At 40.3% G+C, this 123,597-nt stretch overlaps 2 protein-coding genes and 1 pseudogene across 9 annotated transcripts; 1 reads left to right on the forward strand and 2 right to left on the reverse strand.

The window, feature by feature from the left end:
- Positions 1-4,434: 4,434 nt before the first annotated feature.
- Positions 4,435-32,965, reverse strand: DDIAS (DNA damage induced apoptosis suppressor). Of its 6 annotated transcripts, XM_036324838.1 has the most exons (8): positions 32,858-32,964; positions 32,512-32,746; positions 29,784-30,138; positions 27,705-27,799; positions 16,575-16,703; positions 10,887-11,048; positions 8,267-8,384; positions 4,435-7,329 (listed from the first exon to the last, which is right to left on the reverse strand). In XM_036324838.1, the coding sequence occupies exons 4-8, from the start codon at positions 27,722-27,724 to the stop codon at positions 4,705-4,707; spliced, it is 3,054 nt and encodes a 1,017-aa protein (XP_036180731.1). In that variant the 5' UTR covers positions 27,725-27,799; positions 29,784-30,138; positions 32,512-32,746; positions 32,858-32,964; the 3' UTR covers positions 4,435-4,704. The 6 variants fall into 6 exon arrangements, with proteins under 6 accessions (XP_036180731.1, XP_036180729.1, XP_036180733.1 ...); XM_036324836.1 differs by lacking the exon at positions 29,784-30,138; XM_036324840.1 differs by lacking the exons at positions 16,575-16,703; positions 29,784-30,138 and having other exon boundaries at positions 32,858-32,965.
- Positions 32,966-32,996: 31 nt separating this feature from the next.
- On the forward strand, positions 32,997-106,576 carry LOC118664579 (prolylcarboxypeptidase). Of its 3 annotated transcripts, none has more exons than XM_036324844.1 (10): positions 32,997-33,075; positions 34,250-34,429; positions 67,480-67,620; positions 70,380-70,481; positions 73,740-73,921; positions 74,392-74,549; positions 75,271-75,443; positions 96,310-96,474; positions 97,186-97,373; positions 105,826-106,576. In XM_036324844.1, the coding sequence occupies exons 2-10, from the start codon at positions 34,265-34,267 to the stop codon at positions 106,040-106,042; spliced, it is 1,491 nt and encodes a 496-aa protein (XP_036180737.1). In that variant the 5' UTR covers positions 32,997-33,075; positions 34,250-34,264; the 3' UTR covers positions 106,043-106,576. The 3 variants fall into 3 exon arrangements, with proteins under 3 accessions (XP_036180737.1, XP_036180736.1, XP_036180738.1); XM_036324843.1 differs by having other exon boundaries at positions 33,012-33,110; XM_036324845.1 differs by lacking the exon at positions 32,997-33,075 and adding an exon at positions 33,087-33,208.
- Positions 106,577-109,291: 2,715 nt separating this feature from the next.
- Positions 109,292-109,434, reverse strand: LOC118665591 (annotated as a pseudogene).
- Between the last annotated feature and the right edge of the window lie 14,163 nt (positions 109,435-123,597).

Raw genomic sequence — 123,597 nt, forward strand, 5'->3', positions numbered from 1 at the left:
AAATTGGGGGTCACCACAACATGAGGAACTGTATTAAAGGGTCGCGGCATTAGGAAGGTTGAGAATCACTGGTCTAGATAGAAGAGACTTCAAATTAAACAGCTTATGGGTGGTAAGTATAGATGAGTGAATGAATTCAACCAACGAGTACATGTAGAAGGGACAATAATAGAACACTAAGTTAAGGCAAATAGGAGGCAGTCAAGGATATGAGGGGGGGAGGTTAGACAGTACCTTTGAGATCTGAGTAAGTAGGGATCCTGCCCCAGCCCCCCACACATCAGGAATACTTGTGACTTAGATTGCCTTCTTCAAGATTTTGTAAATCCTCCTCCATTGCCTGGGACCTGAGCCTGGATTTGGTCCCATGGGGGACCTGGTTGTCAGAAGTACCTCTTGAGATTTTCTAAGTTTCACTTTGGTGTGTGAAATAGATGTCATTTCTCTCCTTTGACCCAAGTTTGGTGTGGACTGAATGCCAGGGGGAGCTCGGGGTCTTTTGCCTATAGAATTCTCCTGGGTCTGAAGAGTGGACCATTCTTACTAGCTGAGCAATATTTCTTTCACAAAACAGTACCAACTTTACAAGATTAGGCTGCCAGAATGGTATTGAATAGCTTTTAGGTGACTATCATATTGGACATAGTATAAATTCAGGGTTTGGGACTACTGAAGGTCACCTGGACCCCTGGGATTGTATTGTGTGTGTGTGGTGAGGAGGAGGGGGGGGGGGCTGTTCATTAGCTCTCACTTTTCTTTGTTCCATTTATGATGCTACCTCTAGTCTGTAGACCCCCAGGCTTGTGAAGGTGGTGGCAGTGTTCTTTACCCTGTCCATTTGCACCAGGGAGATTACCCTACTCCTCTCAGCCAGTTATACACTTTGTGATGGGCCAGACCTCTGTCATCTGAGGCTTTTCAAGGCTGTTGTCCCACAAAGCCAATTGGCCCCTTCCAATTAATGTCCTCTCTCATTTCCAATTGATAGTGACTGTTTTCTCCAGAATTTGGCTTAAGATATGCTGATGAAGGAATGACATTCTTACACAAATAAAACTGCTCTTCTTGTTCCACCCATGAGCCTTTTGCCTTTTCTCCTCAGTGTGGCGAAGAATACAGTAATTACAGCTTAAAACATTCAGGAGACGACATGGCTGGAGTATGTGTTCTATGCTTACGCTATAAAAGTTCAAATGGTAAATATGACAAAAAAATAAATGATTACCCACACTTTCCTGCACACTCTGGGTAAGACTTGCATTTTTGGTGATTATCAATGAAGCACAGTAACAACCTTTGAGTCATTGGAAGCCAGTATTCACAGGCACAATGAATGCAGCATAAGAATAATGATGTAACCAACATTAAAAAATGGTATTAAGGACCTGTAGAGGCAAGATCTATATGGTTCAATACAAACAGTCATGGCATTGTGAGTAATAGCAGCATTACTACTCTTATTGTAGTGGGAGATTATGAAACTAGCTAGAAATGGCACATTTGATAATAAAGAACATGAGACTATTTCCAAGGCTTGAAGAAGAAATGATGCATGTATACTCTAAAAAATATTTACATGCACGGATCAGACAAGAAACATGCACTTTTTCTCTATCCATTATTCTATATCTTCATTGACAAACCAGTTTTCCTTACTTGGGCTTATAAATTTTATAATAGACTTTAAAAATAAAATTGTTCACATATAGAGAGACAAGAGTCCTACAAAAAACATTTGCCTTGTAGGCAGCTATGATCAAAGCAGAGCAAAACTAAAAAACCAGAAACGATGAAAATGGTATTTTGAACGTAGAGAAAGTACAGAAATAAAATAAGGAATGACAAATTCATTGGATTTGAGTTAGAAAACCACGACACTATAGCCACTAAAGGTGGGGGAGAAAGAACACATGGCAGCAGCTTGAATAATGAATGATGCTCACGTTGACAGTAACTATTTTTTAAAGGAGACTGGCTATGAACAAGAGTATTAGCAGGGAGGTAGCATGGAGTATTAAAAAGAACAAGTGTAACTGAATCATTGAAAAAATTTCTTGAGTTAGTGAGAAGGAAAAGAAAACTCATTCAACACTACTGGTAGGAAAGTGTGATACTCTTTACTCTTAAAAAAACAAAAAACACACACAAATGTACTTTTACAATGGTGAGATCTGATGGGCAACATCTTTTTGTTTTTTACTTTTATTTATGCATCTTTATTGTTGAAAGTATTACAAATGCACCCCTTTCCCCCCCACTGCCAATGACCCCCTTCACCCTGCACTCCTTATGCCAGGCTACACTATTGTTTATCCATGGGTTATGCATAAATGCACATAAATTCCCTGGTTAATCTCTTCCCCCTGCCCCACCCTCTTTCCCTGAGATTTATCAATCTGTTCCATGCTTCCATGTCTCTGGATCTATTTTGTTGGTCAGTTTATTTTGTTAATTAGATTCCACATAAAAGTGAGATCATGTGCTACTTGTCTTTCTGACTGGCTTATTTCACTTAGCATACTTTCCAGGTCCCTTCATGCTGTCTCAAAGGATAACAGATCCTTCTTTTTTACAGCTGCAAAGTATTCCATGGTATAAATGTACCACATCTTTTCTTATCCTCTCATCTACTGATAGGCACTTGGGCTGTTTCCAAATCTTAGCTATAGTAAATAGCACTGCTACGAACATATTTTTTTAAAAATATTTTTTATTGATTTTTTTACAGAGAGGAAGGGAGAGGGATAGAGAGTTAGAAACATCGATGAGACAGAAGCATCGATCAGCTGCCTCCTGCACACTCCCTACTGGAGATGTGCCCGCAACCAAGGTACATGCCTTTGACCAGAATCAAACCTGGGACCTTTCAGTCCGCAGGCCAATGCTCTATCCACTGAGCCAAACTGGTCAGGGCGCTATGAACATATTGTTGCATATATTCTTTTAGATTGGTGTTTCGGGATTCTTAGGATATATTGATGGGCAACGTTTTATTTACAGGAAATATTGGGGGAAAGAGAGACAAGGTATGTATACTAAAATTAGGCAAATACATAAATCTAAAATGTAGGACATTCTACAAAACAATGGTCTAATTTTCTCATAAAGTTAATGTAATAGAGAATAAGAGTTCTAGAAAAAGACAGGAGACATAACCATGTATCATGGACAAACTTTAACAAAATCCTGGTTAAATAATATCAACTACAATTATAAGACAATTTAGGGACAAGTAGAAAAATTTGAATATGAGCTGAATATTAGATACTGGAGAACTATTGCTATTTTTCTTTGGTGTGATAATTATATTGTAGTTATGTAGTTAGTCTTTTTTAAGGAAATTTGTTGACGTACTTGGGGATGAAATGTCCTATCCACAGCTTAAATTCAAATGGCTCAGCAAAAACTATAAAGATCTATACAGATATATTGAAAGCAAATCCACATACATGCAAAAGGCAAAACATTAAACAAAACTGGTTATAAGTGGTATGTATAGATGCTGTATCATTGTACTGTTCTATTCTTTCAACTCTTACGTGTTTGTAAATTTTCAAAGTGAAAAGTTAGGGAGAGGAAGAGAAACAAGACAGTGAGAAGGTAAAGATGGGTATACTGGTAATTGATTAACAGCCAAACACGAGAAAGATCAGCACTAAATAGAAGGTGTGCATCATTTTCTGAGATTAGAGGGAAGAAGCTGTGATGAGTACAGATATAGATGAGTAGGTATGGGTGTGGAAAGTGGGGGAAACAACAGGTGATCTCAAGCTTCTCCATGAAGGAGGAAGCAAGAAGAGGAGCAGTAGGTTGGTGGCGTGAAGAGAATGAAGATTTGGAATAGATGCTGTGGGGAATGGCACAGGGAGCTGAACAGAGTACAGGTTTCACAGCTAAAGGTTTAGCTGAGGGGCTGCTGGGGACTTGAGTGTCTACAAACTTCTCCTGATTTTTGCTCTTATTAGCACTACAAGCTTATCTCCAATCACAGAACTATCAGATGCTGTTTTTTACTAAACCATGAGTTTCTTGAGGAAAAGAGCTTGGCTTTCACTTTTGCGTTCCCAGTATCTGGAATGAAGCAAGCATATAATGAATATTTATTAAATAAAATAGTCACAGTTTCACATTTAACTCTAACTACTCAGTTTTTATTGACCTTTTTTCTTACCCCCAGCCCAGACTCTGCTGGGTTAACTGCTTCTCTATCAGGATCCCATAGCAACATGAATGTTTGTAATAGCCATTAAAAACCTCTTTCATTGCATCTGCTGCATTATAGTGAAACTGTAATATGTCTGTTACCTAGTGGAACAAAATCTTTTGAGATCAGTGATCTTGTAGGCTTGGTATCACAAACTTGACAGAGTAGTTGGCCTAATACACAACAGGCATTTTCCTGAGCTGAGCTGACCAATTAATGAGGATTTTAAGTTTTGCTTTGTAAAGGCTTTATTTCTGAATGTACATGTGAGTTTAACAAATAATTTTAACAGGCAAAACCAACAATATTACTAACATACAATCAAAAATATAAAGTGCAAAGTTATCCAGATCAGAATATTCTGGATAAAACACAGAAAAACAATTGCTTTATAAACATTTTTAAAAGACAGCACCTCTTTTCTATTTGTGTCTCTTCAAGTGTTCAAAATGGGAAGAATGCTTCCCATGCCAGTGGAGGCAAATGTTCCAAACAAACCTTTAAAGGTTCAGCCACTGGGTTGAGGTGACTTTCTGTGAAAACAATTCAGGAGACCAAGCATTTTTAGTTTCAGGCACTGAAGGTGGCCAATTTTCTGAAAACGAAAGGCAACATCTGACTTCTGAACCACAACCAAGTCCCAACACTGACTCTTTGGAAATCCAGCCTGAGCGTGTACTGCTGTAGTTAGGAGTTTTCTGGTTTGCAACTACTGCTGTAAGCGTGTTCTTTACATTTAACTCTTTCTTAATGAAACGTTTATTGGTTCTTTGTTCGACACACTTCAGTTTCTTTCTCGGTAATGTGTTCTGATCAGGAGAATTACAAGCAGCCAGGCATTTTCTTAGACCCACGGCTTGGAATCCAAGCATATCGGGAAGAAATGCTTTTTTTGTGGTAGGAGGGACCCATTCATCAATGTCAGATTCAAAGCACTCAGCAATAGAACAGTTGTTGACAACCTCTGGTTGTGTAACACCAGGTATAACAGGGCTTTTGGATTTCTGGCTGGGTGTTTTTATATTTTTTTGAGACCTGGGAGTGGCTTGCTGTGCCTCATTTTCAGAGGAAATCCTTGTTTCTTTATAGTTAGTATCAAGATCCACATAAAAGGAAGGTAGTTTCTTGAAAGCTCCTTTCACCCCATGAATTCTTGTTTGGTGGAATCCTGCAACAGGAGTTGACTGTGAACATGGAACAAAGTCCTGACTATCTTCAACATCACTTTCTGAATCTGATGGAAAATGTGGTGAAGAGCATGTTTTTGGATTCATTGGGGCAGGCATGTTTGGCAAGGATAATTTTTGTGAAGATTGGCTGAAGTTTTCAGACAGTGACCTCAGTGAAAAATCAGATTCTATATGCTGACTTTCTGCCGAAGACTTTCCCCATTGTAACAAAACATCCTGTGACTCTTTGGTGGTTTCTGTTGCCATGTCCATTTCTTTAGCACTATCATCAAAGAGATCAGCAGAAGCATTGTAGCTGCTTTCATGACCAGGAACATAGGTCTGTGTTAAGTTATTTCTGACATGTCCATAAGGCATTTCTTTCAATGCATCTGTACTTCTACTTGGACTGCTGCAAAGAGCTTCTAAGGAATATGTAAGTTTCCTGCAAATTGTAAGACTGTCACCTTGGTTCTTTGGCCATCTCCTACGTTGTTTATTGTCTAAGCTGCAAAGGCCAGAAACATCATTATACCTCCTGGAACACAACGTCATCCACTTCTCACTCATTTCCAAAGGTGATTTTTCTCCACATCCATTAAAATACTTGCTATTGAGACAAGAATGGTCACTCTCTGAAGTACTGTGTGTACATGAAATCGTAGCCCTACGTGGTGGAATTCTGGTAGACTTCCTAAGAGTAGATGTTGTTCCTAAACCTTTTGAAGCTGTAAACAGAGCTGACAGAGAAGCATTTGCTGGAAAACATTCAGAAATATCTCTTCCATTTCTACCTACAGAGACAGCCTCTGCTGTGTTATCTGGTTGTGACTCCTGAAAACTAGCAGCTGGATTTGCTTCACAGTTGGAAAGGAAGTTACCTTTGCCAGAGTTTGCTTTGACTGTTGCTTGTGATGCTCTTAACGCTATAGGTGGTGTAAGCAAGGCTCCAGCAGTTCCCTGGGGAGTCACAGATAAACTGCTGAGGTCTGCATGTAATTCATCGATGCCATTATCTAGATGAGGCTTCCTACTGCTGGCATCCACCGGAGTTATAGCAATCTCACTTTCGATAACTGCCAGAAACTTGTTTAAGCTTTCAGAGAGTGGCAGATCATCCCAAATCTTGGGGTCATAATCCTGGGAACCACTAGCTATTTCTTCAAGTCTGAGTGATATAGGTGGACAACACACAGATCTTTCCTGAAGGCTGAAGGGAGTACTGATATCATGACCTGTTAGCTCATGCTGGGAATTTCTCTTTTTAATTTCTACTGCACTGTGGAAGGATTTTGTATTACTTGGCTCATGGGACTCTTGCATTTTCAAGAATAAATTAGAACCAGTAACTCCAATTTCATGATGACTGCTGTGTACTGCACTTGGCTGATTAGCTTGTAAGCCAAGTTCATCACCTAACTTTTGTGCTGTGCTCTTTTTATCCATATATGAAACAAGGCTCCATGAACACTGAATGGCATCATGGCAACCACCTGAACCAGTGGCCTCTGCCAAGGAAATGCACTTTCTGTTCTGGTGAAGAGTATCAAAGGCCTTGCTTTGTTCTGAAGCTGAAAAATTATCCTCATCTGTTAGCTGTGAAACAATGGAAGTGAGTTCAAGTGATGACTGCCAGGACATTAAAAAGTTATCTCTGCCATGGGATTCCACAAAATCAGAGCTGCTGTCAAGGCTACACATGCTGCTGAGATCACTACTTGAGTGTTCTAAAGCAAGCAGGTGGCTCTTAGGTGCCTGGGAGCCACCATGGAGTTTCCTGAAATTGGAAAGCTGCAAAAGCTGCCGGAAATAGTCAATGACAGTGAAGCCTGCGACACTCGGGTCTGGTAGGACAATCTGGCAAGCTAGTAGCTCTTTAATTTCTCTCCTGCGGCCAAGGCACTGTTCTAAGAAGGTACTGGAATCTGAACCTTGCCCGTGTTGTTTTTCAAAATTCTGCAAAAGAAGTTAATACATTTAAATGAGAATAAATTTTTCTTCCTTTGACTAGAATGTGAAACAGATTTAAAATAATTTCAATCATGTAGTGTTATAGACACAGTAGTATAAGTAAGAGAAGCAAACCCTGGAGTAAAGAGACTTGTAGTCAAATCCCAGTTCTAACATTTACTAGTGTTGTGGCTTTGGACAACTTATTTAACCTTTTTGAGCCTTAGTTTTCTCATTTATAAGCTAGAGATTTAAAAAGTGCAAGTTTACTTTATTTGCAATAACATGGAAAACTGCACTGCTTAGGAAATAGTAGTTACTCAATAAATGATTGCTATTATATTTGTCATTAACTTCCATAAACTTTGAGTGCTTAAGGGAATGTTCTAACCTATTAAAAAAAAAAAGATAAAGAACTGTCTATGGTTTTAACAAAGAAAAGCTCTGTAGCTCCTGGCTTCACCTTCCCTTTGGTCTTTCTCACTGTGCAGTTAGGGAGTGCTTTGTTCTTATTTTTAAAACCCTAATTCCAATGTGGATAAAATTTATATTTGTTCCCTTTAGCATAGATGAAATAGGAAAGGATCACTCCTTCAGAATTAGTACATTATTTTCAACTTCTATTGCCACTTTTATAATTATTTAAAACTATCCTTTCTAACCTATTATTAGTTATGAATATGCAGATAAACAAATATCTAACACTTCTGAATTTACATAAAGTTAGATTTTTAAAGCTCTGAAAACATTTAAACTAGGCTCTTCTGACTTTTGAAAGAGGAAGTTGTCGCACATGGTGTTTAACCTATAGCCTATTTTTACACAGTCTAAAGTACCTCTACAGGATCTCACATTTATGACTCCTAAAAACTGTTTAGAGAATTAAAATCATTTCATTACAGTGGAAATGTTAACAGAATAGAAGAAAGCTAGAAGCAATTACCGTCACTCCAAAAATAAAGCTCTGTCCAACAAAGCAAGTTTCCACTGCTTTAGTTAATAGGTTCTGAGTTGCATCCCTATCCAGTGCTCCTGGAATTTCACTGGAATCCTGAATGTATCTTGATTGGAAAAAAAAAAAGTGTGAAGAGATAAACTTTGAAATTTTAACTTGCCATAAAGTTAGAATATATGAACAATTAGTTTGAAATGCAACATGAACCTTTTGAGTTACATATTTAAAAAAGTGACTTTAGCCCTGGCTGGTTTGGCTCGGTGGATAGAGCGTAGGCCTGTGGACTGAAGAGTCCCGGGTTTGATTCCGGTCAAGGGAACATGCCCGGGCTGTGGGCTTGATCCCCAGTAGGGGGGGAGGGGTGTAGGAGGCAGCCGATCAATGATTCTCTCTCATCGTTGATGTTTCTCTCTCCCTTCTTTTCTGAAAAAAATTTTTTAAAAAGTGACTTTAAAAGCTAGGCATTTTGTTCCCTCTAGTTTCCCATAGCTAGGAAGACAAAAAAAATTGATCAAATGTGAATAAAATAGATGCCTGCCTAGGAATCAAGCCCAGCAATTATTCTAGAAGCAGCAGTGGAAGTAGTAGTGGGATCTCTAGTCCTCATCAAAGCAGAGGGGAGTCTTTCCTCTTCCCTGGTGATCCTATGGTCCCTCTGCTGTCCCTTTCTTCAAATGAGTCTGTTCTCAACAATAAAGAGACAGACAGACATTTCTTCTGTTAGGGATTAGGGGAGGAGGGTAGAAGACTGCTTAAATATATCCTTGCATTTCAGGACAACATCATAAAAGGTCAAACTATGCAGGTGAAGTTGTAATGAGAGAAATAACAAAATTTCAACTTCTGATATGCAAATATTCCCACAAATGGCTTCTTCTGTTTCAAGGGATGTTGGCCACTTGAATGTAGATATCAACCTGGATAATCCCTCAGTTTGAAACAATTTTACTGCCCTAACCGGTCTGGCTGAGTGGATAGAGCATCTGCCTGCAGACTGAAGGGTCCCAGGTTTGATTCTGGTCAAGGGCATGTACATTGGTTTTGGCCACATCCCCAGTGGGGGTTGTGCAGGGAGGCACTTGATTGATGTTTCTCTCTCATCGATGTTTCTAACTCTCTATCCCTCTCCCTTCCTCTCTGTAAAAAATCAATAAAATATATTTTTAAAAAAAGAAACAATTTTACTTTCTTATTCTATGTCCTCTAACTTGGATTAGAGTTTTGTAATTTAGTATTCTAATCACAGCTTAGTTGACCTGGATAAAAGGAGCTTGGTTTAACATTATCACTATACTAGAGGCCCAGTGCACAAAAATTTGTGCACTCGGGGGTCCCTCAGCCTGGCCTGTGCCCTCTTGCAGTCTGGGACCCCTCGGGGGTGACCGTTTGCTGGCTTAGACCTGCTCCCCGGGGAATTGGGCCTAAGATGGCAATCAGACATCCCTCTGGCAGCCTGTGGGAGCCCTCGGGGGATGTCCATATGCCAGCGGGGAGCAGACCTAAGCTGCAGTCAGACATCCTTAGTGCTGCTGAGGAAGCAGGAGAGGCTTCCAACACCACTGCTGTACTGACAGCCATCAGCCTGGCTTGTGGCTGAGCAGAGCACCCCCCTGTGAGAGCGCACTGACCACCAGAGGGCAGCTCCTGCATTGAGCATCTGCCCCCTGGTGGTCAGTGTGTGTCATAGTGACCAGTCATTCCCAGTCTTTCTGCTGTTATGGTCAGTTTGCATATTACCCTTTTACTATATAGGACAGAGGCCTGGTGCACGGGCGGGGGCCGGCTGGTTTGCCCTGAAGGGTGATCCGGATCAGGGTGGGGGTCCCACTGGGGTGCCTGGCCAGCCTGGATGATGGGCTGATGGCTGTTTGCAGCTGGTCATACCCCCTTCAGGGTAGGGGTCCCCACTGGGGTGCCTGGCCAGCCTGGGTGATGGTCTGAGGGCCGTTTTCAGGCTGGCGGGCGACTGAAGCTCTAGCCTCTCTTTTTTTCTTTTATTCTGGGATTTATTTACCTTCTATAGCTGTCACTGGAGCTGAGAGCCGGCTCCAGCTCTGAGGCCCGGCTCCAGCTCTGAGGCTGCGGCTGGCTGAAAGCAGGTATCTGGGTTTGTTTAGCTTCTATAATTGAAACTCTGTTGCCATCACTGACACTCTAAGCTCTGAGGCCGTGGCCGGCTGAAAGCAGGTATCTGGGGTTTGTTTAGCTTCTATAATTGAAACATTGTTGCTTCCAGAGCTCAGAGCTGGGCCGCGGCAGGCGGGGAACCTTGGCTTCCTCCATCACTGGAGCAAGCAAGCCTCACGTTCGCTTCAGCTGAGTGGCTGCTGGCCGCCATCTTTGTTGGCAGTTAATTTGCATATCCTGCTGATAAGCCAATGGGAAGTGTAGCAGAGGTATGTTCAATTACCATGTTTATCTATTATTAGATAGGATATTCAGGAAATAAACATCTATTTCTTGATGATTGTTTAAAGAAACTGATGATCTGCAGTTGAGTAGTCAATGAGGTCATCTTTTTTACTAAATGTTTATTACCTTAAAAACACATTATTTTAAAATTCTATTAATATACTAATAGGAAAAGGAATGATTTAAATAATCTTACCTATGCAAATCAGTGGCTGTAAGACCAAAAAATGCATCTAAGCAGCTTCCAAAAACAGTAATGCCAAATAATTTACTTGATTCTGCAACTTTTATGGAAAGTCTGTATCTGTAACTGGCATTTTCAGCTTCACCAGTAGAACCACATTTTGGACAATTAGACCTGGAAAAGTGGAAGAAAAAAGTATAGAAATGTTCACTAATCTTTTTTTTCATATGGTGAAAAAAAATTTGGAAAAGTAAAAATTAAAAAAATAACGTTTTGTGTACAAATGTTTCTATACAACTTACATTCGTCGTAAACTATTTCAGATTAATCTCTTTTAATTTCTTTACTCATAACAGCTGCTTTCACTGATTTAAATTAAGTAGCACCGAACTGACAGAAAAGTGAAGGGAATGTGTGTGTGTGTTTGGAGGGTTTAGGGGGGCGGTGAGAGAGATGTTCTTATTGGGTAGCTAAAACATCATGAACAAAGTGAGACACATTATAGTCTGGGGTTAGGGGTATGTGCAAACTAAATAATGAAGTAAACACCACACCAACAGAAGACCTGAAAATTAATGTCTATCTTCTTTGAAAAATAATTAATCTTGAAACAATTAATAAAAATGTATATATAGAGGACCCAGTTACATTTTTCTCACCATTATAAAAATAACTTACTTTTTTTAATTCTCTGTGATATGCTAAGAATTTATCAGATTACAAAGAGGTACAAAACATCTTATTTAACCTGTTTCTAAGGCAATGTGTAATTATGGCCAATGTCTTTCTGGTGAAAAAAAACTGTATTAAGTGTAACTTTACTGTCATGCACTAAACGTCTGGTCTTGGGATTTTACTAAATCCCTTAAACTGTGATTTCCTCATCAGTAAAATTCAGGGTTGAAGAAGGATAAGAGGAGATAAAACAAAAGAAAAGAAAGTAAAGAAAACATCTATTGCCAATTAATAAGTTAGTCTGCTTCTTTCTAATAATTATATTAAATATCATAATGATATTGTCACTTCTATGAAATGTTTCCCTCCTTTTTAATTGTTTGCAATAATGTCTTACAACTTACATTCTTAATTTAGCAAACTGACCAATGAAAACATCTTTTGGGAATGGATAACTGTTGTTTTTGTTCTTTTGTTGCTTAGCGATTATCAACCTTTTTTATTTCATGGCACACATAAAATAATTACTAAAATTCTGCAGCACATCAAAAAATACATACTTTGCCAATCTGACAAAAAAATAGGTATAATTTTGATTCATCCACACAAGATGGCTATTGTTGTATTGGCTGTTGCCATTTTTTATTTGACAATCTAAGGAAAAAGAGGTGAGTGCCCCTGACTAAATAGTCAGGCATTTCATGTTTTAAAAATTCTTGTGGCACACCAGTTGAAAATCACTGATCTAGCTTAAAAAAGCAAATAGAAAATGCAAATAAAAAATAAAGATAAAATATAAATATTTGATTGCTGCCATATAGCCACCAGGGGAGCCTAAACTCCACAGGACCAAGGTGACTATTTTGAACAAAGGTTAATCCTTTATATAAGAAGTTACTGATTCATTATTAGATTTGTGATAATTATTTTTTTGCTACACTGAGGATGGATCTGTGCCATTCCATTCGTGTAATCTTACCCAAATCTGCTGGAGTTGTGTTGTAATTTGGCTATAAATAACCTTCTTTAAAAATTATATATTAATAATGCATTCAAGTCTAATATAATATTCGTTTTTTTAAAAATATATTTTATTGATTTTTTTACAGAGAGAAAGGGAGAGGGATAGAGAGTTAGAAACATCGATGAGAGAGAAACATTGACCAGCTGCCTCCTGCACACTCCCTACTGGGGATGTGTCCGCAACCAAGGTACATGCCCTTGACCAGAATCGAACCTGGTACCCTTGAGTCTGCAGGCCTATCCACTGAGCCAAACCGGTTAGGGCAAGTGTACTATTCTTAGCAAATCTTAATAGGCATCAGCATTTTGCAGTTCATAAATGTTTGCAACATACATTCTTTCATTCTGATATGTAAACAAGGCCATTTATTCCCATTTATGTAAGGGACAACTGGGGTGAATTTTTGCCCAAGGTGACAGACAAAGTTAGTGAATTTTATGACCCAGATCCAAGGCTTTGGATTTCTATCCTGTAGATTTTTCTTGCATGATGCCTTATGATAACTATAAGAACAATATGGTTAGTAATGAACTATCTTTCAAACAGAGTATCACTGATAGCCTAACAAAAACTAGGTTTACTCATATTTGGCAATGATACATCTGATAAAGGGTTAATATCCAAAATATATAAGGAACTCATACAGCTTAACAAAAGAAAGACAAACAATCCAATGAAAAAAATGGGCAAAGGACCTAAATAGACACTTCTCCAAAGAGAACATACAGATGTCCAAGAGACATAAGAAAAATGCTCAAAGTCACTGATCATCCAAGAGATGCAAATCAAAACCACAATGAGGTACCGTCTCACACCTGTCAGAATGACTACTATCAACAAACGACAAGTGCTGGCGAGGATGTGGAGAAAAGGGAACCCTAGTACACTGCTGGTGGGAATGCAGACTGGTGCAACCATTATGGAAAACAGTAGGGAGTTTCCTCAAAAAATTAAATATGGAACTGCCATTTGATCCAGTGATCCCACTTCTAGTAATATATCCTAAGAAACCCAAAGCACCAATCAGAAAGAATGTATGCACCCCTATGTTCATAGCAGCATAATTTACAATAGCTAAGATCTGGAAACAGCCCAAGTGCCCATCCGTAGATGAGTGGATAAAAAAGCTGTAGTACATTTATACCATGGAATACTATGCAGCAGCAAAAAAGAAGAATCTCTTACCCTTTGAGACAGCATGGAGGGACCTGGAGAGTATCATGCTAAGTGAAATAAGTCAATCAAAGATGACATGATCGCACTTATATGTGGAATGTAAGTAACAAAATAAAGTGATGAACAGTGTGGATCCAGAGCATGGAACAGAGTGTAGAATCTCAGAGGGAAGGCGGGGGAGGGTGAGTGGGTGGGAGGGAGGTAATCAACCAAAGATCTTGAATGCATATATATAACCTATGGACAGAGACAATAGGGTGCTAAAGGCCTGTTGTGGTGGGGGGTGGGGGTGTCCTGGAGGGAGTCAATGGGGGAAGAAGGGGAACATGTAATACTTTCAACAATAAAGAATTATTTAAAACAAAACAAAAAACTGAGTTTACTAATATGAATGCATATAAACACTAAATTATATATAGCTTTATATAGGGTGCCCCCAAAATATGTATACACAAAAAAATATAATTATAAAGCCAGTGTTTACATTTTATTTCATTTTCAAAATGTAATAGAATCTACAGACATCCTGTATACATTTTTTTGGGATGCCCTGTATATGTAGGTATTTTTGTATATGATTTCCTTTAATCCTTTGGGAATAAGGCTGGATTGAAACAAATAAATGTTAGTGTGGAGTAATACACATCAGAGCTTGAACTTTAATATGTATACAAATCACTTGGAATCTAAGTCTGGGTCAAGGCCCCAAATCCTGCATTTTTAACAAGCTGCCCCAGCTTCTGGCTGAGCGGCACTCCCCCTGTGGGAGCGCACTGACCACCAGGGGTCAGCTCCTGCATTGAGCATCTGCCGCATGGTCAGCGCATGTCATAGTGACCAGTAGTTCGCCATCGGGCGGAAACCGGCTCTCCAACATTCCCAGAGGGGTCCCAGATTGCGAGAGGACGCAGGCCAGGCTGAGGGACCCCAAGGGTGCACGATCTGGAGCAGAGAGGAATGTGGGAGGTTGGCCAGCTGGGGAGGGGCCATAGGAAGGCTGCAGGGCGTGTCTGGCCCATCTCACTCAGTCCCGATTGGCCAGATCCCAGCAGCAAGCTAACCTACTGGTCAGAGCGTCTGCCCCCTTGTGGTCAGTGCATGTCATAGCGAGCAGTTGAGCAGCCTTAGCATATCATTAGCATATTATGCTTTGATTGGTTGAACGGCCCACTTGATGACTGGATACTTAGCATATTAGGCTTTTATTGTATAGGATACTACTCAGCCATAAAAAAGAATGAAACCTTACCATTTGTGACAGCATGGATGGACCTAGAGCAGCCGTGGGCAAACTACGGCCAGCGGGCTGGATCTGGCCCGTTTGAAATGAATAAAACTAAAAAAAAAAAAAAAAAAAGACCGTACCCTTTTATGTAATGATGTTTACTTTAAATTTATATTAGTTCACACAAACACTCCATCCATGCTTTTGTTCCAGCCCTCCGGTCCAGTTTAAGAACCCATTGTGGCCCTCAAGTCAAAAAGTTTGCCCACCCCTGACCGAGAGGCTATTATGCTAAGTGAAATAAGTCAGTCAGAGAAAGACAAATTCCATAGGATTTCACTTACATGTGGAATCTTAAGAACAATATAAATGAGCAAAGAAAACAGAAACAGGCTTATAGATACAAAAAACAGACTGATGGTAGCCAGAGGGAAATGGGGTTGGGGTAAAAAAGATGAAAAGATTAAGCAGTACAAATTGGCAGTTACAAAATAGTCACAGGGATGTAAAGTACAGCAAATAGTCAATAATATTGTAATAACGCAGTATGGTGCCAGATGGGTACTAGAAATATAAGGGGAAACACTTTGTAAGGTATATGATTATCTAACTACTATGCTGTACACTTGAAACGCTAAAACTAATACAAAACAATACTGAATGTGAACTGTAATTGAAAAAAAGAAAGTACTTTAAGGCTTTACATATCACTTCCCTCCAATAGGAGAAAACTATGATCAATATGTGTGAAATTCAATTCGACTCTTTTAAATAAATGATAAAAACTTTTTGGGTGGCTGAGCAGTGGAGTGGGAAGGGATAGGAGAGAGGATAGATAAGTGCCTGAGCTACAATTCACATTTTAAGACAGGAAAGAAAGTTCTTAGTATCAGAGAAAGATTTCTAGACTAAAGAAACTATGGGTCCCATTAAGTAACTTAGAAGGGCAATTCACATCAGTTTGGGTTAGGTGAATAGCTTATATGGATAAGTAATTCCCCCCTTCCCTTACTCATAATTTTTGGAAGAGCGCACACATACACAAAGTTACTGTGGTCCTTCATATGAAAAGAGTATCATATTCACATACGTGTGTGTGTATGATAATTGTATATGAATGATCAAAAACTTCCCATACATATATTTTTTATATCTGTACCTCTATGTGTCTGCATCTTTAAATACATCATGGAACCTTTTCAAATGAAATCTTGGAACCCTAACAGAAGGATGAGAATGCAGGTCTTGCTGAAATGAAAGTGGGGGCCAGAGCCCATTCTACTTGTTAGCACTATCTATTATTCCCTCTCTAGTCCCCATCTCCCAGTCTAGAAGCATGAACCCTTAAGGCTCTACAGAATGTAATTTGAAAACCACCACTGCTCTAAATCTTGGAGGTTAAAACAAAGAAGAAAGTTAACCTTATTAAATACAAAGTACCTACTATAGTTTTTATTACTAAGGATTTGGAATTCAAAAAAAATCTTTAGGTGGAAATGAAATCTTTAGTGGAGAAATGAAAGTGGGGAATTTCTGTTTCCTGCAGCAGCTTGCAACTGACTTGTATTTCCTCTCTTGTGTTTACAGACTTTACTTTTACCTTTTGGACACTAAGATTATCCGAGAGAAGCACTTTTGACATGAAGGATATATAAAACTTGAATTTTGGAGAGCAAGAACTGAGGCAAGAAGAAATTTTCTTCTTCTATTCATGTATTCACGTTGTGGCCTGAAAAACAAAATAGTCACTGGGGTGAGTGGCAAATCTTTAATTGTAGGTGCATAATTCATTTCTGAAGAAAACCTCTTAACGTCCACTGCAAAGCCAAGAGATGTCTTTTCTAGTAAATGTCAATGTACTGAAAAACTAATTTTCTTTTCATGCTTATTTAAAAGTATTAATAGAAAGAAAATAAAATTTAAAACAGAATAGTTCAAACGAACATTCTGTTTCTGAATAAATATTTCATTCTCAATAATTCAGGAAAAGTCATTTAGCTTTTTTCACATCTTTATAAGAAAAGCTATATAGAACTTTATTGGATCTCAGTGTGTGTACATTTTTACACAGCTTAAAGAGAAAGAAAATTCATATTTTGCAAGCAGAAAAAGCAAAATGTTATATGGTGAAATGAGAGTTCAAAGTGCTTTAAGATCCTTGTATAAAACATATTTGAGAAATCCTATATCATAAAAGCCTAATATGCTAAGTCTGATCATTTGTTTGACCATTTGACCAGTCATTATGACGCACACTAACCACTAGGGGGCAGACACTCCAACCAGTAGGTTAGCTTGCTGCTGGGGTCAGGCCAATCTGGACTGGGCGAGATGGGCTGGAGATGCCCTGGAGCCTTCCCACAGTCCCTCCCTGGCCCCGATTGTGCACCGGTGGGGTCCCTCGGCCCGGCCTGCACCCTCTGGCAATCTGGGACCCTCTTGGGGGATGTTGGAGAGCTGGTTTTGGCCCGATCCCCTCAGGCCAGGCCGAGAGATGCCACTGGTGCATGAATCCATGCACTAAGCCTCTAGTAAAAAAAATAAAATAACAACATTCTACTCTTTTATACTCTTAAAAATTTCAAATGTTGGTTTGTTTACCAACATTTAAAACTGATTAGCTTAATTATAGTATAAAATAAATGTCTCTGCACATGTTTAAAATAAAGCTGTATCAATAAATTTTCATTTGTAAACACTTGGCAAAAGCTTTCAATTTGTGAGTATGGGCGTAACTGTTTCTGAGACTGGCATCCACAAACTTTGACAAAGTAAAAGTCACAGTTAAAAATCATAATAGAAACTTTTAGGCATAACTCTTCAAGGGATAATCAGAAATTTAGAAATGTGGTGATGATGAAGGGAGATCTTAAAGTGATACTAATCTTGCCCATAATCAAAATGACATTTCTATGAAAATAAAATCTTGCCACCTAAGGCAGTAAGAAACTTGAAAAGATGAAAGATAAATCTATAATAATAAAAGTGTAATGTGCTAATTAGACTGGATGTCCTCCTGGAAGTCCTTCTGAACAAAGCTGGGGCTGCGAGGGAAGCCTGTGCCGGCAGCCAGGGGAAGGAAGGCCTACTCTTGCACGAATTTTGTGCATTGGGCCTCTAGTAGATTTATATAACTTACTGAGCTGCCTTATTAAAGGGAGCAGAAAAAAAGGCTGATATTGTCTAATTCTTTGTTGTTATCCTTACTTTGGGGTCCTTAAATATAAGACTAGTAAGGTCCTACCAAAAGCACATTTGTATTCCTAGATTTAGTTTTCATTTTAGGCCACATGGCAATCTCTAAGGACAAGGTAGAGAAGGTGATATCGGATCAAGGGGAAGGCAAAAAGAAGGGTCAGAAAAAAAGCATCTGCCTTCTACCTCTCCTCTAAAATCCAGTTTAGGGTATAGGATGTAACACAATGGCACACCTACCTGTAAGCTATGAGACATAACATAGAGCAAAGCTCCCTCCTGAAAATGTCATCTCTTACCTGTTTAAAATCCTGCTATTTAGAATGAAGCTTCAATTCCTTACAATGGCCTATGAGGCCCTAGATCACTTAGCTCCACCTCCTTGACTTCACCTTGATCACTGCACTTCAAGCCACACTAGCCTTCTTTCTGCACAAGTACACCAAATGGTTTCTCTTCTCAGGCTTTTGTGCTTACATTTCTCTGTGCCTAAAATTTTCTTCCCTTAGTTCTTCAAATAGCTGGTTCATCCTTATCCTTCAATCTTTAACTCTAATGTAACCCCTTTAGAGAGCCCCACTTTATCTCAAGTACACCTCTTAGTTTCTGTGACATGTATCACCTATCTTATTTCTTCATGGTGCTAACCATGCTCGTGACATAAGCAACCATGAGAACGCATCTATTCTACATATGCATTGTTTACTCATTTTGGTTTGTTCTTCCCCTGCTAGTCTGAAAGTTTCATAAAGACAGGGACCTGGTCTATCCTGTGCTCTACTGTATCCCCAGTGCTTAGCACACAGTGAATTCACTATAAATATTCAGTGAATACATAAAAAACTATAAGCAGAACCACGCAATTTAAGAACATTTTATATGTCATATAATAGGATTTTCCTCCTTTTCATTGAAAGCTCTCTTCAAAGCCTTTCTTTATTAACAAAAAGAATGACTTTTCTTTTTCCCCACATCTTATACTACTGTACTTCTATAGTCTTACATGTTTTTTTCCTCTCTTCTATTTGGTTTATTCTCCCCAATGTGTTCTCTCTTGAGTCTCTCTTCCTTGTTCTTTATGTGCTAGTAATTTATGCTAGAGAACACAAAATAGCAATCTGAGTTGTGTTCCTTATTCCCTTGCCCACCTTCAAACACTCCCCTACCGCAATGTTTCACATTTCTTTGTGTGTGTGTGTTCTTCCCCCCACCCCACCGCCCCCGCCCCGACTCCTCCCTCTGCCCAAAATGTTCTTTCACTCTCCTTACTAAGGCTTATTCTTTAAAATTCTTTTCAGGGCTCTTCTTCTCCTGGAAGCTTTCCCAGGTTTAGTAATCCTACTTTATTTATTTATTTATTTAAAAAATATTTTTATTGATTTCAGAGAAGGGAGAGGGAGAGATAGAAACATCAATAATGAGAGAGAATCATTGATCAGCTGCCTCCTGCACACCCCGTACTGGGGATTGAGCCCACAACCCGGGCATGTGCCCTTGACTTAAATTGAACCCAGGACCCTTCAATACACAGGCCAACACTCTATCCACTAAGTCAAGCCAGCTAGGGTTAATCCTACTTTTAATTTACCACTTACCAACTTACAGTAAATTTGTTTGTGTGCTTTGTAAACGTTTTTTCTTTTTTTAAATCCTCACCCAAGGACATTTTCATTGATTTTTAGAGAGAGGGGATGGGGAAGGTTGGAGAAGGGGAGAGAGAGACACACACACAGAGACAGAGACAGTTCCTCTCCCATGAGCTCCAATTGGGGCTGGGGATTGAAGCCACAACCTAGACATGTGCCTTGAGTGGGAATCAAACCCAAGACCTTTCAGTGTATGGGATGACACTCCTACAGACTGAGCCACAGCAAAAACTTGTTTAATATGTGTTTTTCAGGAACCAGAGCGAGGGCCATCTTTTTATATCCCCATGCCTCGCTCAAAATTTGTCAATCTGATCTTTAGTTATTAATTTTTTTCCTGATTTTCAGTTTTCCTCTTCTTGGGCCAGTTCCAACAAATACCATTCGACATAAAATACCATTTTACCAAATCACAAAATAATTTTATATGTCTATATACATTACAGTACACAGAATAGTTTCATATATGGTGTCTTAATTAAGACTTATTTTAACCATTGTTTACATTTTATACTCATTTTGGATTTATTTTCTTTAATTGTGGTCATATGAGCAGAGATGATTTTATTTAGAGTTCTAAAATAAAATTTTATATTATACCAAAACTATATTGTCATGCATCAAATCATATTCTTCACAAAACTATTATCAAATTCAAATTTTAGGAAATGGATTAAACCTGTATGATGACTAGGACATTGTGCCAAGTGTTGTGGGGAAATTTAAAAAAATAAGACACTTCCTGTCCTAAAATGTTCACTGTCTACTAGGCAGACAACTTACCAATAAATGAAAAACATACAAGCAGAAATATTTGGGAATTAATTTCTAAGTTAAATGTATAAGAATTACTATATTTTTAAAAGGAAGGTTGGTCAAACTGTCTTTAAGGATTGACTGCACTCTAGTGGATAAAATAAGTATGTCTAGAAAATTATAACTAACAAATTTGAGAATTGAAATGAAAAAGGTTATCAAATATTTGTGTTTTACTTTGTAAACCCCAGAAAATTGCAAAAAAACTTCTCATTCATTGTCTGGTGGACAAAAATGTAATAATATCCTTTTAGATAGTTACTGTTAGTTATTCTTCGCTGTTTCCATAGTGTTTCCTTTATGATACTTGTCATCTAGTTTGCTTTGTCTCTCTCTCTACTGCTTGACTTGCAGTATAGTGAATCCATGTTTGATGCATAACTGAATGAAGCATTGGGAATGAGTAAATACTAAAGTTAGGCAAGCACAATGATAGACTTAACAATTTCATATGTGGTATTTCTTGCAATTTATCTTTCTTTTTTATTTTATTAGGGAGGTTGGTGATATAGCATTACATTTATTTCAGCTCCATCATAGTCAGCAAACCATATTCGGTGGGAGGCTAAGTAGGGGTGGTGTGGTGAGAGAGTGGAGCAGGTGCACAGGGGGCTGCAGCAGAACAAGGCTAATGTATGGGGCACCTGAATTCTTGGTTTAAAAGCCCCTTTATCTTGTTTCAACTATAAATTTATTATCAGCCACAAATCAATTGGGAGAAAGGGAGGCTCAAAGGATGAAAGACAAGCGCTTTCACTGAGCATCAGAGAATAACGCCAGTGTACTGAGGAAACACATTTACATTACTTCCTCTAAGGAACAGAATGTGGTACATTCTGTGGTACAGAATAAAAGCGCTAAGAGAAAAAGAAGCTGACCCTGAACCAGAGGAAAAGAATTTCCAATTAAATAAATCTCTAAAGAGCAAGGTATACAATTAAATCTTGTAGAGCTTTATTCTATTATAATCATTCGCTAATTTTGTTACTTTATGAAAAAAGTAATCAATTAATCCTGAATTTCTTATACCTACTTGTACTTTTAATGTAACTTTGTTCCATTACCATCAGGAAATCCTTTTACCATCTGGGGGAATAAATTCCCATTTACTTAGCAAATTCACAGAAACAGGGGTAGAGAAAGTTCCAAGGGACAGGCAGCCACTCATTGCTTTGGAGAATAAGCTATCTTTCCATGCTGGTCTGTAGCTTTTGACCCTCTCTGCCAACTCCCAGGTCTGATGACTTTTACTTATTAATTTCAGAGAGAGAAAAAGGGAGAGAGAGAAACATCAATTTGTTGTTCCACTTATTTATGCATTCATTGGCTGATTCTTGTTTGTGTTCTGACTGGATAGAACCCACAATCTTGGTGTATGGGGATGACGCCCTAATCAACTGAGCAACTTGGACAGTCTCGGGTCTGATGAACTTCGATAAAAGAAAAAGCTTGTTCCTCTTCCTAAAATGCTGAAACTTGGTATTTTTTTTTCTGACTTTGAGCAAGAAAGGAATGGCAATTCAACTTAATTAAGTAAGCCTAATTGTCTTAAATCTCTTCTATTGTTTATGGCTTTATTTTATTTTTTTAATATATATTTTTTATTTTTATTGATTTCAGAGAGGAAGGGAGAGGGAGAGAGAGATAGAAACATCAATGATGAGTGAGAATCACTGATCTGCTGCCTCCTGCAAGCCCCCTACTGGGGATGGAGCCTGAAACCTGGGCATGTGCCCTTGACTGGAATCAAACCTGGGGCCTTTCAGTCCACAGGCCGAAGCTCTATCCACTGAGCCAAACCGGCTAGGGCTATGGCTTTATTTTTAATTATAATTTGTCATTCTGTCTATCTTCCATTTAAACTGCCAAATATGTTCACATGCCTGAATTTTCTACAATATCGTTAACAAAAAGACTTAAAATAATAAACACTGCATTTAGAAATGTCTTCCTTCCACAGTTTAATGAATGCCCAGTACATAAATATTAATTTATGGTCACATAGCTTTGAAGTTTCTTAGCTCTCTGGGCTGTCAGGAAAAACGTAAAACTTAACAGGGCACCAACTCATCTGGCTCACATGTGAAACTGAAAAAGCCTCAGATTATGTTGAAACAAATTAATTATCAGAAAACCAGTGCATGCCTTAGGAAGAAATGGAGTTATTAATTACTCATTATAAGACATATTTATTTATTTTTATTGATTGTAGAGAGGGTAAGGGAAAGGGAGGGAAAGAGAAACAGAGAGAAACATCGATGAGAGAAACATCGATGGGTTGCCTTCTCTACCCTCCCCCATTGGGGACCGAATCTGCAACCTGGGTATGTGCTCCATCCAGGAATCCAACCGGTGACCTTTTGGTGTACAGGACGACCAAGCCATACCAGCCAGGGCTAAGACACATATTTTTCACCCTGGGCCCAGGAATTAGTTCCAGTTTATCACAGGGCTTACTCAAGTTCAAATAGCACTTTGGATTCCCCACAAATTAAAGGGTCATGATACTCAGGACTTTTGCTACTGTAGGGCTTTGCTCTGAAATCAGGAAGTCCACACACTGGGTACAAAGGTGTGTGCACCACAGGAAGTGCTATAGCAGTAGGGGACACCAATGTGCTCCACATTTCTAGGGTTTGTACTCCAGTCTGGCCAGGACAATCCCAATTTATGCCTCTTTCCCAATTTAATTACTAATAGTCCCCTTCTCTCCTACTACCACTTTAAATGGCTCTTGGTTCGGGCTCTGAATTGCACGGTCCCTCTGTGGTGTCAGTGTGACTGCCTAGGAGAGGGTATCAGCATCAGCCACACACTCTTCACCTCCCTGCAACAATATGGGTTTCTATGTTGAGTCCAGATATCTGACTCCTTCCTTACTGTGAAAATCATTTGGGGGTTTTTTTGTTGTCCTTTTCGGCCTGTTGGCCAGAGTGTTTAATAACTTTAGTCTTCAAAGAGAAATAATCTCTGTCCACTTTTCTATCTAGAAACCTCCCTGAAAAAACCTGATGATTCAAATAAATGAGTAACTGGTAAATATCTGGAACTTCACCTCCAAACAGTATTTAAACCTTTTCCCTGGCTGGGTGGCTCAGTTGGTTGGAGCATCCTCCCATACACCAAAAAGTTTGCAGGTTTGATTCCTGGTAGGGGCACATATCTAGGTTTCGGGTTCCGTCCCGGATAAGAGCAATACAGGAGGCAACTGATTGATGTTTCTCTCTCACATCGATGTCTCTCTCTCTCTCTTCCCTTCCTCTTTCTCTAAAATCAAGCCTATCTCCAGGTCAGGATTAAATAAATAAGTAAATAAATAAACAAATAAATAAACCTTAAATTCTCAATAGCCAAAAAAGAAATTTTGTTTCTCACCCCCTATGCCCATGACAATGTGTGGATACTTCTTTGCTTTCTTTAACCAAAGGGTCCTTATTGCCAGAGGCTAAAACTAACAGTAGTTAGCATATTAATGCAAAAAGACCCACTGGAAGGCCAATGGACTTTGATATTCAGCAGGGCTGAAAATCAGCATAATATTGCCCTTCTGTGGGCTCAATGGCTCAAGGCAATTTCCTAACCTGATAATCCTTATACTGTTTACCAAACTTTACCTTTGACCTGCCTGTATGCATTGCTAAAGGACAAATGTTTATTTAAGTAAATAAATAGTGGACCAGACCAGAAGTCGGTGTGTCTCTCCTAGAGAGAGGTTTCCACCTGGCCCCCCATGCCTGCTAAATTCATATTTCTTATATACTATTTTCATTTGTGTGCGTCAGCCCCTCCTTCGGATCCTGAACCCCTAGCCATAAAAGGTTTCGGCACCTTATAATGAACTTCTCAAACCAGTAACATCCCGGTCAAAGATAGCTTGATCATGCCACAATCAGCAACAGAAACAGCAAGCAGCTTTTATTTATTTATTTTTGGACTTTGGTTTCACCATTTATTGGGAATATGGGGCAACATTACAGTTTTGAATAATTAAATCAACAAACCCTTCCAGCTAGGTGCTTAGAGGAACAACAACCCCAGGTCCCGCCCCTCAGCGGTCCTCACACAAAGGCCGCTTCTGCTCACATTTTCTTCCCCTGGCAGTGTCTCCTGGGGGAAGGGATGCAGTACCCACATACACAGAGCACAGGTGTGGCCTCACAGTCTCCCCAAAGCCCAGTACATATTAAGGTGAACCCAGTTTCCAAGAACAGATGCGCACACGTCCTGAAGGGGTGGCATGATGGTTCTCACTCTGCTTTGAATGCTCACATACAGGGAGCCAGGAACCAGTACCCTGATTCCTGGTTCCAGTCCATAGCATGCATCCCGAAAAGTGGCCCCACAGAAAGTGCTCATTTAAATTGGGCCAAAAAGGAAAAAAAGTCCCCAGGGAACCCTTCTGGAAGAAGTGCTCATAATTGCTCACTTAAACTGGGCAATGAGGACCTGTGCCCCGAAACCAGTCTGGAGGAAATGCTCAGGAGAAACTAGCCAGGACAAAGTGTGCACAGCACTGCACACTAGCTGGCTGAATTGCACCCCTCACCCAGGGACCCCTCTGCTCCTCAAACACTGGCTACACCTAGAATAGTGAATTTGCATTCAGGTCTCTCCATGACCCTCAGAGGACCAGCCCTGACCTCACACAATGCTGTGAAGCCACCAAAAATTAACTGAAAACAAACAAACAAACAAACAACCCCCCCCCCCCCCCCCACACACACAGCAATTTCCCACAGCAATCTCTTCCAGCAAAGTTTGCTAGGCCCTCTGAAGACCGCCCCTGGCCCCTGAGCAGTCCTTGCATAGGAGACATCCCCTCACTTTTTCCTCCTAGGGTGGCACCTCCTGGGATAGATACTGAGGAAAAGCAAGTTCTCTCAGAACAAAAGCAACCAAATGTCTACAAGTGGCAGCAGGATGATTCATGTGTTCCTTTTGCTCTGCACTCAGGTAAACTGGGATGGGAAGTAGTGCACTCCCAAATCTGGTCCAGAGGCAGTGCTCACAAAAAGTGCTGACCAAATCTGGTCCCACAGGAAGTGCTCAATTTGAGCCTGGGGGATGTGTCCCCGGGAGACCAGCCTGGAAGCTGTGCTCACAAAATGTGGCCGCACTGGAAGTTCTCACTTAAATTTGGCCAAAGAACATGTCCTTAGCGAACTGGTCCATAAGATGTGCTCACAAAAGATGGTCTCATGTGAAGTGCTCACTTAAATTGGGCCTGGAGGACATGTTCTAGGGCAGTGGTTCTCAACCTTCTGGCCCTTTAAATACAGTTCCTCATGTTGTGACCCAACCATAAAATTATTTTCGTTGCTACTTCATAACTGTAATGTTGCTACTGTTATGAATTGTAATATAAATATCTGATATGCAGGATGGTCTTAGGTGACCCCTGTGAAAGGGTTGTTCGACCGCCAAAGGGGTCTCAACCCACAGGTTGAGAACTGCTGTTCTAGGGGAAACTGGTCCAGAAAAAATGCTCATGTGAAAACAGAGTGGAGAAAGTGTTTACAGAACTCTAGCCAGCTGAGTGCACCCCTTACCACAGGCATCCCCTCTGATCCTCAGATGGATGGAGAAATTGCCCCCAAGTTTCACCTTGCTCCTTACCCCAGACACCCCCACTACCTCTCACAGGTTGGCTGGAAGTGGATGGAGCAATGCATTTAGGTCTCTTCTCATCCCTTTCCCCAAGCAGCCAGGCCTACTGTCCATCACAGGCTAGGTTAAATCTGAGATGAAGAATTTGACTCCAGGTCCCTCCTCAACCTTGACCTCAGGACACCCTCTGTCCATCACATACTTGGTGGAGCCAGAAAAAACCCCATCAGCTCCAGGTCTCTCCTCACCTGTTTCCCCAGGCACTCTTCTGCCCATCACATTGAGAAGGCTAAAAAGGGCTAATTCAAATGTAACCCTGATATTTTGGGGGCTAGCAATTGGAATCCATGCCAGCAAGGTTCTTGATAACCTATAATTAAGTCATTACCTCCTTCCCAGAAACTGGTCTTCCAGAACCTGTTACAGAGGCCATAAAACTGTGAACAGTGCACTGCCCTGGAGAGAGGGTTATTAATGCTGGTGCCAGGCCAAACCATCACATATGGCCTGGAGACCCCAAACACTTGGGGGCCTTCTTGCAAGGCCCGTGAAAAGGACCGGAAGCATAATCCCTATTTTCAGGACAAAAGACCACAGGGAGACATAAAAAGAAGCCCCCTGCATGTTTCGGTAATCAGATTTGGAAAGCTATTCCCTGAGTCTGCTGGCGTAATTAAACAGTGTCCCTCCATTTCTTTAAAGTGTCGCTTGGTTTTCTTGGGTCTTCTGCAACAACATGCTAGGCTGGTGTCAGGATGAATTATTTGCCTCCAGGTCTTGCCCTTTTCGCCTGGAAAACCTGGCTAGAGCCAAGATGCAGAATTCAGCTTCAGGACTCTCCTGGCCCATTAATCTCAAGACACCCTTGGCCCTTCACACCATGGCTGGAGCCAGGAGAGAAAATCTGCCTCCAGGTTTCTCCTTGTCTTTTAACCTATGAACCCAGGACATAAAGCCACACCCAAAGACTCCACATCCCAGACACATAGCTAAAAAGATTTGATACCAGACCGCATGGCATGGATTCCAATTGCTAGCCCCCAAAATATCAGGGTTATATTTGAATTAGCCCTTTTTAGCCTTCTCAATGTGATGGGCATTAGAGTTCCTGGGGAAACAGGTGAGGAGAGACCTGGAGCTGATGGGGTTTTTTCTGGCTCCACCAAGTATGTGATGGACAGACCCTGGGGATGGAACCCAGATCCATAACCAAGACCTTATAGCCAGACTCCAGAGTTGGAGGCGGACAATGGACCCTAGTTGCTGCCAGACGCAGAGGCTGAACCAGATCCTCATGATGTAAACAGACTCATGACTCAATAAAGAAAACTCATGACTCTCTAAGTTCATGCATCTAGCTTCACAAATGCAGAAAAGAGGAAAATAACTCAAAGCACTTCTAAATTCTACCAAACACTGCAGAAATAGACCAGGAAGGTGGACAGAGTGAATAAAATAATGCCTACCTTTGCTGGCAGATGTTCATGATCCTTCAGGAGCGGCAGTTTCCAGAAGTTAGCAGTGTCTTTGCCATTAATTTCATATGGCTGGTTCATCAGTACTGTGGATAAAAAAAATATTTTCCTGCCCTAGCTGGTTTGGCTCAGTGGATAGAGCGTTGGCCTGTGGACTGAAGGGTCCCAGGCTCAATTCCAGTGAAGGGCACACACCCAGGCTTTGGGTTCGATCCCCAGTGTGGGGGCGTGCAGGAGGCAGCCGATCAATGATTCTCTCTCATCATTGATGTTTCTATCTCTCTCTCCCTGTCCCTTCCTCTCTGAAATCAATAAAAATATATTTAAAAAAATTTTCCTCACACTTTGTAAGTTCTAACAGCTGGGCTAATAATCAAATTAACAAGCAATTCAAAGTTTAATACATGTGAAGGGGAGTTTGCATGCAAATGAATAGCAAAAACAATGAGGTAATATTGGGTATATAGGACATTTTGGAAAATGGGGGAACAGGGTCTTAGACTTTAGATGAAATGGGCTATAAGCAGGTAATTTTAAAAAAGTGCACATACATGGCAGGATACTTTTTTAAGGCAACCCTCAACGCAATAGCACATGGGGCGGGGGAGGTAAGGAGGTCAACAAACTCCTGCGTGGAGTCTGAATTTCTAAAGCTAAGGTGATTATGCTAACATTCTCTTCCTAAACCAAATTTTTCTAACTAAATATCTTAGGAAAAAATGAGATGAGAACCATAGGTTCTTTCTCAGTCTTTTGTTTCTTAACAACCAGATTAAAATCAACACTCCAGGCACAAAACTTTGGCCCTCTTCATTCCCACCTTTGAAACTTTAGAAGTTTTACATCCACAAGCTAAATTACTAGATTGTTCCATATTTCACTGATATAATCACTCAGTCCTGAGAATAAGTTAGTTTAGTTAAATTGTTAAACCTTATTTCAGGAAACAGTGATGTTGATGTACTCCCAAAATTTACTTACTATTAAATGTCTGATTATTTGCTTATGTGGGAAAAGAACAAAGTTCCCTCTAACCTCAAGGTTCTATTTCCTGATCTAATCAAATATATATGAGACAAATTAGCAACAGAAAATAATCAAATTTAAGACATATATATGTATGAAAACCTCACATACATGAGTCAGAGACTCCAAATGCATAAGAGGATCAGAGATAGAAAGGAAACTTGGGTATATAAGACATTCTGAGCTGGGGATGATGTAAGGTACCTTCAAAGTGTCCTTGCAAAATTGTAAAAGCAGAGGCTTAGTAAAAGGTGCTATTCCCAAGATGTACACTAGATGGCAGCAAAGAAGAATATTTACTGGCGGCCTCAACTCAGATGTTATTCCTAAAATCACACTAGCTGGCAGTATGCATCGGTTTTGAAAGGGGACCCACTCTGAGAGTAGAGGGTCCACTCACATCAGCTCTGGGTCATATTCATGTTGGGAAAATTATTTAAAGTCCAGTAACATGAGCTCAGTTCTGGGTCCTGTGACTGTGGACAGAGGCCCCTGTCTGAGACAATAGTGGTTCCTGTCAAACCAGCTCTTGGTCTTGTTAGTTTGGTAAAAGTCCCACCTGAGAGAATAGTGGATCCTGTCACATGAGCTTTGGATCCTGTTACTATGGGAAAGAGTCTCACCTGAGAGAGTAATTGGTCCTGCCACATACGCTTTGGGACCTACTATTATGGGCATATGAGACATTCTGAGGTAGGGATGAAATAAGGTGCCTTGAGGAATTCATAGGGTCCTTGCAAAATGATAAGAGCAGATGCTTAGTGAATAAGCATCTAGTCCCAAGAAGTACACTAGATGACAGCAGAGAAGAGCACTTCCTGGCAGTGTGCACCTGAGTGTATGGAGCTCTTCCACTCTGAGAGCAGGGAGGGTCCTGCCACATCAGCTCTGGATTCTGAGTGTTGGGAGGGGTCCCACCTGAGAGTAGGAAGTCCTGTCATGTCAACTCTGAGTCCTGTGAGTGTGGGGTGAGTTCCCTCATGCAAGAGTTGGGGATCCTTACACATCAACCCTGGGTCTATTTAGTGTGGAACGTGGAGCCACCTGAGAGAGTATGGAGTCCTCTGACATCATCTCTGGATCCTGTGAGTGTGAGGAGGAGCCCAACCTGAAAAGATAGGGGATCTTGTGACATTAGCCCTGAGTTCTGTAAGTGTGGAGAGGGTCATACATGAGAGTAGAGTCCAGTCACTGTAGCTCTTGGTCCTGTGAGTGTTGGGAGGGGTCTCACCCTGTAAAAGTTGTGTGTCCTGTCACATGAGCTCTGTATCCCATGAGTGTGAGGAAAGGTCTGTTCCTGAGACTTGGGGGTCATGTCACATCACCTCTGGTTCTTGTGAGTGAGGGGAAGGGTCTTTCCCTGAGATAGCAGGGGGTCCAGTTACATCAGCTCTGGGTCCTATGGGTTAGGGTTAGGGTTAGGGTGGTGGACTGGGCTCATACCTGAGACAGTAGGGGATCTGATAACTTTACAAATAATATTTACAACTATTTTAAAAAATGATCAGAAGGGAGAAATCACATAAGAGTGTTTTATGGAATAAACACTTAACCATGGAATACAAATAGGAATTAAGATTTATCTAATGGTTTCCTCAAGGGCACATACTTGGTCTAATTTTCCTAAATGCAGTCATAAGATGTCCCTGAGAAATGATTTACTAACCTCATATGAAAACTCTAGAAAGGGAAGAGAGAGGCAGGCAGGAGATGGAAAATTAAATAAACAAAAAACAAAGAGACAAAACCTCTTGCCTAGAGAGACATATTGGTGAATAATATTTTGAAACATTATTCAGGAAAATCTTAGTGAGTACTACACACAGTTTGTCCACTGCAATTATGATAGTGTTAACATAAGCATTCAAACCTGTGAAGAATTTTTCTGAGTTTATTTGAGCCAAAGTGTTGACAATTGTTGGGAAGCAGAATCTCAATGGATTGAGGTAATGCTCCAGAGAATGGCAGTTTTGGATCATGTTTTATACATTACCATCAAAAGAGCAGATGTAAGTGGGTTACATGAAATCCACTGGTGATAGATTAGAGAGGCGGGAGAAAGCAAAGCGGGGAAACCTCTGGAATTGGATAAAAAGTAAAATAAGACGCATACTCCTTTTACTTAGGTGAGTGCAGGATAGTGAACAGTCAACAATTAACTCAATAATAACGAGGGGATCTGTGGTCTCCCCAGAGTGGTGTCTGTGCTTTGAGGGGTCCGGAAAAAGGAAAATTACTTTGACATTCCAACTATATGTTACTGTAGATGCAAAAAGATAGTAGTCTCAGTTAAGATAAAGACTGACCTTTGTCAGGGAAGATACCAGCCTAGGCTATGAGTACCCACCATAAACTGCTTTTTAATTTTAAAAGGTTTAATTTCAGACCATCCTTTGTAGTTACTTTAGGTCTCTGAGTTTGCAAGGCTTCCACGCAGTCAGGTTAGCATGTGGCCCCTTTTCGTCCACAACAGGTAAAGTACTATTCTAGGGATAGGGAAGGGAACAGGGGTACAGACAGAAAAAACAGGCTTGTGTTCAAGGAATTTATAATCCATTGGCTAAGGCAATGTATAATTGCCAATGAAGTGACACAAAGGTGCACACAATATTTGCAAGCTCCAGACTTCCATATCTGTACTGCTTATCTGAGAGCCAACAGTATTTGGATGTCTCACAAACATCTCAAGTTTTAATAGGCAAAATACCTGAATTCTTGGTTTCCTCTCAAACCTCTTTACTTGCAGTTTTCTCCATTTCAGTAAACGGCACTACTCTCCATCAGTAACTCAGGTGTTAACCTAGGAGTCATCTTTCATTCCTGTTTGCCTCAAGTCCCACAATACACCCGCAGGTAAATGCTTGAGTCTATTTCCTTATCTAAAAACCATCATTCACTTCTCCCTCCCCCCTGCCCAACCCCACCTTAAGCTGCCACCCCCTTAATGCAAACCACCATTATCTCCTGCTTATGTTGCTACATTAACGTACTAAGTGGCCTGATCTTTGCCAATCTCTCCGGACTCATCTCATACAACTGTTCTTTCTGAATATATATTCCAGCAACATTGGTCGTTTCTTAGGTTCTTGAACATGAAGATGCCAGGCTCTTTTTGGCCTCAGGGCCACTGTACCATCTATTCACTCTGGAATGTTCTTCCTTTCCTTTTCAATGTCTAGATTATTCTCATCTCATTGGCCTCAATGTTAAGTGTCAACTTCTCAGAGGCCTTCCCAGACCAACCTGATTCAGATTGGTTCCCTTGATATTCCTCTAAAGTCCATCTATAGAAGGGTTAAGTTCCATTAGGGCAGGAATCTATCTTGTTAACCACTGGAATCCCAGCACCTCGCAGTTCTTGGCAGAGGAGAGAATCACTTAAAAATTATCCGCAGAATGAATAACTAACTGGAGGTGAGGGAGATGGTGCATCTGAAGAACGCAAAAAGCCATTCTGTATGGCTGGAACCTAGGGCTAGAGTGCTGAAAAACAAAGCTGGAGGGGTGGGCAGAGGCCCGACGAGAAGGGCCCCGTAAGCCATGTTAAGGAGCTTAGATTTACATCCGAGGGAAGATCCGAGCGACGGGAAGGTTTTAAAGGGGGCGGGCCCGGGCCGGATCTGGGCGTTACCCGCCTGGCTTGGAAGGAAACAAGATTGAAAGGAGAACCAGCTGGGAGGCTCCTGTCATAGCGACTGGCTAGATGTGAGCGATAGGAAGGAAGCTAGAAAACTCGCATGTTTCTGGTTTGAGCCCACCGCTCATTACTCACTTTTCCCTCTGGGCCATCAGAGCAGTTTGGACAAGACCCCTTGGCAGCACGTATGTATCGCTGAGCACCTCCAAAGCCGCGTGTCCATTGTCCTTCCTGTATGTCCAGTTCCAGATGCTCAGCCGTGTCTAGCTCGCTAGCACACTAGGTAAATGCTCAATAAACGCCGGCCCAGCGACGGCAAGAGCACGGTCTAAAATGAAAATGACCGCCCTTCTCAAGAAGAGGCGGACTCCTGGGAAAACAACAAGGAATGCTCTGAGTCTCACTCATAGTGAGGTTAAGGGGTTCGTTAGGAGTTTCGGGGCCTCGCCCTCCCCGAGACCCTCTCCCCGCAGCCACTCACCGCAGGCCGAGGACGCGGACCCTGCCCGGGCAACACTCCCGGCGGCAGGCAGAGCCGACTCCAATCGAACCTCCCGCGCCTCCTTCCGCCGGAAGTGACGCTCCGGCCGTGGCTCCTGAGAGCCAATCAGCAGACGGCGCCGCCGAGGGTGGAGATTAACCAGGATATGCTGTGAACGTTTGGGACCGACCTTTTCGTCAAAGTGGGAGTAGGGGCAGGTGTGACGAGGTTTTCCCGGGCTGGCGGAGCAGTGGTACTGCCTGTTAGGGGTCGTGGGGCGGCGCGGAGCCCGCGGGGCCAGGGGCGCCGCGGGGAGGGGTGGAGCCGCCCCTCGGACGGGGCTTCGGCGAGGTGACTGACGCAGGGTGACCGCTGGGTGAAGAAGCGGTGGGTGGGGCCGCGAAGTCCGGCGGGGGCTCTGCCCGAGGGGATGGCGCGGCCCGAGGATGGGGACAGCGGGAGGCGGGAGAAGGGACCGGGCCGAGCGGGATTCGGGGGCCGTGGGGGCCTCCCGCGACCTCTCTGAAGGGACGGGTGGTGTGGGCTGCCCGGAGGGTCGGGCTGTTCCACGGATAGGGCCCCGCAGGAGGGGGTTGGACTTACTGGGGTGGAGCCGGGGGGCCGGGCGCTCCACTTCTGAGTGACCCAGTGCAGCCCCGCACCTGTCCCGACCGGTTTCTATAATGGGAACAGCAGTCACACGGAAAGATTCCCGTGAAAGGCGAGCGAGAGGAGATGATGTGTGCGCTGCGTTATGCCCAGCGACATAGTGACATGTGGTGGACGATCCATAAGTTGCCACGGGAGCTGTTCTTATTACCAGTGTACAGTGGGGCCTTGACTTACGAGTGTCCCGACTAACGAGTTTTTTGAGATACCAGCTGTCTCTCGGCGGAATTTTTGCTTTGAGTTGACAGAGTAATTTGAGTTAACGAGCTCCTTAACGAGCTCGGTCTCGGAACGAATTAAACTCGTAAGTCAAGGCCCCACTGTATTGGATTTATGGAGGGCAAACGGTGTGGCAGTGGAAGTAAGACGGACAGGGTAGGGATGGGAGGTGACGATAAAGGCGAGAATGTAGGGTGAGCAGGAGGAAAGGGGGCGATGTCGGTGAGGATAGGAGTCCTCGGTCGGTCCGGGGGCCGGGATGATGAGAACAGATTTGGAGTCACCGAAAGGAGGGTGGACTCTAAAGTGGAGATGGCACAAGAGGGGAAAATGAAATGTGGTGGCGCCCTTGGGGCGGGGCGGGGGTGACCCGGGTGATCGGGGATTGGGCCGGGCTGCGGAGGGGCCGGGCGACTGTGGGTTTCTCGGGGGAGGAGCCAATGGGTGGTGGGCGGAGTCCCGGGCTGGGCGCATCTGCCGGTCTACCTCCCACCCGCACTGCAGCCGCCAGCCTGAGCCATGGGGCGCCTCGTCCTGCTTCTACTCCTGGCTTTCCTGATGCCCGGGCTCGCCATCCCCGTGCCGCCAGCACTAAAGGCCCTCAGCAACCTGCACTTGTCCACCAGCTTTACATCCCGCCCCTCTGTAGTCATGAAGTACTCGATTCACTACATTGAGCAGAAGGTAAGGCTGGGTAAGGGGCTAGGAAAAGACTGGGGCTTGGCGGTCTCCCGACCCACCGACAGGACCCCAGGCACCGGAGCCTGCCCGGCATTTCAGGCCCCTAATGCCTGTGACTTGTCCCATCTCTGGATCACGTTTTCTAGAGGGTGGCCCCAAACCCAGTTCTGTTTAAAAAATCTCTCCTCCCGGTACCAAGAATTTACTCTCAGTCCTGGCTCCATACGCTTCTGTAATTGACCTGGACAGTCACTTCGAGTCCTGCTCTCTGAGGATGCTCTAATTCAAATTCCCTTGACCTCCCGCCAAATCCAACTTATTTAATGCCAACTCTGCTCCCTACTCCGCCGTAGCAGTCATCCTTTATCACAAAGCTGCCCTTAAATATAAACTTCCAATATCTTATTCGGTGATCCTATATAATCAAGAGCTAATATGCTAATTAGAACAGCAGAACCACCCTCCCGACATTTTTCCGGACCACTGTCCGGACGACCTTCCAGTCCAAGCCGGGACTGCGAGGGCTGAGCCCCTTGCACCAGTTTCATGCATCGGGCCTCTAGTATCTAATATTTAACCTAAAACACCAGCTTGTCATCCTATGCTCAGCTCAAAGTTGATTTTGTAGCCCTTTTATTAAGAGTTTTTAATCTTCCCCATTCTCTGTAGGAATGAACATATATGTAGCTCCAGCCTCTTCTTTCAAAGTCTTCAAATGTTGATCTAGGAGGGCTCTTTCATTTATTTTATTCAAAATAACTGAATCAGGAGACCAGACAAAGAATAGTTCATCACTTGGGCACATCAAGGCTCCAGGATATATGTTTTGTAAAAGACTCCTTGGGATGTGTGGCTTGTGGTTGCAAGGCTTTCCTGCTTCTCACTACCTTCTACCTCCTAGCTTGCCCCTCAGACTGGACTGTGAGTCCTGAGGGTATCTTACTGTGTGATATTGTGGGGAAAGAGAATCGGTCCACCTTGTGGGCATGGCTCAGTGGTTGAGCTTTGACCTGTGAACTAGGAGGTCACTATTGGATTCCTGGTCAGGGCATGTCCCCGGCTTGTGGCTGGATCCCAAGTAGGGGTCGTGCAGGGGCAGCTGATCAGTGATTCTTTCATCATTGATGTTTCTCTCTCTCCCTCACCCTTCTTCTCTGAAATCAATAAAAATATATTTTTTTAAAAAAAGAGAGAATGGGTTCTTTCAAGCTGTCATTTTCATGAGTGGTGACATAAAGAGCAATATCTACTGTATTAATCAGGGTTCTCTAGAGAAACAGAACTAATAGTGTGTGTGTGTGTGTGTGTGTGTGTGTGTTTGTGTGTCTCCACAAAGAGAGATTGATTATTTTAAGCAGTTGGCTCATATGATTATGGAGGTTTGGTAAGTCCAAAATTTGCAGGGAGAGCCAAGGAAGAGTTGCAGTTTGAGTCCAAAGGAAGTATGCCTGGAGACTTCCTTCTTGCTCAGGACAGGTTAGTTTTTGTGATATTTAGGCTTTTACATGATTGGATGAGTCCCGCTTGTATCATGAAGGGTAGATATGCTTTACTCAAAAATCTGCTTCACTGATTGAAATGTTAATTCCAAACAAAAAAACACCTTCATAGAAACATCCAGAATAATGTTTGACACTGGCCCAGCCAAGTTGACATGTAAAATTAACCATCACATCTACCAAGGTTGTTGTGAGACTTAACACATGAAAGCATAGTATTACACATTTCAGATTGATCCAAATGCGTGCCAGTTGTGGAAATGCTTATTCTAGAAACCTAGTGGTTAGTCATCTATGCTCAATTGTTCCTATTTAACTACTGACCAGTATTTATGTTAGAACGCTCAACTTAGCCCAGCATTGAGCTCATGGCCACTGACTCTTGTAGGCCTCTCCACAGCTTCCTCCTTGTCTGCTGTGAGGCAGTATCAGTGGGCTTGATACAGTTCTCCTTTCAATTTCTATTGCAGTTCCCCTTTCCTACTCTTGTCACAGTGGCCCAGATGGCTAGTAAAATGTGTCTATGTCAGGCCCCTTGGAAGAGCCTATTGCTCTTGTCTTCTTATTCCCCCCTCCCTGCTTCTTGTCTTATTATTGGTTTATCTATTGATGGCCTTCTCCTTAGACCTAGAGTATAGTGGCACAGATATTATGTGAATTCTGAACTGATTTCTGTTTTTGCTCACAGAATCATTGTCAGAAGGGGTCATAGAGATCATGTAGCCCACCCCTTAGAAATGATGAATTGACCTTGATCTAAATTACTGAAGGTCAGTATTTGATAGAATTTGAATACCATATCGGTTTGAGAATGAATTCTGTTATCACTACCCGAGTAACTTTAGACAAATTACTCCAAGCTTCCATTTTTATAATCAGCAAAATGCAGATAATTATATTACCCATTGTACCCATTTGTTGTGAAATGAGTTGGTACGTGTAAGGTACTTATTTAGCACAGTTTATGTCATTTAATAAACACTCAATGAATGGTAAATATTATTTTATCTCATAAGTTTTTTGTTTGTTTCTTGAGAGAGACAGAGAGAGAGAGAAAGTTTTGTTGTGCCACTTATTTATGCATTCATTGGTTGATTCTTGTATGTGCCCTGACCAGGATCAAACCCACAACCTTGGCATATCGGGACAATGCTCTAACCAACTGAGGTACCCAGCCAGGGTCTATCTTGTAGTTTCGTAATGTACATGGCTTTAACTTACTTCCTCTCCACTCAGAATAAAATATTTAAGTCATCCCTTTTCATGATCTAAAATAGTTACTCTGAAAAATATGAAAATCTGTGTAAACTCTTTTCTGTTAAAATATAGTACATACCAGTGGGATATAATTTAGTACACTTGTAAATAAGGTATAGAAATTGACATGTTTCCTTGCTTAAAATAATTTTCTTACTCACAAGATTGATACATAAAGAAAGGCATATGAAACTTTTTTTCTATGTTATTTTGAATTTGGATTATAGAGTAGAATATATGATAATGTATTCTTTTAGGTTTTTGCAGGTACCTTCTCTTCTTAATTACACTATCTTTTTGATGTCTGAGTTTTGAATATTTTACCAGTTAATGCTAAAATGCACTTTCAGTAAAAATTAATTTTAGTTTTTGCATTGTTATGTTTATATCTCTCTCTCAGCATATTATAGGACTTTATGCTTTAGGCACTTAAAGCATTTTCAAAGTTTGGGTTCTGGTATCAGCTCAGGTTATGACTTTGGGCAAGTTGCTTAACTCTAGATCTCGCTGTACTAACATATAAGGAAAGAGGATTGGATTTGCTGATCTCTGATACCTGTAATTCTGTTCATTGTGGGCCTCTTGTCTATAGGGCACTGTATTAGGAGTAGTAGGGATGAGGGCACAAGTCTATTTTTTTGCCCTAGTATTGATTGCCTTTGGTAAATAAGACCTAAACAAATTTTTCCATCTCAATATTGAATAAAATCTAGACTCATATCATGTTAAGTGTTTGGTTGTTTTTTTTAAAATTAACTCTGCCACTGACACTATAACACAGAACATTGTATTTATGTTTCTGATTTTATGGGCCCAGCACGCTTCTGCTGCGCCACTCTGCTGCTTATGTTTATGATTTTAAAGTTTGCTTGATTATGAGTGAATTGGAGAAGAAAGAAGAATTATAGGTAAGAAGAATTACTGATGATATGTCTTATCTTACTTGTCTTCATTCCTAATGTTTTGCATAGTGCCCTCTACATAGTAGTTCTTAATAAAGGTTTATTGAATAGAAAAAATTTGCTATAAATTAAAATGAATAAGGAGTAAGAGGTGGGAGAGTAAAATGAAATATGCAGTACATAAATATCTAATGTATTAATAATAACAATCTGCTACCATTTATTGAAAGCTTTATATGCCCTACGTATTCTGCTAAATACTTAATAGACATTAACTTATTTAATCCCTATACCTGCTCTATGAGGTAGATACTATTATTGTCCTACTAGTGGCCTGGTGCACGAAATTCATGCACATTAAAAGGGAATTAGAGGAAATATTTTAATATTGCTATTTGCCCTTTTTCTATAATAGAAGTATCAGAGATGAAAGAAAATTAGTAAAATGTATATAAAATCTTCCTCCTGTCAGAGTCTGGGGCATGCCATGGGACTGAGAGTCAAGTCCCTGCCCACCTGTGTGCACCTTGAAATCGTGCAAGACCCAGACCCGGCTGGCCCCACCCCCATCAAGCCCCATCAGGCAGGGGGTGCAGCCTCAAGTCCCCCGGCCCAGCACCTGGCAGGGGGTCCAGCGCCCGGCAGGGGGCACAGCCTCAGGTCCCCCATCAAGCCCTGCTGGGTGGGGGGGCGCAGCCTCAGGTCCTCCGTCAAGCCCCACTGGGCGGGGGGCACAGCCTCAGGTCTCCTGGCTCAGTGCCGGGGCAGGGGGCGCAGGCTCAGGCCCCCCAGCCTGTTTCCACGCAGTCTCAGGTCCCTGTTGATCGCTCGTTACGGGAGGCCCTCCTCCCGCTGTGGGCGTAGCCATCTTGTGATGGTGTAATGGAGTGAGGGTCAATTTGCATATTACCTCTTTATTATATAGGATTTTGTAGGTGAGAGAGCTATCATATAGAGAGATTAATTTACATGTTCACGATAAATTGCTAAACTGTACAGTTTTGGTTTTTTGAAAATAAACTCCCACAAATTTCTTGTTCTAAAATAAATACCATTACCTCGGTTATTGCATAAGTCAGAACAGGGTAGGTTATAATGCTGAACAAAACTCCAAAATTTTCGTGACTTACCCCAACAAAAATGTGATTCATACTGTCTTTTCATTGGGATGAGCAGTGGGTTCTGCTTATTATATTCTTTTGGAGACTGAGGGACTGATAGAAACTTCTCAATATTTGCTCTCATAATCATTGTAGCCGTAGAAAAAGAACCTGGAAGAATTTGTGCCAGCATATAAATGCTCCAGCGTGAAAATGACACATGTCACTTCTTTTCACAATTCATTGGCCAGAACAGGTTATATTACTGCATCTAATCACAGGGTGGGAGACAAAAAGTATTGACTTTGGAGTGCCAAGAAGGAACAACTCAATTAATCACTTACTCATCCACCTATCCACCTACACAGGATTCAGCCAGTCCTTTTACATGTCTGATACTGGGCTAGTTCTTAGGGAGGTCTTAGCATATCCTTGTTGATGTAATCAACAAGGCAGGTTGATTACATCTTGAGAACCTTATATTGTATTTGTTGACCTTTCCTGTAGCATATACTCAAACTTGTGTCTGAAAAATATGGGAAAGCACTGATAAATTTGTAATGTATAGGCATATACTAGTATATGGCAACAACTTACAGATTTCTTCAAAGAATATTCCTGAAGTGAGGCTGGTCTACTCAATGTTTTCTTGCTCTTATCATTATCATAATTCACTGACCTGATATATATATATATATATATATCAGGTCAGTGATATACCATATATATATGGTATATACACATATGTGTGTGTGTGTATATATATATATATATATGTATTTATTTATTGAAGCACATGACAAATAAATGAATTCATTTATTAATATTGTTATTTAGTAATTGAAAATAATTGTTTTACCTGTCTTTTTTTTAATAATAGAAGATACAAAATTGTTACAGATTTTTATAAAAAAATCTCAAGCATGCTTTGTAAGTATTCATTAATTGTTCATCAAAAAGTCAAATTCTGCATTGGTAATCTATATATTATTGGGGGATTTATAAAATTTTTTCTTCTTATGGTTCATAATTTAAGAAAAATCCTAGTTCTTATTTATGAGCAGTGAATAAATGAACATTTATTGATTTTTTAATCTGGGCCAGATATTATGCTAAGCCCTTTTACATATTTGTTTTCAATTATCACAATCATGTTTTAAAAATAGATGTTATAATTGAGGTTAATAGAGATTAAGTGTTTTGAGCAAGTCATTAAGGACAATATTGTGAGTTCCATTTTAATCTAGGATATTTCATTCAATTGACATCTAAGTAGTTGTAACAAACTGATGTCTCTATGTATTTATATTACACATTCTGGAGCTCCAGTGGTGCAATCGGTTAGCGCGCGGTACTTATATTACATATTCAGTCTCTACAATGCTCCTGTGTGGTTGATATTATCCTTATTTTTAGAGATGAAATTACTGAGGTTCAGTAAGATCAAAGGAGGAAATATCCAAAATTTCCCACTTGCAAATGTTCTGATTTCTCATTTCTAGATTGTAGGTGATTTGTGGTCTATCTATAAAATGGAATATATTAGTCTGATAAAAAGGATGGAGTTGAATAGTCATGAATTGGTGGTAAATGAAAAAAGCAAAATAGAAAATTGATTGAACAATGTGTTTCCAAACTCATTTACTCAGTTTTTATTAAGTGTCCACTGTGTGCTATGCACTATTCTAGGCACTGGGGGAAGAGCATTTAAGGCATGAGGAAGAGCAAGTAAAAAAAAACCCTGAGGTTGGTGTGTGCTAGGCAGGTGCAACTTCAAGGAGGTTAGTATGACTGGAGAGACATACCCACAGGAGAGAGTAGTAGGGACTGAGGACAGTGAGGAGGAGAGAGAGCGTAAATACTCCTCTATCAGAGAAGGATGTAAATGGACTAGGGAAATAGAATTTGATTGCAGGGCTGCCTTGAAGTCTCATGAAAGTTAGTAAGACCACTTGACATGGCTGTACGTTTCTCTAGGTATATTCAGTTTCTTGGGTATGGGTATGAGGTTGGTGGGGAATTCTTTTTAACCAGTGTTGCCCTTTGTTTCACAAAATGACTAAAACAAAATGAGAAAGAGACATGGGGACTGAGGGGTATATGCAAGGGAAAGATTAGGCTCATGCACCATGGAATTTAAGCTGAGTAAAGTGGGTATGAGGATGAGATAAGGGACAGGGAAAAGGTGGGTTACTGGTACTAATATATGAGGTGGGAGGATTTGAGGAATCATGGTAGTAGAGGGAGTGAAGTGAAAAGATATGGGGAAGTACTAGAATGTCTGCAATTAAGTGTATGGTGGGATTGCAGTTACTGGGAGTGACAAGATCTAGGATTTAACCATGAGAAGGTCATTGGAGCAGAGGATAAAAAGGAACCAAGAGGCTAGGAAATTGAAATCACTAAGAATTTTGAATGGCTTTATGTTGGAGTGACAGTAAACAGGAGATAAAATCTTCAAGGAATGAGGGAAAGTGAATGGGGGGCGGGTGATGATTATAGCAAGAAGGGTAGTGGGGTGGTGCAGTTTTATTACATAACTAGAAGCCCGTTGCAGGAATATTCCTGCAAGAATAGGGCTTTCTCAGGCCAATCTTGCCACCAAGCCCCGACTGCCCAGGGCCACACACGGGGATCCTGCTGCCCAGGGCCGCACATGGGGGTCCCAGCTGGCGGCGGGGCTTAGGTGGCACACGGGGGCCCGGATGGCGGCTCACGCTGGCCTGCCCTGCCTGCAGTATGCAAATTAGCCGCCATCTTTGTTGGCGGTTAATTTGCATATCACTGATTAGTCAATGGGAGGTGTAGTGAAGGTATGGTCAATTACCATGTTTGTCTATTATTGGATAGGATATTTAAAGGCAGTGAGTTAGGGAAAGGTGGGAAGAATTAGGAACAAGGAGAATAATCTATTCTCACTTTCAGGCCCAGTGGTGGGAAAGGTTTGAGAGAGAAAAATCAGCTACCACTTGAGAGTCAAATATGTTTAAAAATATGTTTATAGCTGCACAGAGAAAGAGTGGAAGAAAATATACTAAAATATTAACTGGGTGATGTTTCATTTTATTCTTTATACTCTTCTATATTTTTCAAATTATCTATAACGAACCTACATTATTTTATAATCCATTTTTTAAAAAGTGTTGTTAAAGGAGCATTTGACCCTTCCTGGCTCACACAGGCAGTATGGGCAGCGTTTAGAAGCCAGCCTTTGGACTCCAGACTGTGCATCACTTAGCACCATGACTCTCGGTAAACATGTGGACTATGCTTGTTCCTCTTTTGCTTCCTAGCCATGGCTGCTTTGCATCTTTTTCTTAATTATTTTACACCCTTGTCTTCCGTACACAACTGGGGGCAAGGATGAAGAACTCATTTGAGTGGAGATGGAGAGGAAAAGAGGACATTGTTTTTTTTCTACTTCATTTCAACCTGAGGTTTTATTGGATAAGAGAGAAGAGGGGGAGAGGAAATAAAAAAAAAAAGGTTTCCAGAGGTATCAGTACCTGTGTAAAAGAGAGGGGGAGGAATTAAGGTTACCTAAATAGGACCAGGGTGGGTATTTTCATATGTCTTCAACCCCTCCTATCTGTCGGCTTTTCACAGATAGGAGCTCATGGTTCCTCTCAGGGCTACTTTGTAGATCATTCCCAAAACCATAGTTCTAGATTTCTCTCTATATCATGTGTTTTGACCCATTTCTCTAAGACTAATCATAACAATAATAATATTTATTGAGCTCTTATTATGAAGTAGGCAGTGTTCTAAACTCTTCACACCTATTAGCTCATTAATTCTCACAGTGACCTTATGAACTCTTGGTACTGCTATCCCCAGTTTATAGATGGGGAAACCAAGGCACCAAGTTTTATGGGTTTTAATCACAACCTCAGTCTGCATCCTGATATTTTTTCTTGGAGGTTTTGTAGGTCTGACTCAGAACCAGACTTATGATGACTTGCTCCAAGTTTCTCCTGGTGACACTGTTATCATCCTATATAATAAAGAGCTACTATACTAATTAGACTGAACAGCCCAATGATGGTCCGGACGGCATTCCAGATGAAGCCGGGGCTGCAAGGGACTGCGAGGGCCAGCCGATGCTGCGAGGGCTGGCCAAGGCAGCCGGGGCTGTGAGGGCTGAACATCTTCCACGAATTTCGTGCATTGTGCCTCTAGTTAAAAAATATTTACTGAGGGCCTGTATATATGCCAGGCATGGTACTGGAGACAATAGATGGACTGCTCATGTGGAGCTTATTTTCTGATTAGGAAATAAATAGACAATAAGCAAACAAACATTAAATAAGCAAATTTTAGATTTGAATGATTGCCTTGAAGGAAATAAGCAAGGTGTTATGTGCATGTAAATATGGTATCTAGTGGATGGGAAAGGCTTTATCTTAGGAAGGTTTCTCTCAGGGAGGGACACCGGACCAGAGAAGGATTTGAAAGTATAAAGTTCCTAAAAAGCTTGAAATGTCAGTTATTTTTGGCTCTTACTTCTGCCATATTTCTTATAATTATCAAGTTGGGTTGATTCCATCCTCAGAGTATTTTCACTTCGACCACCCTCACCTTTATTGTGATCTCTATTACTGCTTTCCTGAGTCTTAACAGGTCCTCCTTGGTACCTGTAGTTCTCCTTCCACTGCAGTCTCCATGGGTCACAAATCAGCTCTCCTCTAGGCAAACCATTCTTCTGCTCAGAACTTGCAATGGTTCCTTATTGTTTGCTTTATTAAGAACAAAACCCTGAAAGAAAAAAAACGAGAACAAAGTCCTATAGCATTCAAGACCTTCCACCCTATAGCCCCAACCCACCTTTTTAGTTTGCTAATCTATTCTGCACACATGTCCCTTCCTTTGTTTTTTCTGTGCTTTAGCCCACATTGTTCCCTTTGCCTGGAATGACTCTCTCATGCCCTTCCCTTCTTAATCCCATCTCAGACACTGCTTCCTGGGGCCACTTCTTTTTTCTTTTTTTATTAATGAGTTTTTTGAGCCAAACTGATGACATATTCTGGGGAGCAAGATCTCGAATGCTCCCCGCCTAGGGCCTTTTCTTAATCTCCTAGAAAGTGTGTGATTGATAAGATCTTTCTTTGTCCTTCCCTTCTGGCATAGTTCTTACTCTAGCTTTATGTTAAAACCTTTTGTATCCTTGTTTTAATCCCCTTTTAAAGCAGGAACCCTGTCTTGTAAGTATCCATACTCCTCCATAGCATACTGCACATTGTTTTACTTAACAGTATCATCTTCATGAATGTTTATTGAATCTATATCTCTTCCCCTCTTCCTTTTCCTGCTTCCCTACACATTGAGGTAAGGAGGGTGCATGTGTAAAGAAAGAATATAAAAACTTGATTCCCAACTATCTTATTCCTTTAGGGGAATAAAGCAGAACGTCATGTAAATAAAAATAGTGCTGCTTGTTTTCATTCTCTTATTTTGATGATCTGGAAGCTGTGGCTACTTGTCTGTGCTGACTCTTCTCACAAATATCTACAGAGAAAGCGTCATGGGAGGGAGTGCAGCAGTTCCTATGTTTATTTGTTTTGTTTTGTGTATGAGTGAGGGTTAAGAGATGGGTGAAGAATGAACACATTGCGAAAAATGTCTCCTTAAAGGCTACTTCTGTGGTAATTGTGTACGGCCCATATTTTTTAGAGAGAAAAAGTAAAGGCAGTTGTTTTTATGATTTTGGTTTTTCATTCGCAAACAGAGGCCAATTCACTACATATATTTGTAAATCCTTACTGTCTATTTACACGTCAATTCCAAGTTGCCCTGTGGTCCTGCAACTGGAGAAGTCTTTTTCTTGCTTCTCATATTGTGAGAACTATCCATATGGGTTAGTAAAAGGCAGATTTGTTTGTCAGATTTCTTTAGGAGCTTTCTCTGACCTGTTCTGTAATTTTGTTATATAATAAAATGAAGTATCACTCTATTACAGCAGATGTGATATACATTTATATAGTAAAGCAGCATAGTTACATATTTATTTAATAAATATTTATCAAACTCTTCCTATGTGCTGTACATTGTGTTTATAGCTGTGTTAAAACAAAGACAGATTTCATGAAAAGTTACAGTTTAGTGGGAAAGAGGATGGGGAAAAGTAGTTATAAGAATGATGTGCTTTAAGGAAGTAGTTTGTGGTGGGATCTACAGTGGGGTCCTCAGTTTTGGGTATTAGGGAATATGCTAGGCAGCAGTGGTGTTAAAGCAGAAACCAGAAAGCTGAGCAGGAGTTAGCTAGAAGAAGGGAGATAAATGAAATTTCTGTCCAGGTAGAGGGTATATCATATAGAAGATCATGAGTTAGTAAAGGGTAGGTCATGTTGGAGGAACTGAAGGGAGATCAGTAAGACTGAGACAGCAGGCCAGAGATGAGGAAGGAGGCTAAAGCCCTCAACACTGAGGTCAGTATTGTCACTTTTTCCATTTGCACACTTGTGGTATGGCTATTCTTCTCTGAAGCATTCATTGACTTTAAGAACATAACTTGGTGTTGAAGTACCCATATGGGTTAGTGGGGCAGAGCATGCTGCACATGTTGAGCAGAGTAGATGCATTCACCTTGTGGCAGGTACTGCATAAGTGCTCTTAATATATTTTTTCTTCAGGGAGGTACTACATCCTATATAATAAAGAGCTAATATGCTAATTAGACCGAACAGTAGAACGACCGTCCGGATGACCTTCCAGACGAAGCCGGTTCTGTGAGGGCCGGCAAGGGCTGGCCGAGGCTGTGAGGGGCTGCAAGGACCAGCCGGGGTTGTGAGGGCCGAGCCCCTTGCATGAATTTCGTGCATCGGTCCTCTAGTTGTTTTATAGAGGGATAAAGGCCTCAGAGATGAAGTCATATATCCATGATCACATAGCTGATAAGTGATGGTGATAGCACCAGGATTTAAACAGAGCTCTGTTGACATTAGAGCTTTTGCTCCATGTTGCCTCTGTACTAGCCATATATTTGGGATAGACAGAAGTTTTGTAATTCACATCCTGATTTTAAGATAGTTGTGAAAGTCACATTTATTAAGGAAATCCAGATTAGATAATAATAAAGTTGAGGATTCTCAATTGTCTTTCTAACACCAGGTTGGGTAATTTTGGAGAGAGAAAAAAAAGGAGGTTTAAAAAACACAGAATTTTGTTTTCATTTTAGCTTTGTGTTATGGAAAGAAGAGCTTTTAATGAATGGCAACTATGTTAGCAGTCAAAAGGGACTATGAAACCTCAGATAAAACAGACTGAGATATTTTGGGGTGGTTCTGTACATTGTAGAGCAAAAGTTGTTAAGAGATCGCCATTGATGATCAAAAAGGCACTCTCAAAGGGAATAAAGGAGGAGACTAAATTGGTGAGGCAGGAGTGATTTTACTACTTTATAACTTTGTCCTCATAAGCTTCCTCAGGGTAGTTTACCTTAATTCCATTAGCACATGCTTCATCTTAAGCTTTCCCTGTGTATAACAGTCTGTGTACAACAATTGGCTAGAATAAGTTAAATAAGAATTCATGTAAATGTCCCTAATCTATGCTGCCATATATTCATCTTTCATTCCACTTACAGAGGTGCTTGCATACCACACCTCCTGTTCAGTAATTCAAAGGGACAGAGGTCACCTGTTTGGCACTCTGCTTTTGAAAGACTACCATTCCTTGGATTAGTAAATCAAATCCAATTGACTGTGTGTAGATATTTTGTTTCATTTAAGAGCCTGGATACTGGTCTCATCTTTTAATACCATGTATAGAATAATAGCACTATTCTTCTGTTTAATAAAGTATTATCATTTTAAAGGACATTAGACTGAAATTTTCAGCTAATCTCTTTAACTTCTTTGATGAGATACCTGGTTGTTGAACCATGATTGTAATGATATTATTCTGCCATGTAAGAGAAAAAAAGTAGTCCCTGAGATGTGGATTTATAATCTTCAGCATATGAAGTGGTCAAAGTGTTATCACAGATTGTTTTAAAAATCTTTATAAATAGGATATCCAAAGCACTCATGTTTTATTTCTGCCATATGTACCTTTCCTCAGAGCTACGTAATTTCTACAGTGATGAATTTGTATTAATAGTACATTGCACTGTCACAGCATTGGTAATTGGACAGAAAGTCAAAAGCAAAGCATATCACATACTAGGACACATCATATTGGGTGTGTAAGAGAGGTCCTCACTGTCACCAAGTCACTGCCCTGTCATCAGCTCCAAGATAGGTGCAATTTTTTCTTCTTTTTTTTACTTTGCAAGGTCGGGTTTTTTAAGTGAACATTCAGAGCAAATTGTTAAAGTTTATGCCATTTTTTTTTCAATATTAAAATATAATATTATTGTATATGCTTGCATGTGTGTTTGGCAGTGATTTCACACTTGTGGTGCATGCTTATAATATGCTTCAAAAATATATTAGTAATATATCAAGCTTTCTCTTCAGGCCCTTGCTGGACACTTGCACACATGTATTATCCAACTTCATCATCACAAGACCCCTCTGGGATAGTTATTACTGTTTTCATTGTACATACAAGAAAACAAGCCAAAGACATGAAGTAACTTGTTCAAGTTTAAATAGATCTAATTGATTGCACAATGGACACTCAAACTCAGATCTCTCTTCAAATCCCCTTCTCTTTTCACTGTATCACAGAATGTTTGTCGTTTTCAGGAGGAAAAAACCCCAAAGTTTTTGAAAGACCCCCTTGGTACTGGTTAAATTTTAGTGTGTGTGTGTGCATATGTGTATTTAAGCCTTGACACAATTTGCATTTGTTCAGTTTTCCTGATGCTGTATAACTAGCATGTTTGGCCAGTATCCTTGTGATTTAAACAAGGAACTACAGCCCAAACAATGGCTCTGATTCAGCAGATAGGAAAGTGAGGAAGTACTTGTTATTATTTGTCAGTGAATTTTTATTTTTATGCAGTTTGAGCCATGGGTCACACTGCAGACACTGTCTGTTTAAACTGTCGGAAACCTCTGCCACTTCCTGAGCACTAATGGCCTTTTCCTTTAAGGGAGCAGCTCATACAATAACTTTGGAAAGCAGTAGTGATGACTTTGGCGTTTGATGTTTTCTTTCTCTTGAACAGTTGGCTTTAATGACAATGACCAGTACAGCCCCAACAAAGCAAAACAGACCTTTTGTTTGCCTTTTTATGTAGTCTAATTTCTAAAAAATGACCACACTTTATTTATATTTTGAAAAATTTTAAGAGTTTATTTAAGCCAAACTGACAACATATGCCAGGGAGCAAGGTCTCAGATGTTCCCAGAAAATGACCACACCTTAAAAGAGAAGGAATTCATATTTACCAAGCACTTCTCTGTAATCTCCTCAAGGACAGCAACCTTGGGTTTCATGTGTGGAGGGAGGCCACAGCACCAAGCTCTGTACATGTGGAGCTGAGATGAGGGGATGGCACTGCATATCATGCATGCCCTGTCTTACCGCAAATGTTAAGTGCAAACGCTTATTGCTGTTACTTATATGCTCCCAGTGCTTTAGTCCATCTCTGAAGAACGTGAGTGTGACATGGTGAAATGAATATTGGCTGAAATGCCAGGGGAGTTATTTGCCACAAAGTATGGGTTATGGTTTCTAGAAGGGCTTTTTGCAGTCAAATTAATATTAATATGAATTTATAGTCATTCATTTATCTATAGTTTCTGTTTCCAGGTGATCTTGTTTCTCCACTTCACACCCTAGCCAAGTATGTACGTCTTTTTACTCTTTCCTCTTGGTCTTCCTGCAATGTTTATTTTTTAAAGATATCTTTGATCTTTAAGGTCTCTGGCCTGTTTAGTGCTTTCTTAACATCCCTTCTGTTAAGAAATGTATAACAAATATTATCACTGATCATGCGTTTTGGACCCCTGACCTTTCCTTCCTAGAGATAATATCTAGATTTCAGTTGTATTCCATCTCCAGGCCCAGAAAAGCAGCAAAACCAGATGAGTGACGCATCAGCTGACCTCAGGACCAGCTGCACTGAGTAATGAACCCCTATCCTGGTGCCAATCAGTCAATCAATGAAGACCCCAACCCTGAAAGGACATACCTGAAAAGCTGCTGAACATTCTATTAAGATCTTCCCCTGCGACCTCCCCTAAAATCTCCGCTCTTAAAACCCTTAGGATGGAAGATCCAGGCTGCTTTCTCTTCTGGGAACATGCCTGAACCTTTCTCCTCCCCCCTCCTCCACTCCATTCCCCTAGTGTGTCATCTTTATCTTCCTCACTTCTAAGATCCAAGGGCCCTTCCTTTGCCTCAATTACTTGTTTCCTAAGCCCATTTCTTCTATGAATTACTTCTTGTACTTCTATGATTTTCTAAATAAATGCTCTCTTATTAAAAAAAAAAAGAGCACTGAGGAGTGGTTAGACTCGCAGGGGTGGGCAAACTTTTTGACTTGAGGGCCACAATGGGTTCTTAAACTGGACCGGAGGGCCGGAACAAAAGCATGGATGGAGTGTTTGTGTGAACTAATATAAATTCAAAGTAAACATCATTACATAAAAGGGTACGGTCTGTTGTTTTTTTTTTTAGTTTTATTCATTTCAAACGGGCCGGATCCAGCCTGCGGGCCGTAGTTTGCCCACGGCTGGGTTAGAGCATCAGCCTGCACACCAAAAGGTTGCGTTTTCGATTCTTGGTCAAGGGCACATACCTGGGTTGCAGGTTCAATCCCTGGCCCTGGTTGGGGCAGTATGTAGGAGGCAACAGATTGATGTGTCTCTCAGATCGAGTTTTCCTTCTCTCTTCCCCTCTCGCCTTTTCACTTTCTCTAAAAATCAATGGGAAAAATATCCTAGAGTGAGGATTAACAACAACAACAAAAAAGAATAGGATGCTGCTTTTACTGCTTAGGATTCCTAATATAGATACCTAAATGCAACCCAGAGGATAAGTGTTCAAAGCAAGTTAAACTTTAATAACAAATATTATCATATGACACTCCCTTCTAAAACTCTTCATTGATTTCACATTACTCTGTGGTCCCTGAGAAAGAAGGAACCTACTAAGAAGAGCTCCTGGTGACTGACTGACTGGGTTTAAATTTAAAAGCAAAACCCAGCAGGTGTTTCTAATCAGGGGCTTTTCACACAAACCTCAAGCAGAAGCCTTCACTGAATTGCCTGTCTGCACTGTATTCCTGACAGCTGAGCCAACCCATAAAAGGAGTTCCTGAAATTGTATTTTAACCCATAGGACTGAGATTTTTCTCAATCTAATCAGAACTATGCAACTATATTCCCATCAGCATCTTCACTGACCAGAGCAGCTCCATTCTGGCCAATCAGGACAGTGCCTTTTGGACTAATCAAACTTGGAGGATTTGGAGTTCTCATTTACATGAGGATGGACTCACTAATCGGACCAGGGGTGGGGACTTTCTATATAAGCCAACTTTCCCTTTCCACTGTGTTTCCTCAGCTGGAGCTGAAACACTGAAGATGTCTCACTGGAGCAGACTGGTGTAGGACGTAGCAGAGCAAGCAGAGCAGAGCAGAACTGTCAGAGAGGGATCTTGCTTCAGGGCCTCCCCAGAGCTGTGCTGTATCAAAATTGAGCAGTTTGCACTGAACAAAGTTTCCTTCTCCACACCCCAAATTGGAAATTCCTGTTGGCATTAGATTGGCACCGATGACTATTGCTTAACAACTGTTAATGACACTATCTCCTCCTGGTTACCTAGGATAGGGTACTTTAGAATCATCTGATTTCCTCACCTTTACTTCTACACCCAAATTCAATTAATCACCCAGACCTTTTCAGGATTCCTTCCTTTATATTCCTGGGTTACCACCTAATACAGGCCCATATAATTCCAAGCTAAACTATTACAATAACCTCTTCCATTGCCTCTGTTCTTTCAGCCTCCATCCAGGCCATCTGGCACAATGTTTTTCCTCTCCTTTTTTCCAATCTAGGCTTCAGTGGGTCCTGCTTACACCCCACCTCCTCAGGAAACTTTTCCCACTGATGCAGCCTAGCATGAGCTATCCTTTGAGCTCCCCTAGTACTTATTGTCTGTAGCATTCATTTGGCTGTTAACTGTGCCCTGCTTTGTGAAATGGTTCTTGCTGCCCAAACTGTAATTATGTCTTAGTATGATTTCACAGGCACTTATCCTCAAGTAGAAAGCATATGTGTTTCAGAATTAATACACCCACAGGGGATTATGGTTCAGGATGTTTAGATTTTTTAAATTTCCTGATAGACATAATTTTAAACTTTGTAGTTAGAGAAATACTATGACCCACCCATAAACTTAGTTTATAACCCACTACCTCCATTTATATAACATTAATCTAGAATATCTGGGCCTTACAAAGATGAAAGTTTCTCCTGTAATGGAGAGGTAAGGCTTGGAAGCAAAAATCTTTACTACAGCCCTAACCGGTTTAGCTCAGTGGATAGAGCGTCAGCCTGAGGGCTGAAGGGTCCCAGGTTTGATTCCGGTCAAGGGCATGTACCTTGGTTACAGGCACATCCCCAGTAGGGGTGTACAGGAGGCAGCTGGTTGATGTTTCTCTCTCATCGATGTTTCTAACTCTCCATCTCTCTCCATTCCTCTCTGTAAAAAATCAATAAAATATATTTTAAAAAAATCTTTACTACAGGGGTGAGTTGTAAAGTCTTGCAAGAGAAGTGTATAGCATGAGTTCAGTGGAGGGAGAATTGCATGGTGAAAACTATGCAATGTAGGAAGATGATTCTGTTTGGGGAAGAAAGGACTTGGGTATCACTTAACAATCATAGATTTTCCCTTGATAGTTAAATCATTTCAAAGAGTTTTTTTGTTTGTTTATGATAAGGGCAGGTGGGAATAATATACATCCATTTTCTCTTTATTCACTGTTTTATTTCTTGGTGTTTATGTGCTCATAGTAATAGCAGTGCTTGTAGTTGAGGTTTTCTGACTTCAATTGTATTTCTATACACTAACAGGATACCGTAAGGGAGAAAATTTATTTCTTCTTTAATACTCATTTATTTGGGGGATGAGCAAAAGGACTATTTTAAAAATGAGGAGCTCTAAGGGGTACTAAGCTATGGGACGAAAACATTATCACTTGTGAATAGTTATAAATACCTGTCATTGTAGGTTGCCTGGATTATAGTTTTCAAGTCAGGCAATATTCTGTAATAAGTAATGTTGGCAAACTTATTTTTTAAATTATTTTTTATTTTTCAATTACCGGTAACATACAATATAATATTAGGGCAGATTATTATTACTCCTGAGTAATTTTCCTCAGAATGTTTACTTTTCATTGATTTTTTAAAAAATAATTTAATTTTTAAGTGAAATGAGCCTTTGAGACAAAGCTCTTCTTGGTTCCATTCTTTGTGGTGGCTCATTTCCTTTATAGAAGATCCTTTATATAAAGGCTACCTTACATTATTTTTACTGCCTTAATGGAAAGAGTATTGTATCTGGGTAAAATGTATCATCAAACTGTGTTTTAGGTTCTCTAGGGTCAGATGCCAAATGTGAAAATATCCGTATAGTTGTAATGCACTTTTGTGCGTGTGCTTTTAATACCACAAGATAAAATTATTGATCAACCATCAGAGGTTATTTGGTATAATAAATTTTGAGCCTTTATTGTGGTCAGGGATTTGTACACATACTACCTTGAATCAAGGAAGATATTAGTAGCCATTTACAGTTACTCAACTGAGGATCAGAGATGTGAAAAAATTGCTGGAATTCACCTAACTTGAAAGCAGCATGATCAGAATTTTAACCTAGAACTGTCAGGCTACAAAGCTGGGCATTTCCACTGGAGAAGGAGCACGTCCCTCGGGACCTGGGCTTGTCCTCGAAAGCTTTACTGAGGGGGCAGTGCTTGAGTGAACACTTGGCTGGATGGAGGGTGAAGTAGGAGTTTTCTGTAATGACATGGGAGGAGGATATTATAGGCAGGGGGAAATTCAAGGGCACCAGCCTGGGGACTTGAGCAAGCATATTATGTCCAGAGGATTTCTGAATTATGAAGTAGGAGAGGGGCAAGTGGTAGAAGATGAGGTTGGAAGAGGTGGGCAGGGTCCTTGTATAGCATTACTAGCTCCTCCGAGTTTGCCTTCACTGCAGCCTCCTGTACCAGCAGTTAATTGGGTTACATCTCCTCTTTGCTGCCATAGCAAACACCCTGTGCTTACCCACATCCACAATGTGCATGCTTTGTGTGGAAATAGTTTCTTTGCTTGCTTGTCTCCACTAGACTGTGGTCTCTTTGAGAACAAAGACTGTGACTTTTATCCTTGTATCCAGTCACATGCATTAGGCCTTGAGAAATGGTGAGTATGAAAGGGCCTTGTCCTTGCTAAGGAGAATCAATAATCATAGTCATCTATGTGTTTACCACTCTTCTACCATTTCAATGTTGAGTTGGATTTAAGTTGATAATTTTAGGATATGTTTACATTTTCTGAGGTTAAAACACCTGGTAGAAAAGTAAGAGTTTCATTGGTGTCATACTATACTTCTCACCTCTTCAACTCACTCAACTCAACTCAACTCAACTCAACTCAACTCAACTCAGAAGTCTGATGGAACAAGTCCTGTGCCCATTGTGCTTTGGGCTGTGGGATTCAGACATGAACAAGAAAGGGGAGGCAGCTGGCATGGTGGGAAAAATGCAGCCTCTCCACTTCATAGGGTTTCTCTGAAGAGCAAATGAGGGACTGTACATTTACAGTCCTTAGTGCAGCCCTTAAATTATTCAGGGAGGCAGGTGGGAATAATACACATGGTTTGATCAATAGATTTTAGCATCTTTTATGGGGTTATTAGTGTTGGGGCTTATAATAGTATACCAGGTACACTATATGTATATAGATAACTAGTGCAAAGCTATACTGGGTGGGCAAAAGTATGTTTATGTAGTTTGTATAGAGAATAATACAATAATTAAACAATAATACAAAAATAAACTGTTTCATGTACTCCTAACTGTAAGCCTTACTTTTGCCCCACCAGTTAAAAAGCACTATAATAGAACTTAAATTACTGTGGAGTACAAAGAAGGCAGAAAGGCCTAGGAATGCTTCCTGTAAGAAGTGGCATTGAATAATATCCACTGGACCTTTTCACACAATGGCGTACCTAACTAGAAGGCTGTGGAGATTAAAGGCCTAATTAAGTCTACCTCTGTTATTCTCTGTCAGAGTCAAAGCTGCACAATTACAGTTTCTAAGTGTTTCTTTATTTGTGTACTAGAGGCCCAGTGCATAAATTTGTGCATGAGTGGGGTCCCTTGGCCTGGCCAGCGATCGAGGCCTATCAGGGCCAGCCAGGGGGAGGGGCCGCGGGAGGTTGGTCAGTTGGTCCCCCCTATTGGGGCTGATCGGGGTGGCAGGCCAGGGGGAGGGGCTGTGGAAGGTTGGCTGTGGGAGCGCACTGACCACCAGGGGGCAGCTCCTGCATTGAGCATCTGCCCCCTGGTGGTCTGGTGCATCAGAGTGACTGGTCGACTGGTCGTTCTGGTTGTTCAGTCATAACAGTTGCTTAGGCTTTTATATATATAGATTTGCTTGTTTGTTGTCTGTTTCTTTATTAGACTACTAGTATCCCAGTGCACGGATTTGTGCACATTGAAAGGAAATTAATTAGAAGAAATATTTTAATATCGCTATTCACCCTTTCTCTATAATAGAAGTGTCAACCAAATTCACAATCGACAATGACAGATGGAAGCACATGCATGCAATTGGTGCCAGTGAGAGCTTTATATACTAGGTGTACCATTAATAATGTGGATTTTTAAAAATATATTTTTAATATATTTTATTGATTTTAGAGAGGAAGGGAGAGGAAGAGAGAGATAGAAACATCAATGGTGAGAGATAATCATTGATCGGCTGCCTCCTGCATGCCCCCCTACTGGGGATCGAGCCTGCAACCCATGCATGTGCCCTTGGCGGGAATCGAACCTGGGACCCTTCAGTTCTCAGGCTGACACTCTATCCATTGAGCCAAACCAGCAAGGGCCAGATTTTTTTCAATAGGTGGAGTTACACATATGTTGATATATATGCAATTTGATATGTATGCTATTTTGTTGTATTGACAACAAGCTTTAGAACTTCATATGTCAAATTTTCTGAAGGTGTTAACATCATAGATATTTTTACGCTTAAAAATGTCAAGTTTTGTGCCAAAAAAAGAGCATTTGTGGGAAGTTTTAATTCATTACTTTATTTTGAAAAAAAGTGCTGCTGAATACTTTGGGAAGCTTATGGTGAACATACTCCATCTCAAGATACTTGTGAATGATGGTTTAAACGCTTTAAAAGTGATGATTTCGATGTGAAAGACAAAGAAGGTCCAGGTTAACCGAGAAAGTCTGAAGACCAACAATTACAAGCATTATTGGATGAAATGTGTGTCAAACTCAAAACCAACTTGCAGAAAGATTAAACGTTGTTCAGCAAACTATTTCCGATCATTTACAAGCAATGGGAAAGATTTTAAAGGAAGGAAAATGGGTGCCACATCAACTGAACAAAAGACAAATGGAAAACCGAAAAGTCATCAGTAAAATGTTGTTTCAATGGCACGAAAGAAAGTCTTTTTGGCATTGAATTGTGACTGGCGATGAAAAGTGGATTTGTTTTGAGAATCCCATATGCACAAAATCATGGGTTGATCCAGTTCAACCATCAACATCGACTGCAAGGCCAAATTGCTTCGGAAAGAAGACAATGTTCTGTGTTTGGTGGGATCAGGAAGGTGTGGTGTATTATGAGCTTCTAAAACCAGGTGAAACCATTAATACTGATTGCTGCAGACAACAAATAATCAATTTGAACCACGCTTTGATCGTGAAATGACCAGAATGTGCCAGAAGACATGGCAAAGTAATTTTGCTTCATGATGATGCACTGTCACACACTTCAAAACCAGTTAAAGACACCTTAAAAGATCTTGCCTGGGAAGTATTAACCCACCCGCCATATTCACCAGATCTTGCTCCTTCAGATTACCATTTGGTCTGATCGATGGCACATGCATTTTCTGAACAGCACTTCAAAACATACGATGAAGTGGAAAATTTGGTCTCTGAATGGTTTGCCTCAAAACAAGAAAAGTTCTATTGGAACGGTATCCACAAATTACCTGAAAGATGGGGAAAATGTGTAGTTGGTGATGGTCATTACTTTGAATAAAGCACTTTTGATGTTTCTCTTGAAATTATCATGTTTTCTTTGATTACAAAGTCTGCATTATTAACTGGTACACTTGGTATATAAATAAACTTGCTTAATTAGACCTGCTTTCTGATTTAGGTAAACTTTTTCCAGCCCAGTGAAGCACCCCAACTTCTTTTTCAGGTAATTGTCAGCAACACAGCAGTAAATATCAATATGAAGCAGATTATGATTGTAGATCACGCAGGGAGAACAAAGGGTGAAATATTTAACTGCAGCATTGTTTGACTATATTCTGTGCAGTGAAAAAACCTGAAGTCATTTTCAACGGCCATCATTTCTTACTTTCTTTAAGTCGGGTCAAGTTTCTAAACTTTCTAAATCTCCTTTTTCTGGCTAATGAAAAGAAAATAGGATTCCACCGAGCCTCCTATCTATCTACTCCAGGACTTCTGTGAGGATCAAATGAGATGAGGCACAGGAAAATGCTTCACAGACATTTGGTTAAAGTGTATAATATTTGCACCTGGCTATAAAGCAAGGTGTGTTCCTGGGCTGAAGATACTCCAAGGAGGCTAGTCACTAGGGAGAAAAGGCCGGGCGTTGCTATGTGACGTAATTACCCGGCGCCCACAGCAACCATTGCTGGGCTGGCCTGGGCTGTGGGCTGTATTTTGCGGCATGGGGTCTTTGCAGCATTGGCTGCGATTTGGTGGGCTGTTGCTCCAGGGTGGTGGTGGGGCCTGTGTCCCACTTGGGGGAAGCTGAGTGTTGGTTTGTTGGTGCCAGGTCCGTGGTGCCGTTTCTTTTTAAATGTCCAGTGCGTGTCATGGCAGCTCCTGCGTTGAGCGTCTGCTCCCTGGTGGTCAGTGCACATCATAGCTACTGGTCGGACAGTCGGACAGACACTTACACTTTTATATATATAGAAGATAGTACTAGGAGGGCAGTGACCATATTCAGTTTGTTCACTGTTGTATTTCTAGCATTTATCCCAAGGTAGGCACTCAAGAAATATTTGAATGAATGAATGACTTTAATCACTGACTCTCATTTCTCTCTACATCCTATTAGCTCTGGGAAGTTGCTACACAGGATGGTGACGTGGTGGCAAAAGTACCTGAAAGTAATCAAAGAGGCAACTTGGTCCTGTTTGAACTTGCTGCTATTGTTCTGAGCTTTTTGGTTTTAGCTGAGGATATCCTTTTCCCTTCCGTTATCTTTTTTAAGGTGCCCTATAATTCAGACCGGATAAATGCTGAAAACAATGAGTAGTCTATAGAGTTAATGATAAAAATTCTCTAGAGGCCATTGTACAGTGAAACCATGACCAAACATTTGATGTTGGAGTTCCCCAAGAGGAAAAAGCTTAGGCAGCTACTTTTTTCAGTTGCTTCCTTTTGTGGATACTCTTCATATGGGGGTTTTGTAAAATTTAATTTTTCAGATGCTTAAAGCTTCTAAAATCAGTTGTTAGTCATTGTAATAAGAATAATTATTTTTAAAGCAATCTCTAAAAAGAGAATGCTATAGGTTTCTTCCAGTGGTTCTTCCAGTGTGAATCATAGCAGGCCCTCTGTGCAAAAGGAGGAGATGCATTTTGGCATTATGTTGTAATATCTTGTTTGTATGTAGTACTTTTTTTAAAAAATATATTTTATTGATTTTTTTTTTTTTTTACAGAGAGGAAGGGAGAGAGATAGAGAGTTAGAAACATCGATGAGAGAGAAACATTGATCAGCTGCCTCCTGCACATCTCCTACTGGGGATATGCACGCAACCCAGGTACATGCCCTTGACCGGAATCTAACCTGGGACCCTTCAGTCCGCAGGCTGATGTTCTATCCACTGAGCAAAACCGGTTTTGGTTGTAGTACTTTTTTTAAAAAGTAGTTTATTAATTTAACAGAGGGAACTAGGTCAAGATTGTGAACCTGATATCTTGTCTCACCAGAGGGAAGCAGGGACTAAAGTTTGAGAACTATTAGATTCTCATTTTGTAAAGTTTCTTTAAATAGTATCTGGAGGAAAAGAGTGGAAATAGAATCTACTTTGTTAACTTCTATTAAATGTTAGGGGGAACCTAATGGTCTTGGGACTCTCTCACCAGTTTAGTGGGGCTTTTTCTCTTAAAATGCCCACAGTCAGTGTCAGTGCAGAATCAGTTATAAAAGGGCGGTAGAGGTGGTTACAGCTGTTCAAAAGACTTATTTTTGTTGATTGCTATTATGTGAATACTGCCGATGTCATACATTGGGCCCTTTTTCATTGTGGTATTTCCAGAGTGTATAATTTTGGAAAGTGAACATTGTTTATGTGTTATATATGTAGCAATTGAAGAGAGACTTGGGTTTGAAATCTGGCTTATTTATTAGTCTTGCCATCATCTCTCACTTGAACCTTTAGTAGCCTTTTGTTTACACTTTCTCCCTTTCTTTATCATCTTTCTCCAGGTCGTTTTCCACAGAACAGCCTGTCCAAGTCAAATCCCTCCATCTGTGCTATGGACCCCATTCCCTCCTGCCACCTCATAATCTTTTTGCATCTTGGAACCCCTCTCTCACTTATAGTCTCAGCTATTCCCTCTAGTACTTTATTGCCCTTGGACATTATACCCTTCTCAGGTTTCTTCCTTCTTCATGAAACTCAGTTGTTGAAAAAGTGTATTTTACATATTGATCAAATCAACATTTTGCAGCATATTTAGGTTTACTGAACTCGAGTATGCTGCTGAATGGGTCGTTAGGATATACATTTTACAAGAGGCTGTCATTCAGGTTAAATAACTGTGCATTGGCTGAGAGCCACAGCCTTAAATCCTATCAACCCTAAAAACTGAGTAACCCTGTCATAAGATCTGGTATACTTCAGGTTACATACTTTAGTAAAATGCTGATTAGCCCTTTCCTGACTCTCCACCCAGATTCTGGCCTTTTGTCTATATTAATGTGTAGTTGTTTTTCTTCTCATTTCTACCTCCAGCAGAGGGCATGCAGTTTCTGCTTCCTCAGCAGCCTGGATAAGGCCAAACTGTGATGAACTAGTTTTAGATTTTATGCTTGGATTCTCCCTTAGGCATGTGACTTGTCACTGGGCAAAAGGCACATCCAACTACAGCATTCTGCAACTCTTCCACAGCCAGTAACAGACCCATGTAATAAAAGAACCCCACAGACTTGATCTTGGGAACTTTGATCTCCGTTCTCATTATTTTGAATCATGCTGTTCTTTGAAGCTAGGTTTGGTCTGTTTTTATACCAGTTTTGCAGAGCTAAGATGTATGCATGCATTCATTCATTCTCTACATATTCACTGATCTACTATTTGCCAGACATTATTCTAGTCTCCTGGGGGCTTAGCAAAACTGACTAAAGTCTCTGCCTCATTAGGCTCTGTTTCTAGTGGACTGATTTTATTCACTGCTGATTTATTTAGAGAGGCAATTTCAGATTTCAGTTAGGGTTCTCTTTACTGGAAAATTTTCATATCTACATCTAGTGGCAGCATGATGAATCTAATCTTACCCTCATAAACTACTAGTATATACCTCCTGCCATTAAACAACAACAGCTCCTGACTATTTTTGTTCTTCACCATTCATCATGCTCCCTTTGCTTAAAATGCTCTCCTGTACCTGAAAAAATCTTATTTTTATTTTTATTTTTTTTAAATTTATTGATTTTTTACAGAGAGGAAGGGAGAGGGATAGAGAGTTAGAAACATCGATAAAAGAGAAACATCATCAGCTGCCTCCTGCACACCCCCTACTCGGGATGTGCCCACAACGAAGGTGCATGCCCTTAACCAGAATTGAACCTGGGACCCTTTAGTCTGCAGGCCGACATTCTGCCCACTGAGCCAAACCAGTTAGGGCTGCAAAAAAATCTTGTTTCTTATCAGGGTTCAGCTCAGATGTCACCTCCTTGGTATAGCATTCCATGATTTTCTCAGGCAGGATGGTAACCTCCTCTACTGAGCTTCCACAGCACTTTGTATATAGAACCTAATCACACCATCATGCAGTTGTCTATTAGTATTTTCATTCCTTTTGTTAGATTCAAAACTTGAGAGATGGAATTGTATCTTACTCAGTTCTCTTTCCTTAATGTCTGTCACTTAAGAGTACTCAACACATATTTTTAAATGAAAGAAACATTTAATATAGATGTGACTTGCTGCAATATAATTTACAGTTGACTATAGTGAAATACAAATGTAAACACCATATGTACATTATAAAAGAAATCTTAAAATATAAAATACATCTTAAAGGAAAGCTTAAGTAGTAACAAAGCTATTTGTTAATTATCTTATTATACATATTGAAAAATGCACTATTTTACTACAGAATCTCTTCATTTTTTTTCTTAGAGTCACTTTCCCCCTGCAAGGATAACCACTACCTGACTTCTAACAGGGTAAATTTTAATCCCTGACTTTAAAAATGATGATGAATGCCATATTTGAATGATGTGAATATATCTTTATTTTAAAAAGAAAGTTTTAAAATAATTGGCATTTCTGGATCTCAGTTTTTTCACTTAAGAGTTTGGACTGAATATCTAAGTTCCCTTCCTGTCCTAAAATATTATGAATCTATTTAAACCTTCATGGGCTCTCCTACTTTATTTCTTATACTACAGCGCCCTCTGATGGCCACACTTTTATGATGTAATATTTATGTGTTTCATAATCACAGCAGCACTTTATCTCTAATTTGGAAGGTTATGTTGTAACCAGGTAATTATAGTGGCACAAAAGTCGGAAATTTTTGATCATGTGGTGCTTTCTGGAGTTGTTTAGTCAGCAGGTGATACTGGAATCTTTATCTGATGAAACACTCAACTCTTGTTTGACAAAACATGTTGTTTCTTGATTTACTGGAACATTTCAGTGTTCTCGAGGGCAGGGTATCTCCACCTCTGCTGTAGCAGTAGAGCGGACAGTATTTTGTTTTCATAGAATTTTGCTAAATTAGAATGTGACTCCCTGTTTGGAACCCACAGTCCTTGGTGAGGGAAAAGGGGGTTAGTGAGAACTGATCAGCTATTGGAGCAGGTGTTTGAATCCATTTCCTGCCAAGTACATTTTAAAAATATAATTTGATTTTGTTGTATGATATTAATTTATACTACTATTGAATTTATAACAGCTTCTCATATATTTTCTCAAGCACCAGGTACTAAGATAGAACATGTCTATGAAAATTTTATTATAACAAGAAATGTGGGGAATTAGTGATTTGGAAGATTTGAACTGCACTTATATAATAATTACTTATAAAGTATCTGTCTTGTACAGAAGCACTGTGGTAGCTATTGTGTTCTTGCCTTTCTAACTATCCGTTTATAAGTATAGGAGGCTACACTTAGCCAAAATTTTCCATGGTGGACTCCCCCAAGCCTCTCCTTTTCTTCCTTTCCCCTGGTCATTTCTCTTTAAATAAGAGCCTTCTTTTTAAAGTTAGGGGAAGGTTATCAAGAAAGTATAGAAGGAGGGAATATCATTCTCCTGGTTAATATGAACATAAGGTGTGTGTAAAGAAGAGCAGTGTCTTACTACATGGAACAATGGCTTTATTTGAAGGTGATATCTGAAGAAACTCTCACCTTCTTTGTGAAAATGGAAACTAGACCTGTTAAGATTGGCAATGGAGAGAGCTTCTCCGTGGGAGGGGAAGGACAATTCTTTTTATACTCACCGTTGTCTTAGAGGGACTTGGGACCATTTCCCTTGTCACCATTACACTGTCCTCAAGGAATACTATCTTCCTTTTAGTTCTTTAAAAGTCTCCAGTTCTTCCTGATATCTTCATAGTAGAGATGAACAAAGGTAAACACTTAAGCAGGACTTTTTAATGGCCCTGACATATGAGGTGGAAATTAATGGGAGTCATCCATGACCTGACTCCTAAGATATGACTTGCTCTCCCATTTTGTTCCAGCTCTGGGGCTACTACTGTGTAAGGGACAACTTAACTTAGTAGGACTCCACTTGTAGATATCTACCCCTCTCCAGCTGCAGTGGTTCTCAACCTGTGGGTCGCCTAAGACCATTGGAAAACACATATATAATTACATATTGTTTTTGTGATTAATCACTGCTTTAATTACGTTCAATTTGTAACAATGAAATTGGGGGTCACCACAACATGAGGAACTGTATTAAAGGGTCGCGGCATTAGGTAGGTTGAGAACCACTGATCTATAAGCTAGGGCAGTGATGGCGAACCTATGACACGCGTATCAGAGGTGACATGTGAACTCATTTTTTTGGTTGATTTTTCTTTGTTACATGGCATTTAAATATATAAAATACATATCAAAAATATAAATCTTTGTTTTACTATAGTTGCAAATATCAAAAAATTTCCATATGTGACACAGCACCAGAGTTAAGTTAGGGTTTTTCAAAATGCTGACACGCTGAGCTCAAAAGGTTTGCCATCACTGGGTTAGGACCTACCTAAACCTCACCTTCCTTCCAGATTGTGGTTCCTTCTTTGAAAATTGTGCCCTTCCCTCTCCTTGAAGAGGAGATCAAGCTTACCCAGAAATGGTATCATTCTCTATATTTAGGAACTCTAAACGTAATGCCACAGTTCCAGAATTAATATAGGACACATATCAAATGGAAAAAAAGGGCCTTATTTCATTTTCACATTTCTAGATTAGAATTGGAAACCAGAGTGCCCTCCTTCAAGGTGCTTTGATTTATTGGAGGAGTGAGTTCATTTTTTTTGTCCTGTATATTTCTGAGTATACTTTTCATGTCTTTAGTAAAATTTCACTTAGCTGTTATCATATATCTGTGTCCATAGATAAAGCCAACTGTATACTGAGTTTCTAAAACTAAAGGCTACTGAGTGAGAGTCAGTGTGATTCTGTTTCTTATCAGTGGCCTAATTAAATGAGTTAAAAGTAGCAGTATAGTAACAATTACTGAGGTCACTGAAAACACTGATATCCTACATATTCTTCATTGTAGCCATTAGTAAATGGCTGGGGGATATGTTCTTCATTTTGCAGATTTAGGAGACAGATACCCTAGTGTCCCCTAACAAAGTTTGAACTTTGTACTCAGCCCCTGTCTACAATAGTGTAATACTGACAAAAGCAGGCTTTTGTTGGAGGTAGGATTGGTTAGGGGATAAAAGCACATGAAAAATAATTGTATTTGACTTTTATTTATTAGTTACTAGAGGCCTAGTGCACGGCATTCATGCACTTGGCGGGGGCAGGGGGGCGGGGGGGGGTCCCCTCAGCCTGGCCTGTGCCCTTTAGCAGTCTGGGATCCCTCGTGGGACACCCTTAGTGCTGCAGGAGGCCGGAGAGGCTCCTGCCACCGCCGCTGTGCTCGCCAGCCATCAGCACGGCTTGTGGCTGAGCGGCAGCTCCTGCGTTGAGCATCTGCCCCCTGTTGGTCAGTGCACATCATAGTGACTGGTCCTTTTGCTGTTTGGTTGATTTGCATATTACCCTTTTATTATATAGGATGTTATCTTGGTCTAGTTATCTGACCTCTTTGAGCTTCAACATCCTTATTGTAATACTGGCATAATGAAAAGTGCCCCAGAGGATGACTGGGAGGATGAGAGTGATCTGTGGAAAGCATCAGCATGGTGCCAGGCACATAATAGATACTCTGTCCCCCTTACCCCTGTTGTTCCGAAATTGCCACTAAAACTGTGTCTACCAGATGTAATGTTCTCATAGGCTTTTCTGTATGTGGACTTCATTTTTGAGTTCTCAAGTCCATATCATTATTTTTGTCACAATAAACTTTATTTAAAGAATGTTCTTTTTGTACCTTGCTTGCTCATCTCATGGATCTTTCCTCTGCAAGGTGAAGGACGGAAGCATCTCTTTAAAATTTCTTAGACCACCTAAACCAAATTACAAAAATAATTAAAAGTTACAGCTCTGCTTCTGACTTGTGACAAAGTCACTTGACCTTTGAGCCTAGTTTCTTCAGCTGAACAACACAGATCAAATAGTTTCGAAGGCCCTTGTCCCCTTTCATGTGATTTATAAAACTCTTTAGGAGGCAGAGTTGGAAGTGGCATGTAGGTCCCAATTTTCAACAGTAGAGGGCACAATGCCCCTAGTATTCTAAGCCATTAGGTTTTGGAAAGAAACTATGTTTACTTAGCTTGAAGTTTATATTCTTGGTGACAGAGGGGAAGAAGAGAACCGTCAGGGTATTTGTTTCTCTGGCTTCCTCCCTGCACGCTGACTCAAGCTGCCTGTGTCCCTCATCTGAGGGCAGCTAGCTCTACAGGATCCTCTTCTGGATTTCAGTAGCCATGCCCCCATTCCATTCCTTTTAGGCCTAGGAGTGGTAAAAGCTCTGCTGTACTACACATAGGTTGCTGCACTATCCTGCTTATCTCCCCTATTCTCTGCCCACACCTTCGTAAATAGTCCCTTTATTAAGTCTCCTGAATTATTCTAATTTGAATGTGCCTTCTGTTTTCTGTTTGGACTATAACTGACACAAGAACTTATTAAGAGATAGACACAGGAGTGTGGCAGATGGAAATATAAATATTACTCTTATTACCACCACAACTGATACTGGACCACGTGGCTGGGGTCTGCTAGGGAAGCAGGTTTGCTGATATTTCACCCCTGAGGTCAGCCTGTGAGGGCTTGCCCCTGTAACACTCATGGTATGGAGGAACAGAGAAGGATGAGTGCGTTTTCACAGACAGGACAGAGGATGGGTCTGAGCTGAGCTTTTTCGCCAAAGTTTTCAACAAGTCGAGTTGTTCTCCTTCCCTTGAGGAAGACCTAGAAGGTGGGGTAAGAGGCCAGGAGCCTTACACATGGGAAGGTAGACCTCCTTCCACACAGGAACATAATGCTTGATAGAAAGGTGGCCCTCCTCCAATACTTCACACAGCAAATAATACTTTAAATAAAGTTGAGGCAAGCAAAAACAGCCATAGACTTAATATCCATAGTTTCTATAAAGAACACCTGCAGCCCTAGCCAGTTTGGCTCAGTGGATAGAGGTTGGCCTACAGACCCAAGGGTCCCAGCTTCAATTCCGGTCAAGGGCAGGTACCTGTGTTGCAGGCTCCACCCCACCTGGGCCCCAGTCAGGACTCATGCGGAGGCAACCAATCAATGTGTTTCTCTCTGTCTTTCCTTCTCTCTTACTCTCTCTCTAAAAGATCAATGGAAAAATATCCTTGGGTGAGGATTTAAAAAAAAAAAAGAACACCTGCAAACTGATAAATTAAAACACCAATATTCCAATTGAGAAGTGGACAAAGGCTACAAATAAGCAATTCACAAAAGAGGGAATATTAATTGCAAGTAAACATCTGGAAAAATGTTCAGACTAAGTAATTTATCAAGACTTTGCTTTTTAAAATGTTTTTACGCCCTTCAGATTGGCAAAAATCTTAAAGACTAATGTTATCTAGCGTTGATGAAGATGAAGGGAAGCAGGCACTCATAGACTGTTAGTAGAAATGTAAATTGATAAAGTCTTTTGAAGGGCGATTTAGCAGAAAAAACAAAAAAAGAATTCATCATAGGTGATTCATGCTTTGTGTTGTACCATGGGAAGAGATACAGAACCCTGCCTATCTCACTGTTAGTGATGCTCACTCACTTTGATAACTAGATTAAGGTGATGCTAGCCTGATTCTTCCATTGTGAAGTTACATTTTCCCTTTATGAAAATGCAGTATTCTCTATGATATTACTTTGGCACTAATATGAATCTTCATTCCTCTATCATTCACTCTCCTAATGCTTTTAGCACCATTTGGTAATTTTTACCTGAGTCAGTAACTTCATTAGGGATTCAAAACTATGATTTTTCTATTTCTGTCATTGCTTCTGCAATGGCTGACATTTGATTGAACAGAGTTCTTTTTCATCAACTGGGACTATTTGGTACACTGAAATACAATTCTTTGGAAAAGGTAGGTTAAATGTTGAGTTCTTTACTCTTTTGTATTCCAATTTCAAAGGAGTTGGTTTAATAGACACCTTAAATGGTAACAAATGCATATTTTTCTTGCTTTTTCTTCTTTGATACCCTTATAGACTAATGGATTTTCATGAATTGAATATTTTAATCAATTACTACTATTCTCTTTATGCTCAGTTTGTTTTATATTCAATTTGTTAAAACTTTACCCAGTGATAATCTTTTGTAGTTGGTTCCTATGCCTGTTAGACATAACTCCATTAATTTTTGAGCACTTCCTTGCTTCCTTGAACAGCAAGAGACATAGCTTCATCTACTAGCTTCCTTGACCCAAATGTTAGTCAGACACATCAATAACAAGCCCTAGTTCCTTTTAGTGGGGAATGGTATTAGACACTAAAATCCTGGCCCTTGAAATGTCAAGTGTTACTGGGGTGACAATGTTTATAGACTTTTCAGTGGTCTATTTCGTTTTTGAATTTTGATTTTTGAAAGTTTGGATAATGAGATTTTAAAAATTAATGGGCTCACAAAATAGAAACTGACTCATAAATACAAAAACAGACTGACAACAGTCAGAGGGGTGGGGTTTGGGGGTTTGGATGAAAAAGGTGAAGGGATTAAGAGGCTGGGTGGGAAACAACAACTCATATACACAAACAACAGTATGGTGATTACTAGAGGGAAAGGGGGTGGGGGAGTATGTAGGAGAAGGTAAAGGGGGATAAATGGAGACCGGAGACTTAACTTTGGGAGATGATGTAATATAGAATTGTACACTTGAAACCTATATAATTTTATAACCAATACCACCCCAATAAAAATTTAGAAAAAATGATGAGTTCACATCAGTATTTCCAATTTTAACATCAATGTGTTTTAAAGTAGCTATTTGATTTTATAATTGTATCTTTTCTCTTATACTGAAAATCTTGACCACCAACAACATTGCTATCTTGCAATATAAAGAAAATAATTTGTTTCATCTTACAATATAAAAAATAACTATCAATATTACTACTAATAGTAAAATCAAATGAAGTATAATTTTTGTACCGTAGGTTGATTTTAATAGAAAAATACATTTAATTATTTTTTTGTTTATCTCATTTAATTACTTTTCTTTGAAATATGTGTCTTGTCTGTTTTTGTTTTTGTCATAGATTGATCATTTTGGATTTAAGAATGATAAAACTTTTAATCAGCGGTACCTAATAGCTGATCAACACTGGAGGAAAGAGGGTGGATCAATACTTTTCTACACTGGTAACGAAGGGGACATTATCTGGTTTTGCAACAATACGGTATGTGCAGATTTGTGAAGTTCCTATGCTCTATTTATCATGATAAACTGGAAAAGTATTTTGCAGCATATATGACCAAGTATTATTGTCCTTAATTGTGAAGCTCTTTAAAAAAATAACAAGAAGATAAACTCAATAGAAAAAAATAGAAAAGAAACCCAAAATACCATGAATAGGCAGTTCACAAAAGAATAAATACTGATGTCCACTAAGCCTGCATGTTTTGCCTTAAAGAATTTCACATGAAATAATGAAATACTATATTTAGACAGTTGAATTAAAAAAAATTTTTTTTGAAACCCTACCTTCTTTTTTGAATGAACAAAAATATTAAGAAAATGGGAACAGGAATGTTATGGCATACAGTCATTTTACTTTTATTATGGTCTCTGGAATGTAAATACAAAGGGACATATTTTTGTATATTCAGTATTATATTCTCAGAGTCCAGGACTGCTAGGTATATAGTAGGTGCTCAATAAATATTTGTTAAATGAGTGAATGAATAAAACCTGATCAAAGCAAATAAAAATACAAGTTTAATTGTCAAATAGGAATGGACAAAGGTAAAGTTATAGCTATATTTTAATTTAGCTTCATTGTTTTACCATTTTTCTTATGTTTATGAGGGTCAAAATGGTATAGTTGTTAGCTTGCTTTCCTTTGTATGTTTTATATTATCTTTTATAATAATACTTAAGTCCATTAACAAAACTTAATTTAGGACACATGAAATTTTCCTTTATAATGTGCCAGAGCTATGACAAGAATATGTCAACTTTCTACCCAAAACCTAATCTGTGAATTACCTTAAAGTGGGCATGAAATCATGTTTTCTCCACTGCTGTTGTCTGGCATGGTTCCTGGTATTCAGGAGGTCTCAGTAAACGTTGAACTGAACTGAATTGAAAGCAAAGGTATGAACCCAATCATACTGTGTTATTTGCACACCACATTTATGATAATTTCCTTAGGAATGTTAAGAGTCTAAATATGTTACTTGAAAATAAAATAATTCTCTGAGAAATGAGATGCTAGGATGTCTGTTTCTCTTAGATCGGAGACAAATGAAATCAGAACTTATTTTCTGTCAGATTCCTGCTCTGGTTTTCTGTGAAACAACCAAGTCTGCCTTGTAGCCCTTTCTTTTTCCTGTGTGACTTCCCTTTTATGCCAAGGCCACCACTGCCCTCACTGACACTGCAGTATGATTGAAGGCTTGCTGGAGAATCTCTGACCTCAGAAGTGGTAGAAAGGAATAGATAGTGTAGGAACAGTTTCAGAGAACTGACTAGAGCCAGATCCTAGAAAGATAGATTCTGGGTCTTTTACTTACTAAAATGTTCTAGTTGCATATTCACATAGTCTGGTAATTCATTTATTGAGAGACAGTATATCATGGTAGTCAAGAATGAAAACTTCAGCCAGACTGATAAGGCTTGAATTTTGATTTTGCCACTATCTTGTGTGACTTTGGGCCAGTTTTTTATTCTGTGCCTCAGTTTTCTCGTCTGTTAAATGGGTATGGTAATAATTTCTGTAGAGTTATTGTGAGAATTAAATAAGAATCAGGTATTTAGAGCAATGCTACCACAAAATTTTATTAAATGTTACCATATTACATAGACCTCTTTTGAAAAATAAAAATACCCCTGAAGTTAAGGTGAATTAATCACTTATTACAGTGTGAATCAGTCCAATTAAATTGTTTCTTTGCAAAGCTTGGGGTTAACTCCACAGAGGGTCCAGCTGTTTTGATGGATGGCCCTTACCCTTAAGCAGCTCATAGGCTGGTAGGGTAAGACACACATATAAGCAAATATTGCAACCCAGGTTATTTAAACTCTTGTGCCTCAGTGACCTTGTCTGTAAAATGGCAATAATCAAAATGCATATCTCTAGATCAGCGGTTCTTCAACCTGTGGGTTGCGACCCCTTTGGCATTGGAACGACCCTTTCATAGGGGTCGCCTAAGACCATCCTGCATATCAGATATTGACATTATGATTCATAACAGTAGCAACATTACAGTTATGAAGTAGCAACGAAAATAATTTTATGGTTGGGTCCCAACACGAGGAACTGTATTTAAAGGGCCAGAAAGTTGAGAACCACTGCTCTAGATTGTTGTGCAAATTGAGTGAATTGATACATATAAAGTGTTCAGAACAGTGCCTGACACATTGTAAGCACTCAATTAATATTAGCTATTGCTAGTTACTATTTATTTATTTTTTTAAAATTTCTTTATTGATTAAGGTATTACATATGTGACCTTATCCCCCCATTACTCCTGAACTAGTTACTATTTATTTTCAAGTAAATAAGATTAATATAAAATGCAAATGAGTCCAGTATGCTTATTTGTACTCTTTTCTCTTTTATGTTGTAAATGAGTAGGCCGTGGAATGAGACATCCTCAGCTCTTTCTTAGACTATTTGGCACACAGTACAACTTGAAGACTATTTTAGACATAATGTTGATTCTCTGACTAGAGTGTCAGAATAAGGAGAGTTGGAATGAGTCGTGGTTGAGCAACTTGGGCTTATTTTTAATTGTTTTACTTTAATACAGTGAGATTGTTGTGCAACAGTGAAACAGCAATGATATCATTTATTTGTAGAACACACATAAATTATGTGATTCTCAGAGAGCTCTTTTTGGTCTATTTAACATCGGTTTCATATGAGTTGCAAAAAGGTTTAATAACTTTTTTCATATCCTGATATTATCCCCTGAATTTGTAAATTCTTTCTAGGGGTTCATGTGGGATGTGGCTGAGGAACTGAAAGCTATGTTGGTGTTTGCTGAACATAGATACTATGGACAGTCTCTACCCTTTGGTGCCGACTCATTCCGGGTAAGTATGCTTTTTTACTTTTAAGTTTAAAAGTTTTTAAAATTTTAGAACGTTTTTCTAATGACAATACCACTGTAAGAAAGAAATGAAAGCTTTAACTTGAACTACCTAAAATTTCAATAATTTATACTTAATCTTTCACTTTTATATACAGTTTGAACAGATTGAGACTCTTTAAAACCATATTATTATCATTTCTAATGTTGATCAGCTTTTAACTCAGTGTGATGAGGCTAGCCTTCCTCAGGCAAACCTTAATCTATGGCTCCAGCGACTGTGGAGGAAACTTTTCATTGTTTCAAAAATGTCAGCAAATTATACACTTAAAATATTGGGTCTACCATTGGAAAAAATATAATGGGAACTGAAATGTTTGTTTAATAAGGTGTTTTTCAGTAAAATAAGGACAAACAATCTCTATGATTCAATGTGGCCACTTGGCCACTTGGATTCCCTTTTGACCTTTCCTGTTCTCATAAGGAGCTTTGGCCTTGGCCATAGACTCTACACCTAATAAACCAGGACCCTTTTTCCTCAACTGAGTCATTCCTGTAATATCCTGTGATTCTGGCTATATTATTTTGCCATGTGCACTATTATTTATTTCATATTTTTCTTTAAACAGCTCACTTTTCAAAGTTAACACTAACCTAACAAGGGTTTTATGTACCAGTTATTTTTTTCTAAATTATATTAAAACAAGTATTAAATTTAAAGTGTTTGTGTAATCCCTAAGATCATCATACATACCAATAGTATACACATACCATGCTTTTGAGGAACTCTGAGTTAGAAGAACTTGGGGTCAGTTATTTTTCTCAGCTGCCTGTTTTGAAAGGAGTATTTTAATTTTGTTCTCAGAGGTTTTATTACCTTGTATTATAAATAAACAAAACGTCTTCATGTTATAAATGAAAAGCAGAACAATTTGTTGATATTTGTTGGTTTGCATATTTTAGCTTATTATTTTGCATAATGATCTGATTAAGGGAGTTGACAGTTCCTGAAATCATTGGGAAGTAGTCATTTTGTTGCAGATAGAAACATAACCTCCTCTCTTAGGACCCTATGGTTCATACTTTGTTAGTTAAATGGAGCTAAGAGCTCTCTTTAATAATTTTTTTCTTTTTGTGTGCTCACAGAACTTATCAGTTGCCTGTAGGATATTACAAATATTATGCAAGGATTGGAAAAAAATGTCATACAAATATATATAATTCTGTGAAAACACGTAAAGAATAGTGATAGGCAATGAGAGGGGAGGTAAGAAGTCAGAAGGCTAAAAGAGTAGGTGACATACATAGGAAAGATGGGAACTATGTGATTCCAAATGTACCAAATGATGGAAGGAGTCAGAGTGGTGAGACCAAAGTATGAGGGTCAAATAGCCTAATATAGGTATACAGCTGTATCAGTTATCTTTTGCTATGTACCAATGTACCTCAAACCTTAGTGGCTTAAAACAACAATAAACATTATCTCACAGTTCCTGTGGGTAAGGAATTAAGAGTGACTCAGGTAGGTGGTTCTGTTTCAGGGGGTCTTTGTGAAGTTAAGATGGCAGCTGGTGCGTTAGTCACCCGAAGGCTTGACTGGGGTTGGAGGTCCCTCTCCACTTATGGAGGATCACATTAGTGTCAACCCTGGTACTGGATGTTAGCAAGAGGCCTCAGTTTATCTTGAGTGGCTCACTCAAGGCCTACTTGAGTGGCTTCATGACATGGCGACTAGCTTCCCTCAAAGTTGACAATCCAAGAGAGCAAGGTGAAACTTACAGTGCTTTTTCTGACCTAACATTGGAAGTCACATATCACTTCTATCACAATCTGTTTCTTTGAAGCAAGTCACTAAGTTCAGCCCAAGTTCAAAGGGAGAGGAATTAGTGTTGAGCTTTTAAAGGGAGATATCTCATTAGTTTCCCTAGTGCGGTGGCCGGCAAACTGTGGCTCTCGAGCCACATGCGGCTCTTTGGCCCCTTGAGTGTGGCTCTTCCTAAGCCTTAGGAGTACCCTTATTAAGTTAATAACAATGTACCTACCTATATAGTTTAAGTTTAAAAAATTTGGCTCTCAAAAGAAATTTCAATCGTTGTACTGTTCATATTTGGCTCTGTTGACTAATGAGTTTGCCAACCACTGCTCTAGTGTAATAAGTCTCTAGGCAGAGAGCTAGATGATTATGGCACTTCCTTTATGAATATCCTTTTCTGAGGTATCAAGGTCTTGTGTTTCTGTTTTCCAATGCCTGAAAATAGTTGCTCCATAATTGTTGTTTTTTTAACTCTAATTTTATGTTATTTAGATCAGGCAAACTAATTTGTTTCAGTTGTTGGTATATTAGACATAATAATAATAATTTTTCTTCCCTGGCCAGTTGCTGAGTTGTTAGAGTGTTGGCCTATGCATGGAGGGGTCTCGGGTTCAATTGCAGTCAAGGGTACATACTTGGGTTGCAGGTTCACTCCCCACTCCTGGTCAGGGTGCGTGTGGGAAGCAGCCAGTCAATGTGTCTCTCTTTCTCTCTCCCTGAAAAGCAGTAGAAAAATATCCTCAAGTGAGGATTAACAAAACAGCAAACAGCCCGGCTGATGTGGCTCAGTGGTTGAGCATTGATCTATCCACATGGTCATGGTTCAATTCTGGGTCAGGGCACATGCCCAGGTTATGAGCTTGATCTCCAGTAGGGGGCATGCAGGAGGCAACTGATCAATGATTTTCTCTCATCATTGATGTTTCAATCTCTCTCTCCTTCTCCCTTCTTCTCTGAAATCAATGAAAATACAGTAAACAAACAAACAAATAATTTTTCTGATAAAGAAGGATGGATTTTATTTTTACTAATGATTCTTTAGTTTTCCACAGGATTTAGTTTACCTTTGCCTGTTGTAAATGTTTGAAGATTCAAAATAAAATTGTAATACGGCAGTTGCCTTAAGTTTAGTATTGTATTTTATTATATTTGTTGTTAAACATTATTTGCAGTTTATTTCTATTGTTTCTACCACCTCAACTAGGTCTTTGGTAAATAGCATTTAGTGGAAATTATATTTGAATGCAAATACATTATGTTCTTGCCACAAACTTAAAATTACTTTACATCAGCATTGCTATGACTTTGACTATGCATTTTAACTCAACTGCCTAGAAATTCTATTTGGAGAAAAGCTTATCTGACTCTGGCTTTTTACTGGATCTGTGCTATGCCTAAGCTGCTATTATGTGCACATTTATACCCATGTTCTTTGTTATTTTTCTTTAGGATTCCAGACACTTGAATTTTCTGACATCGGAACAAGCTCTAGCTGATTTTGCAGAGTTAATCAAACACTTGAAAAGGACAATTCCAGGAGCTGAAAATCAACCTGTCATTGCCCTGGGGGGCTCTTATGGTGGCATGCTTGCAGCCTGGTTCAGGATGAAATATCCTCATATCGTGGTTGGGTAAATGCATTTATGTTGGACATGAGTACTTCTTAATGGTTGTCAAGGCAAACTTAGAGATTTGTTTTGGGTAAAACATGTACCATTCTATTGTACTGAGATTCCTAGTTTCTTTCTCATTTACAACTGTTATTTTTTCACTATTTTTGTTCAGAATCAGTTTCAAATTTAAAACTTGAATTTGGCCTGGCAGGAGTGGCTCAGTTGGGCGAGCATCCTCCCATGCACCGAAAGGTTGCCAGTTTGGTTCCTGATCAGGGCACATACCTGAGTTTGGGGTTTGATTCCCAGTCAGGGACCATAGGGAAGGCAACATCACAGATCAGTATTTCTCTTTTCCTCCCTGTCTCCCTTCCTCTCTCTAAACATGTCTTCAGGTGAGAATTAAAACAAAATTAACCAATAAAAACTTGAATTTGATGAGTTTCTTTTTCCCATCTTTTCTCTTTCATTATTTTATTACCATTTAGAGCTCTTGCAGCCTCTGCCCCTATCTGGCAGTTTGAAGATATAGTACCTTGCGGTGTATTTATGAAAATTGTAACTACGGATTTTAAGAGAAGTGGCCCAAATTGTTCAGAGAGCATCCAAAGTTCCTGGGATGCCATTAATCGACTCACAAGAAATGGTAAGCTTTAATTAAGAGAATAAAATAATGTGGTGTTTTTTTGTTTTTTTTTCCTTTCACTTGTTAAATTCCACATTTCACACATTTTCTAGAAACTTTTAAGTATAACATACATATTTAAATATAACATTCTGAAAAGCACACAAATCAAAATACATTGCTTGATGAATTTTCACAAAGCAAATATGTTGTATAATTAGCATCTAGATCAAGAAATCCTCTCAGAAGTCCTCTTGTGCCCTTTCTATCAAAAGGGCACTATCTTGGCATTTCCCAGGCTAATCACTATCCTGACTTCTAAAACCATAACTTGATTTTGCTTGCTCTTGAATTTTTTAGTCATTGGAATTGCATAGTATGTCTTTTTGTGTGTGTGTGTGCTGTCTTTTGTCAATGCTTTATTTGTCAGACACATCCTTTTATTTAGTTGTAGTTTGTGCCTTTTCATTGCTCTATACTATAGAAAAGTTACGCTTGATTTTTTATTCATTTCCATAGTATCTTTAAAATAGGGACTAATTAAAAGTATGCATTCTGGTAAACTCCAGAGGATTGGCAACTTGTCTATCTGGGATTATGCAGTTGCTCTAAAAACATCTTATGGATGTTGAAAAAATATTCTTGGAGAAGTGGTGTAGAAGGTTGAGTTTTCTAAAATATCAAATGAAGAATCTATAAAACCTTATGTTGAATAGTGCTTCGTATGTTTCATCATTCCCAGGTACTGGCATGGATTGGCTTTCTGAAGCCCTTCACTTATGTACACCATTAAAAAATGCTCAGGATGTTCAACATTTGAAAGATTGGATCTCTGAAACCTGGGTAAATCTGGCAATGGTGGACTACCCTTACGAATCTAACTTTTTACAGCCTTTGCCTGCTTGGCCAATCAAGGTAACAGGAAAATGTCCTTTCCTCAATCATTTTCAATAACATACTTTTCCATTTTTGTGTGTGTGCATTCCCTGACGTCCAGTATCAATGGACATCTCAGTGACAAAGGGACTCTGGAGTACTCAAATCTGGTCAGGAATCCTGGCTTCTGCTGTCACATTCCGGTTACTCAACCTTGGACATGTGACTGAACTTTTTGGAACCTCAGTTTCTTCATATGAATAATAGAGATAAAATGCAAAGATTACAGAGTTATACAAATTAGAAATGAGACCAATAGTTGCTGTTAATGGGATAATTATCATGTGTCAAGTCCTGTGCTATGCACTTAGCATATTCAATTTATTTAATCTTTGTGATGTATGTGAGACACATAGAGCTATATAATATATGGTCAGTGTTTAATGAGTGGGAGCTGCTCTCATAACAAACTATGTTCAGTTGACTACTTATGTATTCTAAGTGCTACATACATCATAAAGGGGTGATCCACATGCAGCAAGGTAGAGTGGAAAAAACACTGACTGGATCTTTGATCCAGAACTACCACATAGCAGCTGTGTGATCTTAGGCAAGGCTCTCTTCTTCCAAGCCTCCATGTCTTCCTCTGCAGAACGGAATAATGGTACTTACATTCTCCATGGGACTGTGCTGAGGATCAGATAAAATACTGGATGTGAAAACACTCTGGAAAGTGTAATACATTTTAGGGTTCTTGTATACCAAAATTCATCATTGTATATGTTCTTTTTTTAAAAAATTTTATTTTAATTGATTTCAGAGAGGAAGGGAGAGGGAGAGAGAGAGACAGAAACATCAATGATGAGAGAGAATCATCGATCAGCTGCCTCCTGCACATCCCCTACTGGGATCAAGCCCACAACCCAGGCATGTGCCCTTGGCCGGAATCGAACCTGGGACCCTTCAGTCTGCAGGCCGATGCTCTATCCACTGAGCCAAACCAGCTAGGGCTGTATATGTTCTTTTTAAACCATTCATTTGTAAAGAACATTCCTCTTAGTTTTAAAAGCAAAGGGCAGCCAACTTGATGGTTATTAGGTATAGAGAATATGGCTGACTCTACAGCCAGAATGAGTGCTGGAAATGTGAATAGAATTGGTAATATGAGAACCAGGTTTCAAAGCACTTTTAATATAACTGTCCCTTTAAGCTATTAAATGTACGCCTTGCTTAAAACTTTGTAACTTAAATGGAACAAGGTCATTTGCTATTAGAGATATTTATCTTTATCTACAAAGTTGAATAATGATAAATCAATAAATAAGTAAATAAATAATAAAAAGTGGAGTGATTAGTGGGTGTCTTACACATAGCAGGCCAGAGGTAAATGTGTACAGAATTAAACTGAATTTTGATAATACAAAATTATTTAAAAGAGGAGATCTCTCTCATGAATCAAAATAATGAGAAAAACTAAATCTGAACCAGTCTCCATATACTATGTCTATGTGGTAATAATGCCTTATCATTTTACTGTTTATAAAGCACTTTCATATACACTATCTCATTTATTCCTCACAAAAATACTGTGAGAAAAAGAGGTATAATCCCAGTTTTATGGAGAGGAAATTTAAGCTCATCAAAGAGGGTGGTGGATGTGGGATTTGAACTCAGGTCTCCCATTGTTCAAAGCCTAGGATCTAATCTAGCACATTGTACTGGAGTAGAAGACTTGACTAAAGGTTTGGGTTGATTGCTGGCCATAGTGTGACAGCTATCAGATTTAATTCTGTATTCTGTATACAAAGTAAGAATTACATCTGCATCTTTACACCCACCTGAAGAACAAATGAATTATTAGATGGTTAGAACATGGGGAATTCTCTTGTTATTTCTTGTTATATCTAGTAAATATTTTAGGTTTTGTGGGCCATATGGTTTCTGTCACAGGTGTAGCAAGAAAGTAGCAGAAAGTAGCCATACACATATGTAAATGAATTATGATGATTGTGTTTCAATATTACTTAGTATTTATAAAACAGGAATTGGGCTGGATTTGGCCTGGGGGCTGTAGTTTGCCAATATGATTTAGAAAAAAGGTATGATACACTTCTTTTGTTTGTTTATGATTTGGAACAGTGAATAGTCTAACTTTGGTTTTCTCCCCATTTCTTTAATGTTCTTTTTGAGATATCTTTCTATTGAGTCTTAAATGTAAATAAATATTCCTTTTTTCTCTCTCTTAAATAATCACTCAAACTTAATGGAATATATCTCAAATGTTTTGTCATCTGTTTTTGATTTAGCACAATCCTTCTTTTATCTTTTGTATATATACAGTATAAAAATTTATTTTTTAGGGCAAAATAACTTTGTGTCTGTCCCAAATCATCTTTTATTTTTATTTTTTTATCCAGGACTAGTTCTTGTAATTTTCTTCAATTATTTCTTACTGACTTTATCCTTCTTTTGGCATATTAAGAATTTTTTGATTGCTTATGATACATTTATGATTCTGTTTCTTGTCTGAACTGCACCCAAAATAAACTTCTCTCTGTTTCTTGCTTGAGAAACTTTGATTGACTACATCTGTCTTCGGTTTCATCCTGATTTCAGAATTTTTCCACTACTTGTCTTCCTCCCAAACTTTTAGCTTCAGATCACTTTCTTTCACTGTTCATTCTATTTCTCCTTTCTTGACCCCCCTCTCTGTTCTCCCCACCCATTAATCCCTGGAACATTACCCAGTTGGAGACGGCTCTTTCACTTGGATAGTTCCATTTAACTAGGACTCCTCCTCCCTCTGATACACTTCCTCCTTTTTAAAGGGCTGACAAACAGCCATCCTTTTCTTTTCTTTTTTCCTTTAAAGCGTCCATTTCATTTTTTAAATTAAATTTATAGGAGTGACACTGATTAATAAGATTATGTGGTTTCTAGTGTACATTTCTATGGTACATTACCTGTATATTGCATTATGTGCCAACCACCCAAAGTCAAATAATCTTTCATCATCATATTATTTAGCCCCTTTACCCTTTACTAACACCTCCCCTCTTCCCTCTGATAACCACCTCATATTGTTATCTGTGTCTGAGTTTCATTTTTATATCCCATGCAGGCTTAGGATAGTGAGATAATAAGTAACAGTTGAGTTATGAAAAAAAGCAGGTGATTTCCATTTCTGTCTGGACCATGTACAGTTCTGAAGGATCCATAGGCAGCGAATGAATTCAAGTTTTCATCTCAACTCAAGAATCGCTCTTTTTAATTTGTCTTTGGGCTTTGCACATATAGATTCCATTTGCTTTGTTTACTGCTAACAGAAGCTGCAACATTTATGCAGAAATAATCATGGACTTGGCCAATAGGACACCAGGAAGAAGAGAAAAGGGAATTAGAAAACCCCTCTGTCACTTGACTGTTCTGTCAGCATCAAACTAGCTCTCATCTCAGTTTAAGGAGCAGTTTTACAGGGTGCAGCAGAGTTTGTTTATTTTGGAAATGTTTTTTAGCTGATAACTTACCAAATCTTTTAGTTTAGCCTTCTGAGCATGCAGATAGATATTGTGAAATAATAAGACATAAAATAGAAAATCTCTTCCGTTTGTCTTAGTGTTTGGTAATGTATTTGACCTCTCTGGGTGGTTTAAGCCAGTTTAGGTGCATTCAATGAAAAGGGAGCTTTTAATGACAAAACTAATGTGATTAACTGAGTGAGTGTGAGAGGGGTATTGAAACCTTAGAGAATAAAAATCTGTTAGAAAAGCTGAATGTATCTGCTTAATCCTTTCTCTAATGTGGATGGACCATACTCTCTGAGAGGAGATTCGTCTTTTTTTTTTTAAACCTATCTTCTTTCCTTCCTCTTTTAAAAAATGTTCCTTGCCCCCCCTTTTTTTTTCATATTCAAATGCTTATCCTCAGAGATGGGGACACTTAAAGCTTCTGAGCAAATCGTTATCTTTCTTGGGTATTCACAGGCTCAAAGGACAGAAGCTAATATTTGGGTGCAGAGCTGATTAATATGGTACTGAGGGTAGAATGTTCTATCATCTCCACAATTTCTACACTCTTAAAAACCACACGTATTAAAATGGATTCCTAATGCACTTTTAAAGTTTTTCCTGAATGTTTACCTTTGTTTTAGAAAACAGAAAATGAATTTAGTTTGTTCATTTCATGTGATTCTTGAGCCTCACATTGTTTTACAGTGTTCTTCTTACTGTAGCATAATAAAAAAGTCTTATGATTTTATAGTGACACAGAATCCCTTCTAAGTGTTTACTGAAAACAAATAAACTTAGAAAAATATAGTCTAAGAATAAAAGAAATTTGTTTAAAAATTAAGTGTGAAAATAGTCATGGGGATGTAAAGTACAGCCTAGGGAATAGAGTCAATAATGTAATAACTATGTATGGTGCCAGGGGTACAAGACTTACTGGGGAGAATCATTTCCTAAATTATGTAAGTATTTAACTGCTATGCTGTACACCTGAAACAAATATAAAATAATATTGAATGTCAGCTGTAATTGGCAAATATAAATAAATAAGCATGAGATTGCAGGTATATTTAGGCACTGTTTATGTTGTTATTTGTCTCAGACACTGTAACTTTAAAGTTGAATATGTGTATTGTAGTAGTTAAGCTTCAGAGTGAGTCTGTATTTGAATCCCACTTCTGCCACTCTGGCTGTATGGGTTTGAGCAATTCTCTCTCTCTTTTTTTCTCTCTAGCTTTTATTTTCTATTTATTACTATGTATCAAGCCTGTTTAGAAAGTGCTATACTTCGATATAGGTCAGCTTTCACAATTTATAGTATTTGAGAAAACATAGACCTATAAATAAGTCTTTTAAAAAATTCTTTATTGTTTAAAGTATTATATATAGTACTATTTTAAAGTATTATATATAGTACTAGAGGCCCGGTGCATGACATTTGTGCACTCGGGAGGGGGGTTCCCTCAGCCTGGCCTGCACCCTCTCACAGCCTGGGAGCCCTCGGGGGATGTCTGACTGATGGAGCCGGCCTAAGCCAGCAGAAGAACATCCTTAGTGCTGCCACAGAGGCCGGAGAGGACCATTGCGCTTGCCAGCCGTGAGCCTCCCCCCCTCTTTCCCTCTCCCCCTCTTCCCCTCCTCTCCTTCCCCCTCTCCTCCCCCTCTCTTCTCCTCTCCTCTCCTCTGGATCTATTTTTGTTCATCAGTTTATGTTGTTCATTATATTCCACAAATGAGTGAGATCATGCGATATTTATTTTTCTCTGACTGGCTTTTTTCACTTAGCATAATGCTCTCCATGTCCATCTATGCTGTTGTGAGTGGTAAGAGTTCTTTCTTTTACAGCAGCGTAGTATTCCATTTTTAGATGTACCACTATTTTTTAGACCACTCATCTGATGGGCACTTGAACTGTTTCCAAATCTTAGCTATTGTAAATTGTGCTGCTGTAACATAGGATGCATATGTCTTTTGTGATTGGTATTTCTGATTTCTTGGGATATAGTCCTAGAAGTGGGGTTACTGGGTCAAATAGCATTTCCATGTTTAATCTTTTGAGGAAACTCCATACTGTTTTCCACAGTGGCTGCACCAGTCTGCATTCCCAAGCAGTGCACGAGGTTTCCTTTTCTCCACATCCTCGCCAGCACTTGTCGTTTGTTGATTTGTTGATGATAGCCATTCTGACAGGTGTGAGATGGTACCTCATTGTTGTTTTGATTTGCATCTCTCAGAAGATTAGTGATTTTGAGCATGTTTTCATATATCTCTTGGCCTTCTGTATGTCCACTTTTGAAAGGGTCTATTTAAGTCCTTTGCCCATTTTTTGATTGAATTGTTTATCTTCTTTTGGTTAAGTTGTATGAGTTCCCTATAAACTTTGGAGATTAAACCCTTATCAGAGAGAACATTGGCAAATATGTTCTCCCATGCAGTGGGCTTTCTTGTTGTTTTGTTGATGGTTTCTTTTGCTGTGCAGAGGTTTTTTATTTTGATGTAGTCCCATCTGTTTATTTTTTCCTTAGTTTCCATTGCCCTAGGAGCTGTATAGGTAAAAATATTGCTACGACATATGTCTGATATTTTGCTGCCTATGGATTCTTCCAAGATTTTTATGGTTTCCCATCTTACATTTAAGTTATTTATCCATTTTGAGTTTATTTTTGTAATTTGGTGGTCTAGTTTCATTTTTTTTGCATGTATCTGTCCAATTTTCCCACACCTTTTATTGAAGAGACTGTCAACTCCATTTTATAGTCTTCCCTCCTTTGTCAAATATTAATTGAGCATAATGGCTTGGGTTGATTTCTGGGTTCTCTGTTCTGTTCCATTGGTCTATATGTCAGTTCTTGTGCCAATACCAGGCAGTTTTGAGAACAGTGGCTTTGTAATATAGCTTGATATCTGGTATTGTGATCCCTCCAACTTTGTTCTTCTTTCTCAAGATTGCTGTGGCTATTTGGGATCTTTTTTTTATTCCATGTGAATTTTTGGAGAGTTTGTTCTAGGTTTGTGAAATATGGTGTTAGTATTTTAATGGGGATTGCATTAAATCTGTAGATTGCTTTGGGTAGTATGGACATTTTAATGATATTGATTCTACCAATCCGTGAACACGTTAATTCTTCTATTTGTTTATATCTCCCTCTATCTCTTTTTTTAGTGTCCTATAGTTTTTGAATACAGGTCTTTTATCTCCTTAGTTAAGTTTATTCCTAGGTATCTTAATTTTTTTGTGTGTGCAATGGTAAACGGGATTGTTTTTGTTGTTTCTCTTTCGGTGAGTTCATTATTGGTGTATCAAAAAGCCATAGATTTCTGGGTGTTAATTTTGTATCCTGCTACATTGCCAAATTCGTTTATTAAATCTAGTAGTTTTTTATGGAGTCTTTAGGGCTTTCTATGTATAAAATCATGTCATCTGCGAATAATGACAGTTTTACTTCTTCTTTTCCAATTTGGATGCCTTTTATTTCTTCTTCTTGTCTGATCTGAGCAATTCTCTTAAAACCATTGTGTGTTTTAGTTTCTTTATCTGTGAACTGGGGATAATAGTCATTGTAATGCTTATTAGCGTCATTATGAAGATTTAATAGGACCAGGTGTATAGTAAGCACTAAGTCAATGCTAGTGCAAAGGAACAACTATTTTTATTACTATATAATATCAGGGAAACGGATTGTTATACCAGGCTCAGTGTTTGGCTCAGTGTTTGGCTCAGTGGCTAGAGCATCGGCCTGTGGACTGAAAGGTCCCAGGTTCGATTCTGGTCAAAGGCATGTACCTTGGTTGCGGGCACATCCCCAGTAGGAGGTGTGCAGGAGGCAGCTGATCGATGTTTCTAACTCTCTATCCCTCTCCCTTCCTATCTGTAAAAAATCAATAAAATATATATTTTTTTAAAAAATAAAAATAAATAAATAAATAAATTGTGAGCTTGTTTCTTCCTGCAGACTGTCATTATATGTTTCTTCCTGGGTCATTATAGGGAAAGTACTGACCTCAAGAAACATTCAGTAGTTATACTAGCAGCCTCAGCCTCAGTTACCCCCATATAAATGAGTTTATGGCCTTATGCAGTGTCTCATGTAGAAATTGTTTAGAAGATGGTATTTGTTAGTGTCCATAAAATAAATAGGAAATATGGTACAGGGGCTATATTGGTGTTGAGTATTTTGGATGGAAGTGGTTGGCAGCGACTCTGTCCTTATTGTCTGATTAGATCACAGCCTTCAAGTCAACAATCCACAGACTAAGTGCTTGCCCTTATCAGGTGGGTAATATCTACAAATTATCATGCTTAAGTTGAAGTCTTATATGAAATTGAACCAAATATGCCAATATTTGACTGTGTTTGACTTATTAACATGGCAATTTCATAGGGTTCAGCCTTCACATAGTGTTTTGTGCATTCTATAAGTCTTTAATAAAATAAAAGTATATGAATATCTCTTTTTTAATTACTACAGTCTTTGACTAAGTATGGGACTAATGTTGAGGTTTTGCTGGTATGACTTCAGTATTTTTTGGAAAGCTTTATTTACTTTTTGCTACCAAAATTGTTAAGGAAAGGCATAGAGATATGTAGATATTCTGTTTTGTTTTGTTTTTATGCTAGAGAATAATGCTTGAACTTACAGTCTCTTTGAGATAGAAAGGAACTAATTTTGAACCACCTAAAATAACAACATTCCCTTAGTGAATTTGCCAATATTTTTCCAAAAAAATTTTAAGTGATATTATTTTGGCTTCTACTAGCATATTAGTATGCCAGGATTCTTGTTCCAGCATCTAGAAGGGTTCAGCAATCTGGAGAAGGTGCTGTGTGTAACTTAATAAAGAGTCCAGAGACGAAACATAATTTTGAAAGGCATTATTGGGAGTCAGAGAAGACTTAGCTAAAGGAACTAAGTTCTCCTCATCTCAGGACCCCTCCTTGCCTTTTTTTTTTTAAAATATATTTTATTGATTTTTTAAAGAGAGGAAGGGAGAGGGATAAAGAGTTAGAAACATCAATGAGAGAGAAACATCGACCAGCCGCCTCCTGCACACTTCCTACTGGGGATGTGCCTGCAACCAAGGTACATGCCCTTGTCCGGAATCGAACCTGGGACCTTTCAGTCCTCAGGCAGACACTCTATCTATCCACTGAGCCAAACCGGTTTGGTGACCCCTTGCTTTTTATTAACACAAATTGTCCTAAGGCCAGGCAGAGATATACACATCAAAGGGTAAGGTTTCCATATACACAAGCATTGTCAGAATGAGGGAATTAGCCTGCGGCTGTTGAGGTGTTTGGCCAGTAGGAGGCAATAACATGCAGATTGAGATGTCCTTAGCTGTCTGGCAGCAAGCAATCATCCCTTTTCAGGTTTGGGGAAATGCCCTTTAGCCACTCCAGATTCAGCCCTTGCTGACATGCTGGAATTGGCTTGGCATTGGTAGACTTATAAATGGGTACTTCCTTTCTATAGGGTAATTTGATAGGATGTTGCAAAGGCCTTAAAGATGTTTATTTCCTTTGAACCAGTACTTTCTCTCAAGAAAAGAATTAAGGATATATGTAAACATTTATTCCCAAGTATGTTTATTGTAGGCTTATTTGTAATAAAGATTGAGAATGATACAGATGACCAATTGTAGGGTTTCTTTAATTTTCCTCAACTTCCCATCCTGATTGTTCCTCTCTGGACTCTCATGTTAGTCAGTGTCCTTCTTAAAGTGTGGTGCTCAGAAGCGGACTGAATATTTTAAGGGTGCTCTGACCTCATAGTGGACAGCAAGCTGGACATGGAATTTCTACTATCAGAGGCCAAGTTTAAGACCATGATCTTCTTTCTCTTTGTGTAACTGGAGCTGCCCAAACACTAAGTATTGTCAAGCGGTGCCGGTCCCCAGCCTTGCTTGTGTCTTTTAAGGAGTGACAGTAACTGCTATTTGTAGAGATGGCTATTCATGGGGACTCCTTTTCTTCACCTGACAGAGGCCCAGTGTTCTAGTGCTGAGAGGGGATCTGATGCCAACATGTGAGTCATGCTCACTTGCGACTGTTCTTTAACAGAGTTTGAGGCCACTTGATGCTGCACGTCAGCACCGCATTCCCTGCCCAGTTTGCACTGTCACCCTGCCTCATCTACCATGCTGTGCTTGAACATAATGCTCTTCTCTGCGTGCCATGTGTTTACTCTGTAGTTTTGTGCTGCATTTTGAAAGAGCTGAATCCACTGATGGTGTCCACATATAGGAAAGAATGCTGATCAACTGTTGGAAATAGGTAGTTTAATGAATTCTGTGATTGGTTCTTGATTTCCATATTTTCTTGGTTATTTCTGATTGGTATATTTCTTAGGAACATTTTCTGAGAAAAATGCTATACAATTAGGTTTTGGTTTTTTTTTACTTGCCATGAATAATTGAGAGTTGTCAGAATAGTAAAACACTATTTTGCCTTTTTTTCTTTGACTTGCATTTACTTATTACTTTAGGCTCAGTAGTTTTATGAGGCTCTCAGTTTAGCATAATTCATTTCTTTATGTATACCCTAAACCCGTGGTCTTCAAACTGTGGCTCACGAGCCACATGTGGCTCTTCGGCCCCTTGAGTGTGGCTCTTCCACAAAATACCACGTGCGGGCACGTACATACAGTACGATTGAAACTTCATGGCCCATGCGCAGAAGTCGGTTTTCGGCCTGGGCGAGTCTATTTTGAAGAAGTACTGTTGATATTTGGCTCTATTGACTAATGAGTTTGCCGACCACTGCCCTAAACCTTGGTGTATGGCCTCACAGTTACTTTTTTAAGGTACAGTATGTCCAGTTATTTGTACATCTTAATTTATGACTTTTCTCACACTCAATATTATCAAAAACTTACTGGGAAAATGCATACTCCATCTCCCTTTTGGCAAGTCACATTGTAATTAAGCATGTTACAGACTCAGAGAAATCCCCCAGTCAAGCAAACTTTGTGTTTGCTAATACATTTCCTAAAATTTCCTAAAACCTTTTATTTCACACAGTATCATTTAACATTGCATAGAAATATTGTTGTGCTGAATACATTTGCGGAGAGGCATTTAATTTTTTCTGTAATTCATTTTCTCTGTCTCAAGTTTCCCTTTTTCCAGGCAAGTGTTACTGGAAGCTGGTTGTAGGCAGAACTGTGCTGAGAGACTGTGTTTGTTTGTGGCCACTTACTCCTTTCTCAGTGTCCTCCTTTCCTGACTGGGAGCATATGCCCAGACCAGGTCTGGTGGCTCCTCCTGCCCAGAATCTCTCTCTAAAGTGGGGTAACTGAGTTCCTTTATTCCAGGCTTCTTCTTTTCTGGATTCATCTATTTTTTTTTTTTTTTTTGTCAGAACTTGCCTATTATATAGATATTTTATTTGAAATGAGAAAGGACCAGATCATTAAATTCATGTGAAGGTATTAATAGAAGATGGAAACGTAATGTGTTTCCCTTGCCTTTGGGGCTCTTTGCAGTTTTATAGGGGATACAACCTAAGCTCTGTGACATGAGTAAGATGTATATTTTATGACCAGAGACATCTGGTGTTGAATCTAGTGTTATGCCCAGATTTCAAGATCCCCAAAAAACCACGCCAGGGAGCCAGTCCGATGCAAAAGCAGAGGGTCCTGTATTGAGCTAGCTAACTCGACCCTGCCTCCCGGCTGACGCAGCGACCGGAAGCAGAATGCCACTCGTGAGAATATCAGGGCTTTAATAGCGAGGGGAGGGGAGCTGACTGTGGGCCCTGCTGATTGGCCAGGCGCAAGTCGGGTCTTGTTACACAGGATGTGGTCATCTCTATGGCGCTCATGTCCCTTGATTGTCATTGGTTAGTTTAAAGAAATCCCGACTTCCGGGAAGAAGGTACTTTCCTGAGCACATGGCAGCTGCCCCAACATGGAGGATCCGGGGTAAGATGGAAGGCATAGCCCTTGCCCTTTCATTCCCCCCTTGTCTTGGAACTTCCGGCTCAATCATGAGATGGACTGCACTTTTATTTCACCATTGCTAGAGGCCCGTAGTGGGCACACAGAACTATCAACTGAACTATTTCTATACACTTAACAAATGGTCCGGTGGAAGGGAAAGAAACCATTTTAGCTTTAACAACTTCTATTGAAATAGGATTTTTCTTCTTCAAATTCCTCCATGGCTATCAAAAAAACAAAAAATAAATCAAGATTAATTTATCTACTGTCCTGATGTTTGCATAAACACAACAAGAATGGTAACTGACTACCTTTGCTGGAATTTCATGGTTGAATCTTAATGTGCCCCATAGGGCCAGGAAGCCAAGCCATCCAGCTGCCATCAGGCCTGCCTGCGGTATCTGCTGAGTTAGGTGAATCCTTCACCTGTAGCAACTCCACCTGAGCCCACGCTCCAGGCTTTAAGGCCCATCTCAGTAGCCCTCCTACTCGTTGCGGCCCAGAGTGTGTGGGGGTTGTGCAGGGATGCAGAGGCATCTTTACTGCTCCCCTTCTACTCCTACCAACCGCCAGTGATGGTAGGGCATGGGCCTGACGCTTCTGCGCCAGCCATCTTCAGGGCTCCCAAGCAGGATACCAGGCTTTCTTTGTGGCATTTTTACTGGCTTCAAGTCTTTAGAGCTCAGACAGGGCTCTTTAAAACATGATACTCCAGTCAAAGTTTTCCGTTAACAAAACCATTATTAGGAACCAGTCTCATTGGATCTATGCAAAGAAAATGCATTGCCATGATTTACTTAGCATTGCCAGATTTCGGAGGAATTACATAAGGAGAAAACCATATTGATCTACTCTAAGATTTTCTGACTTTCCTTGCTAATTCCTTTTCATGGATTTAAAACAAAACAGTAACTACTGGCATTAAACTTTCTTTCTATGCATAATCATGCTTTAGATCTTTTATTCTAAACAGGCCTTTCCCAGCTTTACTACCCCTGACATGGGCATGATGACTCAGGCCTGCAAGCAGTACACAGGCTGCCAACTGTCAATTGTCTTTCAACAGAGACCAAAACCTGATGAGCACCCTTTCCTGCCCAGTTGGGCACCTGCCCTCTTGGCAGCTAGACACCCTTTACTTTTGGGGGTCACCCCACACAGTTCCCTTCCAGGACAGCCAACACACACTCAAACCTGCAAGAGAATTAAAGGTCAATATAACATATCAATACAATGAAACATAATATTGGCATCATGGCCACCTCAGGCAGCCAAATCTTCCGCTACTAAACATGTGATACTAAAGTCTATTTCTGATCTTCCTATGAATTGTCCTTGTCATTTCAGAGCCATGTCCATGAAGGTGCAGGCATTATCTAAATCTATTTAATGTTACCAGCATCACGCAGGTCGAGCACGCCGTAGCTTGAGCTTGAGCGGGTTGCGTTGATCTCGATCGACGCTCCATTTGGTGATGAAGTCTTTCCGGATCATGGAGGGGTCCGCTGACCGGACGTGAATGTGATGAACCCAGGTTGCGACGCTGTCTACCTTGAGAGCAGTGGGGGTTGTCAGCACCACAGTGTAGGGACCCTTCCAACGTGGCTCAAGTGTTTCTCAATGATGCCTTCTGATGTAGACCCAATCTCCTGGTCTGTGTTGATGAGGAGTTGGGGTTGGGCTGGTTTCGTAGATGGCGCGGAGGCGCGGCCAAATGTCCTCGTGCGCCCTCTGGAGCCCTCTTAAGGAAAGAGATAGTTCTTGATTTTCAAATTCAGCGAGTAAGTCAGCTTTAAGGTTAGGAATGATAGGGGGTGGCCTGCCAAACATGATCTCATAGGGAGTAAAGCCCAGGGTGTATGGGGAGTTCCTTACCCGGTAAAGGGCATACGGTAGGAGAGCCACCCAGTCCCCGCCAGTCTCCATGGTTAATTTGGTAAGGGTCTCTTTTAGAGTTCTATTCATTCTCTCTACCTGACCTGAACTCTGGGGCCTATAAGCACAATGTAATTTCCAATTTGCCCCAATAGCCCTGGTTACTACCTCCGTTCCCTGTGAAATAAAGGCTGGCCCGTTGTCGGATCCTATCATAGCAGGAAAACCATACCTGGGTAAGATGTCTTCCAGCAGCTTCTTGGCCACCGTCTGAGCTGTTTCGTGCTTGGTTGGGTATGCCTCTACCCAGCCAGAGAAGGTGTCTATGAACACTAAAAGATATTTATAACCATACTTCCCTGGTTTAATTTCAGTGAAGTCGACCTCCCATTGTGCTCCCGGTTTGGTGCCTCTGAGCCTGGTCCCTCTTTCATTTGATCCGACCCTTGCGTTTGTAAGTTGGCAGGTCTTGCAGGCAGACACAACCTGATCTATCTTGATATTCTGCTGGTGAATTTTGATCCTGGCATGTTGGATTAAGTCCTTCATTTTCCGGGTTCCCAGGTGAGTGGATTGGTGCATATGTTTTAATATCGTGTCCCCGAGCCAGTCTGGCAGTATAAGTTCTCCTTCTGGTGTATGCCACCATCCTTTTATTTCCTGGGCTCTGGGGAGCTTTCTGATACGTTGCAACTCTTCCTGGGAGTACTTGGGCTGGTCTGGTAAGACTGGGTCCCCTGGGTCTGGTAGTTGTAAGGCCATGGTAGGGACCGAGGTAAGGGCTACTGCCTTTGCAGCCTGGTCAGCCTTTTGGTTGCCTTTTGCTACCGGGTCATCAGCTTTTTGGTGTCCCTGGCAGTGGATTATGGCTAACTTGGCAGGAAGCCATAAGGCTGTGAGCAGGTCGAGGATTTCCTGCTTATTTTTTATTGTCTGTCCCTCTGCTGTCAATAGCCCTCTCTCCTGGTAGATTGCCCCGTGAACATGAGCTGTAGCAAATGCATAACGGCTGTCTGTGTAAACGTTAAGCCGTTTTCCAGCCCCCAGTGTCAGTGCCTTGGTGAGTGCAGTGAGTTCTGCTCGCTGAGCTGATGTCCCAGGGGGCAGAGCCTCCGCCCACACAGTGTTCATGTCTGTGACCACCGCTGCACCCGCGTACCTGCACCCATTCTGCACGAAGCTGCTTCCATCCGTGAACCAGGTGGCCTCTGCATCCGGGAGGGGCCGATCGGTCAAGTCCTTCCGAAGTCCATGTACCTGCTCCAGAATTCCCACACAGTCATATAGTGGGGCATCTAGGTCAGGGTCAGGTAGCAGGGTAGCAGGGTTGAGGGCCGCACTGGGATGGAACCGTACTCTAGGGGGGTTGAGCAGCAAGCTTTGATAGTGGGTCATGCGAGCATTGCTCATCCACCTATCAGGAGGTTGTTTTAGGACCCCTTCAATGGCATGCAGGGTTGTGATCCAGATCTCCTGTCCCAGGGTCAGTTTGTCAGCATCCTTGACTAAGAGCGCGATTGCCGCAATGATTCTTAGGCACAGTGGCCAGCCGGCGGCTATGGGATCCAGCTTTTTAGACAAATATGCTACTGGGCGACTCCAGGGGCCTAAAGCCTGGGTTAAAACTCCTTTTGCTACTCCTTTGTGCTCGTCTACAAAGAGGCGAAAGGGTTTTGTAATGTCTGGTAGGCCCAGGGCTGGAGCAGCCAAAAGAGCTTTCTTTATCTGATTAAAGGCAATTTCTTCTGTCTCAGTCCATTTAAAGGCCTTCCCCTCCTTGGTGGCTTCATATAGGGGCCTGGCGATCTCAGAAAAACTTGGTATCCTGAGGCGGCAATAGCCAGCCGATCCTAGGAATTCCCTCACCTCCCTCTGGGAGGTGGGAGCAGGGATTTTTAAGACTGTCTCTTTTCTAGCATCTGACAACCGCCGCTGTCCGCCCTCCAGTATGTATCCCAGGTAACTCACCCTCTTTTGGCATATCTGAGCCTTCTTCGCCGAGGCCCGGTACCCTAAGGTTCCTAGGGTGGCCAGCAGATCTTTGGTCCCTTGCTCACAATCTTTGGCGGTATCGGCAGCAATCAGGATGTCATCTATGTATTGAAGAAGGGTGAGATTGGGGTGTTCTCTCCTGTACTCACCGAGGTCTTCATGCAGTGCCTCATCGAAGATGGTGGGCGAATTCTTGAATCCTTGGGGCAATCGCGTCCAGGTTAATTGTCCGCTGTAGCCTTCCTCGGGGTCATGCCATTCGAAGGCAAACAGGGGTTGGCTTTGAGGCGCTAGCGGCAGGCTGAAAAAGGCATCCTTCAAGTCTAATACAGTATACCAGATTCTAGAGGGTGCCAGAGAGCTTAGGAGAGTGTATGGGTTAGGAACGGTTGGGTGTATATCCAGGACTCTTTTATTTACTTCCCGGAGGTCCTGAACTGGTCGATAGTCATTCGTATGGGGCTTTCTGACTGGCAGGAGGGGGGTGTTCCAGGCAGATTGGCATGGAACCAGTATCCCTAGGCTTCGCAGTCTCCGGATGTGAGGCTGGATTCCCTTCCGAGCCTCCTGGGACATAGGGTACTGTTTGACTCTCCTCGGGCCTTCTCCTGGTTTTAGTTCTACCAGGGTTGGGGCTCTGTGAGCAGCCAGTCCTACTCCCCCCGTCTCTGCCCAGGCTGTGGGGAATTCTTGCAGCCACCTGTCCATATCGTTCTCTACTGGGGGCGCCCCCTGGTGGAGGCGATATTCATCCTCCAGTCTCAGAGTCAGAACCTGGATGGGGTGGCCTTCGCCATCGGTGACCTGAGGCCCCCCTTGTCTGAAGGTTATTTGGGCTCCAATCTTGGTTAGCAAGTCCCATCCTAATAGGGGGTAGGGTCATTCTGGTATTACCATGAAGGAATGGGATACCTGGCCCGTTCCTAGATCTACTGTTCTTCGGGTAGTCCATGAATACTGGCTCATGCCAGTTGCCCCTTGCACCCAGGACTTTTTATTAGCTAGCTTCCCCTGAGGTGTGCGGAGAACCGAATGTTGTGCTCCAGTGTCGACAAGGAAGTCAACAGGCGTCCCCTCCACTCTAAGAGTTACCCTGGGCTCGGGGAGGGGGTCCGAACCCCGACTTCCCTAATCACTCAGTCCTTCTAGCTCCAAGACCTCCACCTGGTCTGTCTTGTTCCTCTTTTTACCGGCCTTCTTTGGGCATTCTCGGACCCAGTGCCCTATCTCTTTGCAGTAAGCACACTGGTTCTGTTGCAGCTTCTTTTTCCCGCCCCAGGCAGTTCCCTTACCTCTTTCTTGGCCATCAGCAAGCTGGCGAAGGCGGCGGGTCCGCTCCTCAGGGGACTCCATGGTGGTGGCTAGCAGAATCTTGGCCAGGTTTCGAGTCTGCTTGTCACTGGCAGCCACCATGGCGCGGGCTTGCCTATCCTCAGGGGGCTCTCGGTTATTGAACACCTTCTCTGCTACTACCAGTAAATCCTGTAAACTCTTTTCTCCTAATCTATCTATTCTCTGCAGTTTCTTTCTAATGTCCGTGGCTGACTGGTTTATGAAACTCATGATTACAGCTGCCTTATTCTCAGGGGCTTCTGGATCCATGGGGGTATCGGTGCGATATGCCTCCATGATCCGTTCTAGAAAGGCAGCTGGAGACTCATCTCTTTCCTGCTATACGTTCCCTACCTTGGTCAAATTGGTGGGCTTTCTAGCAGCCCTGCGGAGACCTCCCATTAGAGTCTGACGGTAGACCAAGAGCCTCTCCTTACCTTCTGCTGTGTTGAAATCCCATTCAGGCCTAGTCAAGGGAAAAGAGACATCTATCTGGGCCTGGTTTGTGGTCGGATTTCTGTCTACACCAGGAACCATCTTTCAGGCCTCATTGAGGATCCTTTCTCTCTCTTCCGTTGTGAACAGAACCTGTAAAAGCTGCTGACAGTCGTCCCATGTGGGTTGATGGGTGAAAAGAACAGAATCTTGCAAGTCAATAAGTCTCCCCGGTTTTTCGGAGAACTTAGGGTTCTGTGCCTTCCAGTTATAGAGGTCGCTAGTTGCGAAAGGCCATAAATATGGGGCTGGTTGCCATCCGCATCCGGAGGTCCAGTGGCCCGTAAGGGCAGGGTCTTGATAGTGGAGTTGGGTGCTGCGACAGACAGCTCCTGCTGAGCTCTTTGCCGGGTGAGAGGTGGGCCTCCTGCCGGAACCGGAACCGCGGCCATTCCCGGAACCCCGCCCCCAGCCATTCCCGGAACTGCGTCAGCTTCCCGTGACGGGATAGGATCGAATCTCTCCGGCATCCTGTGGAAATGATACGGGGGAGGAAAAATTAACTCTTCTCCAGTTCCCCCCTGCAAAACTGGGTAGGGGGGAGCTGGAGCTGACGGCAGGGTGGCTTTCTTCTCCTTCTTCTTCTCCGCTTCCTGCAAGACAAGAATGGGTTCTGGCTCCGGAGGGTGTGGAGGTTGGAAGGGCCTAAGCCAAGGTGGTGGATTTTCCACGAGGTCCTGCCAAGTAACAATGTAAGAGAGTTGACCAAGATGTCCCTCTTTGGGCTGGGAGACGACGTCCCTAACCCGGCGAATGGTGGGGAGATCGAAAGTCCCCTCCGGCTGCCACCCGACATTAAAAGTCGGCCACTCCCTAGAACAAAAAGTCCGCCACTGGTCCTTCCGGACCTCCGCACTGAGGTTGCTGGCCCTTCCCTTTACCTCTTTAAAATGATCAACCATAATGCTTAAAGGAGTAGTTTGAGCCTGTCCCATAATGTCCATCCAGTAAATCCACAAAATAAAACCGAAAAAACACAAACACAGACAACTCAGGGGCCCAAAAATATAGTGTTCCAACTCCATGGAAGCGAAACCAAAACAAGCTTCCAACTCCATGGAAGCAAAAACTGAAAACGATGGCTGCGTGCCAGCCAGCGGGAGCGACCCGCCTGTCTCAGATTGAGGGGGTTTCTACAGACCTTCCGACTCAGCGGAAGCAAAGCTATACCCCTCCAGATGGAGGATCGAGGCGTCCCCCGACTCCTCCCGCCCTTGATCCCCTAGATCATGTGGGCGATTATGATTACAGATTTCAGAAGAGAGCTCACACAAGATAGATACAAAACACAACAAAACACACACGACACAAACAAGACCTACCGCGGTCAGTCAGGCCCTTTGGACTGGGGGGTCCCTCGATGGTGTTGGGGATCCTGGACAAGCCCCCAAAACGTTATGCCCAGATTTCAAGATCCCCAAAAAACCACGCCAGGGAGCCAGTCCGATGCAAAAGCAGAGGGTCCTGTATTGAGCTAGCTAACTCGACCCTGCCTCCCGGCTGACGCAGCGACCGGAAGCAGAATGCCACTCGTGAGAATATCAGGGCTTTAATAGTGAGGGGAGGGGAGCTGACTGTGGGCCCTGCCGATTGGCCAGGTGCAAGTCGGGTCTTGTTACACAGGATGTGGTCATCTCTATGGCGCGCATGTCCCTTGATTGTCATTGGTTAGTTTAAAGAAATCCCGGCTTCCGGGAAGAAGGTACTTTCCTGAGCACATGGCAGCTGCCCCAACATGGAGGATCCGGGGTAAGATGGAAGGCATAGCCCTCGCCCTTTCATCTAGGTCCTACCATTTACTTGCTGGATAACCTTAAATAAAGTGATTTAACCTAAGAATCAGTTTCTTCATGTAAAATAGTGGACAATAATACATCTGATAGGATTGTTTGAGGCTTAAGTGATGTAATGGTTGTAAACTAGGGCTCAGTAATCAGTAGCAATTGTTGTTGTTGTTGTTATTCAGCTTTGATTCCATTACCTGTGATTTCCCCCCAACATTTTATTGTGAAAAAAAATTCAGTAAAGTTGAAATAATTGGACAGTGGATACCCATAAGCCTACCACCTAAGTTCTATAAATAATATTTTGCTTTAATTGATATATTATATCAAATGGATTCACTTATCATCCTTCTTTTCATCTTATTCTTAAATGCATTTCGAAATTAAGTTGAAGACATTTACACACCTCCTAAAATCAGCTTTAATGTCATTAACTAGAGTTCAGTATTTGTTTGATTTTTTAAGGTAAAATTTACATACAGTAAAATGTACAAGTTGTAAGTCTACTGTTTGTTGTGTAACCCAGACCCCTAGGAAGATATGGAATATTTACACGCCCTCGAAAGTTTTCCATGCCCCTGTCTTAGATAGTCCCTGCCTTCATTTCCAACCCTGAGAATTGTCTTTGATTTTTAGTACTAAATTTCAGGTACTGAGTATAGTCCAGAGCAGTGATTGGAGTATTTGGGAGCTGGGGAGCTGCCTGATCTGCTTATCACACCAGTGTGGTTCTCAACCTTCCTAATGCCGCTACCCTTTAATATAGTGCCTCATGTTGTGGTGACCCCCAACCATAAAATTATTTTCATTGCTACTTCATAACTGTAATTTTACTACTATTATGAATCATAATGTAAATATCTGATATGCAGGATATATTTTCATTGTTCACGACCCACAGGTTGAGAACTGCTGCTAGACATTGAAGCATGGTATAGTTTTTCCATATGAAATTTTATAAATTTTGTATTTTTATAAAATTGTAGTCATTCATTCAGCAAACATTTCATTACTAGTTATCTTGCTTAAGTAAGTGGTGAGGGAGACACTCTGGAATCAATGAGTGCTGTACACCATTACAGGGGCTCTGATAAGAAAAGGCACAGGGCATAGTGAAGCATGAAGGAGGGAGTGACTTAGTTCTCCTGACTTGAGGGGCATAGGCAATGATGGCCTCATAGAGGAGGTGATACTTGAGTTGAGTATTGTGGGAGATGAGTTGGTGTTTGCCAGCTTAGGTGAATTGGAGAGAGGGAGAAGGGATGTGCAAAAGCAAAGAGGAAGGAAAGAGCTTAGTGGACTGGAAATGATTTTTCTAGGCTGCAGCAAAGGTTGCAGGAGTTAAAGCTAGAGTGGTAGGTAGGGAGGACTTTGCATGCTATGCAAATGACTTTGGTTTACTTCTATAGTTTAGGGAGTAGTTAAAAGGTTTATTAATCTGTTAAGGGGATTATACTCAAAAGATAGAAATTGTCAAGTAGTTAAATGCTTACCTTTTATGATCAAATTAAAGTCCTATGTCTTTTGTTTTATTATACTATAACTAGAGGCCTGGTGCACGAAATTTGTGTGTGTGTGTGGGGGTCCCTCAGCCCAGCCTATACCCTCTCTAATCCGGGACATCCCTCTCACAATCCAGGACTGCCGGCTCCTAACTGCTCACCTGCCTGCCTGCCTGGTCGCTCCTTACTGCCCCCCCCCCTCCCCCCGGCAGCCTGGTCACCCCCAACTGCTCCCCTCTGCCTGCCTGGTCACCCCCAACTACCCTCCCCTACCCCCCCACCGGCCTTACCGCCCCATGCAGCCTGCTGTTCATTTGTTTGGTCGTCCCTCACTAAACCCCCTGCCGGCCTTGCCACCCCACACAGCCTACTGTTTGGTTGTCCCTCCGGTTGTTTTGGTTGTGATGGCCCCTGGCTTTTTATATATTAAGATTTATATTTATGTTCTCACTCTTCTTTTTATTTCTCTAAAATGACAGGTGGTGTGCCAGTATTTGAAAAATCCCAATTTATCTGATAAAAAGTTGCTACAGAATATTTTCCAAGCTCTGAATGTATATTACAATTATTCAGGCCAGGCGAGATGCCTGAATATGTCAGAGACATCAACTAGCAGTCTGGGATCCCTGGGTTGGAGCTATCAGGTAAGTGTGTATAATTTCTCCAAGTAGAACTTACTTTTCATTGATATGGCTGGCTGCAACAGAGTTCACAAGATTTTATCACCTAACCTGGATCTCAGTGTGGTCTCACTCTGAAGCCATGATAAGTTTCCTCATTCATTCATTCACTCATGTATTTAATCATCGCCAAATATATTCTGCGTACTTATCATCGGTTAGGCACCCTTCTAGGCTCCAAAGATACAAAGATAAGTAAGACATGATCGATCTTACCATCAAATGTAGCTTGTTGAAAAAGAAGCGCAACTAATATTATAATAGGTCTTGATAAGTCCTATAAAGGAAACATTTTATGGACACATAAGTGAAGGGGGGTCTAGCTTGATTCCTCTGAGATTTTGTTCTTTCATCTGTACAATGAGAATAATAAGAATAAGAATACTTTCCAGAGTTGTTTTGAAGATTCAATATGATAATAGATGTGAAAAAACAAACAAAACAGTTTACAAAGAAGGAATATATAGCTCTAACTTTTGTGATTTCTCAACTGAGCCTTTCCAGGAGCAATGAGAGGTGGTATGACACAGAGAGGTAAAGAGCAGGAACTCTGAAGCCAGACTGCCTGAGTTCAAACTCTGGCTTTGTTGCTCACTAGTGTATGACTTTGGACAAATTTATTTAATTTCTTTGTGCCTTATTTTTTCACTAGACTCTTATGGGTTGCTTTCTCAGGCCTGCACAGAAATCGTCATGCCCTTTTGTACCAATGGTATTGATGACATGTTTGAACCTCAGCCGTGGGACTTGAAGACATTTTCAGATGAATGTTTTAAACAGTGGGGTGTGAAACCAAGGCCCTCCTGGATCACTTCTATGTATGGAGGCAAAAACATCAGTTCCCACACGAACATCATTTTCAGGTGAGTTATTGCTGTTCCAAAGAAAAACTTTGTTGTTAGAGACATTTGTAGGATAGCTGAGAAAATAGAGTCAGGAAAATGTTGGACAATAAAATAATATGGAATACAACCAATGGTATCCTGTTTACCTATTACTTGAAAGATAGAGGATGCTGGGAGCATTTGAGATCTTGCTTCCAGGCATGTCATCAGTTTGGCTCAAATAAACTCTTCTAAAATTTCCCTAAAAAGGAAGAGGAGAAGGAGGAGAAGGAGGAGGAGGCAGAGGAGGAGGAGGAGGGGGAGGAGGAGGAGAAGAAGGAGAAGAAGGAGAAGGAGAAGAAAAAGAAGACAGAAAGAGGATGCAGAGTAGAGATATGATTTTACACTCTATTACCACCTTGGTTAAAGGCTTAAAAACAGCACAGCAAGAAAATGAAAATATTCTTAAAAATTCCTCAGCACAAAATGAAGCATCATTTGTTCACAATTTGCCTTACTTTTGTTACTATTGTTATTAATGGTAATAAAAATTTTTTAGTATCCACTTAACAAATAGTTTTGAAGTACCCAATCTGCTCTGTTTCAGAAACTATATCAGGAACTTTAAATAAATTACCAAAGTTTGAACCCTTACAACAATCTTGTGAAGTAGTTGTTATAGTTCCTTTTTCCTGAGGAGGAAAGTGAGGGTCACTGTGTTCAGTCACTTGCCAAAGTTCATCCAGCTTTATTTTAGTTACTAATAAAACCAGATTTCAACCTTGGCCTTACTGGCCACAAAAATCCCGTTTGTTTGTCTACATTGTACTGCTCTTATGGTGACATATGTGGTATTGGTTCACATCAGAGTTAATTGAGTAGACTCTGAGTGTATCTGATTGCCACTTCAAAATTTCCTTGTTTTGGCTTGTACATCAGGCTGACAGCTATTAAGAACAGCAACTAGTTAATTAAAAAATGTATTTCCAAATCTATATGGAAATAGTAGAGAGATACCTATACACATCTCTTAACCTGGAGCTATTGTATAAGTACAAATGTCATTCTTTTACAAGCTTTTATAGACAGAGTTAAATTTGATCTTTGGGACATGCTCAATAGCTTTTAGGAATAAGGAGTGCTGTTTTGACCAAAAGATTCCTGCTTGGGTTTAGGCCCATAACACTGCTCACTTTGCAATCTAGTTTATTGGGTTGATGCTATTTTCTGATCCAGCAGAGTACCTACCCAAAATGAAAGATAAACACATTAGTGGAAAACTTAAAGATTCTTTTTGTTTAATTTCCTTAAGTCGTGTTCCTTGTGCTCAATAGGATTCTTCACAGCTATAGTCTTCGGCTCAGCCTTATAAAAGTGGCATTTGTACAAATAAACTATTTAGAGCATTTAAGGAAATGGTGCCAAATTCGGGTGTTTGAAATTAGGGAACGTAAAAGGACTGAGAGGACTGAAGAAAGTTTAAGTACAAACCTAGGGTCTCCAAGCTTATCTTTGTTCCTTTGTCAATTTTTTTGTTTTTCTTTAGGAGCTAATCTCTATGTAGTATTTACATGGATTTCTCTTGCATGCTAACATTCTGAGGTCACCCTTGCTTGCTTTGACCTTACAAAGCTGAAGTTCAAGTTGAATTATAAAGTGGAGTCTGTATGAACATTTTAATATATGAGTTTTGTTCAAATACATTTTCCTTCTTTATTGGGTTCAACTATTACAGATATGTATTTTAATTATCCATTTGTCCTGTTATATTATTTTCTTCAGGCAATCAAAATAAGAATCATCATCATCATCATCACTGGGAGGGGGATAGATATTTTGTGAGGAAAATTTGGGCGAAAGAACTGAAACACATAGGTGGAAATTATAAAACTTTTAGTTCAGTATAAGAAAGGACTTTCTAACAGTTCATTATAAAAACAGACTTTCTGCCCCCATGAGATTGTGAACTTCTTAATGGTAGAGACTGTCTTGATCATCTCTGTGCCTTTAGCACCTGCTACAGGGACTGGCACATAATGAATGTGCAATAAGTGTATTGATGAGGATGAGGAATGACATGAAGCTCAGGAAGGCTTCAGAGGCATGTGCAAGTATAAAAGCAGGACTGTGTGAAGATGTTGGTATATCTTTCTGCCATGGCAAGTCTACGTTTAAAAGAAATATTTTTCCATATGCTGCTAGGTGAAAAATCCAGTGCAAAAAAATTTAGGTTATTTAAAAATTCAGAATTCTCCTGTTTTTCTGAAGGAAGCACATCCCCAAAGTAAAGGAGCAGCCTTGGGTGTCTCTGTTCTGTGTACTTCGTGGCCACCAGCTAGGAAACATTTCTGGTCAATGAGTGAGAAAATGTCCAAGGAACCATGTGAAAATATCTTTATGTTCATGCTTCTCTCCTCAGGTTGCCTCACACAAATCCAAGCGTGACTGCTTCTCTGATTGGAAAGTTCAGCCTGTATTTGTTGGATTGATGATTTGCAGGTTAAGAGCTTGGGCTTTGAAGTCAGAGAGACCTGGGTGCTATTTTTCCTTTTTCACCAAGTTAGCTGTCTAGCCTCAGGCAGATTGCCAATTTATATTATTAGAAAACTGGTGCATGAATTTGTGCACATTGAAAGGAAATTACTTAGAAGAAATATTTTGGAGGCCAGGGAGGGACCGTGGGAGGGCTCCAGGGCGTGTCCAGCCCGTCTTACCCAGTCCTGATCAGCCAGACCCCAGCAGCAAGCTAACCTACCGGTTGGAGCATCTGCCCTCTGGTGGTCAGTGTGTGTCATAGTGACTGGTCGAGCAGTCGGCCGACCGGTTGACCAATCATTCGGACACTTAGCATATTAGGCTTTTATATATAGAGAGAATGACTTCCTGACAGGTTTATTTCAGGGAGTAGGTAGACTGTTATGGAAGGGGGCACTGTGAGGGCAGAGATTTTTGTCTGTTCACTGCTGAATTCCCTATGCCCAGTCAGTGCCTGCCACAGAGTAGGCACTCCATAAACATTTGCTGAATAAACGAAGACTCAAGAAATAGTAGCTATTAATGGTTTCATTTCAGCAGTTTTTTTCCATAGTGGTTTTGTTGGAAGGATTAATTTTCCCCCCATCCTTAATTGGTAAGAAATTATGTTACCCCAATGGTCATTCTCAGTTATTTAAATATAAATCTGAAAGGGAATTCCTGAGAAGCTGATTAGTTTAACTTAATTTTTCAGGCAAATTAATTGTTGCCAGCAATTAAGTGAGGCTCACTGTTGGAAATTTTATCCAGGCAATTAGATTTTCTCATGAAAGCTATTATTACTTTGTTTTTCTTTGTAAATTTCCCAGTGACTGGTTTAGCTTTCTCATGTCTAGGACCAAGAAATTCAAGTCCATGTGCATCTTAGGTCGCTCAGCAACTCCAAACACTGTTGCTAAGTCACTAGGCTGATTCAGATGACCTTTTAAATCAAATGCAGTTTGCTTATTATGTGGCTGTTAGGATGGCTTTTTTGTTTTGCAAATAATGGAGAGTTTCCTAATCGGGTTGGTCCTGTCAAATTGAAATAATGATAAAGGCTATTTGTTCACTCAAGAGAATCTAACCCCTTGTGTAGTTTACTTTAAAAATATATTTGGTAGTTGAGAACTAAGGATCCTATTTTGCATGTGAGTTTTGCCTTTTGTTTTTAATAAAACCAAAAAAATACATTTTTGGATTGATTCTTCCCCCCTCCCCCAGCATGATGTTATTAAGTTGAAATTGAAATTTCTTTTTCTTAAGAAAAGTGAAAATTTGTGGTGAGAATTTAAAGTTGCATTTCAAACACATATATATTTAATGTACCTAACTGCATATTTTTCATTTAATTTGTACATTTGCCTAGAAAAAACTGATTGCATTAGTTTTCTGACCCAATTTCTATGAGAAATGGTTTCACGTTCCTTTTCATGATTCATATACTTCTCAGAAGTAGTAACACTTCTCAGGCTACAAAATATGATGATAATTATAATGCTGCACATTTATGTGATATTTTATAGTTTATAACTTTCATATATAATATTTTACTTGGACCCTACAATATCTCTATGAGGGAGGGACATTATCTTTAAAATTTTTTTTGGGGGGGGGTAATGCATGTTGGAATTGAGGGTCATAGGGGTCAGATGACTTACCCCAAATCATGTGGCTAATAAGGGTATAAAAACTTAGACCTGCTGACTTAGTTAATTATTCTTGCCACTGCTACACACAGGTGAAGTCAGTCTCTATATTTATATTAATCGCTTATATTAACTCTGCTTTGTCATGTAAAAAGTACTGAAGTGATTTACATGTTCCTGACCTTGTATACATGTATTTATAGATCTCTTTTGATTAGGGCATCTGGTATCTGGCCAAAGACAACTAGACATTCACATTCTTTTTTCATTCATTCAGTAAACATTTGCATGGCTCCTATGAGTACCAGATGCTGAAGCTACTGTAATAAACAAAGCAGACAAAAATTCCTGCCCTTGGGCAGGTCTAGTTTGAGAGATAGATAATAAACAAAATAGCACCTATAAGTATGTTAGGAGATACATGCTAAGGAGGAAAAATAAACCAGGGAAGAGGGCTGTGAAATGGGGGTATAAGAGAGGTAGGTTTGAAACTTTAGATGGGAATGACCAAGGAAGACTTCACCAGGGGTGACTTTTGGAAAATGATCTGGCAGGAGTACCTTGATAGCTACGAGTGTGATGGGGTAGGGACACTCCACAAAGAGGAATTAGCAAGGGCAAAGGCCTTGAGAGGTAAATGTGCTCAGCACGTTCTCCTCCAGGGACAGGAAGGAGGTCAGTGTGGCTGGAGTAGTTAATGAGAGACTTGTAGGTCCTAGTAAGGTCTTTGATTTTTACTTTGAATGAGATGGGAAAACTTGGACTGTTTTGAGCAAAGGAGTGACATAATCTGATTCAGGTTTTATTAGGATCAAATTTAATAGGATCAAAGCCACAATAAGATTCATTTCCTACCCTACTGATAGTAGGGAGATAAGAGTAGTGAGAAAGGTCAGTAAAAGGCTAGTCAGGCTAGAGGTAATGGAGACTTGGATCAGAGTGGTGGCAGTGAATATGGTGAGAGGTGTTGAAATTCTGGATATATTTGAATATATAGCTGACAAGATTTGTTGACAGATTGGGTGAGAAATAAATAGACTAAAGAGTGACACCAACTTTTTTGGCCTGAGCAACTAGGACAAGGTGCCATTGACAGAGATGAAAGAACATACATAAAAATGTCCTGTTATTTCAAGTCATAGGGAGATAAAGATTTTCCAAGAGGTGCCATATAAGGGGAAAGTGATCTAAAACCTACAATGCCATGGACCAGATACATAAATCCAGGTATTTTGGTCTCTATTTTATATTGAGAATAAGCTTCCATGAGATTAGGAAGATGAGAGGCTGACTTGGGACTGGAACCCAGGTGTGTCTAATCCCAAAGTTCAAGCTCTTTTTACTGTGCACCACACAAGTCAAGAAGGTATGTGCTGCTGATTTCCAACAGCAGTCACATGTCTGTGAAATGTAATGTAGTATAAAACCAAGTACTGGACTAGGCTATAAAAACTATTCTTGTATGAAAGATTTGCCATTGCTATCTGAATGAGTTGGGTGTTAGTTTTCTTACCTATAAAAGAATTATCATTAAACCTACCTCACAAGATTGTTATAAGGGTCAAATGTGAAAGACTTTGTAAACTCTAAACCAGTCTATACATGTGTGGAGTTAATAATACCAGGGAATAATTAGGTTTACAATAATGTCAAGAATGAAATATTTAGGAATAAGCTTAACAGAAAAAGTGTGACATGTATATACTGAAAACTACAAAAAATTGTTGGAAGAAATTAAAGATCTAAATAATGGAAAGACATTTCATATACTTATGGAAGAAGTAATATTGCTAAGATGTCAGTACTCCACAAACTGATATACAGATTCAGTAATCCCTACAAAGATCCCAGCTGTTTCTTTTTTCAGAAATTGACAAGCTAGCATTCAAATGTATATAAAAAATGCAAGGGACCTAGAAGAGCCAAAACAATCTTGTAAAGGAAGAACAGATATGAAGAACTCTTACTTTCTGGTTTTGAACTCATACTTTCTGGTTTCAAAGTTGTTATAAAGCTACTATAATCAATATAGTGTGACACTTGCATAAAGATAGACATATAGACCAGTGGAAGATAATTGATAATCCAGAAGTCAACCTTTATATATATGGTCACTTGATTTTCAGACAAGAATGCCAATATAGTTCATTGGGGAAAGAATAGGCTTTTCAAGAAATGGTGCTAGGAACACTGAATATTCACATGCAAAACAATGAAATTGGATCCCTGTTTAGTACCATATCAAAATATTAACTCAGAATGGATCAAATGATTTAATTGATGACCCAGTTTAAAAATTGGGAAATGCAAATCAAAGCCACAATATGATTCATTTCCTACCCACATGAGATGGCTGTAATTAGAGGATGAGGGGATAGGTGAAAAAGGTGAAGGGAAATATAGTCAATAAAACTATTGTGATAAGTTTGCACGGTGATAGGTGATTACCAGAATGAGTGAGGTGATCACTTTGAAAGGTATAGAATGTTGAATTGCTATAGGTACACCTGAAACTTATATAACTAATGTAATATTTTATACCAACTATACTTAAATTTAAAAAAGTAAAAAACAAAAACATAAGTGTTGGCAAGGGTATTAAAAAGTTGGAACTCTCATATGTTGCTAATGGGAAATGTAAAATGGTGCAGTCACTTTGGAAAACAGTTAGACAGTTCTTCACAAGATTAAGTCACCATATATACCAGAAATTCCATACTTAGGTCAGTCTGTTCCCAAGAGAAATGAAAACATGTATCCATGTAAAAACTTGTATATGAATGTTCATTGGAGCAATATACACAATAGAAAAAAAAAAGTGGGAACAACACAAATTTACATCGGATGAATGGATAAATAAAATGTGGCATATTCATACAATGGAATATTATTTGGCAATAAAAAGGAATAATGTACTGATACATACTGCAACATAGATGAAACCTGAAAACATTATGCCACAGTGAAAGGAGCCAATCATGAAAGACCACCTATTATATAATTCCATTTACTAGTATATGAAATGTCCATATTAGACAAATCCATAGATACAAAGAGTAGGTTAGTGGTTGCCTGTAGCTGAGTGAGGGAGTTTGGGGGAGGGGAATGGGGATTATTAGTTACCAATAGCTAATAATGGGTTTCTTCTCAGGATGAAAATGTTCTAAAATTGTGATAATGGTTACAAAACTCTGAATATACTAAAAACCATTGAATTCTACATTTAAATGGGTAACTTGTGGTGAAATATATCTCAACAAAGCTGTGAAATATTATTAGGGATGCTGTCTGTGATTGTATTGGATTTTTACTAAGCTAAACTAAATAGCCTGCTTCAAGGATTGATCCTGTTTACAGTGAAAAGTGTTGTATGAACCAGCCAAGATGAATAACTTAGTAGCATTTCTGTAACTTTAAAGCCAATGTAAAATGGGAGTCTTTGAATAATGACCAAATTTTCTGGTTCAGATTTGGAGGAAATTTTTCAGTTCAATCACCCTATTTCCCAAAGTACTGTATTACAAAGAAAGTAGTGTATGAAAAATGAAGGGTTGGTTTTTTTTAAGAGCTAAAAGGTAATTATCATTTCAAATATGAGAGTTTTTATTTATCACTTTCATAGTTGGCTCCTAGGAAAGTGGCATTAATTGAGGAACTGCAATGTGCCTGACACTTGTGCTTATTAAATACACCCACAGTACTATCTTGTTTAACCCATACAGCAACCTTATGAGATCGGCCTTGTTATCTCTCTTTTATAGAGGAGGAAGGTCATATGGCTTTTGAGTGATGAAACTGGGATTGGAATTTAGACTTTTAAATTCCACTTTCCAGTACAATCTGGGTTGACTTATGGGGCACCACCTTCATTCTTTGGTCCTATTTCTTTCCTTAAAAAATTATATATATATAAATAATTGATGTCAGAGAGGAAGGGAGGAGAGAGAGATAGAAACATCAATGATGAGAGAGAATCATTGGAATCTTTGATGGCTGCCTCCTGTACATCCTCCAGTGGGGATCGAGCCTGCAACCTGGGCATATGCCTTGACTATTAATCGAACCATGACCTCCTGGTTCATAGGTTGACACTCAACTACTAAGCCGTGCCTGCTGGGCTGGTCCTATTTCTTGTACTTGGTTTTAGAAATATTGTAGAACTCCAGTATGAATCACATTTCTACAGACAGATTCAATCATATCAAATCCCCCATTTATATATAAGCTTGTAATTTTAGTTATTGTGCATAAAGTAGGTTTCTTCTATCTTATCTGGATATAGGTATGAAAAACTAACAATCTTATTTTTTCTTCTTTCCCTCACATAGCAATGGTGACCTAGACCCCTGGTCAGGAGGTGGAGTAACCAAGAACATCACAAACACCTTGGTTGCCATCATTATCCCAGAGGGGGCCCATCATCTAGATCTCCGAGCCAACAGTGCCTTTGACCCTATGACCGTGCTATTAGCCCGCTCGTTGGAAGTTAAATACATGAAGCAGTGGATTAGAGATTTCTATGCCTCTCCGAGGAAGAAGCACTGAGCAACTTTTGATCATTTTCAGTTTCTTTTATGTTCATTCCACCCACATTCCCATTCACTTTGGTTTTCTACGCATATCTACTTTCCCTTTTTTATCATTAGATTTGGTGGGGCAAAAATTTGAGATAGAAGAGAGGGTGATGGTTGTGACAGCAGCCACCCCACACCCCAGGTTCTAGCCATCTTTGCACCTCACCTCTTCCAGGAAGAATTTTTTTGTGACAGCTGTCCCTCACCATCAGTGGCCCTCATAACTGGAGCAGAGTTCCTGACTGCCTTTCACAAGAGTTAGAGTCAGTTCCTTTGTTTCTCTGCAAGCAGGGATTTCTTTTGCTTTTGAGACAAGTCTCTGGCTCATTTATTATTCCACACCCCTGCCCTCCCGAAAGGAAAAGCAGAAAATAGATAAAAATGATGTAATTGCAGCTGATAGGAAGGGTGTCCGATGCCAATCCAGGATATAGGAACTGTTTCTTTTGTACTTGATTTACAGGCTTTGAACTGTGCTGTAAATAAAGAATAAGGCTGGACCTTATACCTGTGTGTTGCTCCTTAAGCTCATTCCAGCTGTGGGGAATGCTGTGTGCACTGGGCTTGGCTGTTTTTGGAAAGTCCTTTAATTTTCTCTTTTCCATTTGGCAGCTCTTCTTAGTTCTGGGATATTTGCCACTGTGGTACTGCCAGTAAGAAATCTGGCCTGTTTCTGCTCCATTTCTCTTTGTTCCTAAGGTCAGTTTTGTGGTAATTTGGTTCCATTTTGCCAGTTTAGGAAAATAACTCTGTTTTGCTCCATTTTACATCAGAGCAAGCTTTTATATGCTATGTCACTGATGATACTTCAGTAAGAAGCCTTTAAAAATTGATTAATCAGCTATTCAGAAGGTAGAATGTAGTTATGTTCAGCATTTTTTAAAATTGTATTTTCTGGTAGTCATTGCAGCTGCCATTCAAGCCAGAAGTGTCAGGACACCAAGAGGCAGGTGCACGAGATCTTTTCTGTATGGCGTGCAAAAGACAAGCTGACTAATTCATGCGGGCAGCATATTTGACATTAATAAATGGCCAAGCCGTTACTACTTCCAAAGGGTTGGCTTCTTTCAAGCAGTTCTTACACTGAAACCTTTCTTCAGAAGAGCTTTTCTAGGATAACAAATAGTGTTGGATCAAAACCTTTCAGGGACACAGAGAGAGACTAACAGTTTCTACTCTGTTGAAAGAGTTCTTCCCCCTTGTTTCTTTTTATTTTTCCTCAAAACATTTTTTTCTTTACCTTGCCTTGAGAGCGTTTTCTGCTTTTTAAAAACCGTGCCTTGATCATTTCTAAAGTACTTATTTTTTAAAAGAATGCATGTATAAAGTTTAATTCTTGGGTGAGGGATTGAAATATTTCCCTTATTTTCCCTGGCATCCGGGAGATACAGAAAAATCTTTGTCTGGTTTTAGAAGCCTTCAGTTCTCATTGTAATGAGTTGTCCATCAAAGCATTTGGTCACTACTTTCATTTCAACATCAGAGAAAAGTCTGCTGATGTGGGAATTTAAGAGTCAAAACAATACTAGTTTTTAGTTTTTATTCTTTGTCAACTAACAAGTTATATAATGCAAGGTTTATGGGCTTTCTAGACGATATTCTTACTATTTATTTTAGGATACTGTTGATTTTAGGGTGTTTTCCTCGAAACCTTTTTACGTGTTTAAAATCTTTAAAATACTTTGCCACTTCATATTATATTAATTCTTTGGGTGAATCAAATTTTTGTAAAGAAAATAATTGCCAAAAAAAGAGACTACTTTTCTGCAAGTATAATTTGGTCTTCTGTACGTGGTTGTTTTTTTTTCTATGTACATTTCATGACAGATGACAACCATAATTAAAGTTAGCCTAATTAGAATATGCTGAAATTTACTTTTAAATTGAAAAAGAATTAGAACATCAAATAAACCTTATTTAAAGCATCCCTCTAATTAATAGATGATGCTTTTGAAAGACCAGGAAAGAGAGACAAAGAGAGATGGGGTGGTTTTTATTTTGTTTTTGTTACTTTAACTACATAGAGTCAATGGTTAAAACTAAGGAAAATTAAGGATCTTTCTTAAGGGTTCTGTATAGTCAAGAGATTATCCAGAGGAGGCAAAGTCTAGTCTAGCGTATTAGCAAAGGCACTTCAGATCCTCAGTCCAATTCCATCATTTGTAGGTAGATGGCATTGTTGCACAGAGAGAAATAACTTGTATAAGATCTCACAGCTCATCTTTGGCGACACTAGGCCGCCTTGAATGCAGGTTGGTTTGTTGTTTTCATTTTATTGGTGTAAGTTAACCTTTGGATTCAAAAAATAAAACCTCACCAGTTTAAGCAAAAGAGGGAATTTATTGAAACTGCAGGAATAGCTCCAGGACTTGGGTAATTAGGAATCACGAGGGAATGGAACTGGGGTCTTGAAAGCCATTAAAAGTCAAGACTGCTATTTCTCTATCTCTCACTTGGAACAGAGGTCACCAGGTTTCAGCCTGTGAGGGAGATGTGCTCCTCAGATGTTTAGTTTGGCTAGCAGTCTAAAGTGTGCATGTGCATCAGAATTACCTGCAGGGCTTCCTAAAACAGTGATTGATAAGCCCCACCCCAGAGTTTGTAATGAATAAGTCTTAGAGTGGGTCTTCGCAAGTTGCATTTCTAACAATTCCCCAGGTGATGCTGAGTGTTGGGTCACACTTTGAAAATTACTGGTTGAAAGAATTCTGAATTCCAGTTTCTTCAAACAGGGCATGCCCCTTTAGTTCACCTCACTCCTGTTGTCCTGCCTGATCCCATTTGAGTATGGGAGCCCTGCTCATCATTTCTCTTCCCATTGCTGCTCCAGTCTCTCTGCAGACCAGTTTCCTCTTCTTTGCTTGCACAGGACCCATGGTGACTTCCCAAAATGGTGTCCTCAGGTATGGGAGGCTACACCACCTCACAAGCCCACAAGTCTCAGGTGGTTAGGAAGGGGCAAGGTCATAAAAACATGGCATCAGAGACACTATCTGGGATGAAAGGGAAGAAGTTCAGTCAACACACAGTGTTTCTGGGAACACAGGCATCCAACAAAATGCCAATGACTTGTGTAGCAGAAAGATCCCTAGTTGAGCAAGTTTGGAAAATAATGGGTTAAACAAAATTAAACAGTTGAGTTTTTTAAATCTGTAAATATGTATTATAATTCTCCAAAATGGTAATTGAGAATGCAACTTTTCCTACTTTTTTAATTTACTTATGTGCCCCAGGCATGAAATAGCTCTGGTCACAAATACAGGCATCAAGCTAGGATGAACAAAGACTGTAGTCTGCTTTGCCCCTGACTGATATAAGAGAAGCACCACCAATCATGTGTCTCCTTTCCCATTGCCAAGGGGTTTGTTGTACTCTTATTTACAGAGCTACAAGGCGTATGGCATTGTTCTAGAACATGGAAAATTCAATGGTAAAAACCGTAAGCACAATACAGTAGAACCTAGGTTCTTGAACTTAATTTATTCCAGAAGGTTGTTCAAGAAGCAATTTGTTCAAAAACGGAATCATTTTTTTCTCATTAGAAATAATGTAAATGGAATTAATCTGTTCCAGACCCCCAAATGATTCCCCGTTTTAACCTTTCTTAATTACCTGTGGTTGCTGTTTCATGAGCACTCTCACACCCTTAGGAACATCAGCAGTCTTGATGGCTTCTTTATGTGTTAAAATTGTGCTAATAGCCATGCCATACTCAGTAGCCAGATCAGACATGCAAACAACTTTATCATGCCTTGCAATTATTTCTTTTTAAAGCTCTATCGTTGTTCTCACAACTTTCCCTTTCACTTTGTTGCTATCACTAACGTTAGGATTCATGGTGACTTACTGGTATGTATTTATTAATAATAAGCAGCAACAAAAGCAAAAACAATGAAAATATTCACAGCACAATTTCCTGAAATATTAACAATAGGAGGTTTAGTGGTAAACTGACTCATACTAACTCATTTTTTCCTTTGTCACCTGAGAGACAGGTGACTAATCATATAGCTATAAGCATCAAAATGTTGTTAGGTTGAGAACCAAGTTTTGTTCAATAACCAAGACATGCCCCCCCCCCCCCCCCCACACACACACACACAACTTGGTTGAGAACTGAATTGTTCAAGATGGGAGACATTCGAGAACTGAGGTTTGACTGTATCTATCTATCTTAAATTCTCCTGGGAAAAAGATACAAAGTGTCAAATTATACGCTGAATTGCTATAATTATAAGTGCTATGAAGAATGGGGGCTCTTAAGGTATTTACCAGGGAATCTGAGTTAGCCTGTGGGATGGGAATAGGACTTCTTTTTTGAGATGTGATGTCTTAGCTGTTATCTAAATAATGAATGGGAGCTAACTAGGAAGAGAAGTGGAGATAACAGCATGTGCAAAACCCTGAGTGTAGCATATTCAAGGAACTGAAAAAAAGCCTCTGTAATGGGATTGCAGATGACCAGAAAGTGACATGAGTTTGGAGATGTGGCAGGAAAAAGCTCACTAAAGTAGACCATGGTCAGGAGTCATTATAAAGAATTGATAGTCCTTAATCAGGAGAGTGACATGAATATATTTTTATTTAAAATGATCGTTCTGGACAAATGTCTATTAAGGTACTCTGCTCATTATTTTTAAATTAAATTAAATCTTTATTGTTTAGATTATTACAGTTGTTCCTCTTTTTTCCCCCCATAGCTCCCCTCCACCTGGTTCCCACCCCACCCTCTGCCCTCACCCCCCCACTGTCCTCATTCATAGGTGCACGATTTTTGTCCAGTCTCTTCCTGCATCCCCCACAACCCTTTTCCCCCCAAGAATAGTCAGTCCACTCCCTTTCAATGCCCCTGATTCTATTATAATCACCAGTTTATTCTGTTCATCAGATTATTTATTCACTTGATTTTTAGATTCACTTGTTGATAGATGTGTATTTGTTGTTCATAATTTGTATCTTTACCTTTTTCTTCTTCCTCTTCTTAAAGGATACCTTTCAGCATTTCATATAATACTGGTTTAGTGGTGATGAACCCCTTTAGCTTTTCCTTATCTGTGAAGCTCTTTATCTGACCTTCAATTCTGAATGATAGCTTTGCTGGATAAAGTAATCTTGGTTGTAGGTTCTTGGCATTCATCACTTTGAATATTTCTTGCCACTCCCTTCTGGCCTGCAAAGTTTCTGTTGAGAAATCAGCTAAGTCGTATGGGTACGCCCTTGTAGGTAACTAACTGTTTTTCTCTTGCTGCTTTTAAGATTCTCTCTTTGTCTTTTGCTCTTGGCATTTTAATTATGATGTGTCTTGGTGTGGTCCTCTTTGGATTCCTTTTGTTTGGGGTTCTCTGTGCTTCCTGGACTTGTAAGTCTATTTCTTTGACCAGGTAGGGGAAGTTTTCTGTCATGATTTCTTCAAATAGGTTTTCAATATCTTGCTCTCTCTCTTCTTCTGGCACCCCTATAATTCGGATATTGGTACGCTTGAAGCTGTCCCAGAGGCTCCTTACACTATCTTCGTATTTTTGGATTCTTTTTCATTTTGCTTTTCTGGTTGGGTGTTTTTTGCTTCTTGGTATTTCAAATCTTTGACTTGATTCTTGCGCTCCTCTGGTCTGCTGTTGGGAGTCTGTATAATATTCTTCTATACTATCACTGTCATCATGTGCTAAACTCCTTTGGAGAGTTACATTTAATAGAAATATCCTTACGTTGAATTAACTCTTGAAAAACATCCACTGGTTTTTCCTTTAATCTGGCTAAGTTTATACTTTGCCAAGAACCATGCATGCCCTGACATCTCCGGTGAAATGAAATATAATTTTAACTTTCATATTCTATTTCTTGAGTTTATTACTCCATTTTTAAATTTGTGTTTGTGTTTGCTTTTCAATGTAATATTTGTTCCAATTATCCCTTACTTGGAAGTTCTTAACAATCAGTTTGGGGATGTCAGAATGAGTATGTGAGAAGAAAGTCAGGATAACTAAGAAATTTATGGTCTTCTTTACATGTGGTTTTGTCAGTGGGGAAAAAATGAACTAGAACTTGACAAAGATTATTTTGGTAAATTTTGGATTTCATGATGAATGCAGATTATGCATTGTTTTAATAGGGACCGAACTTAAGAATGGGTCATAAAATTTCCCCCCACTCTTGTTGGTTACATTCCCTCCAATGCCATCCTTCAGTAGTAGCCTTGGAAGTTATGTACAGTTCAAGTCTATAAACATGTATCCTGCTTCAAGGTAATCTTGTACCACAGGGAAATGAAATCTGTACCATCTCCACCAGTACACTTAATGTAAAATAAAATTATTTTCTTAGAAAAAAAAATATTCTTTATTTCAGGAAGTGTATGCTTAATTTCTAGTTGGTCCTTTATCACAATGTCGAGGGTCTCACTAGATTTCTTGAGGGTCTCATTAAGTTTATTGGCGGTTTCTAGAAAATTCTTGAAAAACCTTAAAAGTGTGGTTTTGAACTCTATATCCAGTAGTTTGCTTTCCTCCATTTCTGTCATTTGTGACCTGTTTCTTTGTCTCAGCATTTTTATGTTTCGCTGTGTTGACAGAGTGGCTTTCTATGCTAAGTGTCCTATAGGGCCCAGTGGCTCAGCCTCCCCAATTACCCGAGGTAGACACTCTTGGTGCACCCCCTTGTGGGCTTTGTGCACAGTCTTATTGTAGTTAATCCTTGATTGTTGTAGGTAACACTGGGAGGAATTGACCTCCAGGCCAATTGCCTGTGAGAATCAGCTGTTTCTGCAGTGGGAGAACTGGCTCCTGGATCTCTAAGGAGGTGCTAATCTAGCCTCTGCCTGAGGCTACTCAGCAGAAGCCAGCTGTGAAGCAATACAAGTTGCCCTGGGGCCTTGGGCCAGCTGCAGTTAAGTAATTTTCAGATTACAAAGGGCCAGGCCTTTCATATGCAAAAGCCTCAGTGCATGGCGTGGGCGGGGTGGGGTCCCAGGGGATCAACAGGGTATTGTACCTACTATGATACATTCTTTTCTATTTTTTTTTTAAATTTAAAATTTATTTTTAATCCTCATCTGAGGTTATTTTTCCATTGACTTTTAGAGAAAGTGGGAAAGACAGAGAGAAACATCAATGTGAATTGGTTGCCTCCTGCCCTGAGGGTATTTTTCCGTTGACTTTTAGAGAAAGTGGGAAAGACAGAGGGAAACATCATTGTGAATTGGTTGCCTCCTGCAGGCACCCTGACCAGAGTTGGACCAGGGAGGAACCCGAAACCAAGGTACATGTCCTTGACTGGAATCAAACCCACGACCCTTTAGTCTTCAGGCTGATGCTCTATGCACTGAGCCAAACCAGCTAGGGCCTATGATACATTCTTAAGAAATCCCCAAACATCCTTATTCTCCTACAACTTCAGCCCTTATGACTCCACTGCCGACCCACCACCTGATCCCTGGTACAGCCTTTGCTCAAATTGGGATCTAGTTCTCTGCACTCATTTCCCATTCTTACTGCCACCCTTCACGTTCTAACACCCTGGGATTCAGCCACACCAAACTTCCCATCATTCTAAAATGCCACTCCTCTGTCTAAAATATTTCATTCTCAGCATTACCCTTCAGTCTTTTCACTGGCAAACTTCTGTGTATCTTTCAAGCCCAGATCCAATTGATTACTTCCCCTGTGAAGTCTTACTCAGCTTTCCTAAAAGAAGTGGATTTTGGTTCACACCTACCATATCAGGGATTGTCTGGCTTGTTCATCTCTGTATCTCCAGTACCTTAAAAGCTGCCTGACCACCTCTAATTTAGTACACATACCCCAAATTGTAATATTTTGCTAAATGTTCTTACCCTCTTTTCAGGAAGATCAAGCTCTCTGAGAGTAGGGACTGTGTCTTCTTCCTTCTGATCAGCATCCAGCATGGGGCCTGGCAGCCAGGTCTCAGCAGGCCCTCTGCAAATTTATACAAATAGATGCATTTCAGGGTGGAAAGGCCAAGCTTCCCATCCATCTCTGCTCATGTGATTTCCTTCCCTGGGCTTCCCTGAATTTTGGAAAGGGGATCTCCTAGTACTCATAACCTCTAGAACTTGGACTCACTGGTTTTTCCTCACTTCAATGGCATGTCCCTGGCTCCCTCTCCCATTTCAGTCTGGCAGTCGTTCTTAAGGGGCTGAATGTAGTTGCCTTAATGTTAGGTGAGAAGAGAACACTGAACCAGAAATAGCCATTGAAGCGATTGGGTTTCTCCAGAGCCACTTTTCAATGCAAGGGGTCCCAGAGGGAGCTGGTTCCATAAATTTTGCTGTCTAATAGTGCAGATGGGAGGCTAGATGCTTACAACAGCAGCACTGGAAAACAATCTTGGGATCATTTAGTTTGACGTGTGTGTTTAACATGGCTAGCATCTTCAATAAGAAACAGGCCCGGAGAGTTACTTGTACAAGGTCATAGAACTAACATGTTTGTTTATTCATTTAAATTTTTTTGTCACACCTGGTTCTGAAAGGATTTCAGGTGATTTAAAGATATAAATTAAACATTTACAAGGAATAGAGATGTAACATGGATCTAGAAATGCAAACTACAAAGCAGCATTTATTGAAAAGGCTCCATAGAATACTAGGAAGGCCAGTTGTAAGTGGGTGTTATATAAAAGGGGGTATCTTTTGATGTTTGAACATGGTTGAAATACATTTAAGCAGGTATCTTTATTACAGAATCTCTCAAAACTTTGATATGTCACATGCATTGTGAATCAACAGGAATGTGACATTTTCCAAACTTATTTGATCTGAAACACTTTTTTTTCAGCATTTGAAGAGCTAGTGCTTTGCCAAACACCTATTGGGAAATGCTGCCATGGGGTTTTCTATATTTGCTGAAGATGGGACCAAAATAATTTGGCTCTAAGCTTTCTAGCAGCCATCTGCAAAGAGGAAACCGAAGTCGGTTAAACAGTTCATGCTGTGGTTGAGATAAAACCAGACCAGTCAGCCTGGAGAAGCCCAGGCAGGAACTTCTTAATAGAGCCTCAGAAAGGGGAAAGTGTAATATAATGAATGATATCTTCAACTTCTCTACACATATTGCTAAATTTCACTGTATTCATCCTTATTCGATCCTTCAGTGCAGAGGAAAGTCATAACACCAAACAATTATTTTATTTTATTTATTTTAAAATATATTTTATTGATTTTTTTTTTTTTACAGAGAGGAAGGGAGAGAGATAGAGAGTTAGAAACATCGATGAGAGAGAAACATCTATCAGCTGCCTCCTGCACACCTACTGGGGATGTGCCCTCAACCAAGGTACATGCCCTTGATCGGAATCAAACCTGGGACCCTTCAGTCCGCAGGCCGAAGCTCTATCTACTGAGCCAAACCAGTTATGGCCCAAACAATTATTTTATAATGAACTAATGAAATATACCACTGGTATATATACTGATCTGGCTTAATCTAGAAATAGATTTTATTGTCTGGATAAAGACTGTCAGCAAAATTTTGCCAGATAGTTTACTTGCTATAGTAGACAATTGAACAAGGAAAAAGGAATGAAAGATGTTTTATAACACACATAAAATACTAGTATGAAAAAAATAAGCTCAGACACCTGAATTTACTATCATCCTTCTTGGCTCATGAGTGCACTATTGGATCAACTGTAGCTCACTAGCTTTGTGGAGGCAGAGAGTCAGGTATTTTGACCACAAAGACGTTTGCATCCGTTACTAAATTTCCTCTGTGGCTTTGGAAAAGTGGTTTTAACCATTTTTCTTTGTTTTATAACTCCTGAAATCTGACATAAATAGCCAAAGAAAGGTTTATAAAAAACTAGCAATCAGTAACTCCAAGATATTAAACTCCAAATGAAACTTTTGCTCAGGTGATATTCAGATGCTATGACACTGACGGGTAGACAATAAGCACACTTAAATGAGTGCAATATAGCGAAGTATCCAGATGGTTAGGTAAATGGCTTCCTTCTTTCATCAACAAAGGCCAACGAATTCCTATGGTTCCTTTACAGTTGACAGAGACATTTTATATGTTACTCTGATGTCAGTTCATTGGGTCAATCCACCTACTGTTAGAATGCACGGTACAACATAAACTAGTAAAATATCCACCTGCTTTGTGTATTGAAGGCACTCAGCAGATTTCCACCATCTCTTTTGTCTCCTTTTCTGAGGTCACAAACCCTCACCTGCAGGAGTTTAATCTTAAAGTCTAAGCCAGTGGTTTTCAACTGACAGCACTTTTGGCCGGCAGGGAACCTTTAACAATGTCAGGAGACACTATTTGCCACAACTCTGGGAAATGGGGAGTTGCTGCTGGCATCTAAGGAGTAGACACCAGAGATTCTGCTAAGAACCAAACTATGCAAAGGACAAACTCCCACAACACAGAACTATGTGGCCGAAAATGGTGATAGTGTTGATGTCTAACCTAAATCTCTATCATAATTTAAGGCCCTTTCCTCAAGGTTTATGTTGCAAAGGAGATGAAAAATTGATTGTTAATTCAATTCATCCAATAATCCTACACTCTAAAAAACACAAAAGCACAATGAGTAGACTGTACAGCCTACAGCCTAAACATTGTAGTACAGATACCCTCTTCTCTAAACTTAATAACCTTTATTTTGGAGACTGGATCTATTTATTTATTTATTTTTTATGATTCTTTTTATTGATTTTTAGGGAAAAGGACGGAGAGGGAGATAGAGAAACATCAGTCATCTGCCTCCTGCATGCCCCCTACTGGGGATCAAGTCCACAACAGCCATGTGCCCTGATGGGGAATTGAACCTGCAATCAACCTTTTGGTGTAAGGGACAATGCCCAACCATCTGAGCCACACTGGCCAAGGCAAAACTGTTTTTTTTTGTTGTTTTTAAATATATATTTTTATTTCAGAGAGGAAGGGAGAAGAAGAGAAAGATAGAAACATCAATAATGAGAGGGAATCATTGATTGGCTGCCTCCTGCACGTTGGACCGAGCTCCCAACCCAGGCATGTTCCTTGACTAGAATCGAACCTGGGACCTTTTAGTCTGCAGACCGACACTCTATCCACTGAGCCAAACCGGCTAGGGCCAAAACTGGTCCTTAATTGATTCTTTGAATTTCTCCTCCCCGGGCCAAATAACCCCAATATTTATTGAATGTTAACTTTATGCAGGTACAGTGTAGGTAGTAAGAATAAAAATGCAAGCTCTGTTGTTTTTCAGAAGCTCAATTTTAATGAGAGATGACCACAATGTCAGATTAAATACACTGGGCTAAGAATTTGTGTGGCATTCAGGATGCTGTTAGCATGAAAGCAGAAATGATGAATCCATCCTGAAGGTCAGGAATGCTTTAAAGGCGAAGCAACATTTGAACTGGGACTTGAAGGGTGAGAGTTTTCAGGTGGATGGGGCTTAGTGAGAAAGGCAATAAAAGCACTATTCATTAAGACAATGATTAAGCACCCATTATGTACCAAGGGTTAGGCACCAATCATGTTACTCTGAAAAAAAGACAGCTCCTATCACTTGCGGGTAATAAAAGAGCCAAAGGAAACCTGTCTAATGCTTATATAATACTTATAGGCCTCAGAACTCTGCTGCCTGCCTTTCTTATTTGAGCCCTTCAATAACCCTGGGTGGGAGGGAAGGCAGGTAATATCTCCATTTTATAAAGTAGCACCATGAGGCCAACAGAAATGAAGAAACTCTCTTTCACCCCCACCCTTGGCCACAGACCTAGTTACTGGCAGTTGTCTGATCCCAAATCTTGTGTTTTTTCTCTTTTCCTTGGTTCCAAACGCAATTTCCTGTGGCAGAGAGGCAAGCCCACTTCTTTCTAACCGCTCCTTGCCCTGCTGTCTTCGTCTCTGTCTTTTGTTTTCTGCTGGCCCCAATGCTGAAGGAATGTTTCAGCCTTCCTAGTTCAGGCTGCTGAGGGACAGCCCAGGTAAAGGAGCGAGGATGGCTGTCCTGCCACTGTCCATTTGCAAACTCATTTCTACCTTGATTCCCCAATTTTTGAGGAGTAAGGAAAACTGAGATGTGGGACAGAAAATCCTTTTTGTTTGTCTTGGTGTTTGATAATGTATGCAACCTCTCTGGGTGGTTTAAGCGGTTTAGGTACTTTCTATAAAAGGGATCTTTTAACGACAAAACTAATGTGATTATCTGAGCGAGTGTGAGAGGCGTATTCAAGGCTTAAAGAAAATCTGTTAGAATAGCTGAATGTATCTGCTTAATCCTTTCTCTAATGTGGCTGAACAATGCTCTGGGAAGCCATTGGTCTGGTCTTTCTTCCAGTAAATGCCTGTCTCCAGAGGTAAGGACTGTTTGCAGCTTTTGATACCCTTGCTTCATCTTCTCAGCTGCACAAAAGCACAGGAAAAGCCTGGAGGAGCCCAAAGCACTTGCAGAAACCAGTGCCTCCTCTGAATGCTGAGGGCAAAACACAGGGCATATGCATGCTTTCTCCATAGCACATGTAGAAGCCAGGGCTGCGGTCACCAGTGGGGAGGCATCTCCGAGAAGGGCCCTTGCCCAGTGATTGATTTCATTGGGTGCTGGGTGAGGGATCATTTGTGGAAGCTTAAAATCTCACACATGAGGTTTTCTTAAAAGGCTTTTTATTGATTTTTATTTTATTTTTTAAAATATGTTTTTATTGATTTCAGAGAGAGGAAGGGAGAGGGAGAGAGAGATAGAAACATTAATGATGAGAAAGAATCATCCATTAGCTATCTCCTGCATGCCCCCCTACTGGGGATCGAGCCCTCAACCCGGGAATGTGCCCTGATCAGGAATGGAACCATGACCTCCTGGTTCATGGGTCAATGCCCAACCACTGAACACACTGGCCAGGGCAACACCTGAGGTTTTTAAAGAGTGGTCTAAGTATTTCTTTTTGGGGGGTTGGGGTGAGGGTGGGCAAGGGAAGTATAAGAGGGGAGAAAAGTGATACTTAGTAGGGTTCTGCAACTTGCTCTGTGACTTTGGGCCAAAATGACATCCCTCTGAGTCTGTTCTCTCATTTGTGAACTCGGGATAATAATATCTGCCACATGAATTCACTACGAGAACCAAAGTGAAAATGTGAGCATGAATGCGAAACTGTCACAGCCAATCTAGGAGATCTGATACCATGCTGTACACTTTTTATTTTATCTTACTTTATTTAAAGTATTTTTAATTTTTGTTCTTTTAAAAGCACACCAGTTTTCTAAATGTATAATTCAATTTCACTCAACAAAACACTTGTTAGCTGTTTACTATGTGCAGTGCATCACGCACAGTTCTGGGAATACAGGTATGAACAAGTCTGAACTTGAAGGCGGTCACAGCCTTGTATGAGAGACAGGCATGTAAAATTCAGCTTGATAAATGTGTATCAGAAGTGACTAATCCTAACGTGGGGTCACTAATAACAATGGCTAAATCTCACACAGTGCTTATTATTTGCCAGGAGCTGGGCCAAATTCTTTACTTGGGTTATGTCATTCAATCCCTATAGCCCTATGCGGTAGGAGCTAACTTGCCCATTTAACAGGTGAGGAGGCTGAGGCTCAGTCTGATCAATTAGGTCAGGTTTCCACAGAACCACAGCTGGCAAGTGATGGGCCAAATTAGAGTCCCAATCTGTCTGCTGTTATAGTCTGAACTCTTGGTCATTGTGCTGTGCTGCAAGTCAAGTCAAGGAAGACCTCGCTGAGGAATTGACCAAAGCTGGGGTTCAAGACAGAATTTGAAGTTTTCCAGGTGTGCAGAGGAGAAAGGGTGTTCCAGGCAGATGGAGCGGCAGATGGAAAGCATGTTGGCTAGAAAGTGTGCAGAGAGGAACCAGAGCAGTTTGTGATCAGTGGTGGAAGGGGCAGTGGGAGAAGTAAGGGCCAGAATATGATCTCTCACACTGCATCTTTGTGGAAAAAGTAGCTAAATTATTTATTTTAATGAATTACTAGGTTTAGGTCCTATTTGTTCAAAAAGGTTTTGCAGCAAGGTGGGAATCATTGCCACCTTTATTTGCAGAATCACACAAAATACTTTAAATTTTAGAATCAGAAAAAAATTTTAGGATGGAAAGCACTTAAGTGATTACTCATTCTTTCAAGAGCAAATCAAGGCTGAGTTCACATAAATGTCTTAATCAAGGTTATAGAGTACTTTCATCAGCTGAGCCAGGGATATTTGCTTTTCAGATGAATTATGGAGTTAGAGTGAACATTAAATGAGAGTTACAGGATTATCGTCAGGTTCATTTATGGAAATTGGTGAATTGAAAAGAGGGAGAGATGTAGTGAATAATCCAGGGAATTGAAACACAGTCCTCAGCTGAAGCTGTAAGTTCCCCCTGGGAACCTTTGTGACCGCTCTCTTCCAAAAGTGGGGTTGGATATGTGAGTTAGCTGAGCTGAAGCTGGGAATCGGGTTTGCCTGGAAGGTAGAGTTAGGGGATACCTTCCTATGTCTATTCATTAATTCTCATTGGCTACTTTAAATGGGGGCCTGGTATAGATGTTAGCATGTTCTTGTTCTCCCGGAGTTCACAATCCAAAAGACAGGACAATGAAAAACACAGGTAATTGCAACAGATGGAATTAGTCATATAATAAGGAATAGAATGCTATGGCAGCTCAGAAGGGGCATGTGTAAGCCAACTACGTTCTGAATGGGTGAGGAAAAGCTTTCTGGGAGGGGAGTGACATCTGTGATAAGATCTGAAAGATGACTAAAAGTGTGGTGAAGGGAAGAGCAAAGAGTGCTTGAGATAGAGGGAACAGTTACTGCAAATGCCCGAAGGACAGATACTGCACTTGGGAAAATTCCATTGAATGTGCCATTCCCATTTGACGTAGCTCAAGTGCAGTGTGTGAGGTGGGAGTGATGAGATTTTTTATTTGCTCCAATATGCAAGGTTACTTGTAGAGGCAGTTTACTAGATTTAGGTCTGGGCCAACAGGAGCCAAGCCAAGACATTGTGGAGAGTTTAAGAAATGTTATTGCATTCTCTCACAGCGGGCTGAGACCAGTGTGTCGGTGTCAGCCCCGAGGGAGTGTTTAAGTTCTCCTACATAGGGACTAGGTCAGGGTTGCATCAGTCAGCTGGGGGAGCTGCCTGAACAACAGGACACCCTTAGAAGATAGCAGGATATCTGGTGGGTGTACAACTCATTCAGGCAGAGGGGAGTGCCCGAATCAGTTGGGGAGTGTTTCTTAGCATCTTATCTTCTACAGGTGCAGGCCGTTTGCTTCAAGCTATGGAAAAAAACTTGTGATAACATATTTCAGAAAACATGTCCAAACAGGAGAGACCAGGGGTAGTACATCCTAACATTAGAAAGTGTCACAACTCAGAAAAATTGAAATATGTTTGGGAGTGCCACAGGGAGTAGGTGCTGTTGTGCTGGGCAGAAAACAAAATCTCCAATATTCCCCTCCACATGCCATTGCCACCATCCCACTGACCTGAGAACCGGTCTCCCCAAAGGGGCTACTTCTCACCTCCAAGACGGAAAACAAAAAGGCATGAAATCAATGCTCTGAATATAAGCGAGACAAATAAATGTCTGTGCAGCAGGAGGGGAGAGTAATAAAGTGAGCAGGCCTGAGTGATGGTGTAACCTGCTGAATTCCCAGGTCACAGAGTAATTTACTGACTAGCCCTTGGCCACTAGATAATTATCCAGACAGCCCTGATTCTGGTGCGAAGCCTCCTGCTGTTTATGTTATTAATACCAGCAGTGACCAGCGGGTGTTGGTGGGAGCAGAGACGAGCAAACCAAGTCCCCAGGCTGCTGAGTGACTGTGGAGGCACCTGCCAGGGCCCTCTGAGCTGGGCCCCACCAGAAAAACAGACCAGCTCTGGCATTCAGTTTTTAGCCCAGCTCTTGTAGAGTCCGCAGGGAGAGGCTCTCCACAGGTGGCTGAGGGCTTGGACAAGTCCTGGAGCTTATGTCAAAGAACCTCTGCATATTCATCCTTAACTGACTGGACCTTGATTTGGAGGCTTCTCTAGAATAACAAATTAATATCCAGGAAGCAGTGTCAAACACTCCTCTTTGACATGGCGTGGGAATTAGACTTCACTGCACTCAAGTGAGGTCAGGGAAAGGGATGGTGTCTGTCTTAGGGTTTAATCATTTGGGAGCTTGACCTCAGGTAACCCTGAAGGGATTTCAGGGGGCAAGTGGTGTGGGAGTGGGGCTCTCTTATTTCATATCCCTTTTAAAAATATGAAACCTTATGTGAAATCCCAGCACATAGACATTTTCATCAATGTAAGTGTACTTTTCTTCCTTCTATAACATTATCCATTGAATGGGCTGACTGATCGTTACCTTCTTTTCCCTCTCGGACAGTGGTTCTTGTCCAAGGGCAATTTTGGTTCCCAGAGAACATTGCCAAAATCATGAGTGGCATTTTTGGATGTGATAATTGTGGAGGGAAGTGCCACTGGAACTTAGTGGGTAGGGGCTAAGGATGCTGCTAAACACCCTGAAAAGCACAGGACAGCCCCAGAGCAAAGAATTAACTGGTTCCAATATCAGGAGTGCTGTAGTAGAGAAAATCTGCTACAGGAGATTTTGCACACTGCAGCCACAGTAATCCTTTTAAATTCAAATCTTCAGTCATTTTCTTGCTAAAAAAAAAAAAAAGTCTCAAATGGTTTAGTCATCATCACCATAAATGCATTTCTAATTATCACTCAATATGTAAGTATGGAGTACCTGCCTGTGGTAGACACCGTGTGAGATTACAGATACATCTGCATAGACCCTGCCCTTGAATTGGTGGTTACAGAACACTGACTACTGTCATCTCCAGGGTCAAGTCCAATCAACTGAGGGTAGAAAGGGGTTGTAGAGGAGTGGAAAAATGAGAACTTGGTTTGGGACTTGAGGAATGACAGTGCTGTGGGACATCCAAGCAGATTAAGGAGAAAGGACAAGTAATAGCAGTCTAGATGTGACAGAACTTTCCACACACAGAGGGGTGTGAGTGGACTGTTGTGGTTCTTGTTTCAGTAAAAAGAACTTCCAGCTCCTCTTGTCCCCAGCCTGAAACGCAGATTTCCTTTATTTTTTTATTTTTCTCTTCCTCAGGCTCTCTATTCAAGTCTTTCTCATGTATTTCAGGAAAGCATTACGATCCAGTGATTAAAGTACCTATTGTTTGTAATGAATTAGTTTTTCTCCATTGCACTCAGAAATATCCTAGCTATGCACCATCATTTTGAAAAATATTTTTTTAAAAAAATCATTCAAAATATTTTCTGTAGTAATTTAACTTTTTCAAGGAACTCTTGTGGAGAAAAGTTGCAAGCACATATCTCTATGGCTTGTGTTTTAAATGAACTCTTAATGTTATGATCTTTAAATATTTTTTCCTTTATAGAAATGTCTATTCAGGCCTTTGCCCATTTTTAATTTGGGTTATTTTTGCTGTTTGTAGGAGTTTCTTAAATATTTTCAACATTACTTGTATGCATGCATATAAGCATAACCAATGGACATAAGACACTGGGGGGTAGGGGTGGCT

The sequence above is a fragment of the Myotis myotis genome, unplaced genomic scaffold, assembly GCF_014108235.1.
Source record: "Myotis myotis isolate mMyoMyo1 unplaced genomic scaffold, mMyoMyo1.p scaffold_m19_p_10, whole genome shotgun sequence".
Taxonomy (NCBI): domain Eukaryota; kingdom Metazoa; phylum Chordata; class Mammalia; order Chiroptera; family Vespertilionidae; genus Myotis; species Myotis myotis.

What these genes read in the sequence shown, in the direction of transcription:
- DDIAS (XM_036324836.1), bottom strand. Translation starts at nt 27,724, where the DNA reads ATGAACATCTGCCAGCAAAG. An exon ending in ACAGCCACTGATTTGCATAG is followed by an intron (nt 8,385 to 10,886) that starts GTAAGATTATTT and finishes TTTCCAATCAAG; the next exon opens with ATACATTCAGGATTCCAGTG. An exon ending in GCTTTATTTTTGGAGTGACG is followed by an intron (nt 7,330 to 8,266) that starts GTAATTGCTTCT and finishes CTTCTTTTGCAG; the next exon opens with AATTTTGAAAAACAACACGG.
- LOC118664579 (XM_036324844.1), top strand. Translation starts at nt 34,265, where the DNA reads ATGGGGCGCCTCGTCCTGCTTCTACTCCTGGCTTTCCTGATGCCCGGG. An exon ending in TTCACTACATTGAGCAGAAG is followed by an intron (nt 34,430 to 67,479) that starts GTAAGGCTGGGT and finishes TTTTTGTCATAG; the next exon opens with ATTGATCATTTTGGATTTAA. An exon ending in TATCCTCATATCGTGGTTGG is followed by an intron (nt 73,922 to 74,391) that starts GTAAATGCATTT and finishes ATTACCATTTAG; the next exon opens with AGCTCTTGCAGCCTCTGCCC.